Raw genomic sequence first — 140782 nt, forward strand, 5'->3', positions numbered from 1 at the left:
GGTTTGTGAACCCGAATACCTTTACATATATTATACATATTAGTCTAAGACTCTCAGGCTAAGGGTTAGGGTGAGTAAGTCCCTTTAATTGTTTCTGATTATTATTGTCATTAGTATCCAATGAGCAATCAATCTGTTTTTCGCAGATAAGACAACACAAACTAAATATTTCACAAATTAGGTTTTAAAAGCGAATGATCATCGAACAAAAAATTGAATTTAAAGTGGCTGTCGTAGCGCTTTTATATTATTAAGGAGTCACATCTAGGCATACAATACACACACACACACACACACACAGACATTTGGCTTCGTCAAAGCGTGAGAAGTAAATTTAATGTATGTGGACTGTGGTCTGTGACCATTATAATATATAATATAGTATCGTAGAACAAAATGTTGATCGAATTCAATTGGTTCTTTCTTTATAGGTACAAGGTAGCAAACACAAAAAAATAATATGTGCAAACGCATTATTAAAAATTCACAGCCTTCTCTTATTATACATCGCGGTTATTGTTACCTCCTAATGGTGTTAATTATTATTGTACGCCGAACTCGTATGATGCTAAACGCAGAACAAAGACGTTAAATATCCCGCGAGAAAAACACATCACAGCTGCAGCTGTGTATACCTGACACCGATAGAATAATTGAATTTTTTAACGCAGGTACATACCGCCGACACACGTCGTAAAATCCGAAAGGGGCTCGAGACTGACGATAATAATAGCTAGTAGTTACAAGTTGTAATGATAATATTGTGACGAAATTCGTTTGGACAAGACACGTCTTCCGACTTCCAGATAATATAATAATACAATATTATTATGCTATTATATAGAACGAAACGACTGCGATAAAGTCGCGTCCGCGGTATAATATACCAGACGACCGGCTGCTAATACCCACCTGCACACCCGAATCATAACATTAATAATATAACGTGTCCGCTGCTGCGGTTTGGGTATACATCTACGTAGGTATAATGATGATGATAAAAATATTTAAAAAGTGTGCACATACGTCATGGATACGTACAATGGCCGCGACGATTGTGATGTAATTCTGCATTTGTTTCACGTCTGTTGAACCCGCGACGATGGGCGGACCGAGATTAGTTCACCGGGAAGTGTATTACAATACTGTGTACGAGGAATAACATGGGAGTGTTTCTGAGGCCAAGTCCCATGCGGGTTGATAGACCCATTCGCTGGTTTTCGCATCCGCACAACAATATAATATTATAATAATATAATAGGTAACAATTGTATTTTGCAGTGCGCGCCATACGGTTCGTACCTATCTTCAGACATCAGCTTCTGCGGTATGATTGCGATATCATTGCACGCGTGATAATACAATAATATTCTTATTGGCGAAACGGCGATGATGTATATTATGAAATACGTTTTTCGGACGCGGAACGATTACCCGTCGATATAACAATGGTTTGTATGCGGACCGAATAGTTTTTCAAGTCCATTACCATTGTTGTTTGAAAGAATAATTTAAAAAATGTGTTCTTGATCGATATCATCGTATCTAATAATATAATAATATTTTATAAAAAACGATAACTATATAAATAAAATATGTCGTACATACAGTTTTCAGTCAATATAGCATAATATATAAACGTATAATAATTACCTACCTCCCTATATGAAAATAGCTTATCCATATCAGACCATAGTATTATTGTATTATGCGAACGAAAAGTCAGTTGAAACGCGTTTTCAGTGGAGAACGTATAATGTAAGGGTCTTACAAATTAATTTGTTTCGTGCTTAAAAACTTGCACAAAAATGAGACGTAATAATTTTCAATGAACATATAAAATAATGTTATTATTGGACAAAATGTCTGCTGATCATAATCCATATTTTCATGATGCAAGTGTAATAATCAGTATAGGCACGTATACTAGAACTACCTATAGTTATGAGTTTATGACTTATAAATTTGAATTTCATAAGCTTACAAAAATGAACTTCAAATCGAAATATGGGGTTTATACTTTATTTAATGATAACTCATAATATCACAACAAGTCAATACCTAAATGTGCATTTATAATAAAATATCTATATTTTACGAAGATTATGCCTAGAGTTAAAAATTAGTATGTATGATTTTGTCGGTGGATTTGTGATATTTGCAAGTGCGACAGTTATCGCAGAGTTTTGTATATAGCAGGGACAACTTCACGCAGCCTATCAAAGTTTCCCCTCGGGTAAATAATACAATCAGGTCTCAAAATATTGTCTATAGTTAATACGTCTTATAGCAGTGGCGTAGAAGTGTTTATTACTAGTTCCGATTACCACGGTGCCCCCCTCCCCATCCCATTTAAAAAATCTACTATGTTATATGTCATAGATAAATTAGGTGATCGGCCCACTGATACTTAGGACGAATGTATAAGTCCATTTCTTAAATTTGAAAGTCAATCCCTCGGTGAAGACGAATTTTCAAAGTTTTATATCCATCAATTTCGGCCCGCAGACAGTGGCAAATCTGATCCCAAAACATTTATTATAAATTAGCTGTTATCAAGAGTTTGCGGCGTTTGCGCCATCCAACTTCACTCACGTAAAAATATGACGTACCTATAATACCTATACCTATATTGTAATAAGTCGTGACTCGTGATTTGTAACGACTTCGTTTCGTTTTAATTAATTTGGTGCCTATGGGTATACTATTTGCTCGTGCACTGAATATTTCAATTTTATATTCCAAATTTTCAATCAATTTTGTATAAAGTATAAGCTAATTTTAATGATTGTTGAAAGCATTTCGGGTTATAAGAAATCGATTTATCAAAAATTTTTGAATCAATTAATTATTCAAACTTTGGATGATTTGGATTTCTCCATTACCGTTTATTGTTTAATGACAGTTGGTTTGAAAAACTTCATAGAGTGCTTTTTTTATGTTCATATACGTTGGTAAATAAAATACTGCAGCTGTTTCAGTTGGGCATCAACATCGATCATTAAATAATATGTTGTTTTCTTCACACTTCCGTGGTCGCCATATAGACTCCAAATGGTCCATATACCCTATATTATACTTAAACTTCACTATGTACTATATTATTATATTGTGTTTGATTGTATTCGGTTTTTTTTTAACAGCAGTGTCGTGTACCTATAGTATTCGCAAAACCTTATAACTTTCTAGTTTCCTATACATATGTTAACTATATAGCTGTAACAACGCATATTTTATAGGTAGATATTAAGTAACTATACCTGCCTAATATTTATACGTTCGTCTATTATCTGCTGTTGGGAAAGTGCTAAGAACTGGTCGAATAAGTACCTAATAATCGTTTGGAGATTTATAGGTACCTACCGTTCATTATAAGCATTTTCAATGAGTCATTATTCGGCATAAAAAATTATACATTATTTAATTCGAGTGTTCATCGTTTGATGTATTTTATGCTTCTCAATACACGATATAATATTATCAATTATCATATTGACATATTGTACTAGGAAAAATAGGTATAGGTGTCCACCCACTGGTCACTGCAGCCTTTGAATATAAACATTACTATTTATATAATAAATAATAGCCAATAGTACCTATTAGAGAGTCTTTATAATTAGTACCTACTACATAAATTATAATAATTACTATTCCATAATAAACTGACGGTGAGGTATTTTTTAATAGTTACAGATAACAAATACATATGTATATTTCTTTTTAAACGTTTGTATAAAATACCTATAGTTATACCTATAATTATAATTGTCTTAAATTCGAATCTATAATATATTATAGGATCTAGCTGGTACCCATCGCGAAATCATAACGATTGAACTATTTAAATAAAGTAATATATTGAGTAAAATTCTATTTTTCTAACCCATAAAATATATTTTTCATATTTTTTTACTATAAGGCTATCAAATATTATTCTTGCTTTTATATTTATTCAACTAAATATTAATAAACAATATAATAAAAAATACTGTCTGAAATTTGTCATAATAATTAATATTACATATTTTATTTTATTTTATAATAAATAATACGATATTATTGTGGATGACATATTGTTATTATAATAATACATCACATCAATAAATAAAGTCATTATACAGGTAGGTAGGTTATACTTAAATGTATAATTCGATACGTTTTTAATTATATATACTTTGTTCGTTTATTTATGTTGACAACCTTGAATATACATAAGAAGATATTATGCACGTTAAATGATGAATGTTTACTGTTTGGTATTATTATTAATTTAAATTATAATTTAGTCTTCAAGACGTGTATATATATCATTTATACTATATACGTATTGAATATCACATATTTACATCAGTATATACCTACCATTCCTCACTCCAGATTTCCTTTATTTATAGCAAAAAATGTATTCCGGTATTTTGCATTAGATGAGAGATCAGAGATACTAAATGATTACCTATGCTGAAAACTTGAATTAATTTTTAAATACACATTTCGAACACAATTTAATTTGCATAATAATATTCGCAACAGATTTCAAATAAATTTGTTAATAAATAATTAAATGTTATTATTAATCATTGTTTATTATACATTAGGTAGGTATACCCATTGCATTTAGAATCTAAATTTCAGATAAACGCGATCAATGCATGAGGTTTCTTTTATCCAACAAGTATTTTTTAATAAAACGAGATATTCTATAATATCTTTAATTAGGTAAGTATTTTATAATAATTAATTGTATATACAATTATTATTATTATTATTATTTTTTTTTGTAAAATTTTCCAGTGATTGTTTTTTTAAGTGGGTAGCATACTGTGTACAAAGAAAGTTTAAAAGTTTCACGCACACTATCGAAGGTCCAAGTTAAGATTTTTCGTTAATCTACATGATTTCCGTCAGAAAAATAAAGGTATCGTCAAAAATTTCACCAAGCAATAAATCCGCCCACAAAGCAAAGTTCTGCAAAATCGTTTTTCCAATTTGCAACCTGGGATTTATCATTAGGTATTTATTGCTAGCAAATTTAATATCACAACACAAACTTATTGGTACCTAACACCAGCAGTCATGGGCATAGCTAGACGTTTCATCAAGGGGGGCAACCAAGTGTATTTTTAATTTTACTCCAACATTAATTTATTCGTTAGCTATATGGCCCCCTTCCAATACCAGCTGTGCCAATACGGATTTAGTGAAAAAATTTCAATCAGAAAAATAAGTTTTTCCAAGTAGCCATATTTAGATTAAAAATATTCAAGAAACGGGTTTTTTTAATTTCGAAAGCTGCGGCGTGCCCACTTATTAGTTATATCGGCATAATCGTTTTTTGCCCAACGACGCCGATATAGTAATCTATAGATCACAGTCAAAACCGGATTTGAAATATTAATATTAATTTGCCACGGAAACAGTAAGTTGTTTCGCGACTTTCCGGATGGGACATGCATTATATCAAATACCTAACTCTGCGAAAACAACTGACTTTCAAACCACAATCGAATCGTCCGCATGAAGTGATTATGTATAATACCTATATACATGCATGGAGTTCGCGTGCATGTGTTTATATATACCTACCTAATTATTATTATTATTATTATGGTAAATATTGAGGTTTCGTTTTTAGCGACATCCGACCGAAAACAACATAGGTACACCTATTGTGTAAACTCAGATCAGTGGCGTAATGTTGCACGTGCTGGGGGCGGGAGGTTCTGCAGTCCATCGTCTGTCCGCGGCCGTATTAAATAATTTACATTTTACAAAGTAAACTTATATTAATTTAACCTAGGATAAAATGTGGATAAAGTATGAACTTTCGAAAACATAAAATGTCGTGATAGGTATAAGTATACCAACACAGCACTACTACAGCAGCATATACCTTTGATGAATAATTGAATAACATAAAGCGCAACGTTATTGGCACGTCAAACGATATTATATGGACCTGTTTAAAAAAATTTTGGTCGCGCTACTGACTTTGATGTCGTTTACATATTATCATGCAAATATCAAACTTTGATTTACTTTAAACTTGTACATATTTACCGCTCGGTTTGGTGTCTGCAGTCTGCAAGTGTCTCGCCCTTTCGTCGATGTTGTACCCTGCAGTGTCATCTATAAATAATATAGTCCAGGAATGGCAAAACTTTTTTTTGATCGAGTTCATTAAAATTCACGGAACATAAATTATTTTTTTATTTTCAAGTCTTTATTACTATACACAACTATTAATTACAAACATACCTATACAAAATATAAAGTTATAATATAAAAATGAGCGATTCACATTAAATTCCTAAATAATAGTTTCAAAATAAACAAACATCATACTGTTGGCGTAGAAACTCGTAAACGGCCATTGCATATCGTTGCCCGTTGACCCGGAGAGAATATTATAGTCGCCAACTGCTGAACGAAGACGCTACTCCAAATTGTCGTCAGAAAATGTGTAGCTATCGGTACTCAGCTTTTATAAACAGAGTAATCCGAAATAATGTGTAAACGTAACTTTGCCCACTAAACGCATAATAACGCGTTCTTGCAAAAGGCCCCGTTTGTATGTAATATACAAACACAATAATATGCGGTCCATAGTAAAACACTATCATTAGCTGTTCGAAAAGCTCTCTATCTTGTTGTTGTTCAATCATAGGTAGTTATCAAAACTCTAGATAACATTTTATACTACTTAGTTTTTTTTCACCCTCTAGTACCTAGTCCTCTAGAACTGACTTTTAATTTTTATACGACGGTGAGTGAAGACCTATAATTGTTTGTACTTCAAGCGGAATATTTTTCTAACAATGTCAATGGACATAAATATCGAAAAATCGAAATCGAAACTTGAATGATCAGTTATGTAGGTACTGGTTTATTTTGAGTTTCCCTTTTTATCTTTTTAGTAGGTACCTAATTGTGATCATGTAGGTAGGTATTACACACGCTTTCCCACTGTTATGTAAGTTGTTTTTTTTATAAATATTATATAGTATTAATGTATAGGTACTTATTTAATTGTAAATCTGAAAATATATAGTGTATACTTAATTTTTATAAATGCTCAGTAGAAATATAAATAATAATTATTATTATCATGTATCTTTTTTTCTGAGAAATTTTTCCACTCAATTAAAAATATTTGCACGTATACATTTTAAAACTTTTCTACTCACGAGTTTCGTTATTTACTAAAATACGAACGAAATTTATAAAAAAAATAAATAGGTAATTCTTTTTTATGCCATATGCCCATATATTTCCTCAGAACAGAAATCACCAAATTATGTCTTACAGAAATAAACTTTGGTATAATATTTCCCGCATACATTTTTTTGAACTCTTTTGAATTTTTGAAACAAATAATTTGAATCTTATGTCATTCACTTGTTTTTACACTTATTAGTTATTAATGTGAAAAAACCACATTTAAAATATAATTATATTATATTGATTTGCTGAAAATATATTGAAGAGTAATATTATGGGATTTTCGGGACATATATATACTGTTCAAATAATAAAATATTAATATCAATAATATCAGAGGCGGACTGGGAATAAAAATTGGCCTCAGGGAAACAGAAAATTGAGCTAAATTTTGAGCTGGTAAGTACTTAATAAAATATTTATAAATTATCGGCCCAAATTTTCGCCAGGCCCAGGAACACCCATAGCCAGTTCACCCCTGGTTAATATAATATATGGTTTTCTGACGTTTATGTCGCGAACACTAAATTTTTAATGCTACTTTTATAACATTATAAAATATTTTGTTTAGGTCCACTTTTTTTTTATACTTGGCAAACTCGTATCATGTTGGATTGTTGGAACAACATTTATGTTTTCCTGTTATACAATATTTTATTGGATTATTATTTAGGTACCTCTCGCAATTCTTAGGCTATCTACATAATATTTATGATAACCATATATTTAAAATATTTATTGGGGCGTGGTCATGAGATGTGTGCCAATTAAATGATCATTGGTCAGTGGTCGCGAATCGAGATCATCGCGTGAGGCGTCGTGCTCGTCTGTTGTACTTAGTAATTTTGCATATTGACGGGGATAGGTATCATAATTCATGATATTATAGTTTTAATATATTAAAGGATGATACGATTTATTGATATAAAAGTACAAAATATGTACAATGTACAATATTGAGATACTTTCAGTGGGGGATTTGGGCGTCCCCCCCCCACAAATTAATTTTTTTTTGAAAACTGGCTAACTATATTTAATTATTAATATTATAATTTATAGGCACATTAGTTAGTATAGTATATTTTATCAAAATAACAGGTGTATAATGTATAAAGACCTAATTCCCCTACGCTATATTATGTGTACATAACTGAGATAATATTACTTCGTAATAAACACCAATCACCGTTGCACAAATATATTGAGATACGGCATAACCTAACCACAAACGATTTTTGGAAAAAAAATTCCGCAAACTTATGTACTTCACCGAGTAAAAATTATAAACTTTTTATGTTATTTTGAATATTTTACGCCTTTACGCAGATTATTCCACGAATCTATATAACTTTATTTATTATTAAAATTATGTAATTATTTATGATGCATTTATACATGTACTTACATTACACAGATCACAATGGTTGAACTGAGAGTTGCTTATTATGATATAAATTAAGCCAAAATTATATAAGCCAACATTTTTTTTTTTTAATTAGTGTTTGGGGGGGGGGGGGTGTAAATGTTTCAACCCCCCTCCCCCTCACAAACATGACCTGAAAATTATACCACTGCTGGATACTTTCCTCATCGTTTTATTTTGATAAAAACATCTCGCGCATGGTTTGGAAACACAAAATCAGGATCATCACCGAATTATCTGTATCGCGAAGATAATCTAATTCTGTTGATTCCGCAACCTTTTTTTTGCATTGATATTTTGTGTATTTTTAACCATTTTTATGTAAGAAAATGTAACAGTATAAACACTGCGCCGAAATAAAAATAACAGCAATATTCGCAGCGATGGTGATCAGTTCCTCGTGAATAAATGTCTTTGACCTTCGATAGAAAGTCAAATACATACATAGAACCGTAGGTATAATTTATTTTAATTTTAGTGTTTACGTGCACGTTTTAATGTTTTATAGTATAGAAACTAGAAAAAAAGAATTCAAAATTCAACGTCGAAAGTGGTTTACTAGTTTCTGATTGCAAATTGGATCTTGTAGACGGCGGTACCTATGTACTTTGTGGTTGAAAATGTACCTACCTACAATAGGTACGATGAATAGGTACACAATGCAATTTCCAAAGTATTTAAATGAATGTCAAGCTATTTATAATGTACAGCACTACAGTACCCAGTGGTCGAAATGGGGGGGGGGGGAGGGGGATACGGTGGGATGACATTTCTCCATTTTTTATAATTTACATTTTCCATCCCTCCACTTTTTTTGTCCAAAATAATGTATCCCCCTTGTAATTAATTTCATATATGAAAACTGTATAAAATATGAAAGGCATCACTCCACGTATTTTGAGCCACTTCGACCACTGACAGTACCTAGTAGGTAGGTACAATACACGAACCTCTTCACGCCCACCTTCGGTATTTTGACGTTGGTAAAATGTTATAATAAATATTGTAGACCTATAATAGTCTAACCTAGGCAGATAATATTATAATGTGCGATTTTTTTACTGAAAAAACCGTTCAACCTATCGCATTACAATTACTAATAGAAATAGAAATTACTAATGACAGTATAAAACATAATTTAGGAATATAGGCTGACAGACCGTCTCCGCTCAGAACCGTTTTCGTATACAATGGTCTACGTCATTGAATTCAAATCTATAACACATATTTTATCACGCAGTGGCTCAGCTGTATAGACCCTATACAGATGAGTGACTTCCGCAGTTAATTTTTTTTTTATACATTTTGTAATTTTAAAAGTTAAAACAGTTCGTGTCTTGGCGTCTTGCTATAATTTATTGTTCGTAATTTGTCGCCTCGCCGTATACAATATAATGTGGGTAGGTACCTACATACGTTCGGTACACCTACCACAGACAATATAATGACGTAGGCACAAGGCACTGATATATGATTACGCAATCGCACAATAAGTGTATGGTGTACATACATCAACATCAGTGCATGACAATCTGTACAGGACTTACTTACCATTTACCACAACAATACTACCGAAATGTAGGTGAGTGCCTAAGTATTACCACCTGTATGGGCGATTGTAAACTCCGCCAGAATACCAGTTACATAAAAAAGTAATGAAAAGGTCAAATGTAAACTCCATATTATATAATAAAGAAAATTAAATATTTCTTTATTATCCATGGTAAGCTCCGCCGGTTTTATTTTCTTACCATGGAATGGGTATATGGAAAATCTACCAGAGTTAAGGCCTTACGTATGTAAAACTAAATAATATATCTCAACAAAATAAACTCAAATATTCAAAATGAAAAAAAAAAAGATTGTGTTGGAGAACGCTATGTCGCTATAAATAGTTATTATAATGGATTTATATTAGGTTGAATATCTACAATTGTATCACATCATTATTTTAGTTCACAGTTCAAAATATTATAATATAACTATGATAACTTAATATCATACCTACATATTTTATGTTTATTACAATTAGGTATTATGAATCATGATTTTTTAACGTAATCTGACCATTATAATTTGTGTGATTTGTTCGGAATTTTTTTTTTTTTTAAATGATAGGTATTAGGTACCTATATTATATTAATTTTATACTGTTACTTGATTTTCTTCAATGGCGAAGTTTACATGAACTCAATATAACCTAGTTTTTTTTTTATAGCGCAGTTTACACTAGAAAAAGTCACTTTTGGCGGAGTTTGCATGCGCCTAGTGCCTATACAACCTTGTGTAGGCGAGACCTTTTTCGACCAAAATCGTACTTTTTCCTTTTCAGCGAAACCAACAAATTTATTTAGAAATGTATTAAAGCAGTGGCATCCGCAGGGGGGGGCTAACGGACTGAAGTCCCCCCATTACCCGTATAATTATTACTTAAAAAAATAAATATTCATCAAGTTTCAACTGTCAACTCTAGTAAGCAAAACGTAAATTTCATATACGTCTTACCAAAATGAATTAATTTTTGAAAAAATATTGAATTTGCATATCAATTTTCCTAAAATTATCTATAATTTTTCGGTAAAAGTATGAACTATATTTATATAAAAGACCTTGTATTAAATTTTTTTTTTTTGATCATTAAGCCCGTCAACTATGGCCATTAGCTGTTTGTTTGTTTATTTGTAGGGGAGGATACTGTTGGTTGGTAAACACGTGTGTGTGTAGTTTTTGGCAGATTTTCTAGCGGGCACTCGTAGGTATCTGCCATGCCCGGGTGGGGGATGGCGGCACTTGTTCTCCGGACACGGTGACTTGTCCGAAGAAAAATGCTAACCATGGCCGAGGAATCGAACTCGGGTCGGCTGCGTTGCAGCCGACGCCTTGGTCCGCTCAGCCATTCCGTCCCCCTTGGATTAAATTGTCTATAGCCTTAGCTATACATTTAATATTTTATAAGTTTTGAACTACAAATTAACTGTGGTTTTAACGAAATTTGAACTTTAAATGCTTATAAAACATAGCTATGTTGCCTATGTATTGTTAATATTTTAGCTATAATAAAAACTTACGTATTACATTTTTAACATTTGTTTGACCGAATAAATAATATTTTATTGACATTTATAGAAAAAAAAATGTTAATTAATCAAATACAATCCAAGTGAGGACGGTATAACCAAGCTGATTACCAAACAATTTTAAGACATTTCCATTTTTTTCTCCAATTATTTTAGAAAGCACTGAGCGTTTTCAATTTCGACCTTCTAAAAGTACCGACTAGATCCAATTTGCTTCCAAAAACACATTTCGGGCATCAAAGTTTATTCGTTCAAAGCATTTTTTCTACCAGAAAAGTTGAGAAGTTACAAACATTTTAAAATACCTCAAATAAACGTCTGAAATTATTAGACTGGACAAAATAAAAATAAAATTGTAACTTATTTTCAAGCCCCCCCATTGAAAAATCCTGCGAACGCCACTGTATTAAAGCCTACCTATATTATTATTGTTATTGATTATTTGATTACCTAATTACATAAATAGATGAATTTTATAAAGGTAACTCATATTTGTAGTATTTTTTTTATATTATGTATAAAATAAAGTATGTACCTTGGTATAAATGCAGACAAAATATGAGCATGCTTAAAGTAACAGTAAAAGTTATTGATCAAATAATTATGTAGGTATTATTATTAATTTAATTATAACAGAAAGTAGGTTTGGTCGAAAGAGGAAAGGTACAATTTTGGTCGAAAATGGCCATGCACGATTATGTACTGACGTACATATACAACCCCGATGTAGGTGAGTAAGTACTATAACCTTTACTACCTATAATACTAGCCCTACACAATACATACGTCTCCGTAAAGATAGTATATTATATACTATTTTAATTAATTTTTAATGAACATGAGTAATTATTGTACATACAAGAATTGAAATACTTATTGCAATTGATTTTTACAGCAGGTACCTGCACTATAAAACCATTGGTTGGTTAGCTAAAGAGCACAGCTGAGGTATAAAATATGTACGATAGAACAGTATACACATCAGTTCCAACGTGTTCTGTTCGCTTTTGTACAACAGTTTTACTTTATAAGTATGTTTATGGAGTATACTGTATGTTCATGTATATGAACCGTCTATATTGTATTAAACTCTAATTAATCAATTAGTTTCTCTGGCCAGAGTTTCGAATCATAAATCTCTTTTCTAATATACATCGGAATATTCTACAGGTTTCATTACTATGGTAATTAAAAAAAATAAAAATAATATATTTTCTTAAATACAAACATTCAATTCCAATCATATAAACCTAAAGCTTTATTGACTTTATAAATAAATATTAATTATAATCAATATACGTACATACATGTTCATTAAATAAAAAAAAATTAAATGAATAATAAATATAAAAATAATAATAACAGGTATTAAAATTTATAAATTATATATATGGTAATAGTAAGCAGATATCTTAATTATTTACACACTATCCTTGCTCAGTGATCAATAAGATCATTTTCAACCTGTTTTTATTTCAGGAAGAAAAATTATAAAGTCCTTTCAGTCCTCTAGTTTGCATTATTACTTATATAATAGGTACAGTAAACTTATGTCAGCATTTTGGTCTCAATTAAACATTTTTTGACAAAATTCACTTTTACCAAAAAAAAAAAAAAAAAAAAACATACATATATACAAATAGTTATTTTATAAATCTTAAAATACATTTAAAAAAAACACTAATTACACAAAACAAAAATAATATTTAAATTCAATGATAGGATAAATAGAGGTCTTCGCTGCTTTTATTTGTAATATAGGTATTATAGGTTTCAAACAAAAATACTGTTACTCGATTAACTTTAAGAGTTAATATTTTGAAAGGAATAAATTGTATTTTATTCAATGTACTCAAAGTGAGTACTATACAGTGCACTTACTGTATAACAATTTAATTAAATAGATCTATATAAAAAAAAAAGTACATTGATAAATAAATGTATAAGACAAATGGTTTATATTTACTGAGAAGAAAACTTTAAAGTATAAAAACGTTATATAAGCTTTTCACATTTAGGCTATTTACACAATACGAAATATTTGTGGGCATAATTACAAATTTTACTAACATACCTTTATAATGACAGTTTTGAAGACATGTCGATGGCACAATTGTGCTTTGATCGCATTGGTATATGGCAAACGCTAAGAAGGAAGTCCAAGTGCTGCGGGGTTTTGTTGTTTAGACTGCAATTGCATGTGTTGTTGTTGCATGTGTAAGCTTTGTTGTTGTAGGTGCATTTGTTGTTGCATATGTAGTTGTTGTTGTTGCTGTAAATGGAGATGATGTTGTTGAGGTGGTGATACAAATGGTTTCAGTTGAATTGGAAATTGTCCATCTGTCCACGATATAAGAGCGTGTTCGGGCATTTCGGACGATTGAAAATGGTCTTTAAGTAATGTTTGTGAAAAGTTAGAGTGCATTTGCAGTGCTTCATTTTCTCTAACAGGATCATTGCACATTCTATATAAATCTAAACACAATTGTAAAAAATTAGAAATTACTAACTCAAATTACTACAGTAAAAATCTTAAAAACAAAATTAAAATATGTATATTTAAATTAATAAAATACCTTTAAGAATAGCTGAAGCCCATAGCTGTACATGGACATCAGGAATTTTACTAGCTAACTGCATAGCAGGGGTAACCATGTTCATACTTTCTCTACTATTGCCTAACGATAAAAATATATGACCAAGCAACACTAAGGAACAACTTGTCAGACGGTTTAAATCTTCTGCATTAGCCATTTTTAATGTTTCTCTTAAGTATCTCCTAGATAACAATATTAAATAATTAAACATTTAATGTGTTATGCAATTTTATAGTTACTTTTATACATGTCAATACTCAAAAATTAAAAAAAAAGTTTTATTTTGAGTTTATATACAACACACATCAGTGATAAGTTAAGTAAATTACAGAAATGAGTATAAAGTTTTATAAAAACTTGTCTCAACACAGTTTAAGAAAATATTAATTGTTCTGTTCTTAAAAATGATTCTGACTAACAAAAAATTATTAGTACAAAATACAGATTATAATTGAAAATGATAAAAAAAGAAGCTTACCATTTAAAAACTAATGAACAATAAATATATAATAACTATATTCAAATTAAATATAAAGTGACTATTTCTAGTAAAACATTTGATATTTTGTATTTAGTTTAAACGGTTAACTTACTTTGCTTCATTGTAACGGGCTTGGAAAAATGATTGCAAACCTTGAACATAGTATGCAGCAGCTCTAAGACTGTGTGAGTGAGAAGTTAGAGTTTCTGGGTTTATACGGTCTAAAAGAGCATTAAGTTCTACATCTCTTTTACCTCTTAAGTAAACAATAGCTAAATTGAGGTTTGCAAATGTCCACAACTCACGTTCTTGTGACAACTGTAAAATAAGATTTATAATATATATAAATTATACACATTCAACATGTTTTAATAAATTCTTATAATACATTTGGTTAATAGTTTAATAAAAAGCTTATTGACCTTAGTTATAGAACCTTGAGTTCAAGTATATGAAAGTCAAATTACTTTTGGTTTATTTTTAGCAACTTTTTGGAACAAAAATTACATAAAATAGATATTTACATATTTAACAAAAAAAAATGGACATGTAATATATATATTGCATAAAAATAATATTCAATGTCTTTATAATATAATATGTTAAGTGAAAGAGGATCAGACATTTTAATTAATTTGACTAATTATGTAACAATATAATACTGTAAATTGCAAAAATAAAAAAACTTTAACTATTAAACACAATAAATTTGTAATTTAATTAATTTAATAAATGAGCTTATGTAAAATGTAAGTGTATACAAAAATGCAAGGCAATAGTTATGTTAGTTGCATATTCTTATTCAGAGGTTAAAGTGGAGGGGGCAGGGGGGCTCAAAAAAATGTAGTAATATTTGTTATTTAAATTTTACATGAAATAAATTACAAATTTGAACATTATTCAGGGTTAATTGTGGGATGAGTATGCTTACACAATTACTGTTTAATGTGTATACATGAAATATACATTTTACATTAATATTATACATACAATTATGCATGGAACGCTTAAAATTGAATCCTGGGAAGAAAGAACAACCAAAAAAGAACACGGATAAAAAGAACAATTTTTAAAAATATAAAATAAATTAATGATTATGAAAATTAAAATAATATATTATCAAATATCAATAGTAAGGAAAATGCTATGAAAATTAATTTTTGTAGGTACTTCCAATAATATGGATTATTGACCGATTGATAGTAAAAACACCTATTATCTATATTGTAGAAGAGAAGTTAATATGTACCTGTATAAAAGTAAATTTTCAATATTTTAATTACTAAACTCAATAATTTAAATATAAAAAGTAAAATATCACAAACTATAGAGTTAATTATTGGACATTGAAAATAAAATATAGAAAATCGACTCATACATAACATACTTTGATTTAACTTCGATTATCATTAATTCATTTTTTATTTTATTTACAAGTATGTCAAATGATTTATAAAATATTTTTTGCCACGCATACACTGAAGGTTAGTTTTTGATGGCGGTCGAAACATTGGAAAGTGACTGAAATAACTTACTTCCTGCCCTTGCCACACAATATACTATCGTGTAGGATTGATAATGAAGCATTTATGTAAATGTATAGTAAATTTGACTCATTACCTTTTTTGTAGGTTTGCAGTGTTACCGGTGATGAATAAGGAAATAATAATTTGATATCAATATTTTTTTTTGTGATAATCAAGTAATTGGTTTATTTTAAATTTTTATTTTTTTCCGTGTTTTTTTTTACCTATTACCCTTAAAACTATATAGAGACATTAGTTGCCCCTGGAATTTATTTCAAATTTAAGAAGCATCGCTACTGCCATCAATTTTAGCTCAAAATACCTTAAGTTTTGACAAAATTAAAGTAAGTAAACATTGTTCAATTTTGATTCTGAAAAAAATTTGAATTCAACAGAAAATTGTCTATAAATTGTACATAACACTTATAAAAATTCAATCTTATATTACTGTATATGAAAACTTGAAAATATGAATTTTTTCAAATCATAATTAAAATTGTAATGTTTCATACAATTTACAGATATTTTTCTGCCGATTTCAAAATTTTTTTTCAAAATCAAAATCAGAAAACGTTAACTAACTTAAATTTTTTTCAAAGCAATAAGTAAATTGTTGTAAAATTTGTATAGTTAATATTGTTATCGAGTTATAGACATGTGCATGCTCGTAAGAGAACGGTAGCCACATTGAATTCCACTCATACTAATAATCATTTACAACTAACACATAGATCCCAGGCAGCTAAGATGAGATTAGAAATTGCTTAAATGTTGCCAATTAAATAATAGCTGTAGCGAGGCCCCTTAAGCCCTGGTCTTAGGCAGGTATTTTATGTTCTACTCTTTAGTACACCTACCCTTAAAGAAGTAGTAAATTGCATTTCAGCAGCATCCATACAATTCATACTCATAGCATATAGACCAATGAGCATATGAAGTTGAGGACGGTGAGAATTTAAAAGCCTTGGGTGTCTTTGACAAATACTACACACTTGAGACATCTCACGTAATGCTTGTGATTTATTTCCAGTTACTAGTCTACACATAACCATGTTTTCGAGTAACATTAATTGGAAGACTGACAATATTGGGGTTTTATTGTCACCGGCTGTAAAGAATGAATGTAAAGAATACAAATATAAATTAATAATGTTTTTTTTTTTGTTAACTCATAAATTACCTTTTAGTTTTTCAATCTGTGCCAAAGCTTTATCAGTGTACTTTTGCGCTTTGTCCATGTACCCTGCTTGCATACTATGCATTACAGTAACTAAATAGACTACAACATATAACTGTTCTTTGGGCATCCATATGAACATATCACCCATGTTAGATCCACAAACAACTGCAACAAAATTATTATTTATTTTAAATTACATTAACTAACATGGCTATTTTCTTAGTTAGAATTATGAATGAAGTTTTCTAATTTTGTATTTAACTTATTAGAATAATAGTAATGAATGCATTTGATATAGTTTAACCTAATTTAGTACAGATAAAACAGAAAAACCACTTAAAAGAAACAAAGTTGACTAAAACTATATGTTCTATGCCTTAATAGAAACCCTTTTATTAGGATAAATATAAATAATAATTCATTTAGCTAGAGATATGTAATTGACTGCTTACTATATTATTTACTTGAATGAATTAAAAACTAGAGAAATTAGAACTTATTTTAAAAAAGCTACGGTTTTATAAAAAAAAATAATAATAAACAAGCAATTGTATTACTAATTTCAAAGAATAGAACTTTGTTAAAGTTTTATTCTTTTAACATAAACTTATTTTTGAAATAAGTTTACTATAGGTCGTAATATTTTGTATAGCTTATTTAGATTATTAAATATTTGGTTACATTAAATATTCATTAGTTAAATATAATTAGGCTAAAAGAAATTAGTGTATAATTAAAGCATAAAGACAAGGATTTATTTAAATCGTCAATAATAACCTTCATCGGAGGGCCAAGTAGGCTGCATGATTGTCAGAATACTTTGTTGTAACTGTTTTAAACATGGTTTGACACTCTTCACTTGCCCAGCCATTAAATAATGACAGACCTTTAAACAATAATAATTGATGAAAAATATTTACATGAAACAGAATTAATATAATTTAAATCATTACTTGTAAAACTAAAAAGAAAACTTTTAGATATTCTTTCTGATACTGGCTGGCTTGCCAATTATCAACTAAATATCCCGCCTGGGTTAACAACGGAGAAACTTCTGTGATTTTTTTGTCAATAAGCAGTAACTGAGTATACAACAAGAAAATAAAAATATTTAAAAAATCAGTTCTCATTGTTCTCAATACAATGTTGCAAATAAAAAAATAAAAATACATACCATGCACCTACTGAGCAGAAAAAGTACTCGGGTGTAAGCTGCTGACGATATGTGAGCGTAATCAACGCCAACACCAAGTAGGCTGCTGGCCAATTCGTAATCTTTTTCTACAGCATGTATTTGCTATAAAACAAAAACAAAAAAACCGAAATGAATGGAAAACAGTTTGTAAACATTGAAGTTGGTCACGCATTCGCAGTGAAAGGCGTTAGCGTTTTTACTCACGGCTAATTGAAATATAAGTCTACAGTGCCAGTAGATGTTGTGTTGCGACAGTTCAACGGCTTTCCTCAGAATTGGCTTGGCCAGATTCGATTGGTTCTGTTGCTGGTACAGTTCAGCCACGACACTCGCTGCCTCAAATTTGACGTCGTCGAACGCGTTGATGGACTGCGACAGCAACCACTATGGACAGGTAAAAATCGAGTAAAGTATGTCGTCGGTCCGAGGGGAGGGGGGGTCGGACGATGACCGATCGGCAGCGGAATTACCGCTTGTTCGAGGTGAGTCCGAGCCAGGTCCGTGTTTTTCGTGTACTGCAGAAGTATGTTGCCCAGCTGCAGATGGGTCCGGGCCTCGACCCTCGGCGGAGGTTTGAAACTGAAAACGGCCTGTAGGCACTGGATACACATCTTTATGCGATTCGACGTCCGGAAGTTTTCTGCTAGCCCTAGCAACGACAGGTACCACGCATCTTGCGATGACGCCATCGGACGGCGGGGAAGTATCCGTCGGAAAAGTTTGGGGAAAGTATAAGACAACTGCAGATATATTTCCTTTTTAACAGTTACATATTACATTTATCAACAATTGTTATAATCACGAAAAATTGTCAACAAACACACACACTTAAAAGTTAAAACACCAGCAAGAACAACAGTCTTTGGAATCTGACCGCTGTTACTAACTTACCAGATACCAAATGTCTGGTAACATACGATAACCTTATCATGTGGGAGTGCGATCCGAGTGATAAGCACTTGTCCAAAAAATGATAAAGACCTGAAAATGACAACTATGAGTGAGGCCGATGTGTCCGAAATCAAAAAAGTTCTACCGACTGTCACTTACTTACTTATCAGTGCTCAGTTAAATACCGCGGAAATTAAGTACAAATAAAAAGAAGGGGTAAGTTGTAGGTAACCGTTTTTTCCGATTGGGCTTAATCTTACTATCGATGATCAAATATCATCGATCTATTTAATGCTATAAATTCAGACGTTCAGTTGACATGTAACGATCGATTGTATACTTTTTAACCAGCTCAATATACAATTGTTTACAATATTTACATGTTTATTCGATCAGGTGATTCTGCGGTAACCGGAAGATAACATAATATCTATATTCTATATTAATACATATTATACAATCACTTTTTTGTCGTACTAATAACTTCGCCATAGTATGAGATAGATAGATATATCGTTGGAAAGATATTGTAGAAGAATTTACACAATAAGAATTATTTAAAAATTATATGATATGTTAAGGCAGGTAAAATACAAAAATAGGAATATAAATATACAATTATCTGTAATTAATCTCATGTGGATTATTTAAAAATAAGGGGTAAACACTATACATCATGAACTACAAAAACTACCACGGACGGATATTATAGTAGTTCATGGTAAACAAATAACGAATCAGCGTCCAGCGATAACATGCTAATCACTGTGATAAAAGCCTAAAACCACGTCACAGTCCGGCGTGGTCCGTGTTAAAACCTTGAATAGAATATTATTATATGTTATTAATTTCCATTTAAACATTTCAAAAACAAAAATCGACGGCACCGCTATCTATTAGCTATGGATAAAAGTCAGAGAGCGGCTGACGTTTTTCGGCTTGTAGAAAAGTTTAAAACGATGACTATAGATGGCGCTAATTCCATTGTCTAAATGCGTTGATTGAATATTGAATATATTATTATTGTATTAATTGCGATCATCGATAACGTTATTAACAAACTTCAATTCCAACAATCCCACGATTTAAGGAGATTCGATACCGTGATTTTCTGTTTTTGTCTAACACACGCGTGACATAGTATTTTAGACGTGTTTTTTGCCAAACATTCCAATTGATCTATTAAGGCGATAACAAGCCAAGGAAAACGATTTAACCAATTTTATTGAAATTTCAGCCGCCTTTGTTGTTCGATGGGAAATTGGTAATTTTTGGGTGGTGTCCATGGATTTTTTAAAAACTCGTATTTTTTTGCATCATTCATATTATTATAAGCTGATAATACCCAGAGAATAATTTTTTAATGATTCATTGTCTATATTTGTATCAAGTTGGGTCTGCAAAGCGTTTGGTACATCAACTTCGGTTGCAATATTTTCAATATTACTTGATTCACTTTCAGTTTCTTCGTTATTTTTATTTTTTTTTACACCAAAATTGAATAATGATGGTTAATCACTATTTGTTTTCATTATATAAAAAAAAAAATATAATATTTAATAAATTTGGTTATTTAATCAGTTTTCATAAGTTAGAACTCGCAAAAAGCAAAAATAACCATAACACTATCGCACTTGTACATTATAACTAGGGCTGTGAATTTAAAGCACTATAAAACCTTAAAAAATGTCAAAAATATGCAATAAAATATGCACTTAAAATGCAAAATATGCACTTAAAATGCAAAAAAAAAAGAATATAAAATGCCAAAAATTATAGTATACAATTTATTAAAAATGGTTTTTAATTTAATTTTTATATTTATATTAATATTGGGTACAGGATATTAAACATTTGTACAAAAAAGTGTTTATTTAAAAAAAAAAAATAATAAAAATGTTGATTGAATTTGAATTTACATTTGCATTAAGTTAATGCTATTCACCTAAAACATATTTAAAAAAATTCGAATTTAACACCATTCATTACAGTGACCCACTTGTAACCTACTGTACAGCAGAGCGACATCCACTTATCCACCTTTTTTAAAATTATTTTGTATTAACTATATACTATTCGACTATATTGACGTTCGCACGTTCTACAAATACATAATATTGTTATTTAGAACCCTCGTATAGTATAGTTTATAAAACTGTCCATGTCGTTCCCGCCACGGCTTAATGCGTTATTTTATGATTTATTCAACAGTTTTCGTCGCCTTTAGTGTTTGATGGCTTAAATATTTCTTGGTACATATTATAATATCCGTGTAGCGTTTATACTACGTTTATACTCTGTATAATTAACTAACGAATTTTTTTATTTAAATTATATATTTTAACGAATTTTTAGTCGTTAAATCTGTAAAAATTGATTAGGTATACACTCGACAAAACGATAAAAAAAGAAACAATATTTTTTTGTTTTCACAAAATTTATTTATTAATAACAAAAACAAAAAATAATACAAAAATGTATAAACAATATTTTTCAAAACAGAAATAGTATTTTGATTGAAAAAAATTAGTACATTGGCTATCAATAATATATTAAATGTTCATAATATCAAAAGAGCCGGGAATAAGAAAAAAAAAATCGAAATTTAAAATATATGAACAATTATTAGACAATTTGAAATAATTTAAAGAAATAAAAGGAAAAAAAATACGTCGGGCAGGAGGTCAGGACACAATCAACAAGGGGGAGAGGATGCAAGATGGCGAATTTTGGTGCGGATATATGCAATGTTATTGGCCACTGGTCACCTCTGCACGTACTCCCGACCTGTCCCGCAGGTTGCCGAGTATGTCGCGGGCGCGTTTGCTCGGACGCTTGACGACCTTGCCCAGCCGGCGAGGCCAAACCGATACGGCCGCGGAACGACCACGGATGTCGGCGACGAACGACGGCTATAGTGCGCGATGTTGTGCGCGTTGACGGTCGACGGCGCGACGACTCTGCCGACGGACGGCGAAGACCAAGACACGGAGCGAGCGAATCGAGATTTTGTGCTGCGGAACCGGCGGGGACGAGCGAAGCGGCCAATGTGGGATTACCGCGGGGCGAAAAGGCGAGAGTCAGCGGACCGCAGCGCGATCCTCAACTCTCGGTAATTTTCGCCCTGGCGTTGTCCCTTCGGCCGCTTCTTCGTTCCGCCGCCGCGGTGGTGAAGTCGCGCGCCGCCAGACCCTGAAACCGTTAAGTTTCCTTGGATCCGGCGACGCTGACGTCCCCGTGTTCCTAGCACGCAAATCTCCATACCACTCACCCCGTGCCAAGGTCTCCGCCGCTGCCGTCGTACCGAGTCGCCATCGCCGTTGTCATCGTCGGTGTACCGTCGGGGCGGAATCGTTGGCCGCGCCGGTACCTCTACTACTAGCCGCCGTGTCGTCGCCGTCGTCCGTCGTCGCCGCCGCTCCACGTGACCGTAACTGCAGCCGGGCGCTCGCCGAGCCGCCAGAGGGTCTCGTGCGTCAAAGACGACCGAGCGCGCTACGCCCGCGAACCACCCGTCGCGCCGCGGGTCACCGGAGAACGTGCGTGGGTGACTTACCGCCGCGCACCGTCCGTGCTCTTTCTCACATCCTCCCCTCCTCTGTGTCGCCGTCATCCTGCCCGTCGTCTACGGCCAAGGGGTGAGCTGCGGACGGGTTCTCATCGGCAGCAGCACAGAGCCCAGAAAAAGCGTCTCACGCTTTTCCACCTCGTATGAGGTGGATCGATTTTTCCGGGTGCTGCCGCCGGGTCCAGCCAACCGACCAGCTCACCAAGACTATTTTTTACAACTATACCCCTGGCCGGCTCAATTTTCTCATCCAACACGTCTTCTGTACGCAAAACGTCGTCGAGCGGTCCGCCCTCAGGAGTCGGAGTGGGATCGACAGGCCCCGACGCCGAGGACGGCGCGTACCCACACGACGACGTACAGCTGCTTGCCAACAAAACGGAATGGTCCTCTTCTGCTTCTGAAATTTTCGAATTGTCGTCTTCCTGGACAGTGTTGTTGTTGCCGAGCGGTGCTGCCTTTGGGATCGGAGCAAGCTCCGACTCTGCTGCAGATGACAGCGCATCGCCACTCGGCAATCCATCACTGTGCAAGGAGACGGACTCCTCGGCGTCTTCGTCGAACTCCTGTCTATCTGCGCCTCCAAGAATCGGATTTTATCCTTCAGGCTCCGACTCTGGGGTCTGATCGTCGCCACTCGCAGTAGTAGCGCCCGAATCAATGGCAGACAGAAGAAGGGTAACTAAACCCACGAGATATTTGTCTGTTTCGTCAGTGTAAGTGCCATCCATAATGTTGACAACAATGTCTTCTAAGATTTCGAGCAATATGACGTTTACAGCGTCGATGTTATAATAGTTAGTTGCCATCTTTTGTTTGAGCGAAGATAATATGTATACGTGTACGTTGGGATTTAATCGAGAATTGCTAATGAGCTAAATACAAATCGTCCAACACAGAGACCGATCTCCGAGAAAATCTCCCAGACGACGACGACGTGTATTACTACTAGCCGGCCAGTAATATGTTTATCGTTCTCGTCGGCCCGCAGCATTAGAATTTTGAGCGCGTTAATTTTTCTAAAGACCATTATTGATATAATAATATTATACCTCAAGTTGGGGCAAAAAATGTAGAATATTTGTATAATTTATTTAATATGTCACTTGTATGAAAATATCTCAATATTGTTACTATTATTGTAACTATGTGTAGGTACTTTTAATGTATTTATTTTATATTGTGGATACCAGTGTGCAGTGGAATTTACACTTGGTAAATAAATGTATGGGTAATGGGCGCATAAAACACCTTTATAATAAAATACCCAACCGAACATAACTTACACATTTCTCCCTGTATACTCAAAATCCATAATATAGCTTAATAAAACCAGAAATTTATTTTATGGGTACCCTTCTTTACAATGTTTGTGTTATAATTTTATCAATAGGGTTGTGAATTTAATGCACTAAAAAACCTTAAAAAATGCATTAAAATATGCACTTAAAATGCAAAAAAAAAGGAATATAAAATGCCAAAAATTATAGTATAATATTATAGTTCGGTGATTTTGGTTAGGTTAGGATTACAATCACCAAAAAAAAATGCACTTGTTTGAAAACATTTTTTTTTATTTTACACGGGCTGTATATATTATGTCAAATTTATATTTTATTAAATAATATTTTACACAAGTCACACGCTATATACGGGTTAGGTAAAGATAACGATTCGATAAAATAAGGCAATTTCTAGACAACTAGATAACTTAGATAAGTTATTGTGGCATATCGTATATCAGTCACGAATTTCCAGATTAAGTTATTAGTAGGTATTTCAGTATAATATCGTTAAGTACCTATTCGGCGTTCGCGAGTGTACAGTGAAGTGTGTTAACAGTAAAATGCCGAAATCAAAACCGCTTTTCTCGTCAACATTACGAAAGTACGTCAATGAATTTGGCGGTGATATTTTTAGTACGGATGGTACAATATTATACTATAATTTTTGGCATTTTATATTCTTTTTTTTTTGCATTTTAAGTGCATATTTTATTGCATATTTTTGACATTTTTAATGCATTTTTTAAGGTTTTTTAGTGCATTAAATTCACAGCCCTACTAATAACTATATAATGTACCTACCTACTGTTAACTAACAAGCGAATAGACCAGGGATGTCCAACCTACGGCCCGCGGGCAAGGGTATTCGCAGAATTTTGTCAAGGGGAGGGCAAAATATTTTCTTTTTTTTTGTCTCCTATTAGTTATAAAGTATTTTTGTGACATGTTTTCTTTCATATAGACAAAGAATGTAAAAATATTTATGAATTAAACGTAGATATAGTTAGTTAAAACTGGACCTTACATCATTCATTTTAATTAATTGAATTAATTTCAATCCTTAGCTACAAAAGTTGAACATTTTATAAATTTTTAACTACAAAATAATTATTACATTTTAAATTTGATACATTTAGTCAAAATTTGAACTTTAAATGCTTATAAAAAAATATTGTGCCTATGTATTTTCAATATTTTTCAACTGCTATTGTATCAATATATCAGGAGCCTTGCAGCTAATACAAACATCCAGTGAAATTTTTAAGTGTCTACAGTCATACGTTTTTTTTAATTACAACAAAATATGAAAATCGTTAAACAAGAAATCGAGTGAATATCAAATGTAAAAATATGAATTTCAAACGCTCATAAAAATTTAATTTGACTTTCTTGAAGAGATTTTTTATTTGATAAAGGTAGATAAACGTATGGATAATCTTGTATTACATTTTCAAATCTTAGATTGAAAAAGAAAAATTTTTATGAATTCTCAACTCAAAATAATTTGCTAATTTTCGTGATTTTTTCGTATTTTGTAAATATTTGAACTTTAAATGTTTATAAATAAAAACTATGACTAAGGATTTTTAATATTTATCAATTGTCATTGTAACAATATAGTAGGAGCCTTGTATTAAATTTTCAAGCTTTTCAACCCAACAAATAAAATTTTATTGATATTTGTAGAAAAAAAACTAAAAAAAATGGAAACTGAAAATGTTCGTAAACAGCTCAAAATAAGTCAAAATATTTGGAAAATGTTATGGTGTATAGAAAATGCTAGTATAAACATTCAGTTAAAATTTCATGTACCTACGGTCATTTGTTTTAGAGTTACACCAAAAACCAAAATCGATTTTCTCGAAAACAGATTTTGCGTAAAAATTCCCGTTTTTCCTTAATTTTTCTTTTGTTTTTCATGTCGCTTTTGAAAACTACTGGGAAATTTTTGTGGCCACGGGTTAATAATAAAATTTGTCACCTCTTTTCTGAAATATAAGTCTATTGCACCGTTAGTTATTTAATATAGGTATTAAACAATTTATAAAAATACAGTGATATAATATATAACATTGTAACAATATACCCAAGGCATTCCGCCGGAACCCACGCTCATTTAGATAATACCTAATTTGTATAGCATTTTATTGCATTTATTTGCATTTTATATAACAGTTTTGGAGGGCAATAAGAAGGACTGATAACTGATAAGGTGACACAAAAATTTTTTTAAATTTTTTTTACGATGTGATATAAAAACCAGAATTTACGGTAAGTGAGTACTGAGTAGTATACATTTGTATGTTCACAGTATGTTTTTCAGACCATTATAAATCATAACTATTTGAATTTTTATATTGTTTTTTTTTTTAAATTTATATTTTGTATATTAGGTATCCCACCGTGCAAGAAACTGTTACAAACATTCCAGGAATATACATTTTAAGTTACAATATTAACATAAAAATGGTACATTCCCTGAATGTTTCTGTAATGTTCCACAAAAATATGAGTTATGTACATTTTAAGTTCCCTATAGACCTACATTTATGGTTTTATAAAAACATTACTTTGTAAATGTGTAATGTTCCAAATACGTTACGGGAACATTACAGAAATACACTAGCTCTAGTCGATACGATGATAATAATGGGTAATTTTGTATCGTTATATCTAAAAATAAGTATTGGGATACACAATATTGTAATCGGTTATACGTGAAATACTGGTTATCGGTCATCGGTGACTTTCGAGTAGTGGGCGGCAGCGTCAATGCGTCATTTCTCTACTTCTCATTGTCATTTATCTGCTCTGTCTGTCTTTACTCTTTAGTGTTCTCATAAGTACATAAGTACTTAATATTTGTATTATATTTATTATATACGTTAATATATTATATATAATATAATTTATAACTTTGGTCACGATGGTCTGCTTCACTAGGTCTATAGGCTACTTACTAAGAACTGACCACTGGCACAGCAGTGAAATCAACCGACTTGTTTTTCCGTAGGTCTCGAACTTTTGACTATTCGCAAGAGTGGCGATTGATGAAAAACTTTTACGTAGCTGCTTTTACGCGACCATACAGTTCGGTGTTCTCGACCATGTCTTCACGAACTCCAAACATTTTTTTATCTTATTTAAGTAAGTTTTACAGTTGGACACTATTATTATATTGATGTTGTATTGTTTTTATTTGTAGGTAAGTTGTACATGTAATATATCTCGATTTTTATCATTACCATATTACTCCAATCCAAGGCTACAATTTTATATTTTCAATTACTTTTTTAGAGCTTGGATAGGTTTTTGAGAGACTTAATCCGTCTAAGTCACTTTATAATATACGCAGTGCATCAAATACGAATTATTTCGAAAAGTTGATACTTTTTTGGAAAATTTCAAGGTACCTATATAGGTAACGTATACGTTGGAGATACGAAGTATATATCATGTTCAACATGAAGAAAAAATATCCGTTTAAAACGCTGTTTTTTTTTTTTTTTATTGTGTTTTTCAAATATTAATACAAAATTGATGAAAAATATCATTGATTTATTTTTAAATTTAAAAAAAAAACTTTTGTTGGATAAAAACAAATGTGTTATACTAATCTACTTAAGTTAGTAACTACTAACTATCTACTGACTGAAGTATTATTTTTACTTGTTAGTTATTACATATGATTTACTGAAACAATGATGTTGATTAATTTTTTATTTTTTAAATGTAGAACCGTGATGAATGTAGAACAATACTATAAACATATACAGTGAATTCTTCAAATGTTGAGCGTCGATATCTCGAGTATTCAGCCATTTCAAACTAAATTAAAATTCCCTTGAAAATACTATTACACTAAAATATTTTTACAACTACAGAACTCGATAAGTTTTTTACATTTTTTGATACTTATAAAAAATGTTTTCGCTCCCTTTAAGTTTTAACTTATCGAGAGTTTACTGAATATTAAAATATAAAACAGGTATTATTATTAATTAATGTATTTTATTCGAATTTTAACTTTTAACTCGGGTAAGTATAGTAAATTAGTAATCCACAAATCAATGCAAGGTCGGGTTACAACTCATTTGCGAACATTTACCTTTTTTACAACTCATTTACGCACAATTTACGAACAATAGAAAACTACATAATCGGCATATCTCCAAATTTTCGAATTGTTCATTACTGATGGTGGGAAATTATTATACTCAAACCACATTTTCCTTCAACTTATAAGGCTTAGGACTTTCTGTCTCATAATATTCTGATGTTTTATGACTTATAACTTGTATGTTATACCTATGACTGGTGGATTTAAAAATATCGTTTGAACTATTTATTTAAGAACAGGTTCCTTAGAAAGCCATTATTCACTATTTTGTCAAATTACAAATTAAATAAATTACAATTAGGTACTATCATTTTTACATATTTTTTTCATATTTTATTCATATTTTTTCATAGTTTGTTCATATATTTTTCATATAATTTAGTTTTTTTAATATTTCTATTCTAAGCGCGGGTATTTTCTTTATTTATTTTTAAATCGGCATTAGTATTTCCATTAGTATTTGAATAATTTGTTGAATGTGAGTGTGGGGGGCATAAAATTGACTATTGAAGTGCATGTGAACATTTTCAGCTCCGTTTGTTGTTCTTGGGCTAATGTCTAGTTTTCTACGCCATAATTTGGCCTAAAATCAGCATCAAAATCAATATAATTTTTTAATATACCTATAGTCTGGAAAATCCATACTTATATTACAAGGAGCTATTGCAATTATTTTAGTCCTGAATAGTCCATTAGAGTTTAAATAAGGTAAAACGAAAAAGTTTTTAAGCCACCTTCCAATTTCAGAATCATTTTTCGAATATTCTTTTAATAACACTTTATTTTTTTTCAAACGCCTGAACCAACTTTGTCCTTTATCAACCTACCAGCTGGTTTTCATTGTTCACTATTTTGTGCGCAAATGAGTTGTCGTAAATTTAAAATATACATTAATATGTGTGCAAAAGAGTCTCCACCCAAGGTCGTAATTATTATTATACAATTATACAAACTAATTATATAGTTACTGTTTATCTGTTATCATATAGGTAAATTTCATATAATATATTATATAGTATATTGGATATATTGTGTATGTAATGTGTTGTGTAATAAATGTAAATGTAATTAAATTTAAGCACAGTATATTTCTGCAGACAATTCCACGTTCTCCAGTCTCCTCCATTATCATAAATATAGTGTAGCTATCTATATATAAATAAAAAGCCAAGTCCTCAAAATCCTTGTAAATCGTTAAGTCTACTATTATATTATGTAAATATAATATGTATACATTATAGTGGGAATAATATTATTAATAAGTATAATAATAATAATAATACAATGTTAATTAATAATTTATATATATTATATAATTCAATGTACATAGTATAATAATATAATAATATATTTATGTGTATAAAGTTAATCAATTAAAATATACCTATTCAATGTACATAGTATAATAATATATTTATATGTATAAAGTTATAAAATATGTAAATAAGTAGCAGATATGTAAACGATCCATACATATTTATAGTGTAACAATATTAACTACAGTTTATAATTTAGTTTATAAATTCGAAAAAACAGAAACTTCCATTGTTATTTCTTGATATTTTTAATAAAAAAAATATTATAATAAATAAAATTAAAAATAAAGCACGCAATGCAATAACCTCTTCGGATGCCATAAAACTCAATTGTTTTACCTTACACGACGCTAAATCTAAAACCAAATTAATTTCGAACAACATATTATGGCTACGGGCTTGGACACAAGGTTCTTCAAAACTAAACTAAATTAAAAACACCATCCTCGTATAACCCTCACCACCGGACATCACAAGGAAAATAGACTATCGACAGAATGCAAATTGGACACACATCGTTAACCCACCAGTACCTGATGAAGAGGAAAGACCCCCTATATGTGCCAGTGCACACCTCTCACAATCAAACACATCATATCAGAACGCCTCTCTTTTGAAACGGATAAACGGGAAGCAGGGGTACCAAACATTCCCTCAGAAGCCCTCCATCCAGACAACATAAAAAACACAATGACATGCATAAATAAGATCAAGTTAATTAATATTTTGTAATTTAAGAAAAAATGTGAACCTTTATATAGTTGATGCAGCCAATGGCCTTAGATGCCGAGGCTTTCATAAATAATAATATATATATATGACGAAAAAGAAAGCTATACATTCTTGCTCAGTATACTGTTAAAAAATTTCAATATTTTCAACTTATGGTATCAATTTCTAAGTCTTATTGAGACACTTATGAGCAAAATCGAAAAAACTTGCTTACAAAAAAACTAGTTTTTATCAGGCGACCTTCATGCATAAATTCCTAATATTTTATAATTAGCAAAATAATCATAATAAACACAAGCATAGGATAATTTATGAGTTTGCCGCGTCTCAGTAGTAATTCAGAGGTAGCCCAACTATGTTTAAAGAAAAATTGTACACGTGACGTGATGTTAGTTATTCCTGAAGTGATCCTTAAAGTTGTGTTCTAAAATATATACATTTTTGATGAATACACTAAGTACCAACTCTCTTATAATAATACGATAAATAGTACAAATAATAGTGGTTCATATAATTTTTTTAAGAAAAATAAAAGGAAGCGCGGCATTTTCAAAATGATTTCACAATCGATTCATCTGCGAATTTCATTGTATTTATTTATATTTTATGGGTCTAAATCAACAAGCACTGCAGGATTTCCGCCATTATTCGAATCCGGGTTGATGTACTTTGCTGAAACTTTAGAATGGGAATCACACGAAACCGTCAATCAGGCAAAAGTTTTCCCGGAATACGATTTCATCGTCGTCGGTGCCGGAAGTGCCGGATCGGTAGTGGCGAGCCGATTGTCCGAAGTGAGTGTACCTACCGAAGATATTATAATATTTAAATTCAAACGACATTGATGTGATTTCCACCTTCAGTGTTTTAATTTTTTTATCAATTATACTACTGTTCTCCCAATGACGGCTATTCTTGTATTTGTTACGATCAGGTCCAAAAATGGCAGGTGCTGTTGATCGAAGCCGGACAACACGCCTCACACATCATGGACATACCTTTGACCGCTCCGTTTTTGCAATTTTCCAAGGCCAATTGGAAATATAAGACAGTGCCGATGAAAAACTCGTGCTTAGGTAATATTTTGAAATCGATTAAAAGAGTAAATTGTTTATACTCACAATAAACGTTGGACGTTTGAAATGTATAGGTTTCGACGGCAATCAGTGCAAATTTCCTAGGGGCAAAGTCATGGGTGGCAGTAGCGTATTGAATTACATGATATATACACGTGGTAACAAAAAGGATTACGACGGTTGGGCGGATATGGGAAATACAGGTAAATTTACAAATTGTATCTGAATTATACAGTAGTCGCCGACTCGACGTTTATTGGACTCACTTTGACACCAGACTGACACCAGACTACCAGAGTAGGTATTTGTGTTCATTAATCGAAATAGTGAATAATGCGAAAAGTTCAATAGAATAAAATGATATCTATATGCATCATTGTCATAAAAATTTAAATTTGGCTATGTACAAACAAATAAGTATTCATTATTATGTGATTATTTATGTATTTCAAATATATGTCATCATTTATAAAAAAAAAACATGAACATTGATAATGATTAATGATGAAAATAGAAAATATTTATTTTTCTAAAATGTTGTTTCGTAATGATTTCAAACTATGTATGAAAAATATTTCCAATAACTTTAATATTTTTCAATGTGATAAGTCGGAGAGATAGTATTAATCGCCATAATAATATATTCAATAAAATCAATAAAATTGAATAAAATATGATGTGCCCTTAAAAATATACATTGACCCCATTAACCAGTGAGACCAAAAGATGAATTTTTCCTATGTGTTAGAATATGCATGTAAATTGAGACAAGCCTGATCGAGTCCAACAGGCGTATAAGATGAGTCCGTTAACCGTGAGTCCAATTAACGGCCACTAGAATTAAATAATTTGCAGTCATTTCATAGAGACCGAGTTTAAAGACTAAAAAAAAACTACATTTTAATACGTGTTTAAGGTTGGGATTATAACAACGTTCTGAAATATTTCATCAAATCGGAAAACGCCAACTTGTCTCAGGCCGACCCGGGTTATCACGGAAAAAACGGATTGTTGTCGGTGTCCGACGTCCCGTACAGGACGCCAATAGCTAAGGCTTTTGTGGAAGCCGGGTCGCAAATCGGACTTCCTGTTGTAGACGTCAACGGGGAGAAACAAGTCGGGATCAATTATTTACAGGTAAATATAAATAAACACGACATAATATATACGTATAGTTAATAATTTATTATTGTTATATAACATTGCGGCCAAAGATTCGTTTTTTTTTTTATAAGTATATTTGTAATAAAACGTTTATGCAATGTTTTAGATAATTATATTATAATACCGAGTATAATATAATATGTAATAAATGGCAACCCTATATAAATAAACATAAAAAATATTTAGTTTTTTACATTTCTGGTTTTACTTTCTGATGAGTGATAAAATATTGTTTGTGACGTGTATTCTTTCATATAGGTAGGGAATGTAAAATGTATTTATGAATTATACGTAATACGTACATAGTTAGTTAAAACTTAATCTTTTAGAATTAATTTAAATTAACTGTTACGTTAAAATTATCAAATGCATTTTTTTTTAATAAATAAAATGTTACATTGATTTCATAATTTTAGGTAATTTATACAATTAAATCTTTCTAAATTATTCACTCATTGATACCCCCCCCCCCCCTGCGGACGTCCTTGAATGTGGGTGAGGAGTCCTCTTATGTTTTAAAACATCATAAATATTACATTTTGCTGTGTACTTATATTAGTATATTACCATTAATTATACAAACATGATACGTAGAATCAATATTTATAATCAATGAAATTACTTTTGTGTTGTTTTGTAAGCATCTACCACTCATATGACTTGATTCTAGGATTTCATAAATTTGTATTAATATATATTTTAACGTAAAGGTGCTACACTTGTTTCCCAAATGTTTGATTATGTCCTTCGTATAAAAATTAATATTAATTTTTGGGGGCAGAGTGGCCGAGTGGACTAAGGCGTCGGTTGCAACGCGCACCGTCGACGGTTCGATTCTCGGCCTCGGGCGGCACTTCTCTTCGGGCAGTCACGGTGCCTGGATAGAGAGGCCACCATTTCCCACCCGGGCATGGCAAATACCTACGGATACCCACTGAAAAATTCTGCCAAACTAAAACACATGTGTTTATCAGCCTACAATATCCTCCTCTACAAACAAAACAAACAGCTAATGGCCATAGTTGCCGGACTTAATGTTCAATAAAAAAAAAAAATATATTAATTTTAATATTTATATAATATTTTTAATCTATAAATAATAATATATTATTATAGATATTATAAATTGATAACTACTCCATCTCACAATAAAATGGATATATTACGTGTATTGTTATATTACCTATGTATTTTCCTTACAAAAAACATAACTAGAATATACCTACAATTTATTCAAGCTTATTAAAATTTATTATTATGATATAAATCTAAACAAAAAACTATAAACAAGTTTAATTGGTTTAAAATGTACTGAGTGTATAATTATCATTATTATCAAAAACTGAAACACGCGCACTGCACATTACACGTGCAAAATATAAAAATATAATTATATTAATGATTATGTACCTATAGATAATTGTATATAGTACCTATAGTGTTTACACTAGTAATAAATATATTAAAACTTGACTAGTGGGGTAGATGATACTACTAGATAATTATACTAAATCGTTAGTTTTAATAATTAGTTATTAAGGAGTTTTAAGGTTGCCAAAACTCGAAAGCCAACTATTTTTATGTATATTCATACACGAACAAACCCAAATTATATACCTATAAGTATTTTATTTTAATACCTAGGTAATAATATCAAAGCGTAATTTTAAATGTCTTATAATAATTGCAAAATATAGTAGATTTCAATTCAATATATTATTCTAATAATCTAATATACAATTTCGAGAAATAATATAAAAATTATTTCAGGAAAAACGAGGAACGGCCTTCTATTGACACGTTATATCTGACGCTATTTTATCTAACTATATAAACGTAATAGCGTCATTTACGTGATTATTTGTTTGTTATTATTAAAGTTAATAAGACATTCGTAATGAAGTACGCACGTGCAGATGGATTGCCTACCCGAAAATATACTGATCGCATAATCACATGCGTATCTCACGGGTGGTGTCGGACGGGATGGGTGGGATGGGTGAAAGGCTCTAATATAATATAATCGAACGTGTCCTGACCATAGACCTATAAACTAATGAACAGCGCGTATAGAGAGAGAGATCAAGGGTACGATATAGATTAAAAGAGAAAAGATAACGTGGGGGAAATACAATATTAGTTTTATGTGTCTATGATTACCCCTTTTATGTTTTTTCTCTCTTTTCTCTCTTCGTTCTTTCTTCTTTCTTTCTCTTATATGATTGCCGTGCATTGAGGGTAGGGCGGAGTGGAAGCGCTGTCCATTAGTTTATAGGTCTATGGTCCTGACTGACTCACTGACTTGATCAACGTAGAGCCTAAATAATGATAGCTTAAGGCGTGCAATTTGTCCATTATATTAATCTCATAAGTCTAAGATATTTTACGGCAAGATATTATAGACGGGAATGGAGAGCTGTATGGCGATACACAAATATTTTACACTCGGGCGAAGCCTGGTTATTCAGCTAGCTATTTATAAGTATACTATATACCTATATAGGATAATAAATATAATACTATATAATTTAAAAATGTATTTTATTTCACTAGTTTTATGTTAAAAGCATTGGGTATCTTTTATAGAGATTTAAATTGTATTTAAAAGAATAATTAAAATCCCACATAGGTACCTATAATTAAAATATCAGAGACACTAATCCTCAACCAACTAGCCTGCAGTATAGATTATGGGTATATAGTTATATTATGTATAATTCCACATCGATGCATTAATTAAATTAATTAGTTTCAAAGATAATAAAAAAAATCAATATTATAATTCTTCTCTGATTAGTGGCTTCAATTTATAATATTAAGAGAATGTCAGCGTACCATTTTGTGGTTTTCATTATAATTGTAAAGTAAGTAATGGGTTTTTTCAAAATTGTAGTATTTTACATAATTATACAACTTAATTTTATAATATTGTAGACGAATAAAAAAAGATTTTTTTTTAAATTTCAGGCCACCATGAAGAACGGTCGCCGTTGGAGTACAAATACGGCATTTCTGTTTCCTGCGAAAAAAAGACCGAACCTGCACGTGAAAAAGCAGAGCATGGTAACGCGGATACTGATAGACCAATTGTCAAACAAGGCGATCGGAGTGGAGTTTGTATCGAATCGAAAGAAACACAGGGTGTTTGTGCGGAAGGAAGTGATCGTTTCCGGTGGGGCCATAAACACGCCGCAACTGCTCATGCTGTCCGGAATCGGGCCCAAGCAACACTTGGCGGACATCCGGATCCCGTTGGTGAAAGACTTGCCGGTCGGCGAGAACCTGATGGACCACGTGTCACTCGGCAGTCTGGTCGTAACGATAAACGAATCCATTTCGATCCGTCTGAGAAATTCTTTGGAAGATCCGAACGCCATGAACGATTACTTACGGTACGGCAATGGACTTAACACGGTGCCGGGAGGCGCCGAGGCCCTGGCGTTTTTTGACGTGGATAGGCCCGGGTCGAGAGACGGACATCCCAATCTTGAGTTGCTGCTGATATCAGGAACGTACTCGTCCCACGAGCTGATGCCCAAGCTGTGCGGCATGAGGGCCGATCTGTACGACGCAGTGTATCGGGCCACCGAGGCTATGGACGGGTTCACTGTGTTCCCGATGGTGATGCGTCCCAAGAGCCGCGGCCGCGTGTGGCTGAGGGACGCCAACCCGTTCCACCACCCGCTGATCGACCCCAACTATTTCGCCGACGATGCCGACCTGGACGTGATCGTGGCCGGAGTCCGGCTCGTCCAGCAGATGCTGCGCACGGGTCCGATGAGGTCACTCAACGCCACGATCCTGGAAACGCCGATTCCCGGTTGCGCGCAACACGTGTTCGACACGGACGCGTACTGGAAATGTGCCGCCAGACAGATATCGTTTACGATCTATCACCTGTCCGGCACGTGTAAGATGGGACCTGCCACAGATCCGACGGCCGTCGTCGACCCGAGGTTGCGCGTGCACGGCGTGAGCGGCCTGAGAGTGGTGGACGCGTCGATCATGCCGGAAGTGCCGGCGGCTCACACCAACGCCCCGACGATCATGATCGCGGAAAAAGCGTCCGACATGATTAAAGAGGACTGGTCGTAGACAACGGCGTGACAATACACATATAATCAGAAATGTGAGGCTGAAAAGTTTCAGACATTTTTAAGTGAAACTTTTCATGAAATTTGAAAAGTTTCAAGGCTATTGAAATGAAAAGTATTGAAACTTTTCAATACCAAAAATTGAATTTCATAATTGTACGCATACACTAATAGATAGGTAATAGACAATTGTTTAAATATCTATGATTGTAATTGTAGTAGGTATTATGGTACCACTGGTGTCCGCTGTTAATTGTTATTATGATAATTTTCTACAACTAAATTGTTATTTGCTATATAGTTGCCACGAACTAAGATATATAGTTTGCTACAACTATGATAGTACGATAAATCTATTATTTAGTAATAATTAGTTTTTATAGTTTGTTTACGTCCTTGAAATATTTAATTTGTTGTCTTTGATTTACTGCCTTTGTTATTCGTCATGAATTCGAGAAAAACCAATTATTATTCATTAAATATATTAGGTTTATTATTATTTTTAGTCTAAGTTTGGTTTTAAAAGTTAATATTAGCTTCTATTGGAAAATCGATAAATTACTAGGAAAATAAATAATTAAACACTGCTTCAAATTTCAATATAATTATTATTAGTATTCAATGATTACCATTTAAATGAAATTAAGATGGCCAGCATCTAATAGGTAATTACATTAATATATAAATCACTTTTAAATAATTTGACAATATTATTTAGATGTGTAAAAAAAGCTATTGAATCATATACAAAACAAATTAAAGGTATATAAAAGTGTTAAATCATAAGTTTCAATTTTTTTGAAAAGTCTCATGAAAACATGAAAAGTTTCAACAAGTCAGTGAAATCATGAAATCGTACATCTCTGCATATTATAATACACGCAGGTCCGGTGATTGCCTACATCATGTTTGTATAACAGAGCAAAATAACATATTATTATGCGTATTAACCGATAAATACGTGTTATAATAATGGCTGATTTCCAATGACGTACCTAATATAATAAGCAATAACTTATATTATTATGTAATAAATGATTTCTTTTCTAATAATATTTTATTATATTTGCGACACGACCGACGGTTATCTGTTATCAAACTCGCGTGCTGTTCAAGGTATATATATTATTTAAGGTACATACTTGTAGTTTATTATGATATGGTCTATACAGTGTTAAGAATATATTTTTAAGCAGTTTAATGCACATCGCCCACCACCGACACTTTTATTATATACGCGAATAGGTTGTACTGAGTGCGTGTTCCACTATAACTTTACTGTTCAATGTTCATGTTAGGTTTATCATCTCAATCCGTTGTACATACATAGTATTATTGTTTTATATATTCTTTTGTACATAATGCCATAGGTATGCACTGCTCAATAATATTGTTTACATCCTGTGTATACATTATACAGTATACATGCACTATATATACGGAGTGGTCCACTTAACATAAAATATTTATTTTACATGACTATAAGCCGGTTACGATACAACTTTTTTGAAAACAATTATATCTGTTACTGTTGTTTTTACCCTTTTAAATAACAACATATTATGCATATTTATTTCATACCTATATTCTGAAATAGAATATTTAAAGTTTTGATGAGAGTAGTGGGCCAACATTTTGTGGGGTACCTCTGTACCACTCCATTCCGTTCATCGAAACTTTAAATATTTATAAGTTATAACTCAAAACACTATTCGTCCAAAATTCGATTTTTATACTCATGATAAATGAATCACTCGGTATAGTTGAACAATAATAAATATACACACTCAACACTTTTTGGCTACAGCGTCCAAATTATTATATACGCAGGTATTATCAAAATGGCACCATGATGGCAGTAATTTTGACATCCACCAACAAGGCAACAACACGAGTAAACTCAACGAAACATTAATTAATTACTTAATAACATTATTCCTGCAATATACTTACAGTAAATGACGTATTAAAATATACTAATCGCCGCTTATTGAACTCAATATGGGGCTGAAGCGATTGAAACAATAGGGATAAAAAGGCCCAAGATTCAAGAATAAAAATATGTATGTAAGTAATTAATATTAAGTAAAAATATGTTAATAAATAATAATAAATATATATATATTATAAGTGGATTAGAAAAATTAGGTTATGTAGTACTTATAAATATTTATTTATTTATTAGGTGCCTATGTATTTCATTATATTTACTAAATTGTAGATATTTATTTTACAATCAGAAGCAAATTAATAATAATATAGACTTTACTATGTACAATTAAAACTATTGTAATTGACGCCATCAACCGATGTAGTGAGTTCAATAGAAGAATTATTTTCTAAGAGTAAAATATACATGCAATTGGGATAATTCTGCAGTTTGAGTCCAATATAGGCATAAACGTTTTTAGGGGGTATTTTGGAGGGAGGCTTCAGCAGTTCAGCCTTCCGGAATCGATTAAAACTTACTAAGATTTTTTCGATAAATATTGATAGGTATCAGGACCGGCTCAAGCAAAAACAGTGAACTAGGCAAAATCAAATTTTGCCGCCCCTAACAATATAATATTATCAATATTTTGAAAATGCCGCCCTCTTACTAAGATAATGCTTAAGTGCCGCCCTAGGCGTGGGCCTATGTCGCCTACCCCTTGAGCCGGGCCTGATAGGTATTATTATTGCTAACATTGCTTACAATTTTCAAATAGCTTTTTTGTTTAGTATAAATAACCCAAAAAATATCTACCCTGTGATTCTGTATCAAATTTTAATAATTTTTCAAATATTAGGAAACAATAAATTATATTTCTAATATAAAAACATCAATAAAATAAGTGATAATATCTGGTAGATGCCATGCGATATAATGCACATGGACATTCTATACAAAATAAATTGTCAATATTCCAAATTGTCTGCTCCAACCGGTAATCACCTTAAAACGTGTTCTTAATTTACATAAATTATACTAATCGTTTATTATGTATAAATAATCTTCATATCATTGCGTTCATATATTTAATTTTAAGCACATCGCAATATTATCTCACAATATAAATGTGAAATGAAAATCTTTGTACAGGCTAAACTCTGGAACTAATTATCAGATCTTCTTGTTTTTTTTTTTAAAACGAAAGAGTATTTCACAGAGACGGTTTCTATGAAAGAAATCTATTTTGGGAAAATCCATCGGAAAAGTAGGAAATCTGGATATAAAAAATACAATAGTGGCGATCTGTCCAGAAAAAAGTAAACTAAATAATAAAATAAAAATTTAGTTTATTGTTGCAGATTAAAATAATAATAGTGTATCATATATTGGTTGCTATTTGTTAATCGGGCTTATTTGTGGATTTGTATTATTATTTTTTGTCAATATATATATATATAAATGAATGTCTGTGGGTAGATTAGACCTCTGGGATGAAGATAAGCTAATTTAAAAAGGGTTAATTTGGTTTTTTTATTCATCGGATTTCAGTACGGTTAGGTTAGAATAGGATTTTGTATTAATTGATTATATTAATCCACCGTAGGTGGAATTAAGTAAAAACGACAAACTCGGTATAACTTTGGTACTTTAGAGTTAAATCATACACTTACGTACAAACAGCACGGGGTCCGCGATTTACCGCAAGTAGATTGTCTACCTGATAATGTACTGATGCGAATCAGAATTTTTATTCCGGGCAACAGAAAAGTTAAGATCAATTTTGAACACTATACACCGAATATTAAATAACCAACTGAACAAAGTTTGAGTCATATAGAGTTGATACATTTAACGGGCAACGAAGTGCACAGGATCAGCTAATATAATATAATTATTATAATAGCCGGTTTAACGCAGAATACTTTTTTACGTTGACTGCCCTACTAATTTCACTGATCGTGCCACGAACGCCTTGAGTATCGTATGTGCACTCAGTAGCTTTATGAAATCGGGCTGCGTATCATATATGATACTCAGTTTTTTTTTAGTGTTTCTGACGTGGGAAATTCCCTAGATATAAATAAACAAATAATCTAAAAAAATGTCGAGCATCATATATGATACTCAAGACGAAATTGGCAAGTATATAGGTAAAATATTAAGGGCAATAGTGGTAAGTTTTGAGTGTATCACATATGATACTCAAGGCGACAAGGCATTCAACTTGTTAACAAGTTGTCAAAACACAATTTCGTTGACGATCGAATATAACCAATCAGGGTTAAGCAGTTATAAGCATAACATAAAATCGGGCGTGCTAAAAAATAATGTTGTATTAGCAATAACCGAAAGGTCATTGAACGGTCACGTTACTAAATTATATAGGTATTTTTATATACTCAATACCTACATAGGCTATAATACTCGTTGTACCGCTATAGCAGATTCCCTATATTTGTGCTATCGCTCGTCACCTTTAAAAAAAATATATCCGTACCAATCCGTTGATTACAACCATTTCGTTAATTATTAAAAATATCTTGCCTGCAATTTTATTGGCCTAATAGTGTGCACAGATACCGAAAATGTAACAAAACATTTGCGCGCATTAAATAGTATATTGTGTGGCAAGGGCGACAAGTGAGCTATTTCAATCGCGGGCTCGTGCCGCATTTCGCCCAAGACAGAAATTGATTTCCCGCACGAGCCACACATACTATTTTTTGTCACGCCTCTGAATTCATCGACCACGGTAAAGGTAATGCAGTGATCGCTATGCAACAACTAGAGTCTAGACCACGATTTAAGATAGTATGGTTGCCCAACGCCCATTAGAAAAATGATATCACACGGCATATGGTTTGAATCGAAAAGTCACGTGATCTACAGGTGCCCCCGCATATAGCGCTAATATCGGTTCAAATTAAAACTAATGATAATTGTTATGTTATACCTATAATATACAATACAAATATATTATATAATGATCGTATTACAATATTATAAATTATAAAATAGTCCACTAGAAGCGCCAGCACCGAGGGTACGATTTAAATCCAATGCCGCCTTATCATAGCTCGTCGGGCAACCATGTATATCTTAAACCGTGGTCTAGACTATAATTGTACGACAACAATATTTCATGAAAGAAACGATTTGATTTTATTTATTTTAAGCGTCACGCATGGAGGTTATAATATGATTATAAGATGTTACCAAAAGTTTATGTTTTGTGAGGACAGAAAACCGTGGTATAGACTTCAGTGTCTGTTTGTGCAGGGTGAAATGTGCGCGCAGCACTTTTGGGGATTTCCACTTAACCGCCTGGCACTATTAGGAATTCCCACTTTACCGCCCGCTGGAATAAAAAGGACCCTTTCCAACGCTTCAACCGCTATCGAAAACCAAACTTCCATTGCAGGCGTGACAAAAAATATATTTCAAGTAAAAATGTCTAAATATTATACTATTATTTTACTAATATGTAGGCACACGAATCCGTAGAACGTTTAAAATATTATCTAAATGGTAAATCGCGAGTGCAATATTAATAACAATATAAATTAAAACATTCGAACGTTTTTATCTTGCGAGCATCTGCAGAAGCGGAAAATAAATTAACGAGAAACGAGTTATTTGCAGTTACTAACAGAACGGCCTTCGACTAGCATGCCATTGGTAACGAGTGAGTTTACGATAGGTTAATATCGGATCCAATTCAGGCATGTATTACGACCACGTGATTATATGTCTGACAGCAGTCCAATGACTCTTAGACTAAAAAAAATATATAAGCACATAATATTATATAATATTAAGATAGATCGTCGCGCGGGGCTGCTGCGAAGTCTTTCGTGAATTTCGTCTACATTTGCCCGCTGGTCACGGTTATAACCCGACGTCCATCGTACACGTGACAGTCGTCAGAACCAGCAAATCCGAAATCGTGAATTCGCGAAAATATATTATTATGGTTTCCGCTTCGCTACATTTTCAGACGCGGACAGTTGTTGTCTTATTATTGTTGCAGTGCTCGTTCGTGGTCATCGTCCAAAGCGTATCGTCGGCTGCACCATCCTATCCGCCGCTATTCCAATCGGCACTGAAATTTTTGGGAGAAACACTGGTATGGGAATCCAACGAAACCGTCGACCGGGCAAAGGTGCTTCCGGAATACGATTTTATCGTGGTCGGGGCCGGAAGCGCTGGATCGGTAGTGGCGAGCAGACTGTCCGAAGTGAGTGTCTATACGGCTATAATACCTATAATATATGCGTTCCGATATTTTTAAAAATTGCTATATATAATATGAGCCGTGGACATTCCCCCCTGACTGTTTTCAGTGAAGTAAGACATTTCCCCCCCCCATTTTTTTTTTAAAGTTTACAATTTAATAATATTATTTTATTATTGAGTATGAAATCATTTTTTTCCCTATTGTCTAATATTTTAAAATATTTTCATAAATATTATAAATTATAGATGTATATTTTTGATCAACTGAACTACTTGATTCAAATTCAAAAGCAATTATTAAATTGTTAAATATCCAAACTAGTAGTTTTAACAAAAAAAAAAAGTATGAACAAAGGCTAAAAAATATGTGTTTAGAAATAACAAAAGAATCAGTAATTAAATGTTTTTTACATAATGTATCATTTTTATGTCAGAATTTAATATTTATAGCCATTTTTATTAATTATTAATTATATATTATGTTATTTTATACTTATTTTTTTTTTACATTTGTATTGTTTCAAGAAGTTTAGTTGATCAAACATATACATTTATAATCTATTATATATTTATGAAAATAAAAAAATGTTTATATATTTTATATTTTATTTAAAAAAAATAATTTCATATTAAATAATAAATAATATTGTGTTATTAAATTCAATGATATTTGTCAATAAAAAACTGTTTAAAAAATGGGGGGGAATGTCCATTTACCAATATATATATGAGGGAATTACCTGTTTCCGCCAAAATTTGAAATGACTGATTCCGCCTTCGCCTGTTTCCGCCAGGTTAAAAAAAGGGGCAAAATGTAAACTGGGCCCACGGTTACCTTTTTTGTTGTAAACTCGGCCCGGAAATTTTAGGTAATAAAATAGATCGATTGTAAATTCGGACCGGAAATTTTGACCAATAGAATATAATATGCATGATATAATTTATTCTGCAAATATATTTTACTTATATTTTTTAATACTGAAACATATTACTTATATTTTTTAATACTGAAACATATTACTTATATTTTTATACAATTTAACATTTATATAACGAATTTCATACTATGAATAATAATATGAAATTGAAAATAATTTTTGGAGGATAAAGAGAATCGCCTCCTCAAGATGTCCTCTGGATAATGCTAAATGGTTCTCAAAAATATTGTACGTATATTTTTATTCGGGCCGAGTTTACACGTCAGTCATTTTTACCTGTAAAAACCCGGGGCCGAGTTTACAATAGAGCTTTAGTACATCTTTTTTCCTCGGGCCGAGTTTACAATCGCCCAAAAAAGGTTTGATTCCCGTTTCCACAAATATTACCTGCTAAGGCAAAATTATTATAATATATGGCTGTAGCCCATAAGCGCAAAATATGACCCAAACGCAATCCAAAAGCGCAAAAATAAATATCCCATAAGCGTAAATTAATTTTATAGAAAAAAGTGTATTTTATTAAAATCATAAAGTTAATAATACTATGCTATTCGTGATTATAAAATGAATAAATAGTAATTAGTATAAAACACAGCCCACAGGTGCGGTGAATATCTGCTGTCATTTTCAATAAAATTTGCTAAATTGTCAGGAGCAATAGAAAATAGTTCATAAAACGCATCAGAAATTTCAGTAGAATGTAAAAAATCCAATCCAAAAAAATACTTTAAAAATTTGAAATTTGAAATTTCTGATTTATTTTTGCCGTAGTCAATTTTAAGTCCCAATTTTCCAATTTGTCTGTACCAAGATTGTCCTAGGCGTTACGATAAAATTCGATAATACTAAATACTAAATTAAACTAAAATAATACTAAACATCATCTGAACAGTGATCGACACTGTTGTTGTATTTTTGAATATATTCTAAAAAAATACTATGTTGTATACCTATTTAATTTAATTTATTAATTAATAATTTTAAAATGAAACCTATAGAGTAACAGCTGGTACAATATTGTATCAGGTAATACAATTTATTTTTGCGCTTTTCTACGATTACTAAAGAACAAAAGCGCAAATTCGTTTTGCGCTTTTGGGCTTCACCGTAATATATTCCATATTTTTGGTAAAAAGGGAAAATTATTTTTTTATTTATTAAAACTATGAGAAAATATAATGTATTTATTTAATTATTAATATATTATCAATATTTAATGTTGTCATATAAACGATGTAAGTACAATTATTTCAAGTTAAAACTTAAATATACCTTACAAATAATATGGATAATATCCAATACTATGGAATATATTATTATAATAATTTTACCATAGCAGGTATATTGGCGGAAAAGGGAATCGAACCTTTTTTAACCTGGTGGAAACCGCCGATGGCAGAATCGGTTATTTCAAGTTTTGGCGGAAACAGCACATACCCATATATGACATTAGACATAGTATTACGTGTTGACGTGATATACTTACCGTCAGGTTGTGAATTTATAACATTTGGATGTTTTTATTTTGTAGGTACCTATATACTTAGTAGAGTACGAATTTAATTTAAGTATTCTGTTTATTTTCATATATTCCAGCCTTGGGGAGCGTGATATTATTTAACATGCATAGGTACCTATAATAACCATTGATTATAAAATATATATTAGCAGCATTCATAGGTTTAGTCAAATAATTGTAAGCGTATATTTCATAATATTTTAAAGGTTAACTTCTTTTATTCATAATTACGGTATAATGTTTTACTTTGCTTTAAAAAAAATATTTCAAGTTCAAAACAGATAATTATATTATAAAAATAAAAAATACTTTGGTTATTACCCTCCTCTCCCCACGATTTCTATTTTCTATCAATATTGAATTCACAACCTTACAATCAACAACATATTTGATAAAACGTTAGAATTTTCCATACAATATTACAGTAATAACCAGGGCTGTGAATTTAATGCACTAAAAAACCTTAAAAAATGCAATGTCAAATGCTAAAAATTATAGTATAAAATTCTCTTAAAATGGTTATTAATTTAATTTTTATATATTTTACATTGATATTATATAAGATATTATATATTAATAAATTACATTTTATGCATAAAAATGTGTTTATTTAATAAAAAAATAATAATAAACATATTGATTGAATTTGAATGTTGTATAATGCTATTCACTTAATACATTTATTTAAATTTTTTTTTTATGTATTTATTTAGTTAAAATAATTAAGTAACTTAAATATATTTAACTACGTTCATCTTTAGTCTTTACTATTGCATTGGACAAAAACGTTTTTCAAACATGTCAATTGACGGAATTTAATTAAAAATACCGGATAAATGAACTAAAACAAGAAAATATAACCTAAAAATGCGAAAAAATGACCTTTAAAACTAAAAAGTCAAAAATTGCAAAATAAAAGTTTCATAAATGGTTTCGTATAGTTACATAATTCAAATTATGTACTTATAAAGCTACGTTCCACAATCACAAAAAAAATGCACTTTCCTACAGATAAACAACCCTAATAATAACTAATAATAAGTAATAACTAGTAATAATAATTAAACACCAGTTTGGTGTTAAATATATTTGATAGGACCGCGATGGGTTGGAAGCCCGTTAATCTATTTCGCCTAGCATTTTATACTGCTGTTTAACAAATGATACTGTTCTATGTTCGGTGACTAGGTCCAAAAATGGCAGGTGCTGTTGATCGAAGCAGGACAACAAGCCTCACACATCATGGACGTGCCTTTGGCCGCTCCGTTTTTGCAATTTGCCTCGATTAATTGGAAATACAGAACAGTTCCGATGAACAACTCGTGTCTAGGTAATATTATCCATACAAACCAATAATATTTTGCTGTCAATTAATAAGGTACTTATTATACTCACATATTTGTATACTCACAACAAACGTTTGACGTTACCCAATTTATAGGATTCGAAGGCAATCGATGCAAATTTCCCAGAGGCAAAGTCATGGGTGGCAGTAGCGTGCTGAATTACATGATATATACACGTGGTAACAGAAAGGATTACGACAATTGGGCGGATATGGGAAACACGGGTAAATTTACAAATCGTTTATCACTAATATAATTTGCAAATTGCTGACTGCAGAAATTTGGTCGAGTTTGTGTTTAAAAACTCAAAACATTATACGTTTCAATACGTGTTTTAATAGGTTGGGATTACAACAGCGTTCTGAAGTATTTCATCAAATCGGAAAACGCCAACTTGTCTCACTCCGAGCCGGATTATCACGGAAGAAACGGATTGTTGTCGGTGTCCGACGTCCCTTACAGGACTCCAATAGCGAAGGCTTTTGTGGAAGCAGGGTCGCAAATCGGACTTCCTGTTGTAGACGTCAACGGAGAGAAACAAGTCGGGATCAATTATTTACAGGTAAAATTTCGAATCAACGGTATCCGTAAATAATATTAACATTTAACACTACGGATTTGTGAACATTAAAAACATTATAAAAATATTTAAAAAAATCATTACCATATTATGTGTGACACTTAATTCCTTTTTTTTTTCAATCTTAGAAGTCTTGAAATCAAGAAGTAAGAATATAGTTTCGAATGTTTCGATAGCTATGTTTTAAGTAATTTTCATATAGCTAATATGTAAAAACGTTATTAATTATCTGGCAAGAGCACGTTTGGCACGAAAGACTATGTATTTGCATAAAATATGGTATATTGGTATGAGTTAAAAACTAAAATTTTCGATTATTTTAAATTTTTACATACGTCTTATATTATATTATTATATTATCACATTATTAACCAATAATAAAAAAAGTAAAGTGGACTTCCTGAAAAAAAAACTAAAATTTTGAATAAGTGTATAGGTTATCATTAATAATCATATACGGCATACACTATTGTGTAAACCAATACATAACTACATAATATATGCCACCACATTACTCACAAATACAAAAATAATATTATTCTGATATAGGTAGTGTATAATATATAATGTACAGTTACAAAATTTACATAAAAAATTACAGTATAATTATTAAATATTTTTCCAGGCCACCATGAAAAACGGTCTCCGACACAGTACGAACGCTGCGTTTCTTTTCCCAGCAAAAAGGAGATCAAACTTGCACGTAAAAAAGTTCAGCACAGTAACCAAGATACTGATAAACGAATCGACGAAGAAAGCGATCGGCGTGGAGTTCGTCAGGAGCGGAAAAAAAACTAGAGTGTATGCCCGGAAGGAGGTGATTGTTTCCGGTGGAGCCATAAACACACCACAGCTGCTCATGTTGTCCGGAATCGGGCCCAAACAACACCTGGCGGACCTCCGTATCCCGTTGGTGACGGACTTGCCGGTCGGCGAGAACCTGATGGACCATGTGTCGCTGGGTGGACTGGTGGCGACGGTGAACGACACAGTATCGATAAGGCTCCACAGGGTATTCAGTGACCCGAACATTCTGAACGACTTGCTGCAGAACCACAACGGCCTCTATACAGTGCCTGGTGGACCTGAAGCCCTGTCTTTCGTGGACGTGAACAGTCCGGACTTGACGGACGGACATCCCAATCTCGAGCTGCTGCTGGTGACGGGAATGTACTCGTCCCACGAGCTGATGCCCAAGCTGTGCGGCATGAAGGCCGATCTGTACGACGCAGTGTATCGGGCCACCGAGGCTATGGACGGGTTCACTGTGTTCCCGATGGTGATGCGTCCCAAGAGCCGCGGCCGCGTGTGGCTGAGGGACGCCAACCCGTTCCACCACCCGCTGATCGACCCCAACTATTTCGCCGACGACGCCGACCTGGACGTGATCGTGGCCGGAGTCCGGCTCGTCCAGCAGATGCTGCGCACGGGCCCGATGAGGTCACTCAACGCCACGATCCTGGAAACGCCGATTCCCGGTTGCGCGCAACACGTGTTCGACACGGACGCGTACTGGAAGTGTGCCGCCAGACAGATATCGTTTACGATCTATCACCTGTCCGGCACGTGTAAGATGGGACCTGCCACAGATCCGACGGCCGTCGTCGACCCGAGGTTGCGCGTGCACGGCGTGAGCGGCCTGAGAGTGGTGGACGCGTCGATCATGCCGGAAGTGCCGGCGGCTCACACCAACGCCCCGACGATCATGATCGCGGAAAAAGCGTCCGACATGATTAAAGAGGACTGGGACGTACGGACGTTGTAGATAATTTGAGCTGTAATAATATTATAATCAGCGTTAAGAATATTGATCCAAGCGACTGGCACCAATCGAATTTTTTATTGGAGGCACCAATCAAAGCGGTCCAATTCTTGTCATCGTCAGACCGTTTTTTTTTTCTTCATTACAAATACACGTATGTATTGCATAACGTGTATAGTGTTGGAGGGTTGTATATTATTTAATATTTTAATGAATTAAAAAATTGGAAAGTGCTGGTAGTTGGAAATAGGTTTTGCCATTCATACCGATTTTATACATCCATTAATAATAAATATACATTAACTCCAAACATAATATTAATTTATTATATTATACTTATTGTGATTTTTTTACTAAAATATTTTAACATTTTTTGTTTACATTTGCCACTGGCGCGTTTGATTATTTTATGTGGCTTGCCAATAAAATCTAGAAAAAATAATAGTACCTAAGTGCACCCTGTAACCACCCTAAAATAGCAAATTTCAGTAATTTTATTAACGCATCATGTACTACTGCAGCCGTTATACTATTTATTTTACCATTTATGCATTTAAATATTGTTCAATTCATTATCATATATTATTGTATTATTAGTGCCATACTGCCATTAATAAATTGTAACTACAATTATGTAGATAAACCGGTGTAGACGTAAGGTGTGTATAAAGTCATTCAACGTTTAAAAGTGAGTAATAATTGTACTGTGACATTGTAAAATAATGCGTTAGTTAATCATGTATTTTAAATAACAACAAAAAACTATCACCACTGTCGACAAGCGTGAAAATTATGTGACCTCGATTCGTATGGGAATTTTGCAAAAAATACAACTTAACTATTCTTTTTTACATTTAAGATAATGTTCTAAAATTAATATGTATAAACCCAAATTTTGAAAATAGAAAAAAAATTTAAAAAAAATCTTCATTGGGCCATAACATTGAGTACGCATATACTAGTTACCTCATCCATTTCAGAAACACCCTGTATAGTTAACAATAAGAAGGGGTGGATAGACCTATCGGGAAATCGGGACTGTGCCAACTTATGGAGTCCACAGTCTCACCGTATTTTATGTTCTAAATGATATTAATAATACAATAGGTAGTCAATAATATAATATCAAACTATGTACACAATTTGAAAATAGTTTGAAAATGGTGATCTATTCGATAATAGAAAAAAAATTTGGAAAATGTTACTTTTTTTCGAAATTAGGTATTGGCGGCATACCTGTTGATGGCTTTTTAATACAAATTTTACGTTTAGTGAATTTTGTGGTGTAAAGATTTTCGAGTGAACTTCAAAACTAAGCTAGATATTTAACGGTACCATCAAGTAACAATTTTGCCAACAAATTTTTCAAATATATTAGTTTTAACTGTCAAAGGGATTGAAAACAGTTTTTAGAACGACGATTATATTTCTTTGATTTATAAAAGGAAGGAGCTTATTTTGACGCCTTAAATTGTGCTATAACTACTAAAAAAGGTGGGTAAGTGGATGTCGCTCTGCTGTACAGTAGGTTACAAGTGGGTCACTGTAATGGATGGTGTTAAATTTGAATTCAATGATATAATATCATTGTATAAGAAAAACGATTCTGAGCGAAAACGGTCAGTCAGCTTATGATACTACCAAGTATATTTGATGATATTATTGTGAATAAAGAAATTTATATATAACTTATTTATGTGGAGCCTAAGAGCCTTGTTTTCAATTTTCAATCCTTAGCTATAAAAGTTGAACATTTTATACATTTTTAACTACAAAATAATTATTAAATTATAAAGTTGATAAATGTTGTCAAAATTTGAACTTTAAATGCTTATAAAAAAAAATTGTGCCTATGTATTTTTAATACTTTTCAACCGCTATTAGAACGATATATCAGGAGGGATCCTTATATTAAATTTTCACGCTTTTTTACCCAACAAATACAATTTTATTGATAATTATAGAAAAAAAAACTAAAAAAATTGAAAACTGACAATGTCCGTAAACAGCTCAAAAAGAGTCAAACTATTTTCAAAATTTTATCATGTATAGAAAATGCTAATACAAACATTCAGTGAAATTTTTAAGTATCTGCAGTCATACATTTTTTAATTACAACAAAATAAGAAAATCGTTACATGAGATATCGAGTGAATATCAAATGTTGTAAAAATATGAATTTCAAACGCTCATAAAAATTTAATTTGACTTTCTTGTAGTCAAATAATAATCAGTTTTTTTTTGATAAAGGTAGACAAACTTATGGATAATCTTGTATTGCATTTCCAAATCCTAGATTTAAAAAGAAAAATTTTTATGAATTCTCAACTCAAAATAATTTGCTAATTTTCGTGATTTTTCTGTATTTTGTCAAGATTTGAACTTTAAATGCTTATAAATAAAAACTGTGACTAAGAATTTTTAATTTTTTTTATCTGCCTTTGAAACAATTACCTAGGAGCCTTCCATTAAATTTTCAATCTTTTTTACCCAACAGATAACATTTTATTGATATTTCTAGAAAAAAAAACTAAAAAAAAATGGAAACTGAAAATATCCGTAAACAGCTCAAAATAAGTCAAAATATTTAGAAAATGTTTTGGTGTATAGAAAATGCTAATATAAACATTCTGTCAAAATTGAATGTACCTACGGTCATTTGTCTTAGAGTTTCAGCAAAAACCAAAATCGATTTTCTCAAAAAACAGATTTTGCATAAAAATTCCCGTTTTCTCTTAATTTTTCTTTTGTTTTTCACGTCGCGTTTGAAAACTACTGAGAAATTTTTACTTTTGACTCCCCTAAGTGCCAACTAGGTTCACTTTCCTATCAGAAAAGTTACTGTTGAAGAAAATCCAAGCACTTTTACCGTCCTAAAAGGTGATGACAGACACAAAAAAAAAATTTAAAAAAACACACATCATTGTAAAATCAATACATTCATCACTTTGCTCAGAATCTAAAATTTAGAAAATGTTACTTTTTTTACAGTGGTGCCGACAAGAAAATAATATCAGGGAAAAAATAAAATAATGATTGTCAGTATTTTTAAATGCGCATCGGGCAGTTGTGTCCTCCGAGATAACAGATATCCCTTATCTTAAACCGTGTTTGTTATAATCACAGCTGATAAAAATTTAATAATTTATAATTTACAATTGAAAATTGTTAGTTAATAAAACTAATTTATTGTTCTATCATAAAAAGGACTTAGATATCTTAGGCTGTGGTTAATAATTATTAATTAATGTGTAAAAAGTTTAAATGTTTTTTGTTTATTACGAATGGTGATTTACCATTTTACATAGTAAATAGAATGATTAATGAACGTTAAGTTATAGGCGTAAGGAATCCGTTTCTAATATATTAGATTGGTTTACACTTGATGAAAGAATAAAAAATAAATGTCCCTGCAGTCATTACAATATAATGGAATTTGTTGTGTTAATTTTACAGTAAAACACAGAATTTCCATTTATGAATAATATTATTGTTAATGGTAAGTATTTGAATTATTTATTTAATTAATTATATTATTTTTTATTTGTATTAAACTATATTTTTTTCAGATGATATATTGATATGCAGAATATAATCTATAAGATTTAGTCGATAATTTACATGATAATAATGTGATTAATGGATATTTGGGAACTTTGGTTGAACATAATTTCAGTGGTATTATTCTGAAGTAATTATTTTAATTTAACTATTATATTATTTTACCACAAGTGAGCAATTTATGTATTTTGTATATTACCGTTTTATGTTTCTTATATTGAATATGTTGCATATTGGAGTGCTGTTTTTTTGCAATCATTTATAAGAATATATACTTTCCGCATACTTGTTGTAACTTACAGATACCTGTCTTACTATTGCATAACATACCAAAATGTATGTTCATCAGACCTAATTAGCTTAAATATTATATATTGACCTGTTTTTTTTTTGTTTTTTTTTTTCGTATTATTGAGAACTGCGATTTGCATTACAGCTCCCCGGCCCCCATATTATATATTGACCTATAATTAAACTTAAAGATACAAACATGTGCTATGTGTCTAAGTGCTCTCATTTGTTTTGTAAAATATTTTAATTATTAATCAATTTAATAGTACCAGTCACTAGGTGTAGAATATTAATATTTTTTTTATTTTTTTATTTTATTGAAACATCTACAATCTATACAATTTTCTATGTACAATTAGTAGATTTGATAATTGATAGTAATAATAGGTTGACATGAATCTTAAGATTAGGGAGAATACCCAGTGGTCCTATAAAGTGATGGTAATAACAATGAACATTTTTAAATTTTTTAAAGGTGTTACCTGGTAGCAACATCCAGCACTTATTCTGCTCGCCTACTAAAGAAGCAGATCTCTATACCATTGTCTTTAGAGTCTGCGGCACGGGTTATCGGGGAGTGTGTTCATTGATAGTTTAAAGATTAGTGGATTTGTGTGTTCTTGAAGTTTATTGTGAAATCTGGTGTAATATAATTTAGAGTTTTGGTTAAGATTTTGGACTTTAAGATCTTTGTGGGGATCGTTATTGGTTAAGTACCAGGGTACAGATGAAACTAGGCAAAGGCATATTGACTGAAAGGCTTGGATTGTACGGGTGTTAGAAGGTTTAGCGGCACTCCATAATTGAACGTCGCAAGTCCATAGTGGCCTGAGTAAGGACTTGTAAATTAGTAGTTTGATATTTATATTCATTTTAGATTTCAGTAGGGGTCTAAGGTGGTGGGGACGTGTATTAAAGACTTTTCGTTTGGCTTTTAGGTGAGGATTCCCGGTTAGTTTATTGTCGAGGATGAGACCATGATATTTAACTTCTGAGTAGGAGAGGATTGGGATGTTGTTCATTGTGACTAAGGGGCAAGATCCTTTTCTTAGGGTGAATGTAATAAAGGAGGACTTGGATTCGTTAATTTTAATTTTCCATCTTTTTGTCCAGAGGTCAATTATGTTGAGTTGTCTTTGTAACATACTAAAAACAATGATTGGGTTTTCATTGGAAGCCACAATTGCTGTGTCATCCGCGTAGAATATTAATATTTAAAAATTAAAATATTGTAAAAAACAAACGAGATAACTCAGATAATATTACAGAAGCTCTTACATGATCTTGAAGTTTGATAGTAGTCAATTCACTCTAATATTCACTCTAACAACAACAAATTGGAACTGCTGAAGGTTGAGCATACATCTTTGTATCGTATGCGTTAGATGAAGATAATATATGTGGGTATGACATTCTGTTAATGTTTATAGAGTAAAATCGAATTCTTTAATTTATTTTATTGGGTGACCAAAATTTGATATTTTTAGAAAATGTTAACTAATTAATTATTAAATACTTAAATACATATTTAATTAGCAACTTTGAGATCAAATTGCAGTGTTAATAATCCATTAATATTAAGATCATATTATAAAATTGAAATAAATGTATAAAAATTAAATAATTTAATTTAATTATTATTATTAATGAATGTGTGAAAAAAGGGGGTTCCCAAATGTATATTTTTTTATTATATTAATATATTTTTATTTTTGTCTTTATAATAGGTTTGTTTTATGTTACTGGTTACAATTTGATTATGAAGTACTTTTACAACCATTCAACTGCCATACAAATAAGTAAATTGACTGCCTCACCTCAACTATGACAAACTATGTACACAACTAGTATACATTGCTAAATTTTATATAATATATATATTAAATGCTGAAATATTCAAAAGTTTTTAAAAAAATATCTTAAGTGCTGTAATATGGTATATCTATTACTGGTTTAGTGTTAGTTATTAGATTTTGTACAGATATTTAAATAACATTAATTAATCAAAAACATTTAAAATAATAAAGAAGTATAACTTAATTTATCAAATAATTCTGAATATTTTTAGGAATTATAAAAGAACCATTCTCTTTAATCATTTGAAGGTGTGTTAAAGAAATATGAATCAGTGATGTAACAAAATGCATGTAAACATACGTACAACCACAATCAGTGTTGCGTAGTTGTAATGAATCATTAGCGTACACACAAATTACATTTTAAACTTGTTTTGTTGCAATAGCTTAAAATATTATAACATTAATATGTTATTTGAAGTAAGCAAATAAAATGCTCTTTCCTTTCATCTAGGAAAAGAAACGAGTCCATATAATAACTATTTTAAATTTCAAATGAATTATACCTAAAATCTAATGTTTTCCTTTTAAAAGTGTATTTGTGGCTATCAAAATGAAATCCTTGTTTAAAGTATCAGTGTCTAAAACTTTTTGTAATATATTAGTATTACCTTTCATAGTACAAAAATATAAAGATTGACTTTTCTTTCCTATTATTAATAATTAAGTAGCTGAACACATCATGCAATTATAAATGAACTTATCCACACAGTTTTAAACTCATCTGAAAGAGAAGGATTTAGTTTCAATTTTGGCAATTCTACTTCATCCGATTCAGTACTAATATTTATAATATCACTTAAATTTTGACCTACTAATACTTTTTTTATCTTTTAAAATTCAAAATAGAAAATATAATTATTATCTAAATAAAAATTATTTTTTTATATAAATACAGATATTTTGAGAATGTATTTTAGATGCTTTGTCAAGATACTTTTCATCAAAAGTACCTATTTAAAATCTATATTTGAGTGCTTTAAAAGTATTTGAATTGTGAATACTATTACTGAAGTTATAGATACTTTACTAAACGGCAACGGCCCTTGGGTATACTGATGTGTGGTACTGTGGTTTGTAAAATAAATTAGCGTATTAGGTATTCATAATACAAATTATACTCACAATGATTGTACAACAATGAAATTATATTATATAAACAGGTTATAGGTGCAATTAATAAAACTGGAATATATATAAAGAAAATTGGTAGGTAAGTATAATAAATATAACATTGAGGTAGGAGATGCAACTACACTGGAGTTCAAATCAGAACAGAAATTAGAATCATTTTGAGAGGATGTCAGCACATTATTTGTTTTCTCTCTCTGACCCATGAGTAACATAGCAAATTTAAGTTTAGCAGAACCAAGTACCAACCAGATGTTATTACTTTTAATATTAGAGTGAATTCACCTATGTTATAACTTATGATTTTATGAACGTGTAAATTATTACAATTTAAAATTGCTAATAAATTGTATGAAAATTGAAATATCGTAAAAAAGCCAACGTAGGGGCACAGGTAATGTTCTTAGGTTAAAATTTGATATTAAGTAAATTGGTGCTGCTCAGATGTGCGGTCTCCAATAATATACCTATGTAAATCGCATATCCTAGCAGCAAAAGATAAAATTGGCCCAAATATAGTTTTCAGCTGTATTCACGATATAGTTTTGTATTTTCCACTTATATTTATTGTTAGATACTAAAAGATAAAATTATTGATAGATACACAACAGTTATATGATTTAGGTAGTGGTGTACCTATTTAAAAATATTGTTAGTAAGGAAACTATAAGTAGAGGTATAGAGTAGTCAATAAGTACTTATCGTGAAGTATGTTCAAGTATTGTTCAAAAACAACCAAAGTCCAAAGGTGATGGGCACTGTCATAAAACCAATACCTACAGATTAATTATGCTTCATTAATTTTTTTGCTAATATTACATAATATATATGATACGATTATTTTTAATATTTTTTGAATTTGTATAATAAAATAAATTTATTTTTGATAATATACAAAAAAAAAATAAAAAAAATGTAATATTTGTTTCAATAAATTATGACATTGCGTATTATAGACTATAGGTAAAGGTAAGTACTATGCATAATTCACTATACGGTCTACATAATAATATTATCGGTAATAATATGTCGTCAAAGACAGAAAATAAATGGTGCGCTGACTCCTCTTAATTTTTATTTGGTTAATTAATATGTTTAAAACATTATTTTTAATTTTCGCTTTAGAGTACAAGCCCGCCCACCAATTTACTATCGTATTTAACAATAGACAGCGAGTCCAGCATCAAAATTATGAATCCTAGTTAAAAATATCCCCCAAAAATACAATACCTATGTATATTATGCTTTACGGCTTATACCACTATAGCTACCAAAATGGCCAAGTGCAAAACTACATACCTACTACGTCTATACGTCTATACTCTATACAAATAAGCGCTGTTCAAAAAAATAAATTGTATTTTATGTTATTGTTATATAAACGAAATAGGTACATTTCATTATACAAACATTTTATATTTTTGAAAAACCATAAATATTATTATTGCCTATCAAATTAAACTAGGGAAATCGCTCTGCTGACGATAGTGAAGTTGCCCCACCAACTCGGCCGATCGACTCCAAACCGGTATCAATATTTTGCAAATTAATTGCAAATAATTGCAAATTGGGTTTCAGTGATATTATTTTCAAATTGATTTACACCAGTTTGCAACACCACTCATTCTCCGGAAAATATGATTTCTCTATTATTTAAAACTCGAAAATATTATGAGTAGATACTAGATATTATATATAGGAACTAAATTACAATAACTAAATGTATAATAACGGTCTGTACAGTAGCAGGAATAATGATTCTACAGAGAGCACCAGGATATCAATCTATATACCTATATACCTATCTAGTATCTGCCTACACCTAATGTTAACTCTTTCTTCGACATTTGTATGATCTGGTTTTGCTACAACTATGCTGCTAGGTACGCTGTTTTCTACTCCTGTAGTTATGTAATTAAATCCTTAAATTAAAATGAATCTTATCTGATAACTAAATTGTTTAAATAACAAATATATATTACAGTTGAACTTAGTAAACTCGAACATATTTCACTGGAAGTCTGAAAATCATCGATACCTCGAACTTTTTCCCGATCTCTGCTAGAATTTCTTATAATTTTATTATCCTTGCATAACTCGAACTTTTTGGCTGGTCCCTTCAACTTCGAGTTAACCAAGTCCGACTATACAATTATATTATTTGTAACAACTTGATTGGTACAACAACTTGGTTAGTACCTACTTATATTGTCAAATATCAGATGATTTAGTATTCACATATTATTATTTATTATTTATTTATTTATTTGTTTTCATTTAAAACAGAAATGTATACATACATGTAAAATTACAAATATTTATACATATTATAATTTGGCATTATATATAAATGATTGTCTCCGTAAGCTAGGCTTGTTGTGGAGACAAGGTTCTTAAAAAATATCTCGTACATTTACTAAATAATTAAATTAACACATTATAAGTCGATCATAGTTGATTATGTGAAAATAAGCTATCATGAATATAAATTTTTAAATATTTTAGAATTACATAATAAATATAACAATTTGACAGGAATACAGAAAAATTATAAGATTATAATTATCGTACTTTTACCGAATTATGTGATAGGTATTTATTAAATGTGTATTGTTAATTTAATAATATTGGTATTAGGCCCTTATACAAGTAATGCGCATTTGAAAGAATAAATATTAAAATAACTAATACTGTACATACACAAATTGAAAACCCTTTGTCTGTGAATGTTAAAGATTTACCTACTTGAATATATTATTTTAATTATTGAGCGGTAGGCAGGTAGTGGTTATTACATAGGTACCAATTTATGTTTGATTAATTATATTATCATTAGTTAAAATATCATCATAGTTATTAAATTGTTCAATTCTTGATATTGGTAGAACATTAAAAAAGGCAAATCGGTATCCGTTTTAATCTAGGTACGACCTACGACCAGGCTTCATATATGTTTTCATAGTTTATTGATTACTATTTCATTTATGCTCCTACCATATGATATTATAATAAATCGATATCTGACCTAATAGGTAGTTTTCAGTTCATCTATAAAGTTGCAAACAGTAACTATTAGATTCTGAGCCGAGGGATTTTGTTTTTCGTTTTAATTCAAAAATTATTAAATATAGTGATTGGAAACTTTCATAAAATATACCTATACTAGCATTTACTAGACTTGATATAATTTTTCAAAATATTATAGGTACCCCTTTTTATGCTGTTTAATATTTATAGTTATTTTAAATTTAGGCTTTCGGTTTATTTTTGATTTTCGTATGATCTTGTGAGCAAAATAATTTGAGTATTTAATACAAGGTTCCTCATAAGTGATGAGACCAAAATTAAAAATATATCGTAGGTACATCGTCACAATTTTTTTTTTAATAGGCACCTATTTAAAGTTTTAATTTGAATGAAATTGATCGAATTCATGAAAATCTGTAAATTATTTTGTAGATAAAAATGTATAACATATTTGATTTTAACACCTAAGGTTTGTAAATTTAACATACGATTCCACATACGTTTTAATGTATAAAAAAATGCTTAGTATAGACCATAGAGCTATGTACGTCTTTAAGTCTCTGTAATTCGTCAAATTCATACGGTAGCGAAAATTCACACGTAAAATAATGATTTCTCCTCGAACGGTCTTTGAAATTTTGTCGTCACTCAAAAAGTGGTCCGTAGAAGTTTGAATCTGTCTACAATAATATTTCTTGTATGAATCATGAATAATAACAATAACGCAATAATCTAGTGAGCCCACTCGCACCGCTGTGCTGGCGGGGAAAGTAGCAGGTACCACTTGACACAATATATATCTATGGGCGAGGAAATCCGATGCCGGCAAGTAGCCGTCTCCGGCATCCACCACAAACGGTGCCGGTGCTCGTTATATTATGTATAATCGATACCTACGCAGTTATTTCACGGTGTGTTGTGCGTGTGGGTGGCGATACGACGACGGGTGGGTGGATTAGTGGGTCGGTGAGTATAAATTCAGGAGTGAGGGAGAGCGCAACGGTCGGGTCGCCGCCGGTGGGAGGGAGGATAGAAAAAGCTTGCAGACGGCGGCGGGGGTAGTGATGCTTTTGGCACGGGTAGGTGTGGTCCCGCCGTTGTCTCCATCTTGTGCCAGGAAAGTTCCGGAAACGTCGGTTGGTTGCGCAGGTGGTCGATACCAACTTCCGGTTGGCCCTACCACCATTTCCATAACAAAAGCTTCCCGCTCCACCTCTTCCCAGTCCCGCGCCACACACGTGCTTTGCCACCGTCTTTTTGCTCCACTACTGCACGCCCTATCACTATTTCTCTCTCTCTCTCTCTTTCTCTCTCTCTATCTTGATATCAGCATATATATATAGCATTTATACACACGCGATGGATATAACAGTAGCTGTTGTTAATCTTACACGCGTGAATTCTACGCCGATTCCCGCCTTACCTGGGACGACAAAGAGGTACAACCGTTGTATTCTTCATTTTCCTGTACTTCAATGATGTTGTAGACGAAACTATATAAAATATTATGTTTTGTCAACTGAAAGGGGTAAAAATGTATACGAAAACATCAATTCATGTCAATTTATTTTCTTATTGAGTTATAAATAAATATCGTTGATTGTCGTAAAGAATATTCTATCTTTTATTTAACCTTGTTAAGTTTAAAATATTAAACTCTTATTTTAATTTGTTTGTTTTGTTTTTAAATTGATTATTGTTCAACATTTATAATGCATTCACTTTAAATAATGAGAAGCATGCCCCCAGCTCAAGCTTCGCTTATAGGGGGTGCTGCAATTGCCAACTCTTATTTTTGTAAATATTGTATATTATAATATCTTTTGTTTCAATAAAGATTATTATTATTATTATTATTAAAAAAAATTGAAAGTATAGACGTACTTATAATACGTAAATATTTTATATGTAGGTATAACCTATATACGTTCCAGGTTTATAAAATATATTGTTTTAGTTTATACTACCTATACAATAAATTTAAATTTATTCAAAACAATGCACGTTTTTTTATTAAATTAAATGTGTAACGTGTTGCAGATATTCGTTATAATATTTTGTTTTATATAATATAATGTAGTAATTTATTGTAATTATATATTGTTCCTGTAAACTTTTTTTGTATTTGTATTTGATTTTTGTAATAACATCATGTTAGTACTCTTAACTACAGGTCAATATCGAACAACTATGAAATTAGCGTATACCTATTGGTATTAAAGTAGGTAGTAATAATAATATATTATGTATTTATCTTACTTGAACTGTATTAATTTCCAATAAAACTACAAATTATTCATACGAGTAGACGGTGATCGGTGGTTGTCGAATTGGTCTTATAAAGTGATTCTATTGACTGCAAAAATATAAAATACTGCAATGCAATGTTCGCTTTAACCACTCAGAATATTATACAGAAAGTGTATAGGAGAATAGGTCATATAGGTACGTAAGTATTGTAAAATTATAATTCCATCAATGCCGATAAGGAATGCACATTACGAGTGAATTACTTCCTCCTCGTCCTGCCACACTTATGATTAATACAATGCGAAGTTTTGTGGGACTTTTTTTTTATAGCTTCCGAGGGTAAAAATATCAAGTAGTATAGCTCATGCATATTCATTGTTGCTCGGTTCTAAACTACCCATTTTAATGTTCATGCTCAACAAACGGAGAAAATCTGAACAATATATATAGTATTATATACTACGTTGGGTGGTGGTGGCTCATGTCTTCAGTTTTTCCTTCGTTTCCGGCCCCCCTCCCTCTTCCGTCATTGTTCCACGTGGCGTTTGAAATTATTCTTGAGAACAACCCTCTTACGTTTGTATACAATAACACATAATATATATTACACTTACACAAATATACATATATTATGTATACATTTATGTGAAATTTTAGCACGCTTCATACCGACTGACTGGGCTCTTCCAAATACATTTATTCATACAATATTGTGCTTATTCTGGGTACCTACCTATTCAACGTTTTAAATTCTCAGATAAATTCAAACCTTAAATTTCATCAACAATAATTATTTGCAAGTTAGAAATAATTAACATAAACAATTAAAAACACAGTATAATAATGGTTTTATTTTCTTCTCCAATATGGAATTGTATTTACAATGTGTAACGTCATCATTGTATTATTAATGACACTATTATAATTAATGTAATGATCATATGTATAATATAATAGCGTTAAGACTAGTTTTGATGCCTTCTATTAGTATTAGGCCTGTACAGAGATTAATATTACATCCATACAAATTAAACTTCTAACTAAATATTCTTAAATCTATAAACAAAAATGTATAATAATGTATATTGCACTTTACTTTTACTTTAGCACAAAGCTAAGTATTTTTAGTTCCTTAATATAAATTATTTTATAATACATTTAAATTTAAAACTTTATTTTATAAATAATCTAGCTATGATAGATTGTCATAACTCATACATAAGTATCTAACAAAACAAATGTTGTACTATACTTGTACAATCATTATGGGTTATAAATATATTATTTTTAATAGTAATAAACATTGTTGTTAATATTTTAAATTATAAAAATTAGGGGTTTGTTTATGAAGAAACGAGATCTGAATTGCCAGTTGTAATCACAAAATGACTAGAATAATTGTTATAAATTGTCAAATAATATTGATTTTCCAATTAAATGTTTTGTTAAATAGGTAATAACAATTAGTAACATAAGTATACAATAGTATTTTAACATTTTGTACTTGTAAATGCTAATGGAATAATAATTTTGGTTTTTCATTGATATACAGTACATATCTTTAATACATATTTTATATCATTATATTATATACATATCGATATATTTGATATCAAATAATACCTGAGTGGTTCAGTTTATTATAGTTACAAGCATTTAAATTTAATTTTTTTATTATAAAATAAAATAATAATATTTTTGTTAAAACTCTGTTTGTACTAGTCGTCTTTAAATATTTAATTTATGATTATTATTTTAGTATAGTATTTATATTTTATTTTTCAATAAAATTACGTACATTAGTGGTCGGTTTCTTATATTGGAGAGTTATGTACATAATATTATAATTAATATTGCGCTAGGCTGAAATAAGGATGTATAAGTTTGTACTTGTATAGAATTATCACGGGTTGTATAACACGTCACATACAGTATAAAATTATTAATGCACTGCACTCATTTTCTCAGTCAATTTTTGATTAGGTTAGGTCAGCATAGATTAGTCGAATTTATAGTTACGAATATGAGTCGCCAATAAAAAAGGCTAAACAATTTAAAAGTTACATCGATAATAAATAGTAAACAGTTAAGACTTTTTGGTTTTTTTCCTTAAAAAAATCAAAGTAGAGAGTTCAGTTCACGGAACCATCTGAAATAAATTCATTAATTTAAAATGCCAAAAACTGACCGATAAAACTCAAAGTAGCAGTAGCCTACATATTATATTATGTATGTACGGGTGCGTACGTAGTTTTACATACAAACAAAATTATAGTTAAGGTGATGATCGGTGATGGGTATATTCAACATGATAATTTTTAGTTAATATTTTTGTGCGGTGTACAGTGTTGATACGAGTTGATTGTCACGAGCTCATAACCTGTGTGTGTGTGTGTGTGTGTGTGTGACGGTGGTTTGCGTCAGTTTTTTTTCTAAGAATTTTTTTTTAATAGGTACACTAAGACTAATCAACACTTAGCGGTTGCACAGACGAAGGGTATTTTACAATTAAAATCTGTTTGCGTACAATGAAATCAACACGCGTTTTCGTAGGTCCTCTTCTCCACCCCGGGTAGATGCAAACCGAGAGTCAGTTTTATAATTATATCGTATTATTATGATTATGATTATTATCATTACTATATTATAATCGTAATACCTACGTGTAATACGATACAGCATAACGGTTCGAAAGTGGCCTTACATTTACACCCCGCGCTCATCATAACGAATGAAAAACAACGTTGTGAAAAATAAACACGTGAACGGTGGCTATATAGGGGTTGTTCATTCGATGGGCTTGTACGGATGTGGCGGCGGCCGGGCCGCGGTGGTGCCGGGCAGCGACCTGGCGGCCCAGTGCACGTCCGACGGTCATGGTGACGCGTAATGCGAGTAGTTGGCCAGGTGCGGTGAGACTCCTGTGTGGTGGCTGACGCCGGTGCTTGCACCGGGGTGGTGGTGATGGTGGCCCATCGAATGCGACGCGGACGCGGCGGCGATGTTTGAGTAGAGGTTGGCACCCGGGTTGGTCCAGTACGACGACGCCGATGGAAATATGCTACCTGTAAAATGCAAGCAAACAGATCGACGCGTTCGAGTTAAAAGACTTGAGGCAATGGGTACTTTAATATGATGTGTGTAGATACAATGTATAATTAAAATTATACTGCAATGTTGTTAAAATAATAAATTCAATAAGCTGATTAATGTGTGGGATTGAGTCCTCGTATGGTGGTTGCCGTTCAGACAGCTCATAATATGGAATATGTATAAGGTACAATGGAAATTATTAAAAAGTCATGCCACCAATTTCCGCCAATAGTGTGAGCCCTCCGTACCAAAACGAATGTAACATTTTTAATCTCACCTCTGCCCCTTATAGCCTAGCTTCTGATACGCCAATGATATACGTGTTCATACATGCATATAAAATACACTTAGAGAAGACATAATACGTTATGATATTATGTCTGTACATGGGTAAATACAGTTTAAGATATCAATTATCAATTTATATTTAAAAAAAAGTGAATTTTCAGTTAAACGGAGGCACGTCAAAAAGCATGTCTTGTGAAGATTTATGTATTATTAGATACCTACATTAAATTCGTATATATAAATACACATAATATGTTACGGGCAAAGACGGATAGTCGGAAATTGTACTGAACATTAAATGCATACCAAATCCGGTCATTTTGAGTGTTCGGACTGTATTTACTATTTAGTGACTCAGAAAGCCACAATAGAAACCCGAACTCAAATAAATAAACTAGTTTAAAATATACTTTAGAATATTATCATAACAAAAAACAATTTTTAAATAAAATTCCTATTTATGTTGATTCTATATTAGGTATAGCTTCCACGCATTTGGTTATTATACACGATTTCCGCAAGTGAAGTGTTTTATTATCACTTTGACTACTAAATCGCCCATTGTGCACAATGCCCAATTTTCTACTTTGCCGTCACGGCGCGACGTTACATATTATATAAATATAATATACCTATAGGTACAAAGTGTAATTTCAAACATAATCGTTATTCACTAAAATTTAATGGAATAGTTTTGAAATAATATTTAAAACAGTACTATCAGCTATAGCTGAGATCTCACTATCTCCACATCTAGTAGTTACATAATTTTAAATTTTTACGGAAAATGTTTTGAAAGACATCTTAAATTTAACTGTTGAAAAGTTATAATATACCTACATCATACACACTATTTAAACACATTATTAAATTATTATAATTAATAAAAATATATACACTAAATGGTTTTGTTTTTAGTTACATAGACATTTAGTATTGTATATGTAGGTATAGTATTTATTTTAGTATATTATATTGAGGAATTAAAACTAAATTCTGAGCTGGTTACGTTAGCAAAAAGTAAAAACACATTTATCGAATAATAAATACGTTAAATGAATCGCTTCCTTTTTATTATCGTAATTGTATTTGTCTGGAAAAAGAATGGGAATCAATGTTGCAAAATATTAAGCACCGGAAAAACATATAAACCAAAAGGGAAAACTTCGTTATTGCAGAAAATGTATTTTTCCCATTGCCGACGGGCAAGCGGTTTTAACCGAGGGGTTTCATTCCCAATATTTCACGGGTTATTGCAATGAACAAAACCCCTGTTCGGTGTTCGACCGAAACGAACATATTGACAAATTAAATTACAAACTAATGGATTTCTTGAAATTGATTTTGTTGTTCCTCATTTCGTAATAATTATATTTCAGCCAAACTACCAGTTAAACTAGACATTTTACTACAAATTGAAATTTTAGTTTTGTAATAATAAAAATAATATATAGGTGCCTATTATTATAATATTCTTCATAATAAATAACATAATATACGATTTCGACCATGATGAGAAAACTTCAAAAATGGTATTTCTATATATTAAAATTCTCAGTCAGAGAATAAAATAATTTTAAAAAAGGAACAATGAATTATGAATACTTTAATTAGTTTAAACATTATTTTATAAATACAATGTATTTATTTAGGTTTTAATCGACTGTTTATGCAGAACGTTATTCGTCATACATTGATAAATATTTAACCGTATAACTGCATAGGGTTTCACGTTTTATTCTCCAGCCTTTAGAATTACCACATATTTTTCTCTTTAGTAGCAGAGGACATTTACTTTTATTATCAATTCTTAACACATATATTATGTTGGAAATACTTCGAGTTTGGTTTTATTAAATTAACAATATTATATAGCATTAGAGCTCATACACTATAAACACGTTAAATATTATAGTCAAAATATTCTTATTGTCTTGAATTCTTGAATTCTTAATTATTTTTAAAGACTATTATTATTTGGTTGTATAAGATAGTCATTCAGTCATTGTAACACCAAACGAGTTGTACATATTTTTATCATTATAGCAGCATATTGACATTCTGCATGACTTTTTTCAACTGCAGCACTTGGCATACTTTGATGTTATTTTTTTATTGCACAGGAGGTGAGCTGGCGTCTAAAATATAGGCTATACATGCGTAATACACGTACATTGTAAGTTGTGGGTACTTTATGCTGTGTGTGTGTGTGTGTGTGTGTGTACTTATACATAGGTAGCTATATCGCGAGGAAAATGTTCCCATGTGAATAAGAGTTTTTCCTCTAATCGAATACGCCCGCCCGGTGCACGTGCAGTCTGCGGGTATACGTGTGCAGGCGCGACGACTAGAAAGTTTTTTATGCGTCGCGCCCCACTCGTTCAAATCGCTAAACTTGATTGGGCGGCACCGTGTTCGTACAATATTATGATAATATGAGTATATACCCAAGCCGTGACGTGGATCGTGGTTATGGCCGGGCGGCCGAAAGTTTCTAAGAGCCGCGTGACGACGCGACGACCTATATATTTTTCAACGCGTCGACCGCGCGACCGGGAGCGTGTCGCTTCGGGTCGATCATCATTTGCGGGTGATGTATAGAAATTGCGCAGCGGAGAAGGTGGGCGGTGGGTGCCCGCGAAACTGTCGCATACACCGCGGCGGAGACCCATCACCGAACGATCGAGAGAACGCGCCCGCGCGCGCGCGCGTAAAGACGACGACGCGACGGTCGCTATATTATTTTGTTTGGGTAACCCGCGCTCGTCGTCCGGGCGTTGAGGAGTTTGCTCACGGCCGCCGCCGGGGCGTTTAATAAACGCTTTGCTCCCGGGGAACCCGTGCGTATATAGCCTCATCGGCGGCGGCTGGCGGAGTGCGCGCTATCGGTTCGGCAGCGCCAAGCAATTTCCGGGAGTGACGAAAGCTCGTCCGCGATCGCTTTTGTCGCTCTCCGCCTCTCTACTCTCACACACATACATATATATGACTCACCGTTCACCGCGTTTCACTCGTTTCACACGACCAAGCGACGTTCAATATACGCGTGGCCGAGACGAGACGCTTTGCCGCAAGCACTACTGTGTTGTTCGCATTCGACGGTTAATTTTTTTTTCTCCCACCCGCCAGTCACCAGTACGCACTTGATGCGATATTATATAATAATATAGCGTTGTCTGCTGCAGTGGTAGCGAGAACTTTGTTTTTCTACAAAGCAACTATTTGAAATAAGTGCACACCCACAAACCGTGTCAATGCGTGTAGGGCTATACCGTCACCCCTTCCCCACCCAACCAAATCTAATTCATAAAAGTCCATGAATTATTAATTGTAAATTATAAACGAGCTTATCATTAAGACACCCACCCCCAATTTTACATGAAACTGTTGATTCATAAAATAGCCATATTCTCGCCACCACCGGTTGTATTAATCGCGGTGTGTATAGGCCGCGGTGCAGCGCGCGTTTTTCGATCGCCATCGTCACTCGTAGTTGTGTACTTTTGAGTATATTGTATCTGGGGATTTTTTTTTGTTTTTGCTTTTATCGTATAGGTTTAGAGGTTTGGTTTCGCGTTTTTGATAAATATACATGAACAGCTATAGTTATATACATAATACATATAGTACTATAGGCAGGACCTCGAATGATCAACTCTCAGGAAGGTGAAAATAACGAATTGAAAATGTACCAAACGCCAAATATTCGCGGTACACTGGTCTGTAGTACACGGGCCGTTGAAAATACAAATCAATACTAATTCCTCAATCATATACTACGTATTATTACCTATACATGGCTACATAGTTTTGAAACTTTTGTATTTGCTCGTCTTATACTAAATATAAGTATTTATTTATCTATTAACCGAAAGCGACAAAATATCTATTAATTCGAGTATAATATTATGTTCGTATCACAATACAAGCGTTTTCGACATGAATCGCCGCCGTTTCGTCTGCTGCTGCATAATATGGCTGCAGCTGACTGACGACATCGTAGTCCGCGCGCGCGAACCGCCTAATAAAACTGCATAATACAACGATACAACGATAATCCTTCGTGCGACGACGGAAATTAATATTTCAATATTATATTATTGTTATTATTGCCAACGTCGCAATATTATACGACACGACACGACGTAACGTTTACCGGACGATTAACGACGACAACGACGTCGGTGACTACGCGAGTATAATAATATATCATAATATTATATACATATATTATGTAGTATATATAGTAACGGTGCGCAACGGAGCGAAAAATCACTGGATACAATGTCTTCTCGCGGGAGCGGAGGGCGTCGTCGGTGGTTGTCGCACGCGTAAAAGTATATTGCGCGTCGTATATACAGCGCGCACGCTGCACGCACTGGAGGGGCCGCAGCGCTGCACAGCGCAGTCATTAAACGCGGCAAGGACCGAACGACGGCGGTGGCGGCGGCGGCGGCGGCGGCGGCGGCAGGGTCATTAAGGGCCCATTGTGGACGGCTAATGAGACAGACGATTCGCTTCGGCGTGTATAAATATCGTCACCCGGTTTGCACTAAATCTCCGGCTCTTAATGTATATACGCGCGTGGGGTCCGCCATCGACGACGACTTTACGTAATATCATATATATATAATATTATACCATGATAATATACTATACTACATATATTATACGTGTGCAGAGTGTACACATTATATTATATAATACACGCGAGCAGTGTTCCCGAGGAGGGTCCAATACGAATTCCGCGACCGCGTCGGCTATAATGTTGCACGCATCATCCGTATAAATCACGTGTTGACGATAATATTATGCCATGGTGTATTACTATGATGACGCGCGTGGTATATCGGTGGACGGTGGCTACGTTTTTATGTATTATAGTACAGATAGCGACGGGTTATCGAACGCTCGAACACAACTCGAACTTTGAGAAATTCGATCACTTGGATACGGACCGTTGGAAATCAAAACTCGAAGTCGAATGATCCGAATTGACATGGTTGCATGCAGGAATTGTTTTGACTTTCGATCTACTCGGGATTGTGTGTTATGCCTTTAAGTATGTGTTTTGCTATTTGTCATATTGCGTTAATAATCTATTAATTTATTAATTGTAATACGATAGGTACACCTGTTGAATAGAATATTTTATAGTCAGTTCAAAACTACCTAGTCTTATAGCTTTTATTGTTAAACAATATTTCGTCGAGAATTTTTTTTTAACAATGACCCTTTTTTGTATCAGAGAATTGAGGGACAGAAAAGAGGGATTGAAAAAGCATATTATAAATGTATGACAAAAAAAAAAATTGCAATACCAAAAATATAAACCAATTATGCCACTGCAGGTTATGTATGAATAACGAATAAAACAGATCGTGTCTATAATGGTTTGACGGATCAAAAAATCGAATACGTTTTAACTAGGTCGTCCCATCAGGCGTGTAATTTTAACAGTACCTATATTAGAATATAGTAGTAGTGCAGCGCGTCTTATATAATATGTAAATTAGGCTAAAATAAGAATAATTTACGCGATTCGATTAAGTTAATCCTCAGAATCGTCAGTCAGGACATGTAAACCAATATACTTTGTTCGTTTGAATATAAAACCAAAGTTTTTCTCATTTGCATATCGTTAAATTAAAGGTCTCCCAGCTAACGTTTTCTCCGACAATAGTGGAAATTAATTTTGAAAGGGGCGAATAGTGTATTCAATATATGTATATAAAAATCAAAGCAGGGGTCGAAACTTTAGGTTTATTTTTTTTTACCGCCCTAACGATTACGAGTGATTACGATTTTTTGATTTAAATTTACGTGATTCAAAAGATATCAGATATGCAATATTGTGTTGTAAAAATAGTCTGTAAATAGGTAGGTACCTACACGATAAATATACCAGAAAAATAATTTATATATATTATTATAATATACACGCCCATTTTCCACGGCTGAGAAAACATTGTAAAGTATAGGTTTACCGAGTTTTGCATAAGCTCTATTATTATTGTTGTTGTTGTTGTTATCATCTGTCGTATTTTTTCGATAATTTAACCTATCCCAACGGATCGTTTCGAGAACTACGTCGAGTTCAAAGCACACATACGACTGTGCTTTTAACAGAAATCACACACACGCAAACGTGTATATACGTGAAATATATATATATATATATATATGTAATAGAGGTGATGAAGGTGTAAACGTTATTGTATACAAACTCGTCGTTTTATTCGTCTTTCTCTGGGTTTTTTTCCCTCCATCGTATAAGTAGGTGTACAAACACACACACAAATGGGTCAATATACACCCGGCTGCAATAGGATTTAAATATATATATATATATATATATATATATATGTGTATGTGTGTGTGTATATATGTTTGTTTGTGTGTGTGTGTGTGTGTGCATGTATTGTGTACACGCGCACCCCATATACCTACTACGCCACTGCCACCTCCGAGAGAGCTCGATGTAAATTTCCACGGCATCGCCGCCGGTAAAAGGCGTGCGGTTGACAAGTTTTGTTTGCTTTTTGCGCTCGTGGTGTATATATAATATTATTGTGTATAGTGTCACCGGTCCCTGGTCGTGCGACTTTCACGCTTTAAAAGCACAATCGTCGTCGTCGTCGTCGTCTTCGTTTGCATACGAATGATTTTCGCACGGGTTGTTTGCTCATATATATATATAGTTTACCATTTTCCCCCAACCAAACACACACAGAAACACGTACACTGTTTGCACGCACGAACGACGCGACGAAGACGTTATATTATAGTTCCCCTTCAACGCCGCCGGACTGCAGGCTGTATTATTATTTATTATTAATAGTAGTGGTAGTAGTATAGTATTGCGTGTACATCTCGAGCGAGGGGTGTAGTATTATATTGTAAATGTCTTGTCGTCGTTTCTTATCAAAAATATTATATTATAATCTCTTTAGTTTTGTTTTCTGAGATAACGGTAACAGATATATTTACCATTCATCGCCGTCACGGTGTTTCGTACAATAATATACACACCACATTATATACAGGTACCATAGGCGGATATTTGGTCACATCTGTGGGGGGCTTAACATTTTTGTCTTATCCTTTAGCGTAAACATACATTTTTAAACGCTTCAACCGACTAACTAGTGGCTACTCAGTACTCCTAATTTATTCTAGCAGAGGCACCGAGTATATACAGGTATATTAAAATACACAATTTATTTTGACATCTAGTGTGGTTTATTATATTCAGGGGGGGGGGGGGGCTTAAGCCCCCCCCAATATCCGCCTATGATAGGTATAATGCGTAGGTTGCATCCCACTTATCAGTTATCACATACCTAGTTGGGTGCCGGATTTGTTTTGGTTATACCTATATACCAGTTGGGTCTCGGATTTTTGTTGCTTAAAATAAGTTTGTAATGGAAAAGCAGTTTTTTTATGTTTTAGTAGGTACCTACCAAAAATAATCCGGGACCCAACTAGTAAATACTATCTGTAATCATCCCTAGTGTTGAGGCGCAACTCGGATATCTATGCCAAATGTGTTATGTTTCAGAGTTGGTGTATTTTTTCATTTTTGAAAAAAAAAACATAAAAAACTGTATATTTTGTTTTAAACTGATTCTTTTCTGTTCAAAACGATGTTTTAAACAAAACAAATAATTTGAGTTTTAAACAATTTAAACAGTCTTCACAGTTTAAAAATTTAAAAATACACCAACTCTGGTTATGTATAATATAACTAAAAAATGTTTTCGTAACGGTTTGCTTAGAAATACATGTTACGAATTTTCGTAACACGTTACGGTCACGTTACGTTAAGGTTGCATTAAAATCATAATCCAAAATATAATTAAGGTTGTATCACATTCCTCACTCCATTTTTGAAACATGAATTTATTATCACTCCGATATAGGTCAAAATGTTACGAAAATGTTCATTACTTAATTGATTATATTATGCTGCATTAAATGCATAGTGAGATTCAAAATAGAAATAAATAACTACAAAATAACCGTTAAACATGTAATAAATAAAAACAATTTATGTTTAAATGTATTTTAATAACTTAATCTGTTTTTAACCGTTGATATTATTATTATGCTTTATTTTAATCTCATACATCCCTTTTAGTTTTATTTATTACAGTTAAAAAAATAAAGTTAATGACTTTTTGTATTTAGGTTAATATCTTTTCGTTCTCTATGATTATATAAAAATATTTCTTCCTGACACGTAAACGTTGGCCACAGTATGGTCAATTAATGATAACAATTGTTATTCCGATTATTATATTGTAATAAAATATTAAGCTTACCTGCTGTAGATGTTATTCCAGGCGCATGAGGTGACATGAAGTTTAATTTCGGAGAATGGTGGTGATGGTGGTGATAGGTTGTCATGAACAAATCTGATTGATATTTGTACGCAGACGGATCTGCAGCAGCTGGTTGAGTAGCTGCTGCCAACCCTTGAAAGTCAAACTTGTACGCATACCTTTTTCCATGAACTTTCGTCATTATATTTTTGTCGTAATAATACCTGAAAATCAACAAAAATATTCAAAACATACTTTTTATGGCAAGGTAAAAATTAAATAGGTATTTAATCCAAAAATAGAGTTTACTTTATAGTTCAAACAACGAACATAATGATAAATAATTAAAACGATGTTAATATTTTTAATTTATTAGTATATTAATAAAAAATGGAATATGGAAATCTAAGTCTAAGTAATTAAACATTTAAATTGCATTAATTTGTAGGTATATTGTGTTTGCGCGTGAATGATTTAAATGTTGTAGCTCATAATTTGTTTTTTTAAATAATAATTTAATTTTAAACTCAATTCTGTGTTATTTTTATTTGAAAGTTCTATGTAGGTCGATTAAATATCAGGTGTAGGCTGAAGTATACATGAAGGTTCGATAGGACTTAGGCTAATGGGAATGATTTGAGCCGTAATAAGTATACGTAGTTGACGGTGAAAAGGTTTCCAAACCCACGATTATCAATTTATATCCGGACCCCTTTTGAATCCCGTAGACTTAATTTAATTTCTAAATCAAAAACATCGAATGACTTTTGCTACCGCGCGATATACAATTATTTTACGTCATTATTGCATATACTGACGAGAAAAAATTCTAAATCCAATTACTAAAAATAAATGTAAATTATTGTTTGGTATTTGAACATTTAGTTTTCGTCGCACAATAAAAAACAGTAAAAATAAAACATTTATTGGTTAGAATCTAAAAAAAAATGTTGTTTTCTTATGGGCTATTCGTCGAAAACGCGCCTGATGGTGTCTTTTTTTTCAACATATAATATTATATAAAACGGTGAAATAAAAAACGAAATGTCTGGATTAAGTGAGAATTCAGAGGCTTCGGCGCGCTTACAGAATTAATAAACGTTTTCTGTTGTATCGCGTTTTCTCCGTGGAAGAAGGGCGTGGGTGATTAACGCACAATCAGTGGCAATCACCGACCAACAACCCCTCGCGTACAATTAGAGCGCCCAAAGCCAGTTTCACACCCCTTCGCTTCCATATACCACTGATGCCGCCCTAACCATGTAATTAGGATATATTACACGTTCGCCCTTTGGTACCCAGTGGATGAGCGAATACGTGTCTGCCGGAGCACAGGGCATTCTATAAATCCAATTACCGAGGTATGTTCGAGGTGAAATGTTATGAAAAGAACAAAAATCAATATGCATAAGGGTTAAATAAGCGGCTTCATGGCTATTTTGTTCAAAAGCGATCCACATTTTCCAATAATCATTGCACCTAGATCCAAAGTGTAATACTATATGTATTTAGACAGATAAACTTTTAAACATATTCCTTAACGCTTACATGGTTTTCTAACACAACATAATTTTTTTTAGATTAATGATATAAGACAGTAGTGACCGGAGGATTTTTAATATAGCTGCTTCAGTTCTCCTTCCTTCCACCATACGCTCAATATTTTGGCATACTAGTCCCTGCAGAGCAATTTCCTAAATTACTTGTATACGTTATCCATGTTTGCAGGTAGTGGTAAAAGTAATTAATATTCTGTTCAGTTTACCGATTATTTGATTTAATGAATTAATAGTTTTTTTAATTTTAATGAATATAGTGCCACGCATTAAATACAAATTAATTTACCTTAATGCTCTGCTTAATTTGTCGTAGTTCATGTTTGGCTTGGATTTCCTTTCACCCCATCTACGTGCTACTTCGTCAGGGTCGGTTAACTTAAATTCACCGTTCGTACCTTCCCATGTGATACATGCTGCATTACTGCTATCAGACAACAATTCCAACAAAAATTGCCACAGTTGTATTTGACCAGAACCTATTTAAATACATAAAAACATAAACTGTTCAAAGGTTTGATTATGTACACATATTTAATTTTATTTAAAATATGTAGAGTTAAATTATATATTATTAAGGTTATTTTATCTAATAACTGATATAAGAAACTTAGGTTGTAAGGACGTAGGTACTGTAAATCTAAATTAATTTCTTAATAAATAAATACATAAATTCCTTAATAACTATAATTACGTATAGGTAATGGTTAAGTTTAAGCTTGAACATTTTATTTTGGATACCATTTTATATTTGATGTTAGTCTAATACGCTAAGTTGAAAATATAAAAATTAAATAGACATGTATTGTCTTAATTATTATAGATATACAGTGACATAAAATATAGGGGCAAATGAAACGTGTATCTGGTTGTCAGATAGTATATTAAGTAAGGGGCATCATAGACCGTGACGAATGGGTTGTAGCCGAGAGTGTGGCGAAAGTCGATTGAATACACGCGAGCCGAACATAATTCAAACCAAAGCCGGAAAAGTGTCAAGTATTGCGTGGGAATATTTTTTACGCTATTAGACAACCTTAGTAATATAATAAACATGAATCATGTTAGTCATTAACATATTGAACATTTTCAAATAGTACCCAAACATTGGTTATATTTATAACATTGGACGTATTATTTTTAATTAAAGAACACTAACAGATTTATATTGTTACCACTATGAAAGTGATAAAATAGTAAATCTCTTGTATACTCCGAACAAAATATTACTTTTTCTAAACATTTTAAAACTGTTGATATCAAGAATTTTGGAACTACTTAATATATATAGGAATGATATTTATTTAAAATGTATAAACAATTTAAAACACAAGTAATAATGAAATTCCACTTAAAGTGAACTATATAAACATCGAGGATGGTTTTCGCTTCTTGCACGCTAATGTTAAGACTTATAAAGCATATGATATATTTTCAACTTACCAGAGCTAGCTAATCGACTGCTGGTGGCTCCAAACATTTGATATGGATCTGAAATATTAGACACAAAATGAAATAAATTCAATTAATGATGCATATTATATTTATAAACTTATTGTTCATTAAAAATATATCATTATATACCTACACCTATTAAAGTTTGTGAACATGTAAACCAAATAATTAATAATAGGTACACGGTGCTTTAATATTAAAAATAATAGATGATGTTTCCTTGATTTATACGTTACAGTTTATATTTTCCTATTAAATTCAGTTTAAATAATAATTTGCAGTGAATTGATTTGTACAGAGGGGCTAAAAAAATATCCCGAGGGAACAATAAAATAGGGAGTATGTCGAATTGTTTGCGTACAGGCAGCGCAAACAAAACCACTACCAAAATATCACCCTAGGGCCTATAATGGGAGACAAGCTATTTAATGATTTTTCGTAAGTAATGGACATGGGATGTGCATTGTACACTATATTCATATTATAATATGGTCACACCAGTTCAAATACCTGAATCGTAATACTTAAAATTACAAATGTATATTAAGATGAATCGACACCACATAGCAACTTAACTTAATCTAAATATATATTAATATATTATATACGTATGTTGGAATTGAAATATTAGTACATATTTATAAAGTGTACCCATAATTAAAAAAAAAAATAGCGGGGAAATAACTCTGTTGTATTAGATTTTTGGGTGTACCCATCGTCAGTCATCATTGGGTTGACACTGTAATGGATTTGTTAAATTTGAATTCAATAATAAAACATTGCATACGAAAAACGATTCTGAAAGGAAACAGTGTACCAGCATCTATTTATGAGTAATACTATCATTTTTTTAATGCTACTGTTGAAGGGTAGTACACTAATACGGTATGTTGAAATATTGTTTACCAAAATCAAACGGCATATTATAATATTACTATTATTAAGTTACCATTACACTTCTTTATAGTTTGGGACTTTAACATAAATATTATTTGGAAGAAGTGATACTTTTTTAATTTTTTTAATAAATAGATAAATCGTTTTAGTTAATTAATAATTTATTAATAAAGATTAAATTTAATAAACTGTATTGTTTTAATGAAATAATTCACCCATAGTACTATGCTGTTTAAATACGAAAATGATTATATAAGTTATATAAGAGATAAATAATTTCAAAAATTAATTAAACTTTTTCCTATTAAGTAAGAAAAAAATTTAAGTTCGTCTTTAATCATGCGATTCTTAGCGAATTAATAACTTTGTAAAAGTTTTATTACTTTAGAATGTATATTTTGGCTCTCACTTCGCTGGGTTAATTAGAAACTGCTGCTTCTGTAAAATGTTGACGTAGTGGCCGGAATCGTGTTTTTTTCCCCGGGGTCGTCTAATAACTTTGTCACGGAGGGAAGTGTAAAAAAAAGGGTCAGTGAGTAAATAACTGTGACTTGTTATTCTTTCAGGTTGACTTGATAAGCGACGTTTAGGTTGAATTTTAAACGTGATACTTTTCGGCGGGGTCTGACATCTGAGTGCTTACAAAAACGCTTTAGCAGTTCCATTATCGGCACGTGGACTCGTGTACGGCCGTCTGAACTGATTGACAGCTTAAAGGGATCGCGGGGGATAAGGTACATATAGTATAGGGGAAAAAGGGCGATCGTTCTTCTTTTTCGGTCCATAACTTGTATGTCAAGTACCACCTCTCTATAACCGCAGCCAAAGTTCATTATTCTGCCCAACCCTTTTCAACACATTTTTTCCCTCTAACCGTTAACAAAGATTTTTTAAAAATATCTGACACTCACTGCATCTAGTTTTAGTGGCGTCTCTACTCTATAAGCCGATATTTGTAGAGGGAGGGGGTGAATTCATATCATATTATATGATAATATAGTATAAATTATTATTTTCTAATACGATACAAAAAAAAAAACGATACCGTCCTTATTTATTAAAAATAATCTAGTGGAATTTTTAGTTAAACCGTGCTAAGTCACTATGGGCGGTAACTCGAACTTTGGTCAAAATTAAGACTTTGGTTTCTTCAGGAAGATTAAACTTATTTTAAATAAAATTTTTTAATGAAAAAAACCGAGTAACACCTAAATTAACCCATTAAAACCATATTTTAGGTTAAAACAAATAAGCAGTAATACCAATAATCATCATAGAATAAAATACGGTAAATTATATATATATTAATATAACATACATGAATTGTAAACTATACAATTCCAATATACGAGTAATTAAGTCAGTAATGACTATAAAATGGTTTATTTAATTAACTTATTTTCTGCTTAAAGCATATACCTATGTCATACAACATCAGAAGTAATTACCTAGTCACTACCTTAAAATGGATTTACATTTACCCATCTGATTATTATAATTATAAAACAATACTTCTTGATTGGTCGGTCCATGTTGTAACCAATAAATACCACAGCTTACTGTTCAGTTTAAATATTTCAACTCGACCGACATGTGTTTAGATCGTTTTATCTATAACCTGGCACAACCATGACCAATATCTAATATATAATATACATAAAGATTATCAAATCCACGGAAAATATGGTTCAAGAACAAGGCAGAACTAATTCCTAATAAATCATAATACCGGTGTATGCAGTAAATTCCCAGACTCGCGTTCTCAAGAGGATCAAATTTATTTTACCACGCGCTTTGGGCAATTAAAAAATATTATGGAATTTACGTATGCCGCTAACTTAAGAACAGTGGCGTAATTAGTAAACGTCGTTCGGACTTCGTAACTTATTGCCATTTGAAGTTTATCATTTATCACGGTAATAATGTCTAGTCGGTGCGTGAGCGTATGGTACATGCAGATAAATTATATAATATGGACAATAATATGAAACCAGGTTCACAGCTGAATAGTTTGTTAAGTGCAGGAGTGCCTTTTATCGTATTCTGATTGGTCATTGCAATGATGGTCGATTTCCTGAGAAATCTTCAGAGCAGGGCCGAGCTCAACTTTTTAGGACACGATGTGACTTTATGAAAAACTTGGTACCTGTGAACCCGGCTTTGTACCATAAACTACTATTTACGTATCTACATTACTAAACAATTGTACAACGTTTTCACAATATAGAGAATAAGATCATAACCATGGTACGAGCAGACCTTGCCGGTTGCTAATTAAATATGGCGATTAGTCGATCCCTACACCTATATCGGCTCCGGTCGTAAGACTCATATAAGTTATAACTTATAAGGTGTAAGTTCAAAACGAAATCCGATCGAAAATTCTTATGTCATCATCGTTCTTAAATCGATGAAATGACTACGTTCCAAGCATATTTTTTTAATTAATTTTCCTAAGGGCGTGCGCTGCTCTTCGCGTCGAGGTAAAACGCTGCATAATATTATAATATCACTACATCAGTCTTACACGTGCATCTTTCACAGGTCCGTTTTAGACAGAGTTATACGTACTTATAGGTCAACCGTTGTACCAGTGACGTAGGCGGGGGTGTAGGCGGGGACTGTAGCCCCGCTCCGAAGTTTTAAGAAAATTAAAAAATTATTTCTATATGGTCTATGAATGTCACTGCAACAATACAAATTCGTATAGCCGTACAGGAACCTCAAACAAAAATAAAACTCCGGTAAGGTGCCTGTATGGTAAACTTATGGGAGACCCCGGATAAACCAATTTTAACTCCCCTCACCCGAAAAAAAAAAAAATTCCTGGCTACGCCACTGCGTTGTACTTAATAATTATAGTGCAGTATAGTGCGTGTGCATGGGCTGGAAACGAATAGGAAGTACAAAAACGTGTTTATTCGTTCCGTTTTGCGCGAACGTCGTGACAAAATCTGACCGATAAGTACGGCTGTCTTTAAATCGGTGTAAAAAATCTGGCAGTCACCGCTGTCACGGTGTATAAAATACGATACAGAAACATAGTATACCGCGCCCGCGTATATATACCTATATCATATTATCATAACAACGATACAATAATAATACGATCGGCGGCGAGGGCGACACGGTCGGTTGGACATCGTCGTCATCGTCGTCGTCGTCGTCGTAATCCCACGGGATGGATTTCGGGTTCGAGTTAAACGCCGCGCCGCCTGTTGTGTGCGCGAGTACCGGCCACTCTTGTTCACGGTCACTTGTTGGGGCGTTTGGCAGCCGCAGCCGTCAGCGGCGACGGCGGTACGCTGGCGAAATCCGCCCACCCAATATATTATTATTATTATTATTAACTGTACGAGAAAAAGCTGCCGCTTCGCCGTGTCTGCGTTTGCGATTACGCACGGCCGGAGGAGTTTAATTTTAATTATAACCGCCGCCGCCGCCGCCCTCCATTATTGTTATAATCCCGTGCACACTCCACTTGTTCGATTTATCATAACAATAATATCGTCAACGACACTTTTAGTCGACTCGCGCGCACACTCGTCGCCGTCGTCGTTGCACCGGGACGAGTATGTATTGTGCGCCGCGCTAATGGAACCGAGTAATGCGCGTAACACATTTCCGACGAGATTCCGACGAACCGTTTTGTATAGTATAATATTATGCATGTACGTACAGAGTGCTTTTTGTTTTTCACTGTTTTTTAAACTTACGATTGTTCGTTATTGTATTATTGTATCCTTCTACGTGATATTATATTTTATAATATAGTTATATACCTATACATATATTATAATATTATAGCATATTATTTTATGAGCGTTATAAGTCGACTGCCTGTACGTAATAATAATAATATGTAATGGACTTACGGGTGCAGGTCGTATAAGAATTGTACATTTTTCGAACAATATCAGGATTGGGAAGGGAGGGACGGGGTGGTTCAAAAATTGTGCGAAAAGGTTTCCCGTTTCCGTATTTATATGTTCTCGAAATTTTATCCGAAACATATTATAATATTTCCTTTATTGCTTCTAATATAAACCATTTTAATAAATATCTCTCGCGTAGTACTATATTATTCCTATATTCACGTCCGCAAATATCAATAATTATATTACAGTCACTGCAGGCCGTTACCTATTTCGAAGTGTTATTTTGTAATTTTTTTAAGATTATTTAAATGAAATTTTGGATTTTAACCGATTTAAAACTCAACATTTAAATGCAGTGTTAGTTTTATGAAGTCCTATACACTTTTAAGTTTTACCCAAAGTGTCTGGAAAATATTGAAATACAACGTAGGTTTAAAATTTGAATCTTGAAATTCTCGACGAACCGTTTTGTATATATATAATATGCATAAACGTACAGAGTGTCAGAGTGTATTTTATTTTTCACTGTTTTTTAAACTTACGATTGTTTGTTATTGTATTATTATACATTTCTACGTAAAATATTTTATAACATATCTATATATTATTGCATATTTTGAGCGTTATAACTTATAAGTTGACTATACCTGTACACAATAATAATATGTAATGGACTGAAGCGTGCAGGTCGTACAATAAATTATTGTAAATTTTTCGAACAATATCAGAATGACAGAATGGGGGGGTGGTTAAAAGTTGTACAAATAGGTTTTCCGTTTTCGTATTTATATCACATACTTCTATACTGCACTAGATAAGGAACTCCTATATAATTTACATTGTTGAAGTTGTTGTTACAAATGAAGCTCAGCTGTGGATGGCTGCCATTTTGTCGGTTGGCAAAATATTTCATTCATTATACAAAATGTATTAGGAATAACATCGTTTTTAATGGTAAAATAAAATAGTAAATATAAAATGATTTATATAAAATATTAATTTTTTTTTTAAAACGACAGGTTTTGAAATAATAAAATACAACACAAGATAAATCGTAATTAATCTTATTTGCCATATAAAATACCATACAGTTACCAACCAACCTTGAAGCTTCAATTCATGATGGAAGTTCGCTATCTAGTACTATAATATATAAATCTGTGATTTATATGTGTTCGAGGTTTATTCGACAAATATATCTTTTTTTATTTTTACCCAAAGTATCGGGAAAATAAACAACTTACCATATCAACGATTAAAACTTGAATCTCGTAATTTTGTCTCTATAATTTAATGTTTATGTTATTGTTTTAACTACATTATTAGTTATTAGTTTATTACACTTAAATATAGTTAAAAGTCTTTAAATATTATGACATATTATACTACTTAATACAATGTAAACCATTCATCTTATGGTACTTGCCAGTTGCCACTATTTTTACATTTTGAAAATATTTTTTTTCTCGAGTCTTTGGACGATAATTCGATTAAGTTAAATTATATCGGATTATTTGATCATTTTTTAAATGTTATTTGATACAAACAAAACATGACGTCCTGCATATCCTGTCTGATTTTTTAGATGTGAATGTTAAAATGAAATATTATATTCAAATTGTCTTAAAAATGTATGGGTGTATATCTGCGTGTTTTGATTGAATTTTCATAACATTATACGAAACTCACCAGACCCCAGCCATTTACCAGCTTTTACAGTTGGACGCTTTTACAAAGGTGACGGGCCAGCCTAGGGCGGTGTTCGTAATGCGGTCGGTGGTATATAACAAACATGCCTTTGATGTGTCTAATCAAAGCTCATTGAACCGTTGTGCCTGTGGCCTTTGACGGTGGTCGAATAACAAGAGATTATAATAGAATTAGATGTCCACGTTCAGTTCGTTTTATAACACACAAAAAAGCGCTCCGAGGTATTTATAGTTAATAGAGCTTCCATTTTTATTTTTCGTCTGACAAGAGAAATATTATGTGATTCACTATATTATTTGCGTATAGACTTTTATTGAAACGATGTCTGTCTATAGAATATTGTATTATCAAACAATACAGTATAATGAATCATAATAGGTACTTATAACTTATGATCTACGAATATCTTATTTAGACATTTTATTTTTATTTCACATGTAAATATTTCTTCAAATGTATTATTTATTGCAATGCATTTATGCATTTATATTAAAATATTATATTTTTTATATGAATTATAAAAATCGCAATTTTAAAATAATCAAATCGCTGGTAGCCCCAATAATTTCTCTTCTCAAATCACTAATAAGCAAAATAATCAGTCGCAATGATAAATAATCAAACTACTCGAATTCTCCTGTTAAAAGCCTCAAAATAAAATTCAAGGTAACTCATCCAGATGCCTAAAAATAAACTGGTGTAGGGGACATAATTATTCTCTTCTTGAAAAATATAATTTAGGGGTACCACCACTGGGCGACTCCTCTTCTGGGCGGTGGTCGTTTGGGCGAGTGGAATTATTTTTACATGTTCGAGGTAAAAACCTAGGTACGGATGATATCGTTGTTTATCATTATTAATCACTATTATTGAAAACAAGATCACGATTCAGTCATTAAAGTACAAGTTGTATGCCTAAATAATAACTAATAAGTAATAACACTGCAGTGTGCTATACTGCTATGTGATGTGTTGTGTCTTGTGTAATATACTTTCATGTGGTACGTTATACGTATGTTGTTAAAAAGTGTTGAACTAAAAATCGTTTATTACTATAGAATATATAAATTAATTTACTTATAAACCAATTCAAACCTTATTATAATATTATGACGTGTTATTTTAATTATTATTTTTCTACTGTAGATTACTATTTATTATAATAATATAACTATATCTACCTATACCAATATATGAATAATTATGTACATTACTATACAATATATAACTAATTAACTTATAAACCTATTTAAACCTTATTCGCACAAAGCTCAAAACGATGGTTTTGGTAGAGTAAACTCTCCCCCAAACGGTAGTTTTTGTTGAATAAACCCTCACCCAAACAATATATATCTATTCGCCCAAATTGACTATTATTTGGGTCGATTCGCCCAAACGGTCTACGACCCCCCTCTCATGTTTTAATTATTCCATCAATTCACCTCACATTTATTTTTTGTACTTATTTTATATTGTAAATATCTTATATAAAATAATTATTCTTATATAATAGATATACATATTTTATATAACCAGGAAGATACTAACGTTGATTATAATTTATAAATATTGCCAATAAACAGGAATATAATATAAATGAATACGTAAGTAATTCTCAAGAAGGTTAAAATATATAAAAGTACAGAATTTAACAGGAATTATTTTTTTTTAAGAATAGACAGTATTTTATGTAACGAGTATAACTATAATCTACTCAAAGTTATTTACGAAATATTGATAGAATTAACTTCATACTTTTAACAAATTAATTAAAATTTAAAATGTATAATAATTTGGTGTGATTGTTATTTGTTATATTAAAAAATATAGTTAACTTTTTTCAATTTTTTGTTGGTTTTTTTTTTATAATGTTAATTTGTGTTGTATTTGCTTTATGACAAACCTATTCAGTGTGTGTGTGTGTGAGAGAGAGAGAGAGAGAGAGAGTAACGACACAAAAATCAATGAATAACATCTACTTTACATGCAAGAAGAATTGCTCATTCATGCGGATGTTATTTGATTGTCTGTCCGAAACGGCTCAGACGATAACATTTTGATAGTGTTCGCACGTGATCAAGCGCATTTGTTGTACTAGACCTTTTCACCCCTAAAATTGTTGACTTGATTGGGACGGAAAAAAAGGAGAGAATATATGTTTAGTCGGCGATCAAAAGGTAAGGTCTCTTTATGATTTTATTGATTTTACTGGACAACGTGACAATCATGCCATGTGTTTATTTAGGATAACCTTTTCCCCCTTTTTAATGTTTTTAACATAATGCTCTTTTCAAATAGTCTACCATACTCATATTGTTATCTGTATCTTTATAGATATGTTCTTGAATTCTACGTTTATTTTTTAGGATTATATTGATGCTACTATACATTTTTTATCGAAATTAAATAATAATATATTATACTACTATTTCACACAATTTATTTATACCATTTAATAATTTATTAAAATTAATTTTACAAAATACTCAATTGTTGTAAAAAGTAATAAAATAAATAACGTTTTAATAAGTAACGTAATTTATATTGCAGTTATTTCCAATACTGAACTCCGAGTAGAACAGCTGTTATGGACGAATAAACAAAACTTTTGATTTAAACAATTTTTCTAGTTTTCTTATCATTATTTTGTTACCTTGAAATTATTTAAATATATTTGAATAAATTAATAAGAAATCGAATGAATTTTGTTTTACATGTTAAAAAATAAAATACTTAGGTAATTACAGTAATTTTAATAAATTGTCTAGATACTAGAAAAATAATTAATGATTGTTCACTTAACTATTAATGTATAAGTAATTCAGATATTCAGTCTTATGTACAGTTTGTATATGGTATTGCATTATTTTTTATAAAATAACTTCAAATAGGTACATACCTTGTGTTTGCCCCGATGAATGTGTACTCCATGATCCTTTATAATGAGTATCTAAAACAATAATTATTACATACATTTTAGTACAATAGTGATAGATCATAATAAAACATTAAAAATTATATACTATTTTTTAATTAATGTTATTAATAATTTTAATTTAAATAATTTTATTAAAAACAATCAATATTTTTTGAATTCAAATTTAAATCCGATTAAAAACAATCAAATGCAAAATAGGCCTTAATATTTCATCATGAGAATGTGACAATATTAAATATGTTTATGTAGCTATACAACCTACTACAAACATTTTCATCATAACTTTTGTTAATATTTTACTCGTTATTTTTTAAAAGAAAATTTCTATTTTTTGACTAAGCAATTAAGTTTTTTTTATACATTATCTTGATTTATTCTTGTACTTAATATTTAATACCATTTGCATAATATTATCCATGATAGGTCCATATAGGCCATAGCAAATACCAATATGTCAAGTTTTCGTAGGTAGTATTTACATTAGGTACTTAAAATACGACTTGTTCACTATTTTTGTAATTTTGAAGACAAACTTACTTAATTGATTATTGAAAGTAATTATAATATTAACTAAAAAAACATTATTTGTACTTGTAAAATTCTTAGGGATTTTTTGATTAATAAAATAAACACTTTCTGACACCCCAACCACCCATCCCCAATCCTTTACCTCACAAAGTACATATCCAAAGCAGAATTTAGGATTTGAATTAAGAAAAGACATGGTCCGAACATTTTTGATTTAGTGATCGATAACAACTATTATACCTAGTGGTAATAGGATTACTATAAAAAAGTTGTAAATACCACTGATAAAATAATAATTAATTAATAAATAATGATTTGACTTTGGTCGGCGAAAGAGATATGCAATTTCGCTACATGTGAGTGTAGAAGATAATTCTCATGTATTTGTGTTATAATAAGATTAAATATTATAATGCCTTGTATTAATATATTCCTGATATTGTATACTATACCTACGTCTATACATATAGTTATTTGAAAACGCAATTTATCAGTAATCAGTATATCATAATACATTATACATTGTTAACTTGTTTAAAGTTTTAGATATATCTAAATACTATAGCCACTACCTATATGTAAGCTCACATATTTATTATGGATTGAAGAAATAATTTTGTTCACAGCTTTCTCTAAGATTCTATGCTAAGATATGTATGAATTATTAGTTTACCAATGATAAGTGTGTGCCTTAGATTACCTTCAAGAGCAGTTTTAACTTCAATCTTCAACTTAGGTAATGGTTTTTGGTAGAAAATCGAATCTATTTAGATAGTATTTCAAGTAAAAAGTAAAAAATGTTCAGTTAAATTTAAAATGTTCGGGTAAAACAATAAACAAAATTATAAAAAAATGGGAATATTTACGCAACAACAGTTTTTGACAAAATCAATTTAGTTTGTTTTTTTTATTTGAAAAATTAATAAGTGTAAATAGTGATTTGAAATTTTTTATAAATATTAATTATCTATAGATAATATAAATTGTCTAAAATGTAGAATCATTTTAAGATATTTATACTTTATAGCCTATAGGCATTTTAAGATATTTACAAACATTTGAAATTTTGAAATTATTTTTTGTTTTTGACAATAAATATATTTATTGAAAACTTTTTTCAGTAAAAAATCTTGAAACGTGATACAAGGTTTTATATATTTTAATAGTTATTACACAAATTTTAAATATTAAAAATACATGTGCATAATTTTTTTTAATAGACATTTGAACTTGAAAATGTTTTACTACATTGGATATTTAAGCAAAAAATAACGTTTTTAGTTATTTTGTTGTGATTCACTATTCATATAGGGAGGGGGGAGTAGATAGTTTCGTTTCCTGCATTATTACTTGTTATTCACAATTACATTTTCAGATTAGTTTTAAGCTAAATTATTTATACCACAAACCTATATATATCTCACCGTTTACGGTCCGTCGGTATTTACTTATAAGTTTATAACATAATATGTTATATAATAATATATCTTATAACTTATTAGTATAATATATTCGATGATTTTGAAAAAAGTTTGATTAATCTAGCAAAATATTACTTATTAATAGAAGAATAAATTACCAATAATATAATATTATAGTATCAGAATCATTTTCCATATGCAATAATTTATCACTGAATTAAATTTTAACACAACCCTAACAATAACAGTGACTAAATTGATGACGACGTACACTCGAAACTTACTATACAGCAGAGAGGTTATTATTTTGACAAATATATGACATAGTTCAATAGCTATATATATATATATATATATTATAGTACGTATACAGTTTGTAATATTATTTATTCATATTGGTTACAGATATTATCAATTATAAAGCTACGAGTAAATTAATATTAAGAAATGAGTCGTATAGTTTATAATATTATGTGGTTGTGAGTGCACTCCACGGAGGAGTCGAAAATGTTTAATAGTACAATAATCTAATAATATGAACTAAAAATAATACTGTAGTTATTGAGTTTAAAAATGCAAACACGTACCGGCAAAAATCATTGATAAGTTGGGAAACGTCCCATTTCTGCTCAGGTAATCCGATGTTTTGATGTCCAACATAATTCACGCGGTAGATCGTTCACCCGATCGTTACGATTATTTCCAACAGTGCCATACGTATTAATGGTGCGTGCCAAAGGTCGATCCCGATTAAACCGAAACGTAATACTTATATTATGTTATTTATATATAATCGAATGGTACTCGTGCGTCACTTTATATATATATATATTTATTAATTTGTATATATCTGCAACGTTTGTGCCTATATATTAGTGTGTGTAGGTTTGAAATAGCTCGGTGGTGTGGTGACGTACAATCGGGAGAGAATGATATCAGACCAGACGCGTTAGTACAACTGACCCGCTGGCGGAGTCGAGGTATCGCCAGCGCGCCGCGTAAGGGAGCCGCTCGTGCGACGACGGTGGACGCGCGTGGGGCGCGGCGTCGGAAAAATCGATGACGACCAATCGGGCACCGGCGCCCACGACAAATCACTCCCCTCGAGTACTTCCGGATTGGTCGGATAGGATATTGCGACGTGGAAACCGAAAGCAGGGTAGGTATATATAGGGGTAGCAGACGGCGTGGGTGCGGGGTGGGCGGCGGAGAAAACATACGTGCCGTGTTTGCTGCCGTTCCCGTCCATCCATCCAACATTTCACTATGCACTCCCCCGTTCTGAATTTTTTTCACCCCGTCCTCACCCGTGTCGGCTAATAACTAAGTACGTTCAGGCATTCTTTCCTTCCTTCCTGCCTTCCTTCCTTCCTTCCTTCCTTCCTTCCTTCCTTCCTTCCGACGTTTATTCTTATCGTCTTTTCCATTAACGTTTCCTTCTACTTTAATTAGAAACACATTGCATTTTTTTTCCCCATTGTTGGCGCGGTGTTTTTTCTAGGCATCACACCTAACAGGTTTCATTAGTATAAATATTTTTTCACTGCCGCCGTAATTTTTATAAACACGATGTGCATATAGCGCGCGATATTACAATACATTATTTCCGATTTGTTAACTAGTTGAATGTGTTCACACTTCATATTATACAATATTAGCACGCCGATGTTTTACAACGATTTTGACAACAAAATATTCGTTTTAATGCATTTAGGACCCATCTTATACAGTTTTAAATCAGAGTAAATTTTGAAAATTATGACCAGAAATAATATTGTTTCGTTGATTTAATTTATTTCTTAAAAGTTGTGACTAAAGCGCAGATTTATACGCATTAAAAACCAACCAAATATGAGCTAAAAAATCTTAAATATTCAGCTCTAAAACGTTGAAATATACATGAAAAATAACAAATACGCATACAAAATTAGAAAAAAAAATGTATTTTTTAAACTTTTAATTAAAACAATATATTTAAAATTATGGAACTCTACTATAAATACTTTTCTTAATTTTTTTCTGAAATTATGTCAATGGTCAATGGATCAAAATCGATATTTTCTTATATTGGTTAGGTACTTATTTTATTTCACCGATTGATCTAAGGTCATCTTTGGGAAACCGTTTATACCTACAAATATACCTATTAATTTATTTTTATATTAATCGAAACTATGAAAATATAGGATTATTTTTTATTGTATTACAATAGTATATATTTCAAAAATTTCTAAAAAAAACATCAAATTATGCACTGAAAGATGAAACATGCAATTAAAATTGTAAAAAAAGCCCTTAAATAGAAAAAAATGAGTGCACTGAGTCAAAATATGCGCTAAAAAAGTTTCATTTTTTAAAACGTTATGCCATGAAACAAATTGTTTGCTCACTTAGCATATCATATACGATCAACAATGGTTTATTCTGCAGAATAAATATGTAAATTAATATAAATCCGCGCTCTAGTTATAACACTACCAGCTATTGACTGTATAGTTAATAATAAATCGGAATCTCTTCGTAGACATAACTTTGCTATATTATAATTGCAGATGAATACGTATAAGTTTGGTCTTTGGCACATATATATCATATTCCTATATGCAGTGCAATAGAGTATTTCAAATTATGTGTGACAAAAATGGTAGAAATTGCGTAAGACCCAACATTATAATCCTCACCATTTTTGTCACACGAAATCTGAAAGATCCTGTATATTCCCACTTAATATAATAAAACCTGAGGCCTGGTGGTTGGCCTCGGTAACTTACGTGTTCTGAGATCAAGAATCAACCGGTGTTCCTGGTTCCTAGATGTGTGATCACCCGGGTTTTTAGTGATAAATCCTTGCCACATAATATGCATAGGTGTTCCATACCGTACCCTCCCCCACACTAAAAAAACGACTAAAATAACCTTCAGGCTAATGACCTCAGATATTGAAGCCTTAACTCAATATAAAAATAATAATAATACTGATTTATAAAAGAAGATTTTTTGACCAATAAAACACAAAAATTATAAACATTGCAGATTGTCAAATATTAAAATCAAATACTTATGCATGACCACAATAATTACAATGATTAGGTACCTACTTTTATGATTTGCAGCAACTTCTTAATTCTAGACATATTTTTATGTAAACACACACAAAGAAGATTACCAATCTGAACAGTATTGGATTCACGTCGGCTTCTAATCATTCGTTGAATCGGTATCCCGTTTTTTTGTGTTTAAATAAAAAATATATATCCAGAACTAAGAAGTAGCAAATCACAAAAGTAATCATATTCAGTATTGTGATTGTGTTCATAAGGATTTGTATTATATAAGACATCAACTGAAGAAAAACGGAACACAATATAGGAAGACATAATTGTGCACACGGGTGAAACAGAGGGTTCATGTGTTGCATCTGAAAACATTTTTTGGATCTTTTGATTGGCCCGTTACCGTGGTGGCGCCACTTAGTCACAGTCGGCAGCTGGCCAACTAGCCGGGAAAATTCATTATTCAATATAAGAAAGATAAAATTGATTTGAATCAATATTTAAATTCCTTTTTTATACTTTTTACTTATTTTACAAATTATACATAGTTTTCAACGTAATATTATGAAAACTACACGCTGTTTTAATTTTTATTGTGTACAATTATTATTAAAAATAAAATATTCCTGTATAACATAATATTAGCTCCGATATATTATTCTACTTGTTTGATATCACAGTTATTTCTACATAATAGTATTGCATCTACATATTTTGTTTTTTTAGTAGGTATAACGTAATTTTGTCTTATATCCATACCATGTACAATGAACACATTGTCAATAATAAATAAATTTGTTTTCTACGCCACGGTTCGCTAATTTGCATCATCGTTGCAACTAGGCGACCCTTCACCCTTACGTCGGTAAACTCATACTACGCTTGCACGGGCCACGGTCACGGTCAGTAGAAGACTGCATAATATTTAAATAATTAAAAATGTTATCTACTAACAGCTTTTTATGTTTAGTAACCAAATTTATTCATAGGTAAAAGCGGTAATAATACTTTTTTGACAATATCGATCACCCTTACATTTTTTGTTAACGTTCATTGTACAAAAATAGGTTATCAACCCTTAAAAATTTGAATGGAGCATTACTTTTTCTAACCAAGCAAATGGATATTGATTTACACGCATTCAATTTTATATAAAATAGGAACTGACATATTCATCACATTAATAATAATAATACAAATATTAATTACTATTATTCGAAGTACATTGTCTAGAAATTCATCTTTTGCATCGATAATAATTTAAAAGTTAAACCTATGTAACTCAAACAAATATTTCCATTTCACCATAACTCAACGTATTAAAATAAAAATGCTAGGTAGTATTTTATACGAAAATGAAAATGAACTGTAATTATTATTTATGCGGCAGTGCGGCCTATGAAAACTTGAGGTAATAACCACATGTTATTAGAAGTATATGTGTATATATTATAATATTAATACAATTTTACAATCTACTTTTGTTTTTTTTTAATTTTTAACACTTCATTAAAAAATAAACGATGGTTTACAACTTTACAAGGATTCTATAAGAATAGTTTAGGAAATTATGTTGAATATATATGTTATATATACATTATTACTTAGTTGGGTAAATAATAATTTTTGTCCAATCGATATTTTATTCAATTAAGTTTAGTAATACAAATTATAATATGTAGACCTACAAGGGAAATTGCATGATTTTATTTACATAACCATATAACTGGGAAATATATTTTTGATTATGACTTATGGAGAATTAGATAACAGTCATTAGTTCTTGATTTATTGTCATTATAATTTACTCAGTTTCCTGACCTGTGTAATTGAATAATATTTATTCTTTATTTTATTGCTATTAACGTTGTACGATAAATAAAAAACAAATACATTTTGTTTCTATGCCTAGTTAACGTAAATATGTTTTTAAATATATTTTTAGTTAATTAATTTATATAATAACTAATTCGGTAAAATGTTTATATATTGTATACATTATTAGGCCATTTAAATTCAATACATTCAATACATTTCACTGAATATAAACCTAGAAACTAATATAGTAGTATACAGCGTGATTCACGAAGCATACACATACATCAACATTTTCAAAAAAATAATCGACATGAATTTACAGGGAAAATGGCGATTTTTGTTTAAAATAAAGATGCCTGTATCGCTACAGGATACTCATTTGATTGAAAATCTGGTCCTCAAGTATATTTGAAAATTCCAAATCATAATTTAAATAAATTCAATATTTAAATAAAAAATGGGGTTGAGTATTCTTGGCGAATCACTCTGTATGTTTAATTATTTCAGGCCAAAAACATAAAGATTTTTTTCTTTTTGAAAATAAATTAATATCAAATAAATTTGTTCACATTATTATTATGATTTTAAAAGTTGTAACAAGCACTTTAAGTATAGGTTTAAATACAAGTAAATATCTGCATTCTATCGATATTATAATCCTGTTAAATATTATATTATTTCTTTCTATTTTTATTGGAAAAAAATATTGTTTATAAAGCGTAGGTTTTTATAGTAAATATGATATTTTTTTCGTATTATAAAACGATGAATATTTTAGTAAAAATATGCTTTTATATAACATAAGACCATAATGTATAAACAATTTGACTAATAATAAAATTTGTCACAGGCTAGTAAATGCGTTTATCACAAAGAATATGGGCACTGGGTGAAATAAAAATATATTTTGATGTGAAAAAAGTCTACTGATGCAAAAATTATGTTGTTCACTGGCGGCGACCCGTGGCAATAGCGACTGTCATGATGTAGAAAGGGAGGAAAAAATTATAGTGCCTTTTATTTTCGTGTATTGGGGTTCGCGATTTCATTCCAAGCCATTTGATCCTTTAAGGAGCACTATATGCTCCTTCAGACATCACGACGCTAATTTTATATTCGTCTTTTGGCCCGGAATAAAAACTATTCTTAAAAGCTTCCGATTCTATAGGTATTTCTCCGTTTTCTTTTACGCGTGTGATTTAGATGAATTTCTGTAGAAAATAGAAATTGCCCGAAATCGTAACACTAGGCTGCAGCCAGGCGAAACTAAAGTTCATTTTACAGTACATTTTTCGGGAATCAAATCCAATGGTTACCGTACAGTAATGTCCCGTTACACTGTTACAGTATACTGTGTTTATAATCATAATAATATATTATAATATGTAAATTATTACACTTTATCAATGAAATACATAATATATTATGTCGGTAAAATAGGTGTTACGCGTTTGATTAAATAAAAAACTTTTCACTCATCCATTGGTTTTTCCCCCGTTTTCCATATAGTGGGTTTATTTTATTTACAAAACGACTTAAACACGCGTCGCCCTGTACAGTAACAAATATTTTATCACGGTCTCACGGTAGTTTTCGGCGCATACAATCGTATGTGTGTGTGTACGTGTTCATCGGGTGTGCGATTTCGGTGCATTGAAAATTTAAAACACTTTCTTATATTTTATTATAATAATTTATAATAATATATCATAATATGATATTGTTGTACATTATAATATCATTCCGTCCAATTATCTGCGCATTGTTGGTGGCGATCGAGAGTCAACTGCAGCGCGGGGCAGCGTGCCGTCAAGGTCCACCGGCGTGCGAGGGGGGTGCGTACGAATACGGCGGAAACACGGGAAAAAATCCACCGCCCCGCGGGTAGTCGTGACGGTACGGCGAGAGGGGAACGGCGCGCGCGTACCGCGACACCGTGTGAAAATCGGTGAAACGGATACACTCGGTCGGTTAAGTGGCCGAGCACGTGATCCAGTAAATATATCGTTTATTATTATACATATACATAATATATTATTGTTATTATTATTATTATTATTATTATTATTATTATTGTATATTATATTTACACACACGCGTGCGCGTGCATTGTCGATTTGCACAATATGTTTTCACCCGTCCACCACCCCCGCCCCAGAGGAGGGCGCGTGCTTCTCGTAAAAACCGATTTTGTCACTATGGCCATGCGACGCACGCGGGTGGTCGCCCATAAAATACTACGCGCCGCTCCGCTGCACCGTCTGACATTGAGCATATTGTTGTGCCCTACTTGCCGGTCAATGTGAACATCTTCTTCATGACAATATATTATATTATATATTACAATATTATAATAATTATGTTCGCACGGCGCGTATGGTCGAAGGGTGTCGATTTTTTACGAGCCCATACGCCGATGCTGTGGATAATGGGGGGGGGGGGGGGTGAGATAACTTTGAATGGTATCGAACACTTGCTACGTATAGTACCTACGTAATATTGTAACATACACGATTTTAATAGTCGAGGTAAGCACTTGAGCAAATGAAAAACGAAAACGCTGCGGAACACTATACCTACCTCCTTCGGCTCGCATAAGTCTGACTAGTCTTTGAACGCCATTCATCGATAGTATGCGTACGATGGTTTGAGATGAAAGCTATCGTAGAACGACGGATAAATTATCGTATACCTACACGAATGTCATGTTATTTTGTGTGCAGCTGACATGACAATATCAATAAGCAATAGCGTACGTCGTACGCATTATTTAAGTTCGGTTAGGGTTTGGTTAGGGTAAATAATTTACATGTTTTTTTATAAACAGATTTTTAACAATTGGTTATAACAAATTAAAGTTAGTCTCAAATTTGGTTTACATTTAGAACACTCAAGTGTTTAACCTGGACACCGGGTCATCTATAATAGAGCCTCTTCGGGTCGTAATAAACGTGGTAATAATTGATGAACGATGATCCATGATGATACACCATACGACGATTGTGGCAAACGTTTAGCGATGTTCTAAATCAGCCAAAAAACTGAAACTGTGATTATCGACGTCTTAGTCGTATTTGACAAATTATTTTATATCTATTACAAATGAGCAACAATTAATCGACTTCTGTGTATTGAAATGGTGGTAAATAAGATTTTTTTGTAAAAGGAAGACATTTCAGGGGACGTCAGAACCCTAGAACCCTACCCCTGCGTACGCCACTGTCAATAATTGTCTCGTTTATTAATTGTTTGCGATTTGGGCAAGCTTTATATTATATCTAATTATTATTGCGTATAGTAACGCGCAGATTGTTGTTGTTTCGTATACGCGTATGCTTGCACGTGTGTAGGTTGCGCTGCATAAATCACAGTGAAATATATTAAATGCAAAGGCTGATTAACATTTGAACTTTCATCATCGATATGGGTAGTATTGTCTCCGTACTTTTACTATAAGCCCTTTCGATACGGGAAAATCACAAAAGCGTTTTTCGTCGGAAAATAACTAATAATAATATACTAGGTGTCGCCTTTCAAATGGCTGAATATACGTGGTATTTTGAATAACTACCATTATTTCGTAATTGTTTTCGCACATCAATTTTCGCGTGTAGTGAAAGACAAATTGCTATCATAATCATATATAGGTAGGTACATGCAAAAATACGCGGCGAAACCAAAGTTGATCGATATCTTGTGAGTTCTGTACTGCTTCGTGTGGACGGCAAGCCGAGCAAAACAATAATAAAAAATAATTATTTCAGGTCCCCCGCAGGTAATTTGGAATAGTTCCAACGCCCGGACACAATCGATGCGTTGCCATGGCGATCGAGGGTCGCCGAGGAGCCGCGATCGACCGTTTCTCTCTTAATAATATACAGCGGTCGAGTAATTTTTATTTCAAATTTCAGAATAAGCCTTTTCATGATAATATAGTCTCGGCTTAGAAACTACACGCAAACTGTTTATATTTTATATACCCTTCAAGTATTATCTGAAAATTCTCGTCAAAGTAACCACACTAGCTGTCTGATGACTATATAAGACCTAACATCTATCTTAAATATTAGCCTGTCGATGTGTGCTTGATCTTTTTTGAAAAACAATAACTTGGCAATTATAATCAAACCGTAATCGTAGGTAACCAAAATGTTACAAAAAAAAAATATTAGCACGTCTCTTATGTTCAAATACATATTATCTAGGTATAATATAATATACACTTATTGTGATGTACATACAGGTTGTATTATACAGATAATATTATTTGCATTAAAAAATATTAAAAATAAAAGTTTTTATATTGGAGAGCGAAAGCCGAAAACCTTCGCGTTATGTAAAAAATAATTTATAAAAACCGATAGGATGTACAACAAGTATACTATACCTCCCAGTGGAAAAATGGGTGTTGGTTATATGACGTTCATATATAGGAAACAGCGGTGGTGAATGGCGATCACAAAAGAACCTTTAAAAGTGGACCAAATAGTGCTGTAATTAAGTGTAATTACTTTCAAAATACGTTTAGAGTGCCTTGGTCGGGGAAGGCTTTAAAAATGGTCAGAAATAGTGTGTGGTGGTCATGAAAGAAAAAACCCCATGTATACAAGCCGGCCTATTGTTTTCCACTGTGTAGTACTTAGCTCATATTATATATACCCATGCAAACAATAAATACTTCACACTATTGTATCAACCCTTTGTCGCCAGTTACACACAATTTTTTTCGGCGTACAACGCATTTATAATCCAATACATAATATTTTAAGTACGAAGCGATACCTTGTATATTGTAGTCGTATGGCGTAATATACGATATAATATATAATATCTATAGATCCACGCGGCGTATAGGCACAGCCCATATTTTATCAGACAAAAATATTGATTTTTCATTTTAAACGATGATTCGTAATTTTTATCTTCCAAATTTCCGAATGTCAGCCTAATACATATACGATATTAAGTCAGATATATTATTATATTTATATAATGTATATTGAGTTTGCTAGTAAAAACTGAAGTGAATCCTCTGATCTCTAAAATCTAAATGTCTCTATAATACTCTATCATTATTATTCATCACATGGTTAAAATTAACTGTCAATTTTGATGGTCTATTGCAGCAATCGCTTCCTAGTATTTACTATTTTATGTTTGGGTGAATATTATTTAAAGAGCTGATTTGAATAGGTGGTTCTAGCCGCAGTGCTGTAGTGGCACAGGACCCAGCGCATTATAAGGCCCCACAACCTGTTGAAAAAATAAATGATCGGGTCCATATAGTTCATATTGTATTCATCTAATGATTAAGATTCATCTATAGACGTAAAATTGGACTGTCTGAGACCTAAAAGTAACACCAAACACCTATTAAATAAGTCCCTCAAAAACATTTCGCACATAGCCTCGATATTCACCATCCCAGCCCTGATTATTAAATTATAATAACCCGATTTTACACAACAATATAATAATATAAATAGGTACCTAATACATAAATAACAGTTGTAAATGGTAATTAATAAGCATATTTTGGTCTTACAAAATGTATAAATAAATAATAATTAATTATAGTATTATAAATGCAATAATTATATATATTATATTAAATTATATTATAACATAATTTAGGTAGGTATTAAATTAGTTATTAAATAGTATATTAATTAATCAATGTAAGTATGCATATAATAAGCTATTGAAATTACCAAACCGGTAAATCATATTGATAAGGAACCTATTCTTTTTTTTTGCTTGTATGGAAATAAGTATATCCTTTTTTTGATATAAATATTTATTAGCCACTACAATTTTTTTACATTTACTTACTTCATTTTGAAAAAAAAAAAACGATGATAGAAAAAATAATATATATTATATGTAATGTGAATAATCATTTTTAACTTATTATATAAATTATTTATTTATTTCTCTGTGTGTATAGATTATTGTAGAACCAATATTTCAGTTTATATTTTAAATAAGAACAACCAGTAGGTACAACATTAAATCATCGGGAACCATATCTAAAAAAAAAGTCTAATCTAGTTTAGTTTTCTCTCAGCTTCTATTAACCAGGATAAATTGACCGGCCGGGAAACCGAGACATGACGTTAAAACCAAGACTGTCCTGGTCAAACCGGGACGAATGGCAACCCTAGTAATAATAATATTATAGTAAGAAATATTAAAATTTAATTGTTTTTAACCTTAATTTAGGCTGTTTCAAATTTAGCTCGTGTATCAGGTATTTAGATACTTACACTATTAAAATTAATAATTATTTGTATGTTTGCTTCCCTAGCTATTATTCATATACAAATGAAGATAATCATTTTTATAATTGTTATATAAATAATAGTATATAACACATATGCGGAAATCCATAAACTTTTCAAGGGGGCTAACATTATTAACATCAATGTGAGTGGGTAGAAAGCTTCTATCCCACACAGCTAAAAAAGAAGGAGATTTCACGGACTTTTGGGGGGCTAAGCCCCCGTAAGCTCCCCCGATATCCACATATGATGTAACGCTTTTTTTTAACTTACATATTTTGTATTACACTATCTATGAAATAATTATTTACCATAGTTGCAAGCGCTGTCTGTTTACAATGTGTGATGGGTTGATTGTGGGTGGGTGATGATAACTTCTATTCCCATAGCACTGTTTTAAATAATATATGTTTCAAGAATTTATATTTTATAAAATTATTAATTAGTTTACTTTGATAAATTAGAATATTTATTAGATGATTAGTATTTGATTTTTTATTCATTTGTAGGTAGGTATGGGTACCTATCTCGTTCCATGCAATATACAAATGTGAGATTTATGTACCACATAATATATATATATAATTTTTTGTCGGATTATCTGTGAGTCATGTCTCAATTATTGTCAGCAAAGATACGATAGGGCCAAAACTGGGGTGCACCAAAAAACGTGTATTGATACGGTTGTCGTCCACGTGCAGTGTCGAGAACAGGAAACGATAAGGTAACGTGGAGAACGCATATCGCAAACGCGGGCAACACGCTTGTAACCGCACGCTTGTTTTTTATCTGATTTTGTAACATTCAACATGCCACTCAGAGGAGCATTATTAATTTTCTAAAGGGTCGCCGCCACCGCATGTAATATCTATACAAATATAATGATAGGACGTGGTTATTTTTTTCGTTGAAAAGTTAATACTTATTGCCATCGGGAACGTCTCAAAATATTTAAAAGAATTGTGTTTTTGTTGACTATTCCAATGAGAAAAAAAGAATGTAAAATGTAAACATTTTTCGATTTACTAAAAAAAATAAAATAAAAAGTTGAATATTATGGTGTTTTCGACAAAATCGGTTCCATTCATAAACTCGAATAGGTGCCGAATAGTTTTCAAAAGCATTTAAAATCATTTTGTGCGATTAAAAATATTTTTTTTTCACATATTATATTCTTACAAAGAAATAATTAATATTTACACAATTAAATTATATATATTATAATTTTTAAGTATAAGTAGATATACTCAGGAACCTGATTTATTATGTTATGATTTATAACATATAAACGTATGCATTTTTATATCTTATAGAAATGTGAAAGTACCTTTGAATTCAATGTATACTTAAATAATAAAATACCAATGCATATAAAGGTACCTATAAGTATATATATATTTATAATTGAACACGAGTTTTATAAATTTAAAATTGCACAAATGGCGATTTTTAAGTAAGTTAGAACCTTTTTTTTATATGTTTGACCACGTAGCGAAGAAGGAATAATATAGTTTTACATTATAGGTGTTTCCACTCAATAGCAAGTTAAAACCTAAGCGTCTAAGTATAAAAACGCGAATTGACGCTATGTTGTGTTTTACAGTTTTCCAATCGACAAATTAATAATATCTACTTACTATTATTTTGTCTGCGCATAATAATAAAACCTTACTTATTATGATACATTTATATATAGCTACATATTATTATATAATATATAATGATATATTATATGTACTTACGACAGAAGCTACAATAATTATAGTATAACTTAGTGATTTAAATTATTATTAAATCAGTACACAGTTTAAACTTCAATATTCGATTGATAATTTGTAATACATTTTATTTTAAATAATATATAACAATGAACTTATAGATATTCAATATGAAAATTAATAATTTTTAACTGTTTTTAAAACTTTTACAGACAGAACAGCCTGTGATCGATCTATATAAACTAATAGGAGGCTGCAGGAAGACATATCATACTTGGTTTTGCTGATATTTTAATTGTATTATTTTTAATATTTAAAACATTCTATGTTTTGAAATTAAATTACATAGGTACTTAATGTAGTTATAAATGTGCAATATATAAAATAATTTTAATTATAACACACAATTACACGAAAGGATTGGAGGAATGGAGAAAGTACGATTGTAAATTTATAAATAGTTATTATTAATATTTTTGATGGTTCGAAGGATGTAAGATGTAACTAATGATTAGTTGAAAGCTTGAATCAAACTAGTCATCCGTAAATCCTGGGATCCAATTAGTGTACTCGCTATATACAACTATATACCATTAACCAAGGTCTAATACGAAAACTACATTTATGTGTACTAATAGGTGCTGCTCTGGGTATAAAGTATTGAAGTAGGTATATCGTTTATATCCGATCGCAATTATTAGGTATTACATTTGAAAAATTTAAACATAAAACCATGTTATTATGACATTATTGCTGAGTCGCATAAACAATCACTAAATATTCAACCAATCGACATTGTAGTGAGGCAGTAAGCTAATGGTCATGAATAGTCATAAATAAATGAGCCATGATTTACGTTTCAGTACATTTCATTACATTTTAATGAATCGTTGGCTAAATTTTTTATGTAACCAGAAATATGTAGGTACCTATGTGTTCTAATATTTTTATTTTTTTTTTAATAACTTCAAAAACGTCGTATAAACATTATAATATAGTAGGCAAGCAAAGCTCCGATCAGAGTCATATTTTAAAATACAATAATAGTTATCAATTATTAAGACTTATGATGTATATGTAAGTATACATTTCAGAATAAAAAAAATCGTTTATTATAGTTTACCAACTACAATGATATTAATTTTCAGACAGAGTACTGCGCTCTATGTGACGAATATTTCCTTTCCGTTTTTTGCACCCCTTTCGAATCATATCGATCGGAGAGAAACTCAATATCCTAGCGCGCTCTGTCATTCAATATTCTTTAACTTTAGTGTTTCAAAAATAAGTAAAATAAGAATACTGACGATTGACGAAGTGACAAATAAAATGTGAGTATACTTATAATACCGAATAGGTAATAGGTATACTTCAATAATGATTAGATACTTAATAATTAATCGGAAACTTCTATTCGCCATCCGGACTTACAATGTTATACAATTAACAATAAGACCTATATTATTACAAATGTAATTTAAATTTTAGATATTTGCGTATTAATGATTAAGATTTAAAAGGATAACAGCACACTATGTGTTTTCCATGCGTACGCACAATATAGTAAATTTGCGTTCATCAAAACCAACCTTGTGTTGTTAGCTTTACTAAAGCTTAATGATTTTACCCAATAACAAACTTAAATTTAACAATTTGTTAAGCTACACGTGGGTCAGAGAGAGAGAAAACAAATAGTTACCTTATAGTAGCACGCCGAAATCCTCTTACATTATCTACAAAAAGTTATTACCTTAAATTAAAATTTCAAAAATAATTCAATGTTATTTCAGATTTTAATCGTCTTTATTTCTATAGAAAATCATGCTCATGATAAAACGATTTATAGTTATTGATTAATATATAGGTACCTATAATTATTAATTATGTAATGAAACTATAAACCTAAACATTGTTAATCTATTTATATTTCTTTAATTTAATTAATACAACGGGATATTAGAATACATTCATTACCTAGTGTACTATAATCAGTTATTTCAAAGTGATGATTCGATATACTATGAGCCATGCGCAATAATGCCATAATGGGATTAAACAATGAACATAATATAAATTGAAATTAGACTTATTAGGCCGTCAGATGTATAGACAGGTGGTGGCCACAAAGCGGTGTAGGTACCTACACTATAATAATGAATTGATGTTAGGGGTGATTAGTACCTATAACGAACACTTTGGTTTATTATTAAATTCACCTATGTTACTCAGATATAGGGGAACCAAGCTTTAGGGATGTACAATATCACAAATCGTTTTTATGAAATCTGTGCCAGGTGGAAATAATTTTAAATCAAAACATAAACATATGTTTTAAAGTTGAGTCAAATATTTGGGTACCTATACATATTTTTTATTAGGTACCTAACCATCTAGTGGTAAATATTAATACACAATATGATACATTTACTGATATATTTAATTACACTTTATTAATTACAGCCTATACTAGTAAAATATAATATTATATACTCTATACTAAGTTTACTCTCTATAAGTATATTCTATAATAATAATAATAATGGACACATGCACTATGCATGTTAAACATTTTTTTATTACATTTTTAATATTCATATATTATAATATTTGTTATTTCAGTTAACAGTTTGTATTAGAGTCAAATGATACACTGTTCAGTTGTAAAAAATGCAGATTACAGTAGAAGAATAAAATATCTAAATATGTATTTTTTAAGTCACAATCTTACAATTTTACAATAAATAGATTTATCGAATAATAACATTCAACATAATTATATAACTTATATAAGTAGGTAGGTATTAGGTGTATACATACATTACTACATTAGCCTAATATAGTTTCTACTATAGGACTCCAATTATTTTTGTATTATATAGTGCAATTTATCCGAACATTTTGATATTTTTTATTTAAACTTGTAAGATAGGTACCTACCCAAATAATAAAAAATATAATATAACGCGAGTAAAAAGTGAATTTCAGTTGATAAAAATAAGTATGAAATTCGGGATATCAATGATAATATTATTATAGTCACGGCGGTACATCGCCACTGGTCGTCATAAAAATGAAAAATTGCAATGTCATGCGAGATGTTCCGTATAAAAACGCTATTGTGTACATTAGTATTTTTTTTTTATTATTATTATTATATGCGCGTATTTTTTTCTGGCCCGTTTGGTTTTAATCATAAACAAACAATGGTCGAGTTGCGGGACAGAGTGAAAGGGTCGCTCGTTAAAGGCGGTCGTCCACTGGTGAAATGGACCGAAAGGGCCTTTAATTGACAAAGGCCGCGACGCGTGTGGACTGGGGCTATTATTTCGGGCCGTGCGTACGGCAGGAAACCGTACGCCGCCGACTTTCCATTCCGAAACGGAAACCCATAGAGATTAGTCATGTTCGAAAACTCGTCGTCGTCGTGGCGGTCGGCGAGTGGGTGCAGTATTTGGTGTGGGGTGCCGAAGGAGTCGGGGGCAGATAGTGGGCAAGAGCGAGTGTATTCAAAGACTCCACAACATTGCGGGGTGTGGGTGGCGGGTTGTTGGTGTTGGTGTGGGGGGTGGGGTGGTAGAGAAACGACATGTGATATGGTATCGACGACAGACAAAAGTAACCATACCATACGTACGCACTTCGATTTAATTCACTGGTAACAATTATAATTATTATTGTCATAAATTCTCTTTATTATGTAAAATAACGTTCGACAATATATAGAGGGGTGCCGTATATGTATATATATTCGTTATGATTGGTGACAATGGAGCACTGCACGTGTTTCAAATAATAACTTTCCAAAGTTCGAGTCTCTGCAGTAGTTGAAAATGTATATTTCAAACACCATTATACTATTGTAAATCTATCATCATTTTTGAAATATAGTTTACCATGCAATTAGGATATTTTGTTGTAGGTACTGTGTATAATAATATGCACGATATTGTTTTCTTACATACTTTTTTTTTAAATTCTATTGGTAAAAGCAAAAATTGTATGATTGGATTGCATGGTTTTTGTCGTTTTCATTGGTATAATTTATTAATATATATTGCATAATATATATTATACACGGATTGGGTGAAGAAATTGATTGATTTCATAGCCACATATAACCTATAGGTACCTAAATACGAGCAACGAGCATTGAACGTGTAAATATATTAAATATGACAATAAACGTGTGAGCTCAATTTCCCGCGACGCGACCGTAGCTGCAGTAGCTGCCGATGCGTACTATTGGAAAAATAAATAAAACTACCATTATTCACGGGTTGGTGGGTTTTCTCGGGTTTGATTACATATCTTGAGTCAAATGTTTTATGGTGCCGAGGTTAACGTGTGCGTGGTGAAGGGTGAAGGGTGGATACGAATGAAAGCTTCGAGACAAAGCGCTCTGGGTAAACAAAAAATAAAAATAAAAATGTATATAATATTTTTATTTATTGCTAATAGGGATGGACTGCAGTCGTTTGGCGAGGGGGCCGGGGCCATTAATCATAACCGAGTTAACTGTGGCCCCCTCCCACTGCAATATACAGACTCGCCTATGTGAAATTTTATATTGCATTGTTCGACTCGATGACTGTCACGAAGAGACACCTCGGCTTGTGTATACGGTCTATTGCGAAAAAGGGATGTCAGTCACGCTATATATATAAAGGTACTCTCTACAGTCAAACGCCGCCACGCCAACACCCGGGCGTGAGTGTAGGTAGGTAGGTATACCGAAGTAAACACGATAATCAATGTTTATTTTTTTCACCACTATTATACCTACCTACAACAGACACCAGCCTATATATTTCGATTATATTAATGTATATTCGGCCTGCGGTGTGGCTGTCGGCGGAATAGGGGCAATTTTTTTCTCGCGTGTTTCGATAAACCTGCAATTTTAAGTGTACACACAAATGAACAAATGCCGCACTCATAAATCTTACTTAAAACCAATCTAAAAAAGCTGAGTGAATGACGCATGGGATGAATTCTACACCTATTTTCATAAAAATGACATACTAATATACAATACAATATAGGTATCCGGCGTACCTATACCTTGTAGGTACAATAATATACTTTATATATTCTTTATTACATAATAATTTAATTTTTAATTGTTGCTCTACTAGATTACATAACTTCAATTGTATTATAAATTGTACATACTACATTACTAAAAGTATATAATATACCATATTTATTTCCAGACAGGATATTAGTTTTAAGTGCATGTAGACATGTAGTGTCTTAAGATTCTGATCGAAATAATGATGAGGGGTTTTTTTTTCCAGTGATGTCACCTTTAAGGGCAGTAAAAAAGCTTCAATTTTGAGAGCTGTTTTTAGTTTAAAAAAATTGGATGTAGACATATAGTTGGTACTTCGAGGAGCCCAAATTTTGTTAAAAATAGTTGTAACAAAAAAAAAAAATCGAGGAAAACGGGAATATATAATATGCAGCCATCAGTTTTCGACAAAACAGATTTTTTTTATTTGTATTATAATTTAAAAATGAATAACTGAAGAAACTTAAACTGTAAACTAAAATATTTCTACTAATATTTTTTAGATGTCATGTTCATAAACTTTTTGTTTGGAAGTCAAAAAACTTGAAAATGTAATAGTCAAGTTCCTCATAACTCATAATCATAAGTTATTCGTACAGCAGCTTACAATTTTTGAAAATACGTATAATAATAATATGCACAATTTTTTTAATAGACGTTGTTCAAATGTTGACAAAATTGGATATTTATAAAAAAAATAATGGTTTTTGCTTCTAATAATTTCAGTTATTCTGTTGTAATTGAAAAAATATTAATATTGAGACTGAATTTTTTGACTAAATTTAAGTCGCATTTGTACGTTACACGTTACACCTTAGTATAATATATTCATTGATACTCGTTATTGACTTATAAATTATAATAAGTTTATAACAATAATATATGCTAATAATATGATAAAATAAATAATTAATTAATTATATATTAAGAATATAATATTATAAGCAGAGCCGTGTTAAGAGGGTGGCAAATGGGGCAAGTGCCCTAAGGCGGCCAAACTTGTAACATTTTAAAGGGCAGCAAATGTTTAAATATGTATGTTTATTAGGGGCGTCAAATATTATTTTCCCGGGGCACCAATGAGAGTTAGCATGGCACTGATTATAATACAATATAAAATATTATTATATAACATAAGCAATGATTTTGGACAAAATTTGTTCAACCTACCGTACTACCACCTAGGTTGAGCGCCATGGGATCCAGTTTTGGATCTCGACTAAATTTTGGTAACTACTAACAATGAGTTTAAAAATTTATTTTCAATTTCCATGGTATATAAAACTAAAATATATTTTGTGGTTATATTTAAATATGTCTTAGAAATAATAATAATTTTAGGTTTACGCTATTCATATTAAAATATAATGCACAGACAGAAAATAACGAATTAATGATAAGAAACCGATAAATGAGAACCAATCATGGGTATCATAATAAAATTATAAAAGTATAACATTATAGTGAGACCAAAATTAAGGTTTTCATGGCAATATAAAAAAATTCACCAAGAACTAAATTTGGGCCTCATGGGAACATTGGAAAAAACTATAAAAACCCACATGGCGCTCAATCTGTTTTAGTTATAGAAAATTCAGTTAGCTATTAGTTACCTTCTAATATTAATCAATTATAAAATATCAATATTTTTGTATGTAACGATTAGGTTTTCGGATTTTCCATTTTTCCCTCAATGCTCAATTGTATATGTTATACCTACAATTGCATTTAGCACAATCTTGGTTTTGTTTCAAATACGAATTAGTAGCTCATAATTACAGGATAGTATACAAATAATATTAACTATCTGATGAGGTAGGTGGTTAATGGTTCAAATATTTTTTTATGTTTATTGTATATTTGCCACCAGAGAAATAAAGATAACATGTTTTGCAAATTAAATTGCTTTGCCCTAACTGATTAACTATACGTCTCTGATTATGATTTTCCATCATATATTTTTTCACAATTCCAACTTAAATCCATCCCCATGGACTGGAAAACCAAGAGTACAACGAACGAAGCTGAAGTTTTTAAAAACATCTACCTACTCAAAGTTCAAAATATAGAACATAGAGGTTTGTTGCAATATATATGTAGTAGGTATAAAGACGGTAGAGTAAATCATTTTGTATTTTAGCCTTTCGGGAAAAATATTTCACTTATTTAAATCATTTCGTCGAGTGCAGACTATTATATTTTGTAGGTATACTATGTACCTATCTATTTATGAACTGGTTTTCAAACTTTATAATACTAGTTGATACCAAAATCATACATAAATGATAAGAATGAAATAATAATAAGAATAATATAATAGTAGCTAGTTTTAGTAAGACGGTTAGGTTAGGCTGTTTACTCGTTAATTAAATATTCATGATTACTTTTTTTTAAATACATTACATAATATTACCTACTGTACCTACATTTACATTTTTTTTTAATACATAAGATAATAATATGAAAAAGTTATTTTAATTTTTCAAAACAAATCTTTTACTGATGAAATTAACGTTAGTGCAAATAAATTAATGACATACCTGATTTAGATGACGATCTAAATGAATCTGATATGGAAGATGGCAAATACGACGATGATTTTCCTACAGAAGATAAACCTGTAGAAATTATTGAAAGAAATATTTAATTAAATATTTTTTTACTAAACAAATTAACTTAAGTTATAAATTAATAAGAATAACATATATGCACACAGATTTTACATCTATAGACTATAGAGTTACCTAGGTAGACGTAAACAAATATGTTAACTGTAATGAATAATGACTTATGAATAGTAGAGGTACCTATATAATGATAATTTAATAATATATTTTTTTTTTCAATTATTTTATTTAATAACACAATTATAGCATAGAATAGCATAATAATTGTACCAATATACTACCTATTATAATATTTCGATAGTTTTATGTTGGTCTGTATACTATTATGTATAAGTCGCAGCGCCGTCCTTAGGATTTTTGAGGCCCAAGGCAAAAACCAATTTTACCACTTTTTTCAAACACGAGGTCTCCAAATTTAAGCAAAAAGCGCGAGGCTCAAGGCCTGGGCCCTGCTCGCCCCCCCTCCCCCCTAAGAACGGCCCTAATAAGTCGGTATACCAAATAATGTACCTATTATTTTGTAGCTCTGCAAGCATTTATTAAAATAATAAATGAATAGTCGAGTGCAGATAGAATAGATGCGATTCTTAACAAACTTTTTTATATATATATACATAGGTAGTTTATTACAGTAGCAGGTAATTCAAATCGTAAAGCGTCTAAAAATATTTTTAATTAATTACCTATAGCCTATACGTACTTAGTAAGTACATGTATCTTTTTAAGTTTTCATCAAACTCTTTTAAACATGTCTTTTAATTCAGGAAGGAATTCAGTTGACATAATTTATTAATAAGTAATAATTTGTTTCGTAAAAGCCATATAATATTAAATTAATTATTATTTAACTTTATTCGTTGTAATTAGTGAAGTAACCATATTATTATTGCATAAACTATACTTAATAATAATTCGTTCAATAATTGTTTTTAGTTGGTCGTATTTTTGATGCTCTATGTGTTTGTTGACTATTCATTTTTCGTTATTACTTATTATTTATTTATTAATGTTTTCACAATAATATTATAAGTTTTACCGCAAATAAAAGTGATATGTGAATTTCGAGGTACTTGTATAGCTAGTACAGCTATTGTTACACTTTTGACTTTGATGTTTATAAAAGTTTGAATAGTATTTTTGTTAAAAACGTGTGAAATCATCGAAAAAAAATGTCACAAAGAACCCAACAACGTTTCTCGCCTTTGTACTCTAATTCAATGCCAAACGGGAAAAAAAATCTATTAGATGTGAAGAAGAAAAACTCCCGAATAGGAATGATTGGTGAGGCGGTATGGGATGGCGGCCATTTGACTGACGACAGTATCCATGGTAACAGCATGTGACCCTCATACCGATGGGTTGACAGTTTTTCCCCCTTCCCGTGAAACCGTAAAAGCGAACATTCGTCGGAGATAAACACACTATCGTCAATAAGGGGGAAGGGGGAGCGCGTGGCTCCCCTTTTCACCCGACGTCACAGCTATACATTTATAGTTTATACTAATTCAATATCATACATAATATTATAAACATAACATATTATTTACATGGGGGTTATATTTTTCGTCTCCGCCCACAGGTCTATAAGGATTATTATTTCTGAAATGTAATTTTTTTCGATGATAAAACGTACATTTTATAGAAGATTATTCGATACTAACGCGATTATATAGGTAAGTAAATATTATTATAAATAAAAACATAATTTACAACGTAGGTATTTCAAATAGGTAGTGGTTTATAAAAGGCACTGATTAGTTTAGTTACATCAAATGCTTTACAAGATTATCCTGAAATAAGCTCTTTATTGTTTATTTATCATGTTTTACAGAAAATTGTAAGTATTATTTTTCGGTACCTATACCTATATAATAATAAATTGCACTGATATTCGTTCTTTCTGATAATTTATTATTGTCATATTATACGTACTTATATGCGTACAATGAATGCATAAAATAATATAGAAATCTAAGTCCCAATATTCAGATACTGTAAAAAAACTTATAATAAGCGTGTACTTTGTAGAAATAAATAAATAGGTAGGTACCTACAACGGATTCTGGACTATACGGAGTTTTCAATGTAAAACACGATTTGTGGGCTACGGTGCAATTTATCTAATGTGCAATTCACCACGCGAATCTATTGAATCTATACGTCATACTAAAACACTAAATACTTAATTGGTATACCACCGCAGATTGCATGCTAATTATGAAACTAATTAAAATTAAATTAATATAACATATCAAGGAAATTAATCTATAATAAACATATATAATGTGTATAATTTGCGATTACAATATTACAATATAGGAAATGATACAGAACAGTCGCAAGATACGCCAGCTATGATAATATATATATAATATCATTATATTATTGGTGGATATGTTGTATGCAATTTTTCCACATAATATGTTTACTATAATGTATACCATATATGTTATTACTTATTTTATACGTCCAAACTTTCAAAGTGTATAGAGGAAATGGCTATAATATATAGAAGATACCTATTAAACTGAAATAAAATTGTATTCTGTTCAAGTTATTAAATTTTAGTTTTATAGTAAGTATATTATATTTCAATTAAGGTATATTTGAGTACAAGAATAATATTTTATAGGTATTTGCGTTTGCAAAATAATTTTAATTTTCTAAATATATTGATGATTATAAGATGTAATAAAATATGTATATTTTACCGTTTGAAGTCGACGATGGTAAATGCATCAATCCAGAACTCTTATCGTATCTGCTATTTGATGAATCAATGTCTAAAAAAATAAATATTACATTTTGATTTAAATTTTTTAATAAATATATAGAAACGTAAATGGGCAAAGGTGACCTATATACTATTGTTTGGAACACGAAAATACACGTACTACCTAAATATATATGGGAGCCCATACTCGCTAGTAATTATTTTGTGGAGGCAACATTTTCTAAAAAATACTTAACTGAAAATTTACATCATACCTTGTAGGTATTTTACTACTTAATATCTAGTGTTTTCTGTTTTTCTGTCTTCACTGTCTAGCTTAAAAGTAAAACAGATATCCGGAAAAAAATCACATAAATATTAGTTAAAAAATGTTGAACAAATAATTTTCTTTTTGTGTCGACCAATCGTATCTGTAAATTATAAACGAATCTCCGAGATTCGGCCTTTACCTTACGTTGGTAGATATTTACTATTTAGTAAAATAACATGACATAGTTTTGTATTATAGTTGAAGATTGACGTCTTGTACATTTCGTAGTCTCTGCGTTGTTTTCAAATTGTTTTGATTGTATTTTAAATACAAAAGTATTTCATGGTAGAGAAACGATTATCTTGCTACCACAAAAATATCACTTTGTTAGAAAAAGTATATCTTTCGGTATCTTTTATTCCAGTATGCATAGTCAATTTTTGTTTCACATTAGAGTATAAGACATGTTAAACTATGTGTATTATTATGTGACGCATAAATTGACTAAATGCACACAAACATCAATGGCGTACACGGTTGTCTACATTTGTTATTGTAACGATGAATCTATAATAATATAATATATTATCATAGATTTATATTTATTTATTTATGTATGATATTATCATACATAAATATTGATGTACAATTATACTGCAGCGTCGTATATATTATGTTATATAAGAAAGCTGAAAATTAAAAACACGCATTTATCCCAATTTATAAAAAATCAAATCCCCGAATAAAATTTTAGTTGATTACTTTTAATATAGTAATATTCATGAGGTGATTTAAATTCACCTCATTAACTTGTAAGACTATTTACATTATATTATACAATGATAGGAGTTGAGAGTTTGATGTACAAAGTTTTTTTCTTATTATTTTCATAAAAATTATAAAACGGCTTACGTAGTATACTAGTATGAGAGCATATACTATGTAGATTATATACTCATACATTATATCGTATAACTGCTAAATGTCTATAATCTGTATGGTATACTGTAATAATTTGTGACACGCCTAAAAATGTAATTTTATTCAAAATATGTTCGCTATACCGTGATTAAAAAGTAATTATTCATCATTGAGTATTAAATCAAAATAAACAAACTGTATATTGTTAAAAACATTAATAACATAGATGTCGAGGGAAAATAATATACGCTGAAGGCCGTACCAAATAAAACACAAATAACTAATAAATCAAATATATGGATATTAACTGAAAAATGGCATAGTATGTTATATGTGCATTAGTTAATAATTTTAGAAAGAAAACATATTTTTCACTAATTATTCAAAAGTATAACATTTTACGATAAAACATGAGCGTCTGGAAAATGTTTTTAAATATATATTTTAATTTTATTTTGTTAAATAACATTTCTTTTGTGTCAAATAAAATGCACCAGGAAAGCTAACCGGAACACCGGAAAGGGATACTATCGTTGCGGCTCGTCGCCTGGAATCGGTATAAATGTTCCGGAGGTCTTCTTTTTATCATATCTATGTTATTTTTTTCTATTTGTTTATAATGATAATTTTCCCTCTTTTTATGTGGGGTATCCATTATTTTCCGTTTACGTCAGCAAAATAATTATCTGAAAAGGTGTTGAAAAACAACAACAAAAGCTTTGACAAAAATAAAACATTTGAAAGAAAAAGGATTCCATTCCCGTTTTAGTTTCTTGCATTTATAACAAGAAATACGATTTGCTCCAAGACATTATTCTTATTCAATTTAGTAATTGGTACTAAATAAAATCCAAAATTTTACGACCCGAATAATACTTCAACTAATTTATTTATTTTATATAATGCGTAATTTTTGTTTATAATAATAATTTATCATCGTTAAATAATTACATTTATCTAAAAATAAAAAAATATATTAGAAATCCAATATATAATACAACCTATTCAAAATTTTCTCCAAGCCTGGTATATATTCTATTTCAACATTCATATAGGTATTGTAGAAAAAAATTGTTTGTATAGGTACACTACACGAGTACAATGCACATACAATAATAAATACTATATTATAGATACATCAAAGTTTGATATATTTTATATTCAGAGCAAAGTTTACCTTTACTTACTGTTTTTTTCTTTTGTTTACATAATTAACTAAAGACTTGAAAAATTGTATCGATTATCTCAACAGCCTACATGTCGGAAATTGATCATCGAAGGTTAATTTTGAAATTTTCTACATATAGGTATATTTTGTTGTTCTATCAACATATTATTGATAGATATCTATTTACGGATGGATAAAATATCGACCTAATTTACGAGATCCTGCTAAAGTTTGGTTAAATCAACCTCTTCTCGGAATTGCATTTCAATTTTTTATAGGTAATATAAAATATAAAAATATAAAATAACTAGGTAGATAACTAAGTAACTAGTACAATATACTATACGCTTGCTTCTAACAAAGTAGGTACTTTTTATTAATTACTTTCTTGTACAATTAAAACAGCAATGATTCATCAATTTAAATTTATCATGTATAACGATGTGTTATTATTTTATAAATTCAAAAAATAAATAAAAAATTAACTAAATTAAAATAAAAACATTTATTAAATTAAAATAATAGAAGTTTAAATATTTTAGGGAATTTCCTATATTATTATATTATATTATTTAAGATTTAAAAAAATTGATGAATAGTATAGATACCTAACCTACCTATGTAAAGTAGATACTATATTATACCATGTATTTTCAAGGAAGGAAATGATAATCATAAAAGGATTATGTGCGTGGTCTGATATGGTCGTCGGAAGTGGACTGCAATAATAAAAACCGATGTCCCTGGCATATCATTAAAAAACATTTTCTTTTTTTTCGTTTTATTCGTTTTCACTTTTTATTTTTTTTTGCTAAAAAGCCACAACGGATGTACTCAATTTTCATTCGCTCTCTTCCCGCACCCGGGCACCCCTTTACTATCTCTTTCCTATTCGTTTCCGAACGCCCGGTGAGAAAATATATGTATATAATGTATTGTGTTTGAGCTCAGTGCAATTGTTCCAAAATGCGCCATTTTTTCTCAAAGGGCCAAAAGCACAAAACCACTGAAGGATGACGACCGAAAGTTGTTTCCATGGAAACTGTTTTCTTCCTTTTTAACTTTATTTTCTATAAAAACGAGTAACGACAATACATTATATAATACGTGGTACACTGTTTGGAGATTTTCAACGATATATTATATTACTATTAGGTACAAATAATAATATTGAGTCATTTTTTTATGAAATTAATTTTTATCGCACATACAATATTATAATATAATATGGTGTTTGTATTATGTTGTTTTTAAATGTATTCCTATACAATATTAAAATTGAACTATTTATTGAACTGTTGTTAGGTAAACTTACAATTGTTTCGTTTGTCAGTATTATTTTGTTCATCCTGAAATAGATCGAGTGAATTGGTAGTTGGATGACTGGACACTGGCGTCCTGGATGACGGTGTTGCTGGACAAAAAGGAGACGTGCCTAGGTCACACGATGATAAATAACTTCCACGATCCTGTAAGGCGGCTTTTGCCTTTTCTACTGACTGTTTGAGTTGCTCAAACGTGGAATTACACGCGAACCTAACAAAAAATTGAATCAAGAATTAATTATTATATTATATTATATTATATACAATCGTATATTGATAATAGACATTCACGGAACTAGGTTTTGTATAATAACTAACTATTTATATAGTCGAAAGTTCAAGTTTTTTTTTTTGCAAATAATATAGCATCAAATTTAAGATAAAGTAAATGTATTTTCTATGCTCTTATTGTATATTTACAATCAAAACAAATTTTTCCCATAGGAAGAGACGTTGTTATTAATCAATATAAATAAATAAAAATATTTCGTTTACCTATAGGCACAACTAGCCACTCCTACCGATGGCCATTGCGGAGTAGTAGTCGGAAGACAGTCATTTTCTGTTTTTATACTAGGCGGTGATGACATCGCCACCCTTTTCAGGTCTAAAGCACTTTGGTACGAACATGTACTTTCGTACATCATTGAGTATAACTGAAACAAGCATAGAACTGTGTTATTAATTATATTATGTTGTAGATTCAATTTAAGCTATACAATTTTATATTTATTTATGTTAAGTAAATAGATTTCATAACGCAATTATTAAGCCGTATAGGGTTATAGAAGAAATACAAGATAAAACATAGCACAGAATAAGAAATAACCTCAAATTACAATTCTAAAAGAATAATAATTAATAGTAAAACGAACAAGCATATCAGTTAAAACAAAAGAGTAGTATCTATTGAAAATAAATGACCAACTAAGTAAAATAGAATTTAAATGTTTCCTAAAAGTGGATAAAGATTCATAAGTCAAAAGATGTGTGCTATATTTATTTGTTCAATACCCACATAATACAGTATTTATGTAATTCACGAAGATGTGAAATCTGCTTTATCGCAGTTTATCATGTTTATAGCCATTTTAAACTTTTAATTAATGGGTAAGTACCAGTTTGAGAGTAGAATTCGGCAAGGAAACTATTAACTTTAAAAAAAATATATTTTTCTAATGAAACAAAAAATTACAAAATACCCGAATAATACACTCTTAGACACAACATTTACCAATAATGAAATTGGCTTAACATTTTTAATTTGTATGGTACTATAGAGTAATGTGTGAGTTTTTTCTGTTTTAAAGCTAACGAAAAATTTTCAATTCTACGTCAGTTTTAGAAGAAAAGTTGCCTGCAGGAATATAAATAGGACATATTCATAGTTACTACATTTTCAAAATTTATAGCTAGAAAATGTATAAGTTTTATATATTTTTTATTTATAGGTATATCGTATATGTAGGTACTACCTACCCAATTGTGCTGTGTATTTAGAAATTAGAATGTTCAGACTAAAAAGGTGAATGAAAATAATATTAATTTCTATGGTTAAGAAAATATTCGTTTTCAGATTAATTTTGAATCATATTCTTTCCTAATAATTGTATATATTATGACATGAACTGTTTGTTTTACCCTGATAATATAAGATTATTAAATAAGTTATTTTCTAGCATATGCACATAGCGATCGATTTGGTACAGGCTGTATAACACATTGTACAGGTTTATCTGTATTCACCATGTGTAAACCATAAAGTAAATAATGTTTCTTTACGTTCTGAAATTAAAAAAATGTAAAGGAAATAAGACACAAAAAAATAAATATATTATAATATAAAGAACTGTAAAATGTAATGTACAAAGATGACGATGGATAATTTAAACCTTAAACGCAGGTGAAGAAAATTTAACCCACACTATTTAGTCTCTCCACGCGGGACTTTTAGTGTTTAAAAAAATTATAAAAACATGAGTATTTTTTAAAACAAAAATGAGTAGTATAATAGCTTTTTAAACATCGATAAAGAATCTTAAACAGTTTTTAATTAGTATTTATGATGACTGTAATAATAAACATGGCAAACCATAAATAATAATGTCATTCGCTCTACTCCCCTTTTTTCACTAACTGCCTTATTTGTAATTACAACTGTTTTAATACTATTTATGATACAACCAAAGAATCAAAACACGTACGCGTTTTTTACATGATAAAAAGGGTCAGTATATGCATATGTTTAGAGGGTTGTTTTGTCCTTACATGCCGTTATAATTTATTGGCTCGAGTTTTTCGAATAACTTTCCACACCATAACTTATTTTCCTGTGTGGTATATTTTAGTGCACCGTTTTTTGTTATTTTTTTTTTGTCAGAATTGCTGGGTAAACAACTATATATATATTATTCAACTATAAATAATAAACGTGTGATTGCAGCTAAAGTAGCGCTAAATATTTTTTAACCCTATTTCCGACCTTTCGTCGCCGCCGACAGAATATAACCTGTTTCGACCACAACAACTTGGGGACACCCATTAGGAAAACCCAACAATATATTTTTGTATCCGATTGTTGAATCAATATTTTCTTAGGTAGGTGTGCATAGGAATATTTGTCCAAAACTAACATAAAAATAATAAATATATAGGTAAGACATATCTTATACAGTGTTAAACTATATATATTATATATATACGGTTATTTAGATTCAATTTATTAAGAAAAAAAATGTAATTTGGCTGCAAGTAAAACATATTTAATCGAACGAAGACTCTGTAACGTATTAGATTTGTCGTAAGTATAAATGTATAATTATATTTTCAACAAAATATTTTTATGATGTATGATTTGTATGGTTTACTTTACAATGATTTTACGGCATGATATAAGGTTATGATAGGGCATGATAATGTTCCCATTTTTAAAGTTGGTAAAACTAATAACTTGACACGTTTGAATTATTTGTACTATTGTATTTAAACTCACTTAATGTTTTGAAACATTATAATATGAAATAATTATTTTGTTATCCGTTAATGAATGCAACCCCTAAACTCCACATTAAAACTGACGCCTGGTGCATAATATTGGTACACCCTCCGCACGTGCAGTGTTTTGCGAGTGCTGGCGTATATAAGATGTGCTTTTAAACAAACCCAAAATATACAATTAAGGATTATAATAATATATTTAGTGTATTGATGTTTAGATGTTTGAAACAAAAAAAAAAAAACCCAAGAATAATTTCGAAAATTGTGATAATAGACTATAATATTGTACAATGTGATCCATTCAAATGTCTATTATATGTGTCTACCTATATGACACACTCACACACACATTGTTTCGTTAAGTTTTTCATATTATTTTTATTTTTTTTAATCAGGTCATTACAAAACAAAATTTATGAAAAAAATTATATTTTTATATTATTTTACTATCGTTATCATAATTGATAAGATTTCACAAAAAAATCTTATAAAAACATGTAAATTTATTAATTTATATTTCCAAAATATGAAGCAAACATTTTTCTAAATTGTAGTGGTGAATAGCCACGCCATAGGTCCTTGACGCCACGTACCTACTCTGTACGAAATAATTTGACCGGCCGTGATGCACGAACACCTACTGATTTTTTATTTTATCGTACTATAATATTATATTACTAATTTTAAATATTATAATATGAGCGTAGTAACGTGGCACTACCCATGTGCGAACCCAACCCCGCAAAATATTAAATACTTATAAGCTATAAGTAATAATTAATTAACTAATGGATTGAAATTCGATTTTAATATAATGAAATACGACGAAAAATTATTCTATTTTGGAATATGAATTTCAAGTATAACACTTCAAAACTATGTGCATAAAAAATTATAAACGTTACAAAAAAGGTATTTCTTTTCAAAAAAGCTGAAACTTTCCGAAATAATGAGTGTAGACACTTAAATTGATGACAATAAATGAGCATCTATTGTATATCTATAAACAAATACTTTCCAGTAACCGTTTCATAGAGTTGTTTTAATTTTTATTTGCACATAACACGCGTGAGTATATAGGGTCATATACCTATACTATGTACCAGATACCTATACTATACATATATATATACTTTTTACTTTAAATATTAGCATTTATCATCCGATCTTACATACTTTACGAAATACGAATTATAAATTATAATTACCTACCTAATATGTACCTACTACACATATATAGGTACTTAATATATTAAATAATAATACGTTTATTTTATAATATTAATTGTACATCAAAAACACCTTCGAATCGCTCTCTTTTTATACTATAGAGACACGTAGAAAGTAGAATATAAGTTATCATAGGTTTCCATACTATAAAACTAAATCTATCTATCATTTTTCTATTTTTATAAAAGTATTTAAAACATTTAAACGGCGATTGATTCTATATAAGGTCATTAAAAATAATTTAGGAAGAATATATGATCCATTCAATTGTCTGGCAGTTATTAAAGTATTTATACTTAACTATAATTTATAGGTATCCACTTAAATATCATTCATATAATATATTATGTTGTTTTTATTGATTGTAATTTAATTATATATATTATTCTTAAATTTAACAACCATAATGTGTTTTTCACTTGTTTACAAATTTAAATGTATATAATATATCTAATCACACGTTCAACGCATTCTCATAATATATGGTCATATAATATACCTATCTGCGCTGTAATAATCATCGTAACTTTTATCAGTGCGTATACCTACAAGTATCGAATTTCTCACGTAAAATTGTATATTGAAAATTTTAATTTTCATATCTATTTTTCAACACATATTTAGTTTGACTTGCATAATCTGTTTTTTTGCATAATTTTCACGAATAGACGGTGCACATTAAACAAAAACTCACACAATATATAATAAATAGAAATATTGTTTTGATAAATAACAAAATAATAAAGTTGATTTTATCTTGATCAACTGACGAAATTTATTTTGAGTTTATTTTTATGGATTGGTGACGAGTGACGACAATTATTACTGAATATGTTCGCGTTGTTTTCTTCGACAAATTTTGTAATTAATTATCGCTAATTGATATAATTTTATCGGTTACTCGCATTCCGATTTATAACGTAGTTTATTACTTGCCTTACAAAGAATGTCGTAGAGTGCTGACCATTGTGAGTGGTATTCTAGTTGCGAAAAAAACGTGTGTTAAAGTTTAAACTTGGTGGTTGGTCGTGGAGGAGTGATACGATTTTCCCCATAAAAATTTCACAAAACATGTTTGTCCCAGTTTCAGTAAAATAAAATATGGTGACCCTACTGTAGGTATATAATATAGGTGTTACCTACAGGTAAATATATATTAGAGCAGTGAAATATATATTATTTTATTTACATACTATAGTCAACTCGCACGCATTTCTATAGGAATATAGACTTATATATGAAATAGTTTACCAATACGTTTTTTAAAAAAACTATAGATCTTTAATCTATGTATGACTGCAGATAAGTCGTAAACGTAATATTATAATAATAAAAGTACTAAAATATATTGCATGCCATATAAGTAGGATAGTATTAGAGTTATTTACCTGTGAAAAATCGTCCTAGAAAATATGATTTTCCGCTTAACGGGTAGCGGTCGTCACGCGATCTTAGCGACCGTCAACAAATGGCTTTAAAAACAACGCCACGAGCAAAGAATCGCAAATCCGACATCATCGCATCACATCGTGTGATTGGAAATTAAAAAACATCGTCGACGAACACCGTAGATCGGTTTAAACGGTCGCGGTTGCCTGCGCGCGCGATAACGACGACGAGAACAACAATTATATAGTATATTGTATGCGTATAGGTGATACGACTGTATAATAGTGTTGTTGTTGTGATGACGGGCACCGGACCACCGTTTTTCGCACCGGACACGCCGTTCGGAAGTGTATTTTCCGGCGGTTCCCGTCCCGTCGAAACCGCGACGCACTCGTCACCTGCAGCCGGCGCTGCAGAAGTCCGGATATCGCGCGGCGGGCCTGCAACGTCGGTCGTACTATGCGAACGAATACTATCGTAGCGTATGCGGACAACGACCGCGGAATGTACGGCGCACTCGTCGCAGGCGTATCTCGTGATGAGCCGCGATATATGAGTATATTGCGTATACTGTAATAGTTACACTCGCGGACGACAATCGACAATATATTAAATATTATAATTAATTATGTAATATAATATGCGATCGCGGTTGCGTATATAATATATAGGTAATATACCTATACGATCTGTCGCGTGCCGTGTATGATATGACGGCGGGTATAAAGCGCGCGCGGCCACTGTATATACGAGCACCCACACTGGCGGCGGTGGTCTGTGTACGCGATATCACACGAACTCGCGGGCCCGTACGACTATATAATGATCCGATAATTAAATTTAACGGGCGTCCCGGTGGCGCGCTCGGGGGGTGGGGAACGCCATCCGACAGCGATACGCCCGGCGGTTCCGATTGGTCGGAAACGGATGCGCGCACGCGCGTCGCGTCCTACGCCGAGTTTTCCGCCGACCCCCACAGCCGCCGCCGCCGGATGACATTGTCCTTCTTTTTCTGCTGCAGCTAGGGATTCTCCAGGCGGCGGCGGCGGCGGTGGTGACGCGCGCTACCCCTCTTCGGTTCGTCGTGGAGTTTCCCCTACCCCTGCCCCCGAACCTATCTACCCAGCTCGACCCATCGTCACGTCTATCCTACGCCCCCTTTCCGCCCGTCACGCACGCCACACCGCCGAAATAGGATCATCCGTACAAATGGCGCTCGATAAAGGGCCACCGTTATGATATTATTATTATTAAATGTATATTATATATATTATTACTATCTGTATATGCTGCCGCAGCATCTCCAATAAGAGCAAATATCGTTTCGACGACGCGATATTCGCGTGTACGTATATAGAACGGCTGTATATACATATATACGTTTGCGGAGAATGGTCTTGTTATATTATATTCATACATCATCATATTATATTATACATACGAGTAGGAGGTATAGTATATTATTATGTAATTGTATTGTAATGATATTGATGTATTATGTATAATATTGTATTTATATATACCTAATATATTAATAATGTAACAAAATAATGCGATCTTTGAAATCAGGTAGGTACATGATAATTCCGCAAACAGCATATAATAAATATATAGAACAAATGCTCCAATATATAGGTATTTGAATTTAGAAGTAAACATAGGCATACTATAATTAAACATGCCAGACCACTTACGACTCATATTGTCATATCCTATCATCAACGAATACACCGTCAAATAGGTATAGTTACATTTTTCACCTGGTTGGTCATATTATAGGTCGAGTTGGCATAGAAAAAATAATTATCCAAGGAATAGTGCAAGGCAATTTATTGACAAAAAACAAAATCAAAGGTCTATCAGAAATCAGCTGCAGGTCAGTGTAGTAGAAATCATTAAATATAGAATAGCTTTAAACAGGAAGACTTAGATCGTTAATTTCTTGTTAAGTAGTTTTTTTTTTTTTAAATACTACATGTACTATGGTCGTAAATAGAGGCCTTAGTGGAGAGCTATACCTATACTTGGTATTAATTTTTTGTATCGTGTGTTGGCCACAAACCCAATATAAGCAAACGTAAAGTTATTCATATTTATTATTATAATAAATGATAGATTTGCTGACTCAATAGTATGCTGCCTAGTTATTCGTTTTCTCACATTAATGTTATTACCGTTTTAATTTGGTTCAAAATACATTTGTATAATATAATACATACATCAGTTTTTACTTGCATTAATAATACTTATATTTTTCCGATTACCTACTGTTATAATTTTTATTTTCTAAAATTTTTCTTATATTTTTTTTTTCTTTTTTGACTTTCTTTTCGTTCGTTAAGTATAAGTTCTTTTTAATTTCAACATGAAACAATTACACTTTTTAGATTCATAGACGCACGCACATCAACAATGAATGCAATTATTAACGTCAGGCCTCTCCAGGCCACAGATCTGAAGACTGAAATATTTGTATGCACCAACCAACAATGTTTCAAAACCCGTTAAGCTTTATAGAAAAGTTATTATGTCCAAGTGACGATAAGGAATTATTTTGATGTAAGTATTGGTCGGCGCTGCATAAGTAAGCTAAACTATATAATATGCCTAAACCAAGTAAGATGATTTTATGTATTAAGTATTTTGTAAAATGTATTTATTTAATAATGTCGTCCCCTCACCATTTCATCTCCACACCAAACACATCACCCACTATCGCCGGCCAACGTCACACACACAAAATAGACACTTAGTTCCAGGACCGTAAATGTTTATGAATGCGTTTCACGACATTTAAAACAGGTTGAATATAGAGGTCCAGTAGGAATAGTGAGTGGCAGGAGATTTAGAAATAAGACTTTGGTAATCTCTAAATAATAATATATATATACCTAATAAAAATATGATAAATATAATAATAGTAGTAATAACTAATAATAATATAGTTATAGTCATAATATTAGGACAGTATTTAATGAGTGAATATCATCCTAATAATTTAAAACTACTGTATTTTTACTCCTCTTGGACTTATAATGCTATATGGTAAATATAAATTGACACCAAAATAAAAACAAAACGTTCCACGTGTATACCTCATGCTTTTAAATAACATGGACGATGTGATATAATGTCGTTAAGCAAGCATAGGTGGTGTGGAAACTTACGCGACGCTGCAGTCATCCTATACATCGAGTACATTGAAGTAATATATATAATGGAAAGCCTTTTATTTTTTAGGGGTGCACATTTTAAACTGGGGGTACACAAGTCCCCTCAGCATATCCCTAGTTGCGCCAATGGTCAGGAGAAATATTATAGTAATAGTAATCATACGATTGCAGCAGCATAAACGGTCACAATGTTCAATATAATATTATATTATGTTACATACAGTAAGTATACATAGTGTATACTTACTATAGTATACATACTATAGTAAGTATACATAGTGTATACTTACTATAGTATACATACTATAGTGTCTATACATACATAAGTCCGGAATTGTACATTTCGCAATGTGCTAATAATCTAATATTAAAAGTTTCATACATTTTAGATTATATAGATCACGGAAATCAAATAGTCATATATCTATATGTTGACATATTATGTATAGACATATTATGTCTTACAATGTATAATTAAATTATATATTATAATTATATTTTTAAATTATAATTATTATAATTTTAATTTTAATTATTAATTAATATAGGAAATAATACTGGAATATTAATATGGACTTTGCAATATTTCTCGATACATTGAAATAGCAATAGCACGCTAAATTTGTGGTGCTATAATACTATTATTTTTGTTGCTAATCCATGTTATGTTTACTGGTAGGTACAATGTATATATATAATAGACAACTTTATTTAACATTTTTTGAGAATTTTCAATTTAAAGGACAATTTTTAAATTGTTTAGATAACTTGAAGGTTTTTAAGATATTATCCAGTTTTCATTTTTTATTTAAAGATTTTTTATATTATTATTTTATATTATTTATTTATTATATCTATCTTAATTTTAGGTACCTATAGGATTTAAGTTGCAAATGTGGCAAAACATTAAACAATAATATAAGGAATATTAAGTCGCAGATATTATGGTTGACTTAAAATTACATTAAACAGTAAAATTAATATAATATTGTTTTTTACTGTTGTATAGGTACTGTTACATTGGTATTTCGTTATTGATCGTATACTTACCATATTATTATGTTTATTATATTAAGACGAAAAATCATTTGTTAATAATAAAATATATAGTGTAGGTACAGTATATTATATTATGTACAGCACTTTATATCCATGTTATGTAATGAGCAACACTGAACAATAACTTTAATGTATTTTTGGAAAAGTAGTATAAATCACATATTTTCATACTCACTGGCATTTCCTTCAAAGTAATATATAAATAAACATCGTAAATGAAATGTTCATATTATCATTGTATTCATAAAAATATAAAATTTGCATTTTTCCTTCGTAGAACGTATTTTAAATATGGATCCATGCACGTAAAATAACAATAAAGTTTTCGCTGTCTTATAAATATTAAATAAGTTCTCTGTATTTGTGAGGATACATCACTTTTTAAACAAACAAAAAAGTTAGGTGTTTATGTTCTTGCCGCGTTAATTGCCATTCCGTACATATATTATAATAATGAAATCGGATGTTACGCACTCGTCAACCGTCGTATATATAATACCTATATATTATAACATTATATATTTTACACTTGATAAAATATTATAAAAATATTAAATTTTTATAAATTATAACTTTTTATTTATATTTCATGTACTTGATATCATGCAACTATAGCATATGCTTGATACTCATATACACGCGTGCAGTGGCGGCGTGAATAGCTATTTTACGAGGCGGTCGCCTCATGCAAAAATGGGGGTGGGTCGTGGATATCTCAATGATTCCAGTCTCCAAGACCTAGACGGCTAGACTATAGCTTATAATTTATACTCGTATAGTCACATACGACCTGCGTTTAAAATGCGTGGAAAGATAACTTTAAAATGTGAAAAAATTGTTGTGTGGGTACTTATTTAAGGTAATTGCTTCGTAGGAAAAAAAAAATCCACGCCGCCACTACACACGTGTACACTAGTAGATACATTATACAGCAACGCATTTTATGAACGAGCAGAGTAGACAGCCGAGTTTGGTATGAACAACAACAAAATAATGGTGAACAAAATATAATATATTATAGGTAATTAATATATAATAATTATTGTACTATGTGATATTATGAAAAGAAAAAATCTGAACTGGATGATGTCTGGATACATGAAACTAGGTGGTATTGTCGCCTGTCGGTTAATTCGTCTCGATCTGTTCAGCTTGGCCTCGGCTGTGCGCGTGTTCCTATATACCTAATAAACCATATTATAGTAACTTTATTAATATTTTATTATATTATCATCATTTATCGTATGACCATAAAATACGCTGTTATTGTTATTTATTTTTAAAGCAATGATAAATTGTTAAAACAAATAAAACGGTTTAGATCAGACATAATGATAATAATATATTATATCAGTTTACTATTCGGGCAAACATAATGTATTATTATTTAGTAAACCTACCAAAAACTACAAATCGTATTAAATCAAACCCATATAAGAATAATTAGTCGAAAATAATCTCAATTCAACAGGCATTTAAATAACTTATAATACTTGTAAGCTTTAAACTTTCGAACACCCAGCACATGGTTTTAACGTTTGTTTAGACATTTTTGAATCATGGTTATAATTGTGGTTGGGTATATGGTATTAAATGATTCTTTTCTACACCCAAACTATTCGATCAGAGTTTAAGAATCCTCTTAATGACATATCATTATGTATATACACACAGACTAACCTAACAGCGTATATTATACAGTCGATTCCGTTCTCAAAAGGACCCTTTAAGTTTTATGTTTACCTACAACGGGCTCCAAACTATGCGCGAAACAATGTGGACGTTAGATATGCGTGCATGGTGCATATATTATGTATATATTATATACAGAACGTCTTCATGTCGGCGGTATTAACGTAAACCACCGAGGTCGTGCAATAATCATATAATATAATATAACAACAATATTAATCTTATTATTATGTACTGCACTGACGATATACGCAGCACGGGGAACGGTTAAAATTAATGCGCCGTCGGTGTATACGCGTTACTGTATATACTATATATATATGTTACAAGTGTATATTTGTGTGTGTGTGCGTAGCGGGACGCTGATAGTTTTGGGGGTGTTTATGATTTGTAGCTTTCGGAGAAAGGGGTATATATTGTAATTTTGGTAAACGAGTGGGGGGTGGTTTTGGGTCGTCGGGTGGCTGCAGTGGTGGCGACGGCTTACGGGGGGGGGGGGGGGGGCAAAATTCGCCAAGATAAGACACGTGCAACGGTCGTCGCTTTTACACGCTCCCGCCGCGGCGGCGGCGGTGCGAGAAGAGGCACGACGCAACGGCTGCAGAAACAATCCCGCGTGAATACATAAATACACAATTAATCACTCTCTCGTTATAACTGCGATCCCGACGATTCGCTCTCTCTCTCTCTCTCTCTCTCTCTCTTTCTCTCTCTCTCTTCCGCGGGCGAGCGGGAAAAATACCTCCCGATCGCGCCCTTTGCGTATCCTTCCCATACCTAATCGCGACCCCGCACGGCGTGCACCAAACCACACGCGTAAACGCTACACATACCAACGTGGCAACGTTGTCGGCGGTCGTTTCGATCGTTGGCGGATCTCGGAGAAGAACCAAACCGGTTGCTGGGCGACATTCGGTTTTTTTTAGTTTCGCGCCCACACATCGGATGCTACGAAAACGCCATCTTACTCGTTTTAATCTGTCCACATAGTATAATAATAATAAATATAGTAGGTATACTGGTTATGGGTTCACGGTTTTAAGCTCAATTATTGCAAGTCGTAATAATATTATATAGGTGTAAAATTATTTAGATCCCTCTTTTCGTCAGTGTGGGGCGCGGGCGTGATGGATGTTTTGTTTTTAATATGTTACATTAATTGTTGTGATACCATTATTGTTAGATGAGATGCGAATCATTGTATATTATTATTATATTTGATATCGATATCAGCACCACTACGTATTCGATATTATACTATATCCAGCCCCTTCTACTGCTACGAACCAAATAATTCGTTGAATACCCCGCAAACTCTGCGATTTTCGAAAAGAAACTTTACTCAAAGTTTTTATCGTCAACCGGACGCGGGTTTAATTAAAAATAAACTTTTGCAGATTGGACCCGACCGCCGGGATGGCGCTTCATTCGGTTATAGCTTATAATATTATTATATATATGTAGCGGCGTTGAATCATTATTATTTTCTGTAATCGCATATGTATACGAGCGCAGAAAATCGTCGACGTCGGGTTCGGGAATTAAATAAATGTATAATAATATTATGTCTTTCTGCATACTGTATATTTTTTTTCCAAAAACTACATTTAAACTTTGTGCCGTGCGAACGAAATTTTGAAACAAGAGTTGGCTTAATTACTGTTTAAAACTTTAATTTAATTATACACGCCACGTTCCACTGGCTCTCCGACTCTACGTTGAAACATTATTTAAGTTTTATAATACATATTATTTATTTCGTGATTACATAATATATACATATAATTAATATAATTAAGTCCAAAATCATTGGTTGCTGGCACATAAGTTATTCGTACATAATCGCATAATAAAATACCATTGATGAGATGATATTGTAGATAGTTTAAAATTAGTATCCATAATCTATATCCATTAACATATTAATGCTGGGTGTATAAACAATTTATTAAATATGATGGTTCACTAAAAATGTAATGGACCAATCGTGGCCCACTATAATATCTTGTTTTCGGGATCATTAGTTCACTATTAATTCATTAAATGTTTTGTGCAACCCGGCATAAGAGTTTTAATAAGAGTATTCAGTAAAATACCGTCTAAACGGTATACTGTAAAAAAACTTAAAAAATGGTATAATTTCGGTTTTCGGTATACCGTATAATTTCGGTTTTTTCGGTGTACCGTATAATTTCGGTATTTCAGTTTTTCGGTATACCGTATAATTTCGGTTTTTCGGTATACTATCTATGAATAATGTGCCGTATACCTGGCTGAGCGACTCTTCTTTTTGTCGGATGTCTTTTGTATATTATAATCTTTGATGTGTCTTGTTTAATTGTTATATTTGTTGCCTTTAAATTAATCCCGCTCATTGAAATTGCTGGAGCTGGCCCTTTATCGAAGATTTTTTGAGCTGCATTATATATGAAATCATATCCTTCCTTCACTGCTATCATAGCATTAATGGACCGTAATGTTTCAATTTATTAAGAATTGTTCGCTGTCCTCGAATTTGTTGTTATGTTTTTTGATGTCTTATTAAATATCACTTTTAAATATTCTGCATTTTTATTCTTCGGTTGTTTTAAAAATATACATTGAAAATTATTATAATTATTATGAATTCTAAATTTTGTACTTACCTGTTTTACCGGAAATATTGTTAAAGGCTGAACGCGTTAGTGTTTATAACTGATAATGATAATAATAATATTATTCCAAATATAATATTTTTCATTTTATGTATTTTTGATCCTCGTTTTTCCTTTGGACTAAGATCGTCTTCAATCTACAAAAAATACAAAACATTAAACTATATTATTTCCAGTTACCTATAAATTATTCGAAAAACATAATATTTACGTACAGCTATAATACAAGTCACAAGATAAATTATTTTGAATATTCATAACGCATGACATAGGTACACAGTATGACTATAAATTAGATGTTATTTTAATAAGGTTATAGTGTTTTCTTTCTGTTTTAGCCAGGCTACAAAAAGGAAACATAAATTCCTTAAAACTATGCGTACAATATAGGTTATATTATGTAAACCATTTCGTCTCTGTTGTTGTGGTAGTGGTTGTTGAGTGGCGAATGGGGAAGGGGGGTTGGGAAATATAGTCGTGTATGCGAGTGGTGGTGGTAGATGTTCTGCAGCTGAGGCTCAACGGCCTAAGCTGATACAGTTCGTATAATTCTAACATTCTAACTTAATCTAATTCAAATGATAGTAAAATTATGCGTGTATGTATTGCATGATCTTAAATGTAGCTCGAAAATAACAACAAATACTTGGTGAAATTGAATATATCTATCGACGGATTTTGAATGACGATATAAATTTAAAAAATCGGGTAAGCGAGTGTCGCCCTGCTGTACAGAGGCTCCCTCGATGCACCGCGATATTATATTATCTTGTATACCTACACATATACAAGTAACGGCCGCATAAAGATACATGTGAGTGTATACATAATATATATATATAGCGCTCATCCGGTCGCGGACGAGCACTTCGGCCGACGTCGTTGCGAGGTGCGCACGTGACCGGCGAACGCGCGCGTATTATAATAATATAATATTATATGCGCGCGCGACCGTCGTCGTACCACCGGCAACGAGCGAGGGGTGCGCCAGGGCCACGTGGCGCCGGGCGTGCGGTGCCGTGAAAAAATTATCGACGACCGGCGGCCGAACACCATAACAGACGCCGACGGTGGTCCTCGGGCAAACGGTAAATTAGCTAGTTTCGGCATATTGTCCGCGGTTAATGGTTCGCGATGTTTTCGCGATGGTCGCGAATCGTTTACCTCCCACGGTCCCGTCGCCGCCCATGAACGCGAGCCGTATACGACTATCATGCGACTACGACTTTAATACATGACTGCGACTACGACTCCGACGACGATGTGAAATAATATTATTGCGAACGCCGCTCGGCGATAATGGACTTTATGTATAAGTGCTAACATCATCGCCTGCAATGAGACCAGCCAACCTATAACTTTGTCGGACCGTGAAAACAAACAAGTTTCCACTGTATACTATATTATATATGTTATAAACTATAATAATATTGTTTTTTTAGTCTTATCGTGTTACGAATGATCAGACGCAAAAATGATACATACGTACACAAGATTTTTGAGTTTTTGTTTTCTAGAATTTTAATAATATAATTTTATGCGTTTTTTCAAAAATTAAATAAGAATTTTGCTGGATATTTTCAATCATATTTTTTACGAGTTTTACAAAATATTTCGATCATTTATAGTGCAACAAGTCCCGAACCCTAGTTATAAATCACAACAATATTATAAATTATCATTTATCACCGTTTGTTCGTGACGAGATTAAGTCAGGTTATTTACTTTGCGCATAATTTTCCTCTGTAGTCTTCATAATATTCGCCTTCCGAACTCCTGAATAACATATTTTATAATAATATGTTAGCGTCAAAATGACCGCTTAGCAGCAGATATCCATTGAAATGGTTTTCTTTTTCTTTACCTGTTATTGTTATTGTTAAACTTTTGATTTATTGGAAACGTTATAGAGTAAATTTCAAATTGTACAATAGAGTTAAAAACATTATAATATCGACTATTATTAAAGTATTAAATGTTTATACCTATATACATATTAACGTAATCCTTATACATATTATTGACTTAACATATTAACGTGTTGACAAGGATACAGGGTGCGGTTACCCACTCGAAATCACACCCTTATTTTTCGGTCCACTCGTTTTGATAAATATAAACCTCGGTGATCCACTTGTACTGCGATAATCTGTATTCATACCACATTACCGCAATATGTTTTTTTCTGGTTTACTCTTATCGTTCAACCCTTTAGGCATTTAGTTCTAACAACCGCGAGTCGTGTCGCAGAATAAAATGCGTTATGGAAACAAAATAAGGAATATGAAAAATGTTTATTAATAGTTTTGTAATATTTTATCTGCTTAGGTACCTTATATCAGAAAAAGAGCAACAGTAGTATTCTTATTGAATTTGCGATTTTTAAAAAAAATTTTACTTTTCCACTTGCCGTGAATACCAAATCGACTATAGTATACCGATTTTTGTAATAAATGAACACATTTTTTTAAGTAATTCGAGTAAACACAGAATTGTATTATTATTAACGCTATTTCATTATTTCTATTTTCCGCGTAAAATTTTTTTTCCCAAGCATAAGTTTTGTCAACAATATTTGAAGTCATTCGTTATAGGTATTAGTTTGTTTGTGTAAAATATTAGACGTATAAAATCTTAAATTTACAATAATTGTGCTTACAGATTAATAATCAGAAGTAAATGGTAGTTTTCATTCGATTGTTTATGATTCATACAATGTATATTATTTTTGTTTCATAATACTTCGAGTACTATGCCCCATGGTGCGTCCTCCACTATACCCAAATAAATAATATAATATACTATAGGTTGGCTGCAGGTTACTATAATCTCTCCTCATCCTTTCAAATATCGATAAGTACTATTTTATGAAATCAAATGTAAGCCTAGACCTTCGTTAAGTCGTATTCAAACAAGTATTTCTGTATTTATTTTACTTAACATTTTAAAACGTTAAAGTCATTTGCATAAAATAAAAATTCAGGATAAATAATGGATGATACTTTGAATATTTATATACTTATAGTTAACAGTTGTATATACGTTATAATACTGTATACATTTATACAATATTCGCATCGACTCATTTAGTTTTAAATTAATGCAATGCTTTTTAATGATTTCATTTTTAAGCTACAAGGGATCAAAATAATGGTCCCCTTCTTATAATAACTTCTTTATAGGTTGGGCGTGTCATGATGAAAACACTTTTCATTGGTTAAGCTTGCATTTCTTTCTGTCAGCTAACTTTGCTAATTTACATTTCTATGCGGCTTCTGATTTATATACTTTAAAAAAGTTTAGCAGTAAACTTCTATTACCTTTCTTCCAGTACTAATGACATTAAAATCGATATTGAAATACGCAATAGTTATGTATATGTTTTTATATAATAATTTATCATTATATTTTTGTTTCTAAATAATAGATGGGTATAATATATTAAATAATTATAACATAAATCAAGTTAAATTAATTTTAAACATCATACCATATAAATCTATACATTTTTTGTTTGTATTATAGGTATATGAAATTGTTGTAATTTTGTGAATCTAAAATAATGGCAAAGAAATATTGTAATCTTATTAAATGGCAAAAATGGTGGACAATTTGGAAAGTGCCTAATGTGGTTATTATTGATTTAAGTCCAAGTGTATCAATTAGTTTTCCTTGTCTTAAAATATCGGGAAAATTGCTGATTTTTCTGTAATTGTAAGCAAATTACTTAGTTAGAGATAAAAAACCCTTATTTTTGTGAAATAAGTATGTTTTTTGAAAGAAATAACGGTGAATATAACATAGTGGGAAGTCACTCAGTAGTACCAAACGACAGGTCAAGTCACAGCAAGTCTCTAGGCCAAGAGCGTTTGAATCTTCTTTGAGCATTGTCAAGAATTGCACAGGATGACAGTATTTTTAGTAAAATAATATTATAGTCATTTTAATTATATATTTGATTTATTTGCATAATTACCTATGTAAATCCATGACAATTAAAACCAATCTCCCGAGTGCTGAAAAATATTGGATTTTTTTATCTATAAATAAAATATAATGAAATACTTCGGACTTTTTCCAACGTGGTTATAATATGAGTACTACCTATATTATTATATATTAATTTATTAATAAAATTATACTCGAATGCTGCTGACCTGCAGTTATTTCGCGATTCGCCCACTCACTGGACCTGAGCTGTCGTCGACTGAGCATAATATTATTATATCACCATCCGTGTATTACCTATCGTGTACTCGATTGTCTACATAAATACATAATAGTATTAGACATATACCACGCGTATATGATGCCACTGATCGCGTCTGTGGCGTGGTAGCGATCGTATATATTATTATTCACGTGTACAGCATGTATACTGCTGCAACAGTGTGCACCGTGAGAACTTTCACTCTGTGATTTCCACGGTCGGTCGTTAAAACGCTAAATAATATACTCTACCGGATATAATGTCGAGTTGCCAAGATTCGTCGCACTGGGTAGTATAATACTCGTACTATATTATTATATACTTGCGAGACGAGTTCGCGGGAGAGCACGCGATAGGAACTCCGGCGTGACGTCTATATATACACAATAATTATTATGATATATTATATAATATGTGCGTATCAATACGGTATTGTTGTATTCGAATTTAGGCCCACGCGTGTATAATATAGAGTGCGTATAATATTATTATGTTCTCATTGTTGTTTGGTGTACTGTGCAGGACGACTCAATTATTCGACGCCGTGACGAATTGTCGCGGGTGCGCGTTGTAAGCGCCGCCGCCGTCGACACGGCTGCTGGGGGGGATTATGTTATTATATATTGTTAACATAGGGATGTAAATCCTGCAACGCAGTATAATGGATTTAAATGCACTTTTAAACTTTTGCATAATATCGTAAACAATTTACAAAATTAATTCGAAAAATACGAATGTTTATGGTTCACAGCGATTTAGGTGTAACTATAATATAGGTATAGATAGTGCTTTATAATATTATATTTTTGGAAATCTCCGGTGCCATAGCACGTATACTTGTACCTAACTGTGATGTGTTGGTTTATGTTCATCGTAGTTCATATAGGTCAGTTAATAATACGCGTTTCATCGCCTCTTGTATATACTATAATATGATTGACTAAATATTTTAATGTATAAAAAAATACTGCACCGTTTTTCTCATAAAGTACTTATCTATTTGTATTTCGTTTAGGTACACTATACAAATATACCTATATTCAAATAGCGCCAATCAGTTTTTTTTTTTAAATGTGTTTAATTGTGTGTACTTATTTACTTCTTACTTACTTACTAACTTACTTACGAGTTACAAGTGTTTTTGAATTGGTCTATTATTTAATGTTTATGAGGAAAGTGCAGTTCCTGAAAATGAGGATTTCCGTTGAAAAATAAAGACAATTATTGATTATTTAGTTGTTTATAGAATGTGGGCTACCTACTTATATAGGCGCTTGTTATGACAATACGTATATGATATTGGTTTGTTTAATATATTGTTATTATTTATTAATTAACTATTGTTTCAGCATACTAAAATGTTTTACAAAGTTTCACATGGACCAATTTGTATTAGAGAATTTGCAATTGTTTTTAGTTGTGGATGCATCCGTCCCTACTGGGTTTTACCATTGCTATTTGTATCAGTAGAGAGTTTTTCATATCATGTAGGGTGGAGGTATATGCACGGTATAATAGAGGGTATAGGATTTTCGTCCTCGTGTATCTTTGGTTTAGTTTTTTTTTTATCGATGTGAATTATCCATATTACTTTTTCGTCTAGGAGTGCTGTTCCACGTGGATTTTTCGGTTGTCAATACATTTGTATACATACTAAGAGGCTGGATTTACTGAAGGTAAATATATGTTGCACGATTCACTTTTAGTGCCGGGATGTATGTAGAGTGTGAGTTTCCGTCTTGAGAACCACGCGCGTGGATAATATTCTCGTCCGTTTAACATATATTGTATTATAATATCATCGTCGAGCGTGCAATAGCGCGTGTGTTGGGCGTGCGCGAGCATAACTATTACTATATATTATTATGTGATTTTGAACTATGGGGCGGGTCGCGGCCGGTGTGGGAAACGCGATGCGCGCACCGTGACGAAACGGTGCTGGGCTTTTACCCTCCCTTCGGTTCGTCACCCGCTACGGGGTGAGCGGGGGTGTGGAGGGTAGTTTATCAATCGGTCGCCGCAGGGGGCGCGACGGAACGACGACCGTCACCGCCGCCGCCGCCGGATCGTCCGTCACGGCCAGACGCGCGTGCTCGTCCCCGTCGCTCTGTATAGACACATCGTGGCTATAACGTTATTATTATTATTATTATTATTATTATATTGTACAGCACCGCTTCGCATTATATCGTTCGCGATGATGTCGGCGGACGAGTCGAATGATTTGACATGTTTCGGCGGTATCGGCGTCAGCGCGTAAACTATGATGATAATATTATGCGCGCACAACCGTTACGCACCGTTGCGCGCCGCTGCTGTGTGTTATACAGGTCTCGTCGCCGATGCACGTGAGAATCGTTCCAATCAAAATTATTGGCGCGTCACGCGTGTGCGTCGTTTTTTTTCGGGGCTCGGGACGAGTTGGACGAGCCAAAATATTTCGATAAAATCATTCAGAGTAATTATATAATAGTATTGTATCTAATAAATAGTAAAAATACAAAATATATTTATATTAATTATAATGTTTAATATTTAATTGTTTTAATTGTTTAATTAATAATATAATGTTTTTTTTTATATAATTTAAATTTTGAATTGATTGGTTTTTATCATCATTCATTAGAAATAATATATAATACAAGTTGAAGAAATAACCATGTGGTTTGGTGTGCAATTCCAAATATCCAGACCTGCATGTATGCGCCATATAAAGTGCATGTTGTACAGCTGCTGGATGGCAGTGCTGCCAGTGCTATGCGGACTACGGGGGCTTATTTTCGGAACAGTAAAAGGTGGAAAACTAGTAATTTGTAGTTAAACATAATTTATTACTATGTTAGCGGCTCAAAAATAAATTTTAATGATTTAATCTAAAGACTTGATCGGTATTATTCAATAATTGCAGTTGATTTATAAATAGTGTAATTTAAATATAACAGTAGGTATAAGATTATGCAATATGCGGTCAACAGAAACAAAAATGAAGGTACGTAAATATTAAATAAAAACAGAAATTATAATAAACACTACCTACATTTTTTGTTGATATTTGAGTATTAAATGTCTTATATAAAATAAAAATAAATTACACGAATAATCATTTATAATATGATGTGTTATCGGATTTAATTTATTATTAAATATTAATATCATAATACATCAATTTATTATAATATATTATACAGTATATTATATTTTATAATTTTTATTATTCGCATCATTCATAAATCAGTTAAAATCCTTAACAGTCAGAATAACAGTTACAATTTGTTTTTGTTTGAGTATTGTAGTTGTGTGTAGGTACCTACATTGTAATGGTATTGTATATTTGAGTAAAAATACATGAAATTTAAAAAATAGTAATTTTATTCATGTTTAAAAAAAAAAATATTTATAGGATGTATTTATTAGGAAAGAAAATGAAGTGCGGAACATAAAACAAAACGCGAAGCAAAATAAAAATGAATAATAGCAATGAATATTTTGACAATTCGTCGCTTGCCTGCCATTCATTCTTTTGCACATATTATAAAGCACGTTAAAGTCCATGAAAAACTCTGTAAAAATAGTTATGAATAAAAAAAACACAATTTATCAAATCACCCCTTCTCTTGTGCAGGTCGTTATATATATATATATACGTAAATATATAACTGAAAGTCTACATGGTGATGGGGTAAAAATATACATTCATATCGTACAAAGTTTGCTAAAAAATCATTTATGAAATATATCATATTCATGTACAGACACATATATAAATATATTTTTTCATCACACAGAATTGGAAAAAAAAATTGAATAACGGCATTTATGCTCTGAATTCACAGTTGTTATTGTTTTGAAATCCGAGAGAATAGAACCATTCAAATTCGACGTGTAATTTATATAGATTGTAAATCATCGTGAGAGTAAAGCGAGATCCGCCCGGATATGGAGCTATTCTCCCTATCCTCATTCGTTGACATAATGTTAGTCATAACATTAAAATAAGTAACGAAATGCAAGAAGCACTTTTTAATATTTTATTTATTTATACCTTCTGTTTTTATTATTATTATGGTTCTAATAAAAATTTAGAATTATATTATCATACAGTATAATGTCCATACTGCAATTTGCAAATTATACGTCAAAATATATCACATTTTTAGAGTGATGCAAAATTTATTTTTAAAATTATATCACGCCTATATTAGAACAATGATCAGTACAGAGATCAGGGCAGGTACTTGAAACTAACTTTCTTCTTTACGACTGTTGAGAGCGAACCGTTTTTAAGGGGTCGGATTAGGCAATATTTTATAACCTTCGTGAGTGTTGTCACAACTGTGCGTGTAGTAACTGATCTAAGAAGTGCACATGCGAGCTCCCCGGACGCTTTCTGTAATTAAAGATAAACTACGGGTCAGGTTTTTGGAAATCTGTAACGTACATAATCGCAGTCACTATATTTTGTGGTAAAAAAATTCAACTCCTGTAGCTATGTAAGTCCCAAAATGTCAAAGAAAAATTTAGCCAGTGCTGATAGCCCGATTTTAATTCTGAAAACATATTTGAATTCCTTATTCTCATTCCTAGGTTTTGTACAAATGGATTTTGGATTTTTTGTATTCTTTAATTAGTATAATACCAAATTAATTTTCTTTTTTTAAGATTCTGAGCGGAGCGCGATGAATGTATTGATTTTACGATGAAGAGTGTTTTTTAATTTTTATATTATTTGTGTCTGTGATATAATTTTGATATAATTTTCAAAATATTTTGACTTGTTTTGAGATGTTTACGGACATTCTCAATTTTCAATTGTTTTAGTTATTTTTTTATAAATCACAATAAAATTCGATGGGTGAAAAAGCTTCAAAATGTAATACCAGCCGTTCAATTCTAAATAAATAAATTAATACATTTCTTTAAATTTTTTTTATAAGCATTTGAAATTCAAATGTTGACGAAATTTATTAAATTGAATATTTACAAATTATTTAGTAGTTAACAATATATAAAAAATTCAACTTTCATAGCTAAGGATTAAAAATTTAAAACAAGGTTCCACGTAAGTAGTTAAATATTGTAAAAGTCTAAAAAATATATAAACACAATTTTTTTTATAGTTATTTTAAGTTCAAATTTGGACGAAATTACTTATTATTAAATAACCAAGAATAACGATTTTAGTTATTTTATTGAAATTTAAAATATTATTCGTAGGTACTTGAAACTTCTTAATTATATTATTATAATGTACACATTTTGAAATATGATAATATGCAAATAATGTAAATTCAACTTACCGAATAACGTGTTAATAATAATTAATAACAATATAAATATAATATAAAATAATATCCTATGCTGACAAACAGCCTCCGCTCAGAATCATTTTTCGTATACAATTGTATTATATAAATTAACTCCAACTCAACACCATACATTACAGTGACCCACTTGTAATCTACTGTACAGCAGAGCAACATCCACTTGCTCGTCTTTTTTTATAATTTACTATAGTGTTTTTTTTCATCGTGTAGTTATAATATAATAGCGTCGCCCATGTGCAGTTTTTTTTTTTTTGGAAAATCCATTCTAGTATAATATACGCTATATAGGTGTATCTTGGTGTATCTCAGTTTTAGTGTACCTCAGTTCACGGACAGATTGACTTAACTTTGTGAAATAATTCAACCTAGAAGAAGCAATTGTTGGTGGTATATATGTTGTGAATAAGTGGAAAAATCGGAAAGAAGATATTGGATATATAAGATTCATTTAAGATGGAAAGAATATGGGGAATATCATCATTTGTTTGCTGAGTGACGAGGAAAAGTTTTTTTATTTATATTGTAGAATGTAATAAGATATTGTTTTTGGAAATTATGTTTACATTTTACTTTAAAAAAAAAAATGCGACAAATTTCGAGTAGTTCATTATTTTACCGGCTCACTCTTGAGTAAGTAATATCAATAAAGTTGGATTTAATAACAATTTTTAGTTAATAAATCATGTACGCATATGTTATAAATTAAGATATTAGAAATAATTTTGAGTGAATTATGTTTTTTTGGCTATTAAATTATAAAAGCATCTAATAAGTGCATATTAAATATTAATCCATCAGGAAATTACCATTTTTTGTTATTGACAAATTTATATAATTTACAAGTTAGTGCAATCATTATTTGAATACATACATTTCAATAAAAGTGCAGTGAAGTTGATTTGTTGCAATATTTAGTAATCAGTGTTCTTTGTATGTTAATATTATTATTAATTTTTTTTGAAATAAACAGTTTACCTACACGGTTACACCCTATAGATAAAGAAATATATCTACTCCTTTAAGCCTGGGCTTGTAACGGAGTAGAGTTATACTATTGCTTAAATTAAAATTAAATTAAATAGGATACATCTTTTTACTTAAAATTATAAGAAATTACACAGCTTTCTATATAAATATAAATATAAAATATAAAATGTAAAATGCAAATACATGAGACTGCCATTACACAGAAAATATAATAAAATGTATACAAATATAATAATAAACATAAATAAAAGACGTATAATATGCGAAATAGAACAAATGTCAAGTTATTATATCCTTTTTGTAATTATTATATTAATTAATATTAAATAACAACACTTAATAATTAAAATTAAATAAATTAAAATAAAGACAAAACTCACCAAAATATGGACTCTAACGTCTTAAGGAGTAATTAAATCTGAAAATAGCCATTTATTATATACTACTTTTTCCCAATACTACGCCACCATGAATATTTTTTGAAACGAAGTTTTTTATGGCACGATAAAAAAACGGTTGAAAAACGGGAAAAAACGGGTAAAACGGGAAAAAACGTTCCAGACGAAATACTATAATTTATAATATATTAAACAGTTATTTTTACAAAAACATCCAATTTTTATTCCATCATCTGATTGATCTAGTAATGTGATAATACTTTTTAAAACTGTTTTGAATTCGTTATTATGTCTACTTGGGCAATCTCAAGCCAGTTCACTTTTACCAATTTTACCCCCCCCCCCCCTCATCTATAAATTTAGCTTAAATATTTTGAAATCTCGGAATTTTCAAACGTTGATTACTTGGGATTTATTTGGAAATTAAATCAGAAATCTTAAAATGTGAACTGACCGATCTCAAATAGACATTCTAACGAATTCAGATCAGTGTTTTGAAATATTATCGCATTATTAGATCGATCGGTAGGATGGAACAAAAAAAAAGCGGGAGCGGTAAGTTGTAGTGACGGTTGTAGATTGGTTATATAATATATCTTGCGTATATTGATAATATATCACTACACTACGTATATTATGCATTTATAGTTATTATAATTAATAAAATATATAAGTAATAATTATATACAAGTATTGTAATGTAATATATTTTTTGTCACGCCTGCACCGAAAATTTGGTTTTCAACCGCTGTGATAGTGCTGGGCGAAAAAGTGGAAATCCTCAAAAGTGCTGAGCGCGTATATCACGCGTACCTATTCCAAGCACAACCGGACACTGAAATCTATACCACGGTCCTTACAAAACATAAACTTTTGGTCACATCTTATATGCATATTATAATCTCCTTGCATGATGCGTAAACATTTTTATTTCGTGAAATTGTTTTCGTAGAATAATCTGATAGTCCCTATATAGTGCTTTACATTTCCTGTGATTACATTTTTTTGTGCGTCGCGTTTGGTATAGACTAGGTGTCTAGGTAATAGAAAACGGGTATAACTCGAGGATTTGAAACAGCGTAATAAGATCTGCATATTGTGTATTTATAATTATTATAATAATTTATTAACTATAACAATTTGGTGACTTAAACATCAATTTTAATGATAAGAAATCGGAAACTTTTAAAACTTTCCTTATGGACACATTCAATTTACATATGATAAACAATACAGCA

At 31.4% G+C, this 140782-nt stretch overlaps 4 protein-coding genes, 1 long non-coding RNA gene and 1 pseudogene across 8 annotated transcripts; 3 read left to right on the forward strand and 3 right to left on the reverse strand.

Moving 5' to 3' along the window:
* Window positions 1-12936: 12936 nt before the first annotated feature.
* LOC132945371 (MAU2 chromatid cohesion factor homolog) lies at window positions 12937-19501 on the reverse strand. The gene is made up of 10 exons (XM_061015092.1): window positions 19171-19501; window positions 18905-19084; window positions 18680-18802; window positions 18459-18587; window positions 18283-18391; window positions 17506-17670; window positions 17183-17433; window positions 14912-15117; window positions 14298-14500; window positions 12937-14196 (listed from the first exon to the last, which is right to left on the reverse strand). Exons 1-10 carry the CDS (start codon window positions 19387-19389, stop codon window positions 13868-13870), a joined length of 1914 nt encoding a protein of 637 aa, XP_060871075.1. The 5' UTR covers window positions 19390-19501; the 3' UTR covers window positions 12937-13867.
* Window positions 19502-23248: 3747 nt separating this feature from the next.
* Window positions 23249-23968, reverse strand: LOC132944699 (uncharacterized; annotated as a pseudogene).
* Window positions 23969-30142: 6174 nt separating this feature from the next.
* Window positions 30143-37542, forward strand: LOC132944929 (glucose dehydrogenase [FAD, quinone]-like). The gene is made up of 5 exons (XM_061014489.1): window positions 30143-31407; window positions 31548-31689; window positions 31764-31892; window positions 32606-32826; window positions 35821-37542. The coding sequence occupies exons 1-5, from the start codon at window positions 31168-31170 to the stop codon at window positions 36946-36948; spliced, it is 1860 nt and encodes a 619-aa protein (XP_060870472.1). The 5' UTR covers window positions 30143-31167; the 3' UTR covers window positions 36949-37542.
* A 1261-nt stretch (window positions 37543-38803) lies between these two features.
* On the forward strand, window positions 38804-49643 carry LOC132944928 (glucose dehydrogenase [FAD, quinone]-like). Of its 3 annotated transcripts, XM_061014488.1 has the most exons (7): window positions 38817-38841; window positions 38903-39014; window positions 42911-43117; window positions 46762-46903; window positions 47015-47143; window positions 47261-47481; window positions 48125-49643. In XM_061014488.1, exons 2-7 carry the CDS (start codon window positions 39009-39011, stop codon window positions 49262-49264), a joined length of 1845 nt encoding a protein of 614 aa, XP_060870471.1. In that variant the 5' UTR covers window positions 38817-38841; window positions 38903-39008; the 3' UTR covers window positions 49265-49643. The 3 variants fall into 3 exon arrangements, with proteins under 3 accessions (XP_060870470.1, XP_060870471.1, XP_060870469.1); XM_061014487.1 differs by having other exon boundaries at window positions 38804-39014; XM_061014486.1 differs by lacking the exons at window positions 38817-38841; window positions 38903-39014 and adding an exon at window positions 42151-42324.
* A 2695-nt stretch (window positions 49644-52338) lies between these two features.
* LOC132944856 (uncharacterized) lies at window positions 52339-55668 on the forward strand. Its single transcript, XR_009664486.1, has 3 exons — window positions 52339-52760; window positions 52831-52952; window positions 54841-55668. It is a non-coding gene; the product is annotated as an uncharacterized LOC132944856 (long non-coding RNA).
* A 6533-nt stretch (window positions 55669-62201) lies between these two features.
* On the reverse strand, window positions 62202-120846 carry LOC132945303 (DNA-binding protein D-ETS-3-like). Of its 2 annotated transcripts, XM_061015006.1 has the most exons (10): window positions 120047-120846; window positions 114927-115087; window positions 114422-114642; window positions 110745-110816; window positions 107947-108024; window positions 85478-85528; window positions 76082-76129; window positions 74928-75117; window positions 73083-73306; window positions 62202-64442 (listed from the first exon to the last, which is right to left on the reverse strand). In XM_061015006.1, the coding sequence occupies exons 2-10, from the start codon at window positions 115076-115078 to the stop codon at window positions 64252-64254; spliced, it is 1227 nt and encodes a 408-aa protein (XP_060870989.1). In that variant the 5' UTR covers window positions 115079-115087; window positions 120047-120846; the 3' UTR covers window positions 62202-64251. The 2 variants fall into 2 exon arrangements, with proteins under 2 accessions (XP_060870989.1, XP_060870990.1); XM_061015007.1 differs by lacking the exon at window positions 107947-108024.
* Between the last annotated feature and the right edge of the window lie 19936 nt (window positions 120847-140782).

Source organism: Metopolophium dirhodum, chromosome 5 (genome assembly GCF_019925205.1).
Source record: "Metopolophium dirhodum isolate CAU chromosome 5, ASM1992520v1, whole genome shotgun sequence".
Classification (NCBI taxonomy): domain Eukaryota; kingdom Metazoa; phylum Arthropoda; class Insecta; order Hemiptera; family Aphididae; genus Metopolophium; species Metopolophium dirhodum.

What these genes read in the sequence shown, in the direction of transcription:
- LOC132944929 (XM_061014489.1), top strand. Translation starts at nt 31,168, where the DNA reads ATGATTTCACAATCGATTCATCTGCGAATTTCATTGTATTTATTTATA. An exon ending in GATGAAAAACTCGTGCTTAG is followed by an intron (nt 31,690 to 31,763) that starts GTAATATTTTGA and finishes TGAAATGTATAG; the next exon opens with GTTTCGACGGCAATCAGTGC. An exon ending in GGCGGATATGGGAAATACAG is followed by an intron (nt 31,893 to 32,605) that starts GTAAATTTACAA and finishes TACGTGTTTAAG; the next exon opens with GTTGGGATTATAACAACGTT.
- LOC132945371 (XM_061015092.1), bottom strand. Translation starts at nt 19,389, where the DNA reads ATGGCGTCATCGCAAGATGCGTGGTACCTGTCGTTGCTAGGGCTAGCA. An exon ending in TTTTCTTTTTAGTTTTACAA is followed by an intron (nt 18,392 to 18,458) that starts GTAATGATTTAA and finishes TATTGTTTAAAG; the next exon opens with GTCTGTCATTATTTAATGGC. An exon ending in AATTTACTACTTCTTTAAGG is followed by an intron (nt 15,118 to 17,182) that starts GTAGGTGTACTA and finishes CTTATTTTACAG; the next exon opens with TTGTCACAAGAACGTGAGTT.
- LOC132945303 (XM_061015006.1), bottom strand. Translation starts at nt 115,078, where the DNA reads ATGATGTACGAAAGTACATGTTCGTACCAAAGTGCTTTAGACCTGAAA. An exon ending in ACCATCGTCGACTTCAAACG is followed by an intron (nt 108,025 to 110,744) that starts GTAAAATATACA and finishes TAATTTCTACAG; the next exon opens with GTTTATCTTCTGTAGGAAAA. An exon ending in AAATTAAGCAGAGCATTAAG is followed by an intron (nt 73,307 to 74,927) that starts GTAAATTAATTT and finishes GTTGATTTTCAG; the next exon opens with GTATTATTACGACAAAAATA.
- LOC132944928 (XM_061014486.1), top strand. Translation starts at nt 42,166, where the DNA reads ATGTGCGCGCAGCACTTTTGGGGATTTCCACTTAACCGCCTGGCACTA. An exon ending in TGGCGAGCAGACTGTCCGAA is followed by an intron (nt 43,118 to 46,761) that starts GTGAGTGTCTAT and finishes TTCGGTGACTAG; the next exon opens with GTCCAAAAATGGCAGGTGCT. An exon ending in GATGAACAACTCGTGTCTAG is followed by an intron (nt 46,904 to 47,014) that starts GTAATATTATCC and finishes CCCAATTTATAG; the next exon opens with GATTCGAAGGCAATCGATGC.